Source organism: Chrysemys picta, chromosome 6 (genome assembly GCF_011386835.1).
Source record: "Chrysemys picta bellii isolate R12L10 chromosome 6, ASM1138683v2, whole genome shotgun sequence".
Taxonomy (NCBI): Eukaryota; Metazoa; Chordata; order Testudines; family Emydidae; genus Chrysemys; species Chrysemys picta.
The window spans coordinates 117,724,707-117,846,602 of record NC_088796.1 but is presented as its reverse complement, the minus strand read 5'-3'; the positions used below and the strand labels follow the sequence as shown (position 1 = coordinate 117,846,602).

Here is a 121,896-nt window from a genome sequence, read left to right as displayed (position 1 = left end):
CAGGAGCTATCCTGTCCTCATTTGAACACTAATTTGATGCCAGATGGTGACTGGCCCCTGCCTGGGTGCAAGGTAGGATGGATACAGGAAGTCTTTCCCACCTTGTTACCTCACACTAGGATTAGCCATGGTGCCAGTCTCTGGCCTTGAGAGCGCACAGGAAGTACTGCCATCAGGCTCCCCAAAGAGAATATGTAGGGCCAAAGGTCTGCCCACCTGTATATCAGCCCTCCAGAGCAGACTGGGAACACAGGGAAGATGGTGCTGCATGCAACCCTCCTTCCGACTGAAGTGGCACAATCCCTCCCCAAGCTCCCTGCTCTACACCAGACATCCCTCACAGCTGTGCTTACCTGGCAAGTGTAGGCCCCTGGGTGTAAAATCCTAACATCTCGCTCAGCCAACACTCAAGGCTAATACAATTTCATATTGTGACATATCAGGGTATAATCCAGACTAATGAGCAGCTGTGTCATCCCTGACCTGCAACTTTGGGTGCCTTACAATGCCTTGCTGAAGTAGCTCCAACCTGGCCCACTCACAAACAACCTTCCAACATGCAAGTCAACCCTGAGTATCTGTGTGTAAAGGCAACCTGCCAGCCACACTTGGCTTACACTCTGGTTCTCACCAGCCTTGGTTATACTGCAGGGTGACCCCAGCACTCCTCCAGTCCCAGATTTCCCCCCAGAAATGTATGTCCTGTATTGCCCCGATCTCTCTCGGGCAGCACAAAATATTTTAAGTCTGGCATATTATTCCTTTAAAGAAATAACAGCTAATCATTTCAAATAGTTATTCAAACACTTCAATTTAAACACACTGGATTAGATAAAACAGCAAAACAAGTTAATTAACTACAAAGAGAGAGACTTTAAGTGAGTACAAGTAATGAGGCATAAAATTCAGAAATGGCTACAGGAAAAATAAAGATAAGACGTTTGCTAGTGCCTAATTTAACGAATGATATCAGATTCAAGCCAAGTTTCTCACCACATGTTTTCAGCAGTCTTACTGACCAAACCTGTAGGTCAGGACCCCTCCCCCAGAGTCCAACGCATGCTTCCTTTGTCACTTCAGGTACAGTGAATGCAATGGGCAACGAGAGCGAGAGAGAGAGAGAGAGAGAGGTGCTGTGGGGTGTTTGTCCCTCCTTTTTATAGTTTCAGTCCCGCTCTTGAAAAACATTGCCAGCTGGGCACTAGGAGACAAAGTCTCTGTGGAAGGATGTTCCCTGCCGGCTTTTCTCACCTGTTTGAGTGTCCTTTGTTTCCCTTCCTGCTTGATTACTCTGTTTATTGCTTAAATGCAATTTAAGCAGAGCACAGATTCCTTTGTTTGCCAACCTCAGTTTGGACAGGGCTGTGGGAGGGAAATGTTATGACGTTGCCACATATTTTATCAGAACGATACTGACCAACAAATTATGAGTTTTCAAAGGATAATTTACAAGACATGCCTTGTACAAAAATTATTACAACAGCCTCTAGGGTGTGAACACGGGTACATTCTGTCTCACATATAAGCTCTTAGAGGACAACATTGGACACAGGCTCTACAGTGAGGGTCTACCAATATTTCATTAAAAGGGGGGGGTCAAAAACAATCTGGAATGTTGAAGGAATCTGGAATCTATTCACTCTTTCCCATAATATATCCCAGGCTAGAAGCAGCACCACTTGGCAAAGAAACCACTATGAAGTGCACTTGCTGGAAATGTTGATGCTTGCTTTCTGAAAAATGCACTGTATATATTGACAGCGTGGTGTGGTGTGCAACTTGTGGTGTCTACCCTGGCATGTGGGGAGAGGAGATTTTGCAGGGGATCATGCATATTTATCCTTCCCCAGGGAAATACTTTGGGAGGATGGGATACTTGGTGCGATCCGGCGCTTCCCAGAGGCGAAATCATTTGCTCATTAGAAGTCTGTGTACGAGCTTCAGTGACGAAAGCTTGACTCAGGCTGGATAATTTATCAGTATCTAGAGAGGGGGTGACTCCCTCAAAGGCTGGGAACTCATCATAACCCTCTCTTCACTCTGGTGGGGAGATTCTATGGCCTCCAGGAGCCCTCTCAAGTTCAGCACTGTGGTTAGAGAAGCGGACCTAAAAGTTAAATCACAGAGCCCCAGAAGACCTCAGTGTCAATTAGCTGGAGGTAGTAGTAGCTCAAATCCACACCAGGGACAGTACTAGTGGCTCTAACTATTAGTGGCAGTATCAGAAACAGGACAACTGGCCCCTTCTCTTACTTATATAATGAATTTTGTTACATTAAAAGCCAAGTTGTTTCCATATATACACACATGACTAATCTGACTGTCACCCCACACATAAATATCACAACATGACCATTTAAAGGGAATGACATGCCTAAGAGATTTAGGAGCACAAGTCCCTTTGAACACCAATGGAACTCGCGCTCCTAAACCTCTTGGACACTTTTGAAAATCTGTCCCTTAAGTTGTGTTAACTTTTTCATTGTAGAGTTGTATCAAATTCCCATTAAATTCAAGGGAAGTTGTTCCAGTGATTGGACCTGGTGATCAGTTGCTAGGTAATTTTAAGTGAATCCACCACCTAAGATCACTATCCTGCAATAATTAATCACACAAGTACCTCCACTGAAATTAATGAGATGTCTAACATGAGTAATGACCACTTGTGTGAATGAGGATTGCAGGAGTGTTGCCAACTCTTGTGATTTCATTGTGAGTCTTGTGATATTTGGTGTTTTGCTTAATGCCCCAGCTCCTGGAGCCATGTGATTAGAAGGGCATCTCAGCTTTACTTAAAATATATTTAAATAAGTTTCTAGCCCTTATGGTTGTGGAGAAAAGCTTGAAAATGCGACCTTAAAGGCTCAAAACACCAGAAGGAAAATAAAAAGACCTCAACGTATTGTATTTTTTCCAAGGCTGGCTTGCGATGTTTGAATATTTGGGGTTAGTAATACTGTGGTTAACCATACATTTTGACCAAGAATGCTCAAAAAATTTATTTAGTTAGTTAAAAATGTATTTCAGTTTCTAGATTAGTTTTTTAGGACTGGTGCCATTGCTTAATTCAGGGATTTCTTCTCTAATATTTCATACAGTGTCTTCTTATATTCCCAAAACAACCATTCCTCCCCCCCAAAAAAGCCTGAGTCACCCATCAGGCAAAGTTTCTTAATGAACACATTTCCTAAAGTGCTTTTTTGGTTTCAAAACATCACTCTTTCACAAGAAAACACACTGCTAGAAAGGTCAGTTTTAACTAGTTTTCTATGAAGTGTCCTTGGTGAGGTTGCAATACAGCTATTAGAGAAATAATGTTTCCTTTCCCAGTGTCTGGGATCATAGGCACAACCATGGTGGAGGGAAGGGGCGGGAACATTCATTCCCTGCTTCCCCTCCTCACACACAATAATTTGCTTGCCTCATGGCTGGGAAGGAAAGAAAGTCTCTCTGTAAGCATAACATCCTCCTACTGGAGATCTCCATTCTATGGCCCCATCCAACAAACAATTCCGTCTCCCACATTCACCCTAGCCTTGATGCTGCCATGCGGGGAGGGGTCACAGTGCTGGAGGCGTCCACTGGGGGACACAGAACATGGGTGGGGAGAGGGAGAAGGAGACAACAATGGGACAGAGCATGCGGGGAAGGGGGAAGTATCCTGTGGCCCTCTACCTACTCAACTGACATAGGCTGGAGTAGCCCCAGGGCTGGGGCTAGGGTGGAGCTGTGAAGAGAATCAGGGAACTGAACCCAGTTGCCTGATAGTCCCCCGTCTCTGCTGGGTGTAGAATAGGATTTGACACTCATTTGCTGGATAGAGTTTGTAATGAATGAGCAGACCAGCTCTGGGGGCTAGACATGCAGGAAAGGAGCATGACCACTTGCGATCTGTTGCATCCTATGGGCTTTTTGAAAAGCTCAGGTGCTACGTTGTTCTGGCCATAATAGACCCCCCCTTGTGATTTCAGTGGCACATTATATTCTGCCTCTCATTCTGTCCTACATGACTAGGAACAGTTAAAAGAGTTGTCACGTTGCACCTTCGAAATGGTTGCATTTCAATGATTCCTGACTTCAGTGAGAGCTTCAAATATACAGCAAGGGCAGAATTTGACCAACAGTTTGTAGTCTGCTTATGGTGAGGCCAATATATGCACTGAAGGTCGCCTGAAGGAGTACTTAGCCTCAGTGATATGAATCTCAAAAGTGAACAGTGATTTCATTTACAGCTTCCTTCACACATGTTTTTAATGTCAATCAGTTGTAGCTTTAACTGGATAGAATAAGTTTTATAGGTTTGTTCCATTGCTCTTGATCCAGGATACGTCTAATATCTTGGTATGAGGCCTTCTTAGCTGCTAGGTATTTAGAGGTACTGGTTGATTAGATTTCCAACCATCTGCATCTCTTTCCTTTTCCCCCATGAAACATATTCAAGGAGTTTGGAAGAAATATATTGCTGTCGTGATTTAAGGCTTGTCTCCATGGGGAAATATCCTGGAACAGCTATCCAGTATTTTGGAATTGGATTAAGCTAAGCCACACCGAGGCACTCAGTGTGGAATAAGAATGCCCATACAGGGAGTTAGTGCAGAATAGCTATTGCGCTTGGAAATTGACACCCTGGCTCATTTCACAATACCTTCCCCATGTAGATAAACCCTTAGAGAAATCACATCCCCCAGCTCATCCTGTTCAGAGGAGACTCCTGTTGGAAGAGCGGCTATAGCAGTAGTTACGTCTTCTTAGATACCCGCATCAAATTTTAATTGTTGCTTAAAGTGAATTTGGTCATCATCCACATCTTCGATCTTTAACACAGATCAACATTTTCAAATTTGGGTGTCTTAACTCTGGCAGCTAAATCCAGACTGAGTACCTAAATCAGGTTACTAATTAGAAACTCTGAAAGAGATCTGCTCTCATTGTTCACAGCTTTTGGGTCTTTCTGGACTCCTGTATGCTAGTGGATATCCAAAAAGTCCCACTACTATCTTTGAATGGCCAAGAATTTCCCCCCTCCCCAACTATTGGAAACTAGATCTAGCTATAGCGATTCATGTACTCACAGCCTCCAGCCTTGATCATTACAGTTCATTAGATCTAGGACAGAGGCCACACCCCCTGAAAGGGCTCCAGCTACTTCAACTTGCAGCAGCCCCTCCCAGGTCATCGCACACCTATCACCCTAGTGCTCAGATGTATGTGCCCTGCTGAATCCAGAGAACAGTTCAAGGTCTCAGCCTTGACATTCAAGGACCTCCACGGAGCATGAAACGAAACAAGATGTCCCTTACACCTTGTATGCACCTGTTACCTGCATGTTTTCTTGAGCTGTCAGACATTACATGGGTGAAATCCTGGCCCCACTGAAGTCACTGAGAGTTTTGCCATTGACTTCAATGTGGCCAGGATTTCAACCCAGAAATTCATTTACAGATGTAGAGAAAGGGCGTCTTTTACTCAAGTGCACCCTTTTGTATAGCCTCGTCCACTGAATAAGAACAGAACCTTTTGCTAGCCGTGAGACTTATTCTTGTTATGTTGTGATAGCGACTGTGCTGTTAAAGTGGCATCCATGGTTCCTTAAGACCTATACGAGTCATTCCTACATTGATGGCTATTACCGACTGGTAGGATTCCTCAATGCTCATGCAGAAAATCTCACTGATCCCATCACTGTTCACCAAAATGTTACCATAGCTGACTTGGCCCTCGGTTGCACGCTCCCTGGAAGGGCCTCTCTCAGAGGCTGGGCCGCATGCTTACAGATAACAGATGTCCAGCAAGACACATGAGATTTCAGTTTGACAGAAGTGGCTTATGCGCCAGAGGACATATAAATTATCAATCTGCTACTAGGAAATCCTCCTCCTGCTACATACACACATGCACGCATCACGCTCACCAGCTGGAGCATATTAAAAGCTGGAGGGGAAAAAACTCAACCCTAGTGTAATTCCACTGGAGTCAATGGAGTTACACCAGGGATGAATTTGGCCCGATGCTTTTTTATATGCCAAGACACTGCAAAGCTGTCACAGAAGAGGCAAATATTATGATAAATCCTCAGCCGAAGGCTTGCAGCAGGAGAATCGCTTAGCAGCACAGTTTACTACGAGTTCATATTAAACTATTTTGGGAAATGAAACCCAGCATTACTCACTCATCATGTGGCTGCTGGGACAAGGTGCTGCTGCCCTTGTCATCACAAAGATATGTGGGTTGTTACATGGCTGCTCAAGAAGGTTCATTTTGCTTAAAGGTGTTGGTCTGTTTGATGAGTCTAGGGGTACCTAGTTAGTAAGTCACCTTGTTAGCCCCTGTCTCCAGCATGAGGGAGTTTTGCTGGTGGTAACTAGATGTTAGCTCCAGGGCCAGCTCCAGGCACCAGCGAAGGAAGCAGGTGCCCGGGGCGGCCAATAGAAAGGGGCGGCACATCCGGGTCTGCGGCGGCAATTCGGCGGCGGGTCCTTCAGTCCCTCTCTTCCTCTTCGGCGGCACCTCAATCGGGTTTTTCTTTTTTCTCTCTTTTTCCCCCCCCGCCGCTTGGGGCAGCAAAAAAGCTGGAGCCGGCCCTGGTTAGCTCCTTCACACCACCAGCCTATTAGCTACAAGCACTCTCCTCTGGATTAACAATACGTGCGCCTCAGTCCCTGACTCCTTTTGAAGCGTTGCTACAGAAGAGTTGCTACAGAAGCAAAAAACATCTGTTAGCCATAGTGGGCGAGTCTAGAAGTCTGCCGACCCTTACCACATTGTTCAGGAAGGACTCCTACAAAGAGAGCTCTCCTTTTCAAGTCACAGCAATGCTTTCATATTTGTACTTCACTTTCTGTTATTGAGAGTGTGGCATTACTACTTCATCTCCAAGAATAAACATAGTTTAGACAAGAAAAAGCTCTTGACTACACACTGAAAAATACCATTATACACACTAACAGCAGAGCTGTGCAAATCCTAGTGGTTTCCCTTTACAGGGGTCTGTGTCCATTTTTTTCCCTCTGGTTTTGTTCCTTGAGGATTCACATTGCCCATGTTTTGGTTTGAGTTTGGATTAACTCAAAATCTCAAAGTGAAACTCAGTCAAAATTAGAGCATTTCACCTCGAGAAACTTGCAAATTTCACCAGATTTTGATGCACCCCCATAAATTAGCCCATGTTCTCTCAAAACTGTGCACAAACTTCCTCCAAAGGGCCAGATTTTTAAGATACTTGGCTCATAAATATGCAGATAGATGCCTAAGGGAGTTTACAAAAAAGTGCCTAGTTGCCTAACTCTCATTGTGGGAGGTTGGCACTTTAGAAAATCCCACTACACCTATCTGCCTCTTTAGGCACCAAAATACATTAAAAAAAAAACTAGCTATGTGTGAGTCTGGTAACTTTTTGAAAAACCTGGTCTGGATTTACAGGTTGTAGCAAACCCTGAAACCTGTGACTTATACGAGCTTTCATGCTGAGCTGTGAATATTTTGCACAGTTCTGGTTGCTGTCATTCACACTATCAAGACATCAAACAGGACAATCCTTCAGGGCGAAACTCAGCCCATTCAGGTCAGTTGCATTTTCCTGTGCTGGAGCTAAATTTGACATGCAAAACAGTACAGTAAATACAAAAGGAGCTATGTTTTGCTTTTATTATATAGTTTATTAGGGCTAGGTGAAAATTTGCCATCAAAACTGTGATTTCAGTTAAACTAAAATGCTCGTGAAAAGTGTCTGCTTTCAACAGAAAATTTAGATTTTTTTTTTCAAACCTCCCCTCCCGCACAAACATCTGAAAATGGAAATATTTCAATTTGGACATGCAGTTGCAGTGTCTCATGGGAGTTGTAGTTCAGTTGCCTTGAGTCTCCATTTTCTTCTATGGGCTAGGCTCTTGTGACAGACTTACATCTGCCATGATGCACATGGCCAGGGATTCCCATGATAAACTGCCTCCCCACTCCAAGAGGGGAGATTATGGTGTCTCATGGGACACAGGCCGACCAGGAAGTCCGGCCTATCTTGCAGAACAGGAGCATCAGGCATCTGAACTACAACTCCCTGAGGCACCATAGCAGTTTTTCCAAATCAAAATATTATTGCTTTTTGGCCAAAATATTTTGGTTTTCAGCTGGTTTTTTTTTTTTTGGCTATATGAAATTTTTACCAAACAGATGTTTTCCATGGAAAAATTTACAGAAAAGACAATTTCATTGTCAAAACTTTCCACGAACAAGCCTATTTTCCAACCAGCTCTGTTGGATACGTCACTTAAACATTCACAATACCTTTAATGTCACCATCCTAGTTCCTCTGCAGCACCCCCTGGAGGTGTCACAGGTTATGCACTCACTTGGTTTCTGGTCACTCAAACTGGGACAGTTGGTCACCCTGGAACTGAATATGAGCCCTCTGGCTGAGTTCCTCTGAAGTTTACCCCTTCTAGGGTATGAGGAAAGAAAGAAAAGAGCAAAGACACTGGAAAAAAGAAAACGAACCAAATAGCCAGTCCCAGACAGACAAGCCACTGGCCTCTCTTCCTTCCGAGGGGCCCTGAGCAAGCCACAATCCAGCTCAATGTCCACAAAGAGCCTGCCTTCATTTCAGGGAACTTGGACCATCCAGAGGAAAGGAAGCAGGCTCTGCTGCCTTTCACCAGGCCTGCCCCCTAGGCACTGGGAAGATAAACACTGTCCTGCTCTCAGAGCGGTCTCCTACTGACTACTCCCCTTTTGAACTCTTCCTCCACTCTTGACATAATGTGCAGGGGTGGCAGTAATCCCCTTCCTGTCTACTGTGGGGTTTGTACACCCATCACACTTAAAGGTCTGAAACACGACACACTCACAAGAGACAATGGACCTTGCAGGGCCAGATCCACCAGTGATGTAAAGAGGCTTAGCTGCATTAAAGTCAATTAAGTGAAGTTAGTTTACGATAGCCAAGCTACAAAGGCCTTATGCAAAACCCACTGACATTAACAGAAAGGCTCCTATTGACTTCACTGGGGTTTAGATCAGGTCCTACATGCTGTACAGGCGTGTAGGAAACCTAATTGACAGCTACATGGAATGAAACTGTTGAAAATGAAGTATCTTACCTAAGAGTGAGCATCTTAAGGGAAAAAAAAAAAAAAAAAAAAAAAAAAACACAAGTAATGAATGGAAAAGCCAGGACAAAGTTTATGAATAAGGGACAGGAGTGCATAATGTTTTATTCACAGTGCAAAAAAATCATACATTTGGGTCAAGGTATTTTCCTTTGCATGGTTATTGCTGAAAAGACATGGCAAAGAGGATTCTATAAAGCCTTGATGCAGGACCAGAGACAGTAGGCTCTAAATACAGGATATCATTAAAAAAAAAAAAAAAAAAAAAAAAAAGATCTAGCAGACCTCACCCTAACTCACTGTTTTCCTGTCCTTGGGTGCTGTTCTTCCATTGCTTATGTACAGCCTAGCTCAGTTTTTCAATATGAAAAGTGTCATTATGCCAGGCTCCTCCAGTTGTGTGCCATTGGTGTTCAGCTGCCAGTGCTTCTGCACTCAGACTGCTTCTTCCGAGGGACTGAAATTCACCCAGGATGCAGAGCCAGCCCAGGGTTCTCCTCCCTACTTACTGCTCACACTTGGACTGTGCATAAGCCTTCCTGTGCACCCCCTCTGTGATACAGAACATGACTGCTGTAGAAATTAGAGATGGAGCTAAACCAAAACCCCAGAGCCAAGAACCCCTACACTCTAGTGAAGGTCAGAGCTGGATCTAAACTTCACAGCACAAGCCCCTCTCTAGTGGAAATGATTGGGATGTCAAAGGATTCTGGCTTCAAATGAGAAGCAGATGAATTATTAAGGAATAAAGATCACAGGTTATATTCTGCTCTCCGTTACACTTGCACAAGACCATTGATGTCAAGGGGTTGCACAGGGGTAACTTAGAGCATCTGTTTTAATTCAAGTATCCTTAGCTCTGCTGACGTTTTTTTAAGAATGCCGCGCATAGCCCAGAAGGACTGCACTGTTGTTCCTGTGCTGGGGTGCCATCAAGGCGTGCTTATCGTCACTAGCAGAATGCCTTACTGGCTGTAGCATTGTGTGGCAATTTACATCCATATCGATGAAGTGAAAGGAGGGGGAGGGGATACCCCCGATTTGGGTTTGAGATAGGTCACCTGCAACCTGATAGACGTAACATGGCAAAGGTGACAGCACAGGGCAGCCACAGTTGAGGTGTAGCATTTCTTGTTCCATTTCCATTACCCTTCACTTGCAGCCAGATAGAGCAGGAAACTGCCATATTGATGACGGTACTTTTCAAGCTATAGAGTTTCCTCACATGATGTTAAAATGTTGCAACAGCTCCCAGGTCCCATTTGATTCCATAGTGATATTACAATATTTCAGTGATGACACATCTGTGTTTCTGGGTGCTTTCCTGCTGAAAGGCGAATATGTTTCTGAATACTGACTAGCGAGGAAACTAATTACTATTATTTTCGTGTTGCAATAGTGCCTAAGGACCACTATCATAGGCCAGGGCCCTCTATGCTGTGTGCCGTTCAAACACATATGAAAGTGAGGCACTTATTTGTTCACACAATGCCTAGCGCTGTGGGGTCCCCAGGCACTACCACAATACAAATAAGGTCTATTAAAAATAGTAACTGAAACAGAGCAACATTTTAAACTTGCTGCCTAATGTTAGACACATGAATCCATACTGAGGCACCTACGTAAGAGTGGGGGGAATTATCAGAGGTGCTGAGAGTAATTAAACAGTGACTCAGGAGTTCTGGGAAGAGACAATGGAACTTTATTTCCTGGCTGCTGTCTGTTGGTGCGGTATTCACTCAATAACATCTACCGTCACCATCTGGTCAAGTTCAGGTTTACTTTATTTCTCAATGCTACATGGTGCATGTATTTTGGCACTACACTGGGATCTATCTCAACATGATGTATAGCCTTAATGAATCCCAGTCCATTAAACACCCCATCATAGTCTTTATTACATTTTGCATAGATCACCCCCAATTACCATTGAAGTCTATGGAAGCTGCGAGCATTCAGCACATCTGAAAAATCAGATCCCCTGTTTAAATAGCTAAAAGTAGATTTGGGTATCCAACTTTAGGCACCCAAATTTGAGAAGTTTGGCCTAAGTCACAGGGGAAGTCTGTAGTGGAGTTGGGAATGGAACCTAGATGGTCTATCTTCCCATACGATGCTTTAGACACAAGAGCATTCTGCTTTACAATGACAGATTTTATGTGAATTTTCAATCTTACTTCAAGCTTTAATAAGTGATTTTCTTTTTATGCCTTGGAATCACATGCATCAGATTCCATCTTCTAGTCTAAGATTCCGTATAATAAAATGCACTCTACATCGCTTTGTAAGGGACCACGTAACTGTGCATTTCTGTATAACGGCCAAAGTTGCCAAATGGGAATGTACTGGGAAGTTCTCTATCCCCACCAAAAGTGAAAGGGGTACTTATCTGATTTCCATACAGGCTCTGCTAAATGTATCTCTGATTTCTCACTCATTGAGCTGTTGCACCATGTGATAGGGTGAGGGTTTCATAAATCAATGGGCATAGTGGCCCAGGAGTTTACAGTCCTCTTACTACATTTAGAGTCAGAAGGGCTGAAACTAGAGAACAGTGAACACCAAGACTTTATGCACCTGCTTGGGGTGTCATTCTGTAGAGAAATCAAAACCGCCACCAGCTGGCTCAGAAACACAGCAACAGCTTTCTTGTGGCACTGTTGCTGAGGATAACTAGGCTGTAAGATTTTCAGGAGAGTGAGGTTAAGCACTGGCAAGCTGGTACTTCACGGAGAAGAAATGTCAGGTCTCCCAGTTGCGGGAGGTCCATGTATAGTAAAGGATTAATCTGTAGTGATCTGCTAGGGAACAAAGATAGCCACATGACTATCTTAGCTGTATTCTTTGTAGAAAAAGGGCAATGCTAGCAAAACTCAAATGTAATGTGTGAATCTTCTTCCCTCAGATATCCCTATGCAAACTCAATTACATCCTGTAACTCCAGTGACCTGTGTAACAGAAGGCAGTGCATGGCTCGGTGTCAGCTTGCATGTCTGTGTGAACGTGGGGGATGGAGAAAGTGTGGAAGTAAATGAAAGATGGATCTCTCCCAAATTATACCAATTAAGGGGAAATGTTTCAGGGCAGGGGGCTCTGTAGGGACTGAACTGACTTTAGCTTTGAAAGGATTCTCTTACAGCAGAATTGCATTCTCTGAGACCAAGACTCACCATATACGTGTAAAGCCTAAGTTATTGGACTTTTGTGTAGGGAACATTCCCTCTCCCTCCCCGACCCCACAAGCCACATGCAGGCCATAGGGCTGAAATAGCTGCTCCTTTCTCGGCACTTCCACAATAGGAGGAAAGAGATTGGGCAGTTGTAGTTTGGGTGACTGATGCCCCTATTTTCCCATATGGGCCAGTCTCTCTGGCTGGGCTACAACTCCCATGATACACCCCGAATTGGGACTCCAATGAGCCACCACATGCCAGTCAGAAGGGAGACTGCATTGTAGCATGGGAGATGTAGTCTGGCCAGAGAGCCCAGGCCACAACAGAGACTGGGGGCCTGAGGCACCTGAACTATGGTACCACTAAATATAATGAAATAATTCAAAGTCTGAGATAATTTAGTCTCAGAATGAGAAGATTAAGAAGGACTTGACAGCATTATTCAGCATTATGAATGGCAGAGTGAAAATGAATTTATCACTCCTTTTCATCCCTTCATGTCATTAAAGAACAAGTGGGATGCTTGATTGAATTAAAGGGAAGCAAGTTTAGAATAAATTTAATGGAAATACTTCTTTACACAGCTGAGAGTGGAATTCATTGCTGCAGGAGGTTGTTGAGCCTTATTGATAGTAATACCATGGGGCTGCGTTTAAAAGTTGGATAATTTTATGATCATTAAAAACATTTGTAGCTGTAGGAGTTAAGACTATAAGGGCAACTAAATCTCATGCTTTACTATGTCCCCTGCACACATCATAGTAGTTAGCTAGATTCCTTACAAGGGGGTTGCATATTTCATTAAGGTGTCAGGTAATGACCACGGTCAAACATAAAATACTGGATTAGATTGGTCAATGACCACATCCTCTATGGCAGATCCTGTAACTTAAAAAATCCAGTACAATATATAGCAAGAGAGTGTTACAAGAATAATGGATGTCTTAGATTCTTCCTCTCGGCTCCTGACAAAGTCGATATTTGTCTAGCGAATTTCTTTACAGAAATCAAGATCAATTTTTAAATGATTCATGAATAGAAAAAAGGGTTAAATTATTATAGCCAATGTCTAATTCAGCATGCTCCAGTAGTGACGAAGTATCCTCGCCAACCCTTTCCCAATCTTGTTTTTATAGGCACCAATTCTGCAAAAGATTCTGCATATGCTTAACTTAGTGCACTGTAAGTACTCCAACTGACTTCCAGTAAGTCTTTATTGGAACTGTAAGTTTCTCAGAACAGGGCCTGTCTACTATGTTTGTGTATAATATCTAGTACAATGGGATCCCAATCTTGGCTGGGACCTCTAGGTACCATTGTAAAACAATAATAGTAATCTGATCTATGTGTCTGGAAAAATCTGTAAAACCAATAGTCTTTGGTTCACATGTGCACTACTTTCCATTCAAATTTAACCAATATATTATCTTCTTTCATTTTAAGGAAAAGTTAAAAGCCTCAATTAAAAAAAAGAAGGGTCACATGAAAGGTTAGGTGTAATATGGTCACTCTAAAAATATAAAGGCTTCACCAAATAACACATTTCTGCAGCCTATGCCAGTGGACTTCAAGCCCCTATAAAAATCTTGGCTACAAAACCAAACTCAACTGATTGAGCAGGTTCTGAGGATGAAATTCAGTCCTGGGTTAACATAAAGGTGCAACACTAAAGTCCTCAAAATAGAGCTGGAGTAGGAGGTCAGTGATGTATATAGCGATGCGGACTCTCCGGGCATTTGTGTTTCTTTTTTTGTAAATTCTGCCTTAACTCTGAATTTCTTAGTTCCCCAAGGTTTGTTTTAGTTTAAATAACTTTAATATTCAGTTCACGGATATGTACTTTCAACTTTAACCCCCACTTAAAAAAGTGCTTCATCTGAAGAATTTTACTCCTAAGTAATGTTGCAACGCCAAACAAATGCCAACAACATTGTTGTAATACCACACACCATCTTGTATTTCTTTCTGTCTCTCACAAACACACGTACGAAGTTCTGGCCGCTTTAACTCCATTTCCCTGTCTGGGAAAATTCCACTGAATTCCATATGTTTATTGCAAGAACTACTGTCAATGCATAAGTGAAGTTGAGAAACCAAGTATTCAAAAGCCTGGAAATTCCAAAGAACTCCGCACAACATTAACTTAGACCCAATATTATTGCATATCCCTTGGCTGCTCCCCGGCTTCTTAGTGATCTGTGAGGGAAAACTAACCAAACATTGTGGTGCTATTGTGACAGTCTACAGTAGAATCCTTGGTGACTGAAAGCTTCTGGAGTAAAGGTGGCAGCAGTAAGTGTGTGGTGCTGTTGCCCTGTTTTACTGACTACGGACCACAAAACTCACATGCAGAACAACACCCCCCCCTTTTTTTTTTAAAATAAGAAAACATAATTATTGCCTCTCCTAAGGAATGCATGGTGGCCTGGAAAAGGAAGATTCCTCTCTTCTTCCTATACTCATTTATCTTCCGGGGGCATCTTCCCCTTCTGAATCTAATTCTTCTGTGTCTTTGTCTCCCCCCAACACCTTTCTTCTCCTCGCCAAGTTCCTGAGCCTCCCAGTTGTATCTTTTGCTTTTTTGCAACAAAAACAATATGAAGAAACTACAGACTCATAGGGTTGCCAGTTTTGGATGGATGTATTCCTGGAAGTTTCAGCACATGACATATTCTTTACTTAGAGATTAATCTTTAATTCCTGGAGACTCCAGGACAATCTTGGAGATGCCAACCCTACTTGAGGCACAGTGGCCCCTAAATAACCATTTTTTTTATTTACACACACACACACACACACTTACACACTTCTGCTCTGACTGGCTTCTGCTAGCTCCAATACTAAAGAACACAGCGAGCACCACTAGATGTCTCACAAGCTATTTAAAGGGATACTACTCTATTTGTATACATTGCAACCCTGACTCCTCATAAAGACCTTTCTTGTCCTTTCCTGAGATCCTGCATCCTTCCCCCAAATTTCCCCTTGTTTCTCTCTTCCTTCCCTTTATTTCTGCTTTCTCCTATGCCTTAGGTTTCACCCTTACCCCCTACTGTCTACCTTTATGGTAAAATGCTATAGAACTAACAAGAAAACAGTGACCTTTCTATAGGTTTTCAAACCATACTAAGGCCTGGTCTACACTACGGGTTTAGGTCGACTTTAGCAGCGTTAAACCGAATTAAGCCTGGACACGTCCACACAACGAGGCCCTTTCTTTCGACTTAAAGGGCCCTTTAAACCGGTTTCTTTACACCACCTCCGACGAGGGGATTAGCGATAAAACCGGCCTTTGCGGGTCGGAATTGGGGTAGTGTGGACGGAATTCGATGTTATTGGCCTCCGGGAGCTATCCCACAGTGCTTCATTGTGACCGCTCTGGACAGCGCTCTCAACTCAGATGCACTGACCAGGTAGACAGGAAAAGACCCGCGAAGGTTTGAATTTCATTTCCTGTTTGCCCAGCGTGGAGAGCACAGGTGACCACGCAGAGCTCATCAGCACAGGTAACCGTCATGGAGTCCTCCCAGGATCGCAAAAGAGCTCCAGCATGGACCGAACGGGAGGTACGAGATCTGCTCGCCATATGGGGAGATGAAGCAGTGATAGCTGAACTCCGTAGCAGTAAAAGAAATGGAAAAGTATTAGAAAAGATCTCCAAGGCCATGAAGGACCGAGGCCATAACAGGGACACACAGCAGTGCCGCGTGAAAATTAAGGAGCTACGGCAAGCCTACCACAAAGCCAGAGAAGCAAACGGAAGGTCCGGGGCAGAGCCGCAAACTTGCCGCTACTACGCGGAGCTGCATGCGATCCTAGGGGGTGCAGCCACCACTACCCCAACCGTGTGCTATGACTCTCTCACTGGAGAAACACACAGGGAAGACGGTTCAGGGAACGAGGAAGATGACGATGGAGGTACTGTAGGTAGCTCACAGCAGCAAGGAAGCGGAGAAACCGGTTTCCCCAACAGCCAGGATATGTTTGTGACCCTGGACCTGGAACCAGTAACCCCCGAACTCACCCAAGACCCTCAGGGCACACAGGAGACCTCTGGTGAGTGTAACTTTGTAAATATTTGTAAACATTACAAAAAAAAAGCAAGCAAGTCTGTTAACGTGTATGGGGATGGAGCGGAAATCCTCCAGGGACATCTCCAGAAAGCTCTCCTGGTTGAAATGGGGTGATTTTATTAAGGGGGACATTCAGAGGCGCCCGTTCCTGCTATTCTGACCAGAAATGTTCCCCGCTGTTAACCACGCGGTAGGGGGGGAGGGGTGAAGTGATCATCCCAGAGAATCGTGTGTGTGGGGGGGGGGGGGGGGGGAGGGTGGTTTACTTGTGTTTGTGCCGCATGTTAACCGGGAAACCGCAGCCCCCTCCTTTTACATTGAAACCCCATTTTAAATGGACAACCCAATTCATCCTTGATATGGGAAATGCGCTGCTGTTTGCAACCTTTCCCGCATGTTAAGAAGGTTAAAAAAGCCAAAACACTGTGGCCTACGATGGCTGCCTGCAAGCCAAAATATGCGACCTTGTAATGAAAGAGTGTACCCATTGTTCCCTAAAATGTGTCTTTTTTAACCACCTCTCCCTTCTCCTCCACCAGCTGCAAATGTTTCTCCTTCGCAGAGGCTCGTGAACATTAGAAAGAGAAAACGTAAGACGAGGGACGAGATGTTCACGGAGCTGCAGATGTCCTCCCACGCTGATAGAGCACAGCAGAATGCGTGGAGGCATTCAATGTCGGAGATGAGAAAAGCCCAACATGAACGAGAGGAGAGGTGGCGGGCTGAAGACGATAGGTGGCGTTAGCTTGCAGACAGACGGCAAGAGGCAATGCTCCGTCTGCTGGAGCATCAAAGTGATATGCTCGAGCGTATGGTTGAGTTGCAGGAAAGGCAGCAGGAGCAGAGACCGCCGCTACAGCCCCTGTGTAACCAACAGCCCTCCTCCCCAAGTTCCATAGCCTCCTCACCCAGACGCCCAAGAACACGGTGGGGGGGCCTCCGTCCACCCAGTCACTCCACCCCAGATGATCGCCCAAGCATCAGAAGGCTGGGCTTCAATAAGAGTTAAAGTTTTAAAATGCAGTATGTCCTTTTCCATCCCTCCTCCCCCACCCATCCCAGCTACCTTGGCAATTATCCCCCTACCTCTGTAAGGAACTAATAAAGAATGCATGAATGTGAAAAAACAATGACTTTATTGCCTCTGCAAGCGAGAGGGGAGGGGAGGGTGGGGTGGGGTGGTTGGTTTACAGGGAAGTAGAGTGAACCGGGTCGGGGGGGGTTGGAGGGTTCATCAAGGAGAAACAAACAGAAGTTTCACACAGTAGCCTGGCCAGTCACAAAACTCGTTTTCAAAGCTTCTCTGATGCGCACCGCGCCCTGCTGTGCTCCTCTAACCGCCCTGGTGTCTGGCCGCGCGTAATCAGCGGCCAGGCGAGTTGCCTCAACCTCCCACCCCGCCATAAAGGTCTCCCCCTTACTCTCACAGATATTGTGGAGCGCACAGCAAGCAGCAATAACAATGGGGATATTCTTTTCGCTGAGGTCTGAGCGAGTCAGTAAGCTGCGCCAGCGCGCTTTTAAACGTCCAAATGCACATTCCACCACCATTCGGCACTTGCTCAGCCTGTAGTTGAACAGGTCCTGACTCCTGTCCAGGCTGCCTGTGTACGGCTTCATGAGCCATGGCATTAAGGGGTAGGCTGGGTCCCCAAGGATCACGATAGGCATTTCAACATCCCCAATGGTCACTTTCTGGTCCGGGAAGAAAGTCCCTTCCTCCAGCTTTCGAAACAGAGCAGAGTTCCTAAAGACGCGAGCATCATGTACCTTTCCCGGCCATCCCACGTTGATGTTGGTGAAACGTCCCTTGTGATCCACCAGGGCTTGCAGCAGCATTGAAAAGTACCCCTTGCGGTTTACGTAGTCGGTGGCTTGGTGCTCCGGTGACAAGATAGGGATATGGGTTCCGTCTATGGCCCCGCCACAGTTTGGGAATCCCATTTCAGCAAAACCATCCACTATTGACTGCACGTTGCCCAGAGTCACTACCCTTGCTATCACCAGGTCTTTCATTGCCCTGGCAAATTGGATCACAGCAGCCCCCACAGTAGATTTGCCCACTCCAAATTGATTCCCGACTGACCGGTAGCTGTCTGGCGTTGCAAGCTTCCACAGGGCTATCGCCACTCGCTTCTCAACTGTGAGGGCTGCTCTCATCTTGGTATCCTGGCGTTTCAGGGCAGGGGAAAGCAAGTCACAAAGTTCCATGAAAGTGCCCTTACGCATGCGAAAGTTTCGCAGCCACTGGGAATCGTCCCATACCTGCAGCACGATGCGGTCCCACCAGTCTGTGCTTGTTTCCCGGGCCCAGAATCGGCGTTCCACGGTATCAACCTGCCCCAGTAATACCATGATTTCCACATTGCTGGGGCCTGTGCCTTGTGAGAGGTCTATGGCCATGTCAATTTCCTCATCACTCTCGTCGCCGTGCTGCAATCGCCTCGTCGCCTGGTCCGGGTTTCGCCTTGGCATGTCCTGGCTCTGAATATACTCCAGGACAATGCGCGTGGTGTTCATAGTGCTCATAATTGCCGCGTTGATCTGAGCGGGCTCCATGATCCCAGTGCTAGCTATGGCGCCTGGTCAGAAAAAAGGCGCGAAAGTAGTATCTGATGGACCAGGAGAAGGAGGGCGGGAGGGAGGGAGGGAGGGAGGGCCGAGTGACGACATGGCGTACAGGTACAGGAACAGGGAGAAACACAAACAACTGTCACACAGAATGGTGCCCCCAAAGATTAAACTGGAAACCCTGGGCTTAGCAGGCCGTTGATTTCACGGAGGAAGGGGAAGCAAATGAACACAGAACAAATCTATTTTTTACATCTTAAGGTGGCAGCCGACGCTGCAGCATGAGTGACAGCCATACCAATACGACGACGATGGGTACCAATCATAATATACCATCATCTGCCAAAAGGCAAGGGGCTGCTGCTGTGTAGCAATGCAGCCCCACGTCTGCCAGCCCCACGTCCGCCAGCACCCAGCATCGCCCTCGGCCTCTTCTGGGTGCTTAGCAGACAATACTGGGCAATTGGCAGAAAATAGTATATTATGACTGGTAACCGTCATCATCAAAACAGTAGCATGTCTGCCCAGGTGGCCATGATTGACAGCCATACCAGTATGACGACGATGGGTACCAGTCATAATATACCATCGCCTGGAAGGGGCTGGTGCAATGCAGCACTACGGCTACCAGCCCCATGGCTATCACTCATGCTACACTGTCTACCGCCAAAAGGCAGTTAGCAGCTGCTGCTGTGTAGCAATGCAGTCCCACGTCTGCCGGCACCCAGAGGACATATGGTGACGGTGAGCTCAGCTGAGCTGAGCGGGCTCCATGCTTGCCGTGGTATGTTGTCTGCACAGGTAACCCAGGTAAATAGGCGCGAATCTATCGTCTGCCGTTGCTGTGACGAGGGGGGAGGGGCCTGACGACATGTACCCAGAACCGCCCGCGACACTGTTTTGCATCATCCGGGCATTGGGATCTCAACCCAGAATTCAAAGAAAAGGCGCGAACCGCTTCTCGGCTCGAGCTGTGGCGCAAACGTAGTATCTGACGGCCTAGGGGAAGGAGGGAGGGGGGCCGAGTGACGACATGGCGTACAGGCACAGGGAATTAAAATAAAGAACGGTGGCTGTGCATCAGGGAGAGACACAAACAACTGTCACAGACTGGTCCCCCCCAAAGATTAAACTGAAAACCCTGGGTTTAGCAGGCCGTTGATTTGACGGAGGGAGGGGGAAGCAAATGAATACAGAGAAAATCTATTTTTTTACATCTTAAGACGACGGTGCAGCGTGACTGATAGCCTTCGGCATCTTTCTGGGTGCTTGGCAGCAAATACGGGGCGGTGTATGACGATGGTCTTCAGGCCTATTGCACAATCGGCTGCTCGGGGAAGACTCTGCTAACGTGCGATGACCCGACTTGTAATAGGCCGGCTAACAGTCATAATACACCATTTACTGCCAAAAGGCAAGCCCCACGGCTGCCAGCACCCAGATCGCCGATGAAGGCTACCAGTCTACTGCACCGTCTACCGCCAAAAGGCAGTTAGCAGCTGCTGCTGTGTAGCAATGCAGTCCCACGTCTGCCGGCACCAAGAGGACATATGGTGACGGTGAGCTCAGCTGTGCTGAGCGGGCTCCATGTTGTCTGCACAGGTAACCCAGGTAACCCAGATAAAAAGGCGCGAATCTATTGTCTGCCGTTGCTGTGACGGGGGAGGGAGGGGCCTGACGACATGTACCCAGAACCGCCCGCGACACTGTTTTGCATCATCTGGGCATTGGGATCTCAACCCAGAATTCCAAGGGGCGGCGGAGACTGCGGGAACTGTGGGATAGCTACCCATAGTGCAATGCTCCGGAAGTCGACGCTAGCCTCGTACTGTGGACGCGGTCTGCCGACTAGAGCACCTAGAGCATTTTATTGTGTGGACATACACAATCGGCTGTATACAACCGATTTCAATAAAACCGGCTTCTATAAATTCGAACTAATTTCGTAGTGTAGACATACCCTTAGAGTTTAAAAATATTTAATAGGATGGCTAAAAACCTGTATAAAAAGGACCACATTCACTACTGAAATCTCAGAGGGGTAGCCGTGTTAGTCTGGATCTGTAAAAAGTGACAAAGAGTCCTATGGCACCTTATAGACTAACAGATGTATTGGAGCATAAGCTTTCGTTGGTGAATACCCACTTCAGACGCATTGACATCTATAATTCTTAGAGCAATTTGTCTAGAACCTGTTTCCCTCCCTTCAGATTTTCCCATTCTTTATTCTATATTAATTATTATTATTTCCATAGGAGCACCAAAGGAGCCCCAGTCATGGACCAGGACCCCATTGGGCTAGGGGCAGTACAATCACAACAAAAAGGCAGTCCCCTGCTTTTGCTCAGGTTTTTCCAGTATCTGTGCTCTGAATCCAAACCTCCTGTATCCCCCTTCTCTCCCCTACTCCTCCCTCTAGCCCCTTTGAGCTCTTCACTCTATAAGATGTTTCAGGCGTGTTTCAGGACTGCTACTGCCCTTGCTAGTTCTCCGTGGATAGGTAGGACTTTTCTTCCTTCCTTCACCAGTGCTTTAGCACATTCACTACAAGTGACTCCTTGTCTACAGCAGGCACACAAGGTGGGGGATGTGGGAAAAGCCCAGATATTCGGTAGTTGTAATTTAAATAGTTCTTTAGGCCTATACTTTCAAAAGTTTTCACTAATCTTGGGGTCCTCAATTTTTCAGGGCCCATCTTCAGGAAGTGAAGATACAATGAAGTAAATTAAAAAAAAAGGGAGGCACCTAAAATTAGTGACCACTTTTGAAAATTTGGAGACTAACATGCCAATCTGCACTGCTGGCATGGTTGGGACTCATGCAAATGCTGGGCATCTGCACAAACACAAAAATATACAATAAATACAAATTGGGTGCATATGTAGGTGTTGTATTGAGGTTCCCTTGAAAATGTGCTTTGTTTTTCAATATAGATTTGGCTAATAATAAGAAATCACTGAGATAATCATGCCTAGATTTAACATGTATATTTCATAAAATGAATACATCAACTGTTGCCTGAATTGACCATGCTGTTGCTGAGATTATAATGAAATACACTTGGTCTTCCAGAGCGCAAATTGAGCAACTTCCCCTGATAGCTATTAATCTTTCACTTTCCCAAAGCTTGTATGGGTTCAAGAGTCTATTTGCAGGATATGACATTGCTTTCTCAGTTTGCTGCAACCAATCTGGAGAACTGACAGTCTCCTTGATAAACAAGACCAGCTTTCAGTTCACAGGTTCAAACATCTCGTGCTCTAGCAGATGTACATACTAAGCAAAAGAAAAGTGCTCTCTGAAGTAGAACAGGTGGTATATTTCAGCTACTCACCAGGGTTTATGACAAAAGAGAGAGAGAAGGAGAAAAAGAGGACCAAATTGAAAGAAAATCCAGTGTCAATGACAAACATATGTATTACTAGTGTATTTACCTTGGGCTGGGGTAAAGGCCTGGCAATTTGTGCTGTACTGGTCAGGTTATTGTTTTGGAAAGGCATTCAGCCATTGTATTCCCCTCTCTTTGCTCAAAAGGAATTCTAAAGGGATTTGCTTTCTCTTGTTTCATGAGCCCCACATTTTCGTACTGACCTAAGTGGACGCACACCAGCTGGCCCTGTCCATCACTGCAGCCACGTCTGAGAATTCCTGATTATAGTTAGATCCCATACACGCCGCAGCAGAGACGGTCATTAACTGAGGCACTTTGTAACAAACCATGGTTTAAAATGAAACTGGCAGGGAACTCAGTGCACTTTGCCTAAAGGAGCGTTGTATGATTCTGGATTAACCATGAAAGACTTAATGAACATTCCACTCGTACATATCTTCACCCTGGCGGCCTTCAGTTTAGCTGAAAAACTTCCAAAAGGTTTGTTTAAACAGCCTTCATCTTCTCTTAGCTTTTGTGACTGGTTAAGGAGTTTTTATAAGGACAGGCAAGGCTTGTAAGTCGGGACCCTGGTGTCATTACTGAAAACTGTATAAATGCGCTGCTTTCAGTTTCACTAGTCTGGTCATTTCTTTATTGTCTTTAGAGGATAATGATGAAATAATCCTGCATTTCTACCTAAAGCTGAAGGGTGTTTATTTACAGATAGCACTTAGTGTCACTGTAAAGGGCAAGGATGTTCTTTGGGTCCAGTTTGCATAGGATGGGTGTTTGTCATGTCAAAGGAAGCTACTAAGACTTAGCTGCTGATGGGTATACTATGTGTTAGGATCAAAAGATTTATGATATTCTGGTGCGTCTATGTATGTAGATGTATAAATCATATTTGTAAATATAATGCATATACATGTGTATATATAAAATGCCTATATATATATATATATACACACACACACACACACACATATATACACACACACACACATATATACACACACACACACATATATACACACACACACACACAATAAGTAGCCATATGAGATTCTAAAAATCGGTTCAGAAAATTCTGAGATGCAAATGCAACTTTATTGAAATGGGAACTGAAGATTAACCATAAGGGAACCCAACTGTCAGCTAGGCGAATGTAACTTTTTAATTTTTTCATATTGATTATTTGGACCGGATCAAAATATACCATAAACTACACTGCCTCTGGAAAAAGAAATTTAACCCAAGAGGAAGCTGCTAGTCACCTATTATGCCAATAGCTCTGCCCAAGTCAAGATGAATACTTATAACCAGTGATCAGACTGTTTTGTTTGCTTTCCAAATTTGTTGACATGGAAATTGGCCCCAAGGTTTTGTATTAAGGCAGCAACACTAGATAAGGCTTGGGAAGAGCATGGTAGATAGTAGCAAGACTGTGGAGACAAGAAAACAAAACGAGATAGAAATGATTTTTCTGATACCATCATGCAATGAAGAGACATCTGCCCTTTCATGAAACATTTGCACTGGATTTTCTTTTTAAGAAAGCTAAACGTCATGTTCATGTCAATTGGCGTGTTTCATGAGCGAGTCTGAACATGTGAATGCAACCAAGTGTGCTGAAAAGACCACAAAATAATATCTTTGATAGGTTTTGCAGCAAAGCTGGACCAGCAATGGTCAGAAATGCACACAAGAGCAGTTCATAGTTACAGAAGTTTCACTATTTCCAAGAGTCTACAATGCCGGAATGGGGATAAATTTTATTTTCCTGTTTCATTTGTTCACTTAAAAAAGATTAATTTCAAAATAAAAAACAACCCAGTACTCACTGATGGACTGAACTTAGAACAGGGTCCACTATCTTCTCACTAGAAACTTTTAATATTGACCGTGAATCCTTTTACTACTTCCTAAACTTACAGTTGTTGCCCAGGAAAATGGCATCTGAATGGCCTTAAGGATGGAGAAGTTATAGGTCTTATGATGCTATTTAAAGTTATAATGAGATCTAAAAATGTCAGAGGCATAGTCCTGACTGACCTGTGTGCTGCAGCATGCAAAAGTCTTGGCCGGTTTCTCAAACCTAGGCATGTGCATTTTTCTCAATTAATTTAAACATTGGCAATATGGACACCATTTGATTGGATGTGATTTTCTGGCTGGGAAAGCACTGGTTCTCATCGACACCAGGAGTTTTTTTATGTCAATCTCTAAATAAGCATCGGTCACTGCCATTTTGGGGATCTCTCCCTGGACAGAAACAAAATGGTGGCACAACCCACAAATTACTGTGCCACACAAACACATCAAGTACTGCTTGGACCTGTGTCCTTCTTTTCTCTCATCCTAGTAAAATAATACTTTCTCAATCTTCTCTATTATCCCAATATTAAATTTTAATCTGGGAAAATAAAAAGATAGGAAGGTAAGTTCAGGATATCCCCAGTTATTAACATTATCGTTATAAAGGCTTAGAAAGCAACAGAGGGCACTGCTAACAAGTTTTCTTTTAACTGTTTTTCTGACAGGTAAAATATTAGTAGTTTGGAGGCCATTCCCTATACATATAGTGGTTAATCTTGCCCTGAGAGTTATGCCATTAATTTGAATGGGAGCTGGATGAGGCCCATAAAGCAGAATAATGCTAGTGCCAATGGTAACTTATCTACCAGTAAAAAGGTAAAATAAAACTCTTCAATTGTGTCCATTCTATCTGTTTACTACCTAACTCTTAGGGGATCTTGTTTTGCCTGATGAGCAAAGTACTATCAGTAATACATCCAGTATATCAGCTGTTACTGCATTCTCCCTCAACATAGCTACATTTATCTCATGAATACAATCAGTATGCAGTATACAGAATGCATTTTAGCTAATTCATTAATTAAAGTAGCTTGAGATCAAAATGCACCTTCCACAGTTCTAGGCATGCCAATATCATTTAAAATATCACATACAAGAAAGCTGTTGCAACCAATCCATCCCATAATAGAACCCAGCCATAAAAATATGATTCACAAAATAACTAAGTCCTCTTTAAAATGAACAGATTTAGGGCAGAAAACGTACTAGCAACAGTAAATGCCTTCAAAAAGTGCCTCGGTGTGTGGTTTCTAACATTTCAATACAATTATTTTCTTGACGTCTTTTTCAATAGGACCGGGAGTGAAATCCTGACTTCACTGAAGTCAGTGATAAAACTCCCATTGACCTCAGTGGGGCCAGGATTTTACCCCAGCTGTAACACTTGCGAACAATGAGGAAGAGACTTCTTACACAGTAATAAACAAACACCCTGCATCCTTTAAAGCAGTGATAACCTGATGCAACTATCTTGTTTCTTTTAGCTGCAGAATTATGATTTGTTTTTCACATAGCTGTAATTACTGATCACTATGGGCAGTTTGCAGTCGTATTGAAAAGAAATTTTATTAGCATAAACATGTTTTGGTAGCAATTTTCAAAAATACTGTACAATAATGTGAACTTGAAAGGTACAGTTAGCATGAAGGGCCTGATTCTCCTCAATTTTACTCCAGTTGGACTCCATAACGCCAATGGAGGCCTAAGTTACACCCAGGTAAGTGAGAAAAGAATCAGGCACAAATTCTGTACTATACCAGCTAAATAGTCTGTCTCATTTATACTGGAGTGCCTCACATTGCCATATGTTTTTGGTGCATTTTAGTGCTCAGGAATATTTAAGATTGATTGTATTGGCTAGAGAGGAAGCAGACAAGATTTTTTTCCACCAAGAGACATCAAAATGTACCAGACATCTCTGCAGTAAACACAGTATGTCTATTTAGTAATTTATGTACAGGCAAGATCATTTTCTTTGTACTGTTTAAAGGTCACTGGGATTTCTTTTGTTGCTCCTTCATGTTCACGGCAGTATTTCACAGAGAAGCAGACGGCTAGTTCAAATATATGCACAGCTGTCAATGAAATCCAGTGTACCAAGTACTGGAGGTGTGTCTCTACCAGTCATACATTAAGAGTTACCGGTTGTGTATCTTTGGTTGCTGGGATCACCATGGGGAGGGAAAATAATTATGAGAGGTGCCTTTTGATCTCTACCGACTATGCTTCAGCTTTTACCAAGGGGCTTGGAAAATACCTTTCCAAAGATAAAGCAGCATTTCAGTTGATGATGGGTGCCCGATAATAAATGTAAGGTATAGTTATCTATTACCTGTATCACACTGGGCACTAGCTTATTAAGGAAAAAGAAACAAGAGGTTGTGTGTCAGTCAGGCTGTGGTATTGCCGTACCTTACGGGCATTGTAACGGGGCGAGACTTACCCCTTCAGCGCCTCCTGCTGGTTTCCTGGGAAGTAGCTTTTTTTCCAGCTCCAGAGCACCCTCTGCAAGCCAGTGTCCCACTTGCTGCTGGCCCCCGTGTCCCTCCCGGACCCCGGTGCCCTTTACCCAGGGGTTCTGCCCACTGCAGCAACCCCCACTCAGGGGAACCCCCAACCCCTTATCCTCACCTCGCCTCAGTGGCTGCTGCCAGTCACCATCTAACCCCTGTTCACTGGGGCAGACTGCAGTCTGTAAAGGCCACTCATCATTGCCAAGGAGGGGTTTGGACCTGCTGCCTTGGCCTACCCCTGGGCTGCCCTCCGCAACCCCACTACCCTCCTGGGCCTTTAACAAGGCCTGCAGCCTGGGGGGTTTCCAGGCCAGAGCTCCCCAGCTCCTCTGGCCTTCCCCCAGCCCTGCTCCACTCTAGGTACCCTGTGAGCTCCTAAGCAGCCAGGCCCTTCCCTCTCTGCAGGCAGAGAGAGACTGACTGCTCCTGGCCCACTGTTCTCTTATAAGGGCCAGCTGGGCCCTGATTGGGGCGTGGCCCCAGCTGAGGCTGCCTCCCCATTCAGCCTTGGAGCTGCTTGTCACAGCCCTCTCCCAGGCTGTTTTTAACCTCTCCGGACAGGAGCAGGGTAACCACCCCGCTACAGGCATTTATAAATTATTCCTATGCCAGTAATAGTATTACACATTTTTTAAAAAATAAAGAAATACAGTAGAACTGAAATAGTCTGCATTAATGACAAGGATTCCTGAAGCTCACATTTTTTGGCATCAGTGGCGCATCACACTCACCCAGGGGTGTCAAGGAGCCCTCTTATTCCCACGGATAGATCCAGCATTGCTGGTCCATGCAAAGATGAGCAGTTGCTGCTGGAGCCACTAGGTCCCCTTGTGTAGGCAGGTAGTTGGCAAAGCCTAGGATTTGACCCTGCCCCCCAACATGCCAACCACTGCTGCTGAGCGGGCATGGAGGGGGAAGCAGGGACTGAACTGTGACTCTTTGAATCACACCAGATTTGGGGTAACTTCACTGTCTATCCCTTAGAGAGTTTAAGAAAAAAAAAACATGACAAAGAAACCAGGAAATAAATGCCTATGGGAACCTCAGTTCAACTGTGCTAGTGCAGGAGGCCCAGTGTGTACTGGAAGAGTGTGCAGACTTGCGAGTGCTGGGGGTGCAGAGAACTGCCAACCCCACTGGCCGGTTATGAGTGGCCTAGTTCCGTGTCGGAGAATTACTGAATTCCAGGGAAGGGGTCGGGAGGTGACCCCACTTACATTGGCCCTTCACAGCAGCGTCCCATTGGTTTGTGCCTGTGAAGTCAATAGGCGGTTTGATGAATTAGCAGTCATTGCTCAGAAGAAACCCAGGATTGAAATCGCATGTTTTCTCCCCTTCTTTCTGTAGCTCCCCTTATCAACACTCCTCTGGAAACCGTGGACGCATTAGTAGAAGAGGTTGCTAAATTCATGTGTGTAGTGGACTCCTACCCCGAGCCAGAGATTACCTGGACACGTAACAACATTCCCATCAGGTAAATATGAAATACTATGACAGCTCAACGGGATGCAGATTAATCTAGACTCAAACCCATTTACAGAACAGGGATGACATTTCTCTGATGAAAGTGAGTGTTGCAAGACTTTATTCATTTGCGTTTTGCAAAGTACTTTGTGAACCTTGCATGGAAAATGTCCCGTAATAGCAAAGTATTATTATTCCTGCCTTGTGAACACAGCAATAGATTAAAACAAGGGTTCTTTGTATTGTACACTGTCACACATTATTCACTACCTGCCAAAGCATCATCTAAAGAAGTACTGCTGTGCTGTGCTTTGGAAACTGTTCATTTCAGGAGGGTAAGGAATATTACTGTTGTTGCTACGGTTACATTTTGCAGACAATCTCTTGCAAAGGTAAAAAATAGTTCATCCACTTTTAACCTGGATCAGGCAAATTCCTTTACATTCTCTGTTTCACATTCTTGATCCTCCCTTGCTTCTCTTTCAGCGATGGGAAAATTCATTTTGTTTAAAAAGAATCTGTGTATAACAAGTGAGACCTGTTTTAATTGTGTGATTTGTACATTACTCAGGGTCTGCCTCGAGGATGACTTCTGAGAAACTCTCACGAGACTCCAGACAGGTCATTACTGAAGGCAGCTTTGACTACTACTGCAACCATTTTAGAATATTAAATAAAAGCCCCATCAATTTGTTTAAAACTTCGTATGTATATCCACACAAAAGATTTTAGAATTCATGCTTCAGTGACTGTAGGAGAACTGTCCTCTTTAGCCCAAATCTCAATCCTGCAAGAACTGTACTAAAGCCCCCAAACTCTGTGCCAAGCAGCTTGCAGAACAAGGGCCTAAACCCTCATGGACGGAATCTCCAGATCAAACCATCTGTCTTCTAGTTCCTTCTCCATCAATAAAACTAGCATTGAAGGGAGAAACAGCCTGGGGGATGCCATTTATACATCAGGACTGGGGTCACATCACCCTCAATCCTTACAGGTCCACATGCCTTCTCTAAGAGTATGCAGAAAAGCACACCCATTTCAAACCCACTAAGTGGTACACGATCTCCTTCTCCAATAACCCAAATCACCTTCCCAAAAGGTGTATCACTTTGATATTAAATATTAGCTCCCCATTAGACAGAGCATGCCTGTTTTACACCACTGCCAAAAAACCCCTCTAAAAGCCTATTTTTGTGGGACCAAGCCCATCGGTTGCTTTGTTCTTTTCATGGTGTTTCTGCAGCAGAAACAAAATAGCTTTCCCCAGAGTAGTCCTGACATTCATGGCCGGTGTTTGTGGATACAAAGTTTTGGCATGAAGACAGGGCATTATATAAACTGAAACTATTTCAACTAGATTCCAAACACATGGAGGGAGAAATATTTGCTAAATGGAAAAGAACCAAATCACTGGATTTTAAAAAAATCAAATGTCACAGAGTCTAATTGGTACAGGCAATAAATATTAATTATTTTATTTTTGAAATCTTCTTCCCTTGCCAGGGTTCAAGGACACCAGAGAGTCAGATAACTTCAAAAGAAAACAATATGTAAACAATTGAATTCAATGGGAACAATGCCAGAATAAGGACTGATGAGATTAGATTGCATGCAGCTCCTTATGTATTCCTTGTTTTCTAGGGTCACCGGATGTATGACATATATAGTAGAGTTTTCTACCTTTAGTTAGCTGCTGGCCGATTAACTCAAGGTAGCTAATACATTTGTAAAGCACAGTGTAAAGCCACAAATGTTTGCTTTAGGACCTGCAGTATCAACTTCAACATTACTTGGGGTATCATTTCCAACAGAAAACTCCACAGACTAGGTCATAGGTTGGAATCCTGAATAACAGGAATCCACTGCTTTGCACCCCGTGTGGTTGTTTAAACCTGTGTGAGTGCAGAATGCTCCCATTCTGATTTTGTAGTATTTTCCCGCTCCCCTTGCTCATGTGTAAATGCTGATACAAGGTGCAAAGCAGCGGAGAGCTATGCCCCGGGCTTCTAGAGCACTTTCACTCCAAGCATCAGGATGTGCTTTACAAACTGCACTGAATTAAGTCACACAAGAACCCCATGAGGTAAGGAAGTGGCATTATTTCCTTTCTATACGTAAGGAAGGTGAAGCACTGAGCTGGTAAGGTTACGTTTTTGAAAGACATTGCCTTAATTATCAGAAGCTAAAGTCACATAGGAAGTCAGTAACAGGCATACAGAACCAGATCTCTTGACTCTTATTTATGGCTTTAGCCATAAAACCATCCTTCCTGAGCACCATTTAGGGTTTCACCCTACTTTGTAAACTCCTACATTTTCCTAGGGAGAACTAGGAAAGGCAACTAATCGACATCTTGAGACCATATATTGGCAGTTATGACATGTCAGCGTGTGCTAGATGGGTTTATTTAAATTGTGGTTACACGGAACAGCTGAGCATAAAAACTTTCCATTTGCTCTCCTCCTACTTCATTGTCCAACCTAAGCAGCAGTGTGGAAGCTTTCCTAGTACTCAGACAGCCAAGATAGTTTTATAACGCTGCCAGGGCAGCATGTCTGGTAACATGTCTAATTCTGAGTAAACCCACTGAAGTGGAGCTACTCATGACATGTGTCTGGCCAGCATACAGATCATACTGCAAAGCTTAGTTTGATGAAATTGCTATCCTTGAAAAATACTGCTTTAGTCTAACAACATCTTCCACTATGGCTGACACAGTCTCCAAAACATATACACTAAATCACACACCTATTCTACAATGCATCTGTATTGACTGCATCAGACTCTGTTCTTTTTCTGCTTTGTACTGTACCATCCCATACGGGGGCGGCTTGTGCCCACTGATTTTAAGCCCTCGTGATAAGATTTTGATTACTTGCTCAACACAGCACGTGTACTAATGGCACTGTGAACTAATGGCACTGTGTGAGTGATTAATAAAAATAAGTAAAAAAATCTGTGATGTACCATTGTTCTGTGACAGCCATAAGGGATGCAGTAAAAAGAAAAATTATCAAAAATAAATTATTCATATATTATTTATTCATATGATATTATATATTATATTATATTTAGGGCTGTCGATTAATTGCAGTTAACTCATGTGATTAACTCAAAAAAATTAACTGCGATTAAAAATTAATCACGATTAATCGCACTGTTAAACAATAGAACACCAATTGACATTTATTAAATATTTTTGGATGTTTTTCTACATTTTCAAATATATTTATTTCTATTACAACACAGACTACAAAGTGTACAGTGCTCACTTTATATTATTATTTTTATTACAAATATTTGCACTGTAAAAATGATAAACAAAAGAATGAGTATTTTTCAATTCACCTCATACAAATACTGTAGTGCCATCTCTTTATCATGGAAGTGTAACTTACAAATGTAGATTTTTTTTGTTACATAATTGCACTCGAAAACAAAACAATGTAAAACTTTAGAGCCTACAAGTCCACTCAGTCCTACTTCTTGTTCAGTCAATTGCTAAGACAAACAAATTTGTTTACATTTATGGGAGATACTGCTGACTGCTTATTTACAATGTCACCTGAAAGTGAGAACAGGCGTTCGCATGGCACTTTTGTAGCCGGCGTTGCAAGATATTTACGTGCCAGATGTACTAAATATTCATTTGCCCCTTCATGCTTCAGCCACCATTCCAGAGGACATGCTTCTATGTTGATGAGTTAATTAAATTTGTGACTGAACTCCTTGGGGGAGGATTGTACGTCTCCTGTTCAGTTTTAAGCAAATTCTGCATATATTTCATGTTACAGCAGTCTCAGATGATGACCCAACACATGTTCGTTTTAAGAACACTTTCACTGCAGATTTGATAAACACAAAGAAGGTACCAATGTGAGATTTCTAAAGATAGCTACAGCACTTGACTCAAGGTTTAAGAATCTGAAGTGCCTTCCAAAATCTGAGAGGGATGAGGTGTCTTTCGGATGTCTTAAAAGAGCAACACTCTGATTCGGAAACTGCAGAACATGAACCACCAAAAACGAAAATCAACCTTCTGCTGGTGGCATCTGTCTCAGATGATGAAAATGAATATGCGTTGGTCCGCTCTGCTTTGGCTCATTATCGAGCAGAACCCATCAGCAGCACAGACACATATATTTTGGAATGGTGGTTAAAGCATAAAGTGACATATGAATCTTTAGCACATCTGGCACGTAAATATCTTCTGACGCCAGCTACAACAGTGCCATGCGAACGCCTGTTCTCACTTTCAAGTGACATTGTAAACAAGATGTGGGCAGCATTATCTCCTGCAAATTGTAACCAAACTTGTTTGTCTGAGCGATTGGCTGAAGTAGGACAGAGTGGACTTGTAGGTTCTAAAGTTTTACATTGTTTTATTTTGAATGCAGTTATTTTTTGTACATAATTCTACATTTGTAAGTTCAACTTTCATGATAAAGAGATTGCACTACAGTGCTTGTATTAGGCGAATTGAAATATTCTATTTATTTTGTTTTTTACAGTGCAAATATTTGTAATAAAAATAAATATAAAGTGAGCACTGTACACTTTGTATTCTGTGTTGTAATTGAAATCAATATATTTGAAAATGTAGAAAAATCCAAAAATATCTAAATAAATGGTATTCTATTATTGTTTAACCGTGCGATTAATCACGATTAATTTTTTAAATCGCACGACTAATAGTGTTTAATTCTTTTAGTTGCTCGACGGCCCTAATTAATTAATTACAATTATATTATATTATATATGCAGTGACAACCATCCCAATTGTGTCTCCGGCGTGCTACTGGTAATCTTGGTTTATATTTTGCTCCCATTTAGATTCTTATCCTGAACCTATTGAAATAAATGGCAACGTTTACAGTGACATCAGTAAGATCAGGCTCTTTACACAGCTACAAACTGAGGATCAAATCTTGATCCCTTTGAAATCTGTAGTAAAGCACCCACTGCCTTCAGTGGGGTCCAAAGTTCACTCCTGGGCTTCATTCACTTCAACAGAGTTAGTCTGGATTTACACAGGTGCAATTGAGAGCAGATATGGCTCCTTATGCATAAAGGTGGGTTTAGAGCAGGGGTGGGCAAACTTTTTGGGCTGAGGGCCACATCTGGGTGGGGAAATTGTATGCAGGGCCGGGGGAGGAGGTGGGAGTGCGGTGTGCAGGAAGGGGCTCAGGGCAAGGGATTGGGGCAGAGGAGGGTTGCGGGGTGCGGCAGGGGGCTCAGGGCAGGGGGTTGGGGTGCAGGAGGGGTGCGGAGTGTACGAGGGGGCTCAGGGCAGGGGTTGGGGTGCAGGAGGGGTGCAGGGAATCCTGCAGGCCAGATCCAAAGCCCTGAGGGGCTGGATCCAGCCCACGGGCCGTAGTTTGCCCCCCCCCAGTTTAGAGGTATCTAACTTCACTTTGGAAAGCTGAGCCTATAGAATCATAAATGGTGAATTTAGACATGATGCAAAATGTTTTACCGCTAAAAGAAAACAGGGCAAATAAGGCGTTGGGGGTTTGGACCTGCTTGGCAGAACTCCTCATTTCAGTAACATTTGTCAGAAGCAAAAGGCTATTTTCATTTACGCAGTTGTAAAAGGTCACAGAAAGATGTAAAACTCAAAATGATGGATATGGGATATTGGATGCAAGCCGGAGAAATCTTGCACCATTAAAATGACTGCAAAGTTTGTTATATTTTGCAGTTTTGCAAGGAAAACCACAAAACAGCCCCTTCCTCTTCCCTAGGAATTTTTCATTGCTACACAATACTTAATCTACCAGGCCACTTTGTCCTTCCAAAACATGGAAATCTTCACAGCTTTGTGGTGGCCTTAGGAATTTTCTTTCCTTCTCTTAGGTCGGTGGGCCAGATCCTGCTGTCATTTAAGTTATAACCACATTCAGGTATTGTAGTCCTTATTAGAGATGGATGGTAAAAAAAATTTCTCATGAAAAATTATCATAATTTTTTTTTCTGGTTCAAAACAAAATAAAAACTGTTTTGGATGCTAGAAACAGTTTGGTTGCTTGGCTTTTTCTTGCTCAAAACCTGAACATTTTTGATAAAAAACAAACATCTTTTCACAAAAATTTCCATTTATTTGAAAAGACATTGTTTGTCCAAAAAAGGTGTGATGAAAAATTTTCAACCAGGTGTAGGTCTTATACAGACAAATCCTCATCGAAGTCAAATGCACCTCAACTGCACTCAAAATATGTCTCCGTTTGGTGAAGACTGTTGGAGATTCAGGTGGATGCAAGGTTCTGTGCTTGTATATCCCTTTTCAGGATAATTGTCCTAGATACTCAACACATATAGTTCACAGTGATTGATGTTATATAAATACCACAGATTAGACAGAAGAGTGTTCAGAACTGCCACTAAATTGGTATAATTACATTTAGAAGTTTCACCATTTTAGGAACCACGAGACAAAGCTAAACTTGAAGTGGGTTTGATGACTTAAAATGAGTTCAGATTTATACTGTACACCTTGTGCTCTTACCAGCATGTCACTGTACCCTGCAGGCTGTTTGATACACGATACAGCATACAAGAAAATGGGCAGCTTCTGACCATTCGCAGCGTAGAGGACAGCGATGATGGAGTATACTGCTGCTCAGCTGACAATGGAGTTGGAGTGCCTGCAAGAAGCTGTGGGGCTTTACAGGTGAAAATGAGTAAGTGGGGGGAGCCCTTTCAAAGCAATTAAACTGAGTGGATGATAAAAGCTGATCTCTCCTTTTGAATTAATCTAGCAGACACTTAAGACTCCATTCTGCTGCTATTTGAAAAACAAACAAAACTTTTCTTTGCACAATGCAGACAATTTACACATGACGCCCTTTCTGTTTTTGCATATCTGTACGCACACCTCTGGTTTTGCATGGGGTTTCTACATCTGGCAAATGTAGTCAGTGTTTCTTGCATACAAGTGACCACGTTTGGGTCTTTGCTTATGCATATGAGTTGACCATGTTCTCTGTTCTGACCATCCAATCCCTAATGCTATTCCCCAGCTATTTCTTGACAGAAAATAAAAGAAATCCTTAGAGTACCTGCACAGAAAGTGTGAGAGAAAAACAATTCGCTGCTCAAGCTTCATGCACCAAAGGAAATTTCCATGCTATGTTCCCTGTGACTCTCAGAACCGTGAGGTAGGGTAGTATCTTTCCTGACTGACAACCATGGAAGACTGCTCTAATGTTTCAAAAGATCAAAAAGGCTGTTCCCCCCGGCTGACATTTTCACTGTGGAGCTCATCTAGGAACTTGCAGAGGACTATTAGTCTTAAGATCCATCCTCACTGGAGGGAATAATGCCCCTACCACTTCGGTGCATCTCCCCAACACAACAGCAATGCGATGACAGTCCTTCCACCCACTACAGATGGGGACAGGAGTGCCCCTATTCCACGCTGAATGGCGTAACCCACCATTCCCCAGGCCCCACGGCGGCAGGTTAGATTTTTTTAAAAACTGACTTCAAAGAAATCCAAGCAGCTGCCCCCATTTCAGCAACTTTTGTGTTAATCAATAGGCTGGGCCTTGTTTATCATTTCCCTTCATACTGGCATGTGAATTCACATTTTGCCACATCCCATTGACAAAAAAACCTAAAGCAGCTTATTACAGTGAATACTTGAAATATATTGTACTCATGGAAAGATTGTGCCTGCAATGTTCTAGTCTGAAGAGACAATATCAGATAAAAAAAAGTCATGGACCAAATCTTCAGCTAGTGTAAAGGGGAAGTAGAGAGGAAGAGTCTATTTGAGAGTTGGGGTGGGAAACCGGCAGCTTAGAGGAGAAAAGAGATTGGAAGGAAGAGTCTGTATGCATGAGGCAGTGTTTGCTGTGAGATCGTAGAGTCTTGCTACAGTTAGTCATGTCCACCACCAGGAACTATTCCAGTCCCCAAGTTAGATGAATTTGGTGACTTTTCTAAGCAGAATACAGCCAAACCGACCAAACAAGGTTTGGAGGCCTTGAAATACGTATCGAATATTGCCCAAAGGCGTTTCAGTCAAAGTCACTAGCTTTTATTTTTGAAAAAAATATGATGCAAACCAGGGAGGGAGTTTGGTTGCAGGAGGGGGTGCGGGCTCTGGGAGGGAGTTTTGGTGTGTGGGGGGATGAGAGGTAGGGCTCTGGGAGGGAGTTTGGGAATGGGAGGGGGTGCAGGGTGTAGGATCTGGGAGAGAGTTTGGGTGTGGGAGGGGGTCAGGATGCTTACCTCAGGCGATTCCCGAAAGTGACCGGTACACCCCTCTGACAGCGGCTCCTAGGCGGGGGGGCCCATGGGGTCTCCACAAGCTGCTGTCCGCAGGCACCACACCCGCAGCTCCCATTAGCCGCAGGTCCTGGCCAATGTGAGCAGCGGAGTCGGCGCTCGGGGTGGGAGCAGCGCAACGGAGAACCCCTGCCCACTCCAGGGGCTGTAGGGCCGTTCCGGCTGCTTCCGGGATCAGCGCAGAGTGAGGGCGGGCAATTGCCCCCTTTGCCCTCCCCGCCACCCATCGGTGGGCCTGCTCAGAATATCCCAATGTTAATACTCCTGTCACACACCCTTCTTCTTGGATTACAAATGGACCTGATCTAAAACTGCATTTGGACTCACTGAGGAAGTCTGAATCTAGATCCAAACTTTCACAGTAAATGCTCTCTTTACAATGGGCAAAGCAAAAACCCTGAAGACAAATATTCTTGAGCATGGGAGAGATTGTTATCTGGATCTCTGCCCAAGATCCGACTAATTCAGATCAGTGTCAAATTTCACTCTTACTGAAAATGATTTGGTGTCATTTATCTGAATTTAACGTTTTAGGGTGTAGATATAGTTTATAATTATTTCTTTCAATGGAATTACATGACCTATCAAGAACTCTCTTGGTTGGCGCAGATCTTCCAAGACTTTAAGTACCTAAATACCTTTGAGGCCTGGGCCTTGGTGACAGCAATACAGACTATTTGTACAGAGATGCAGACAGGGGATTTTTGATTATAAAGAATAGTATTGAGTGTATCTGAACCGTGTCTCTTGTCTGCTGTTCAGATTTAATTTTGGCCTTTTTTGTTTTAGAACCTAAAATAACTCGTCTTCCAGTAAATGTAAAAATAATAGAAGGATTAAAGGCTGTTCTTCCTTGCACTACAATGGGGAATCCCAAACCTTCTGTCTCTTGGATCAAGGGAGAAACTGTTCTAAAGGTGAGTAGAGAATGAAATTAAAATATCACTTGCATGCTAAAAATATGGGTGACATAATCAGTCCAAGTATTTGTAAATTCTATCAGAGAAGCATTTAAAGAGACACGAGGTCACGTAGAAAATGTCAAAACAAGATTTTTGTTTAGGGGTAATTCTACCGGTATAGAATTTTTTTTCCTGAATTTCTCTCTCTCATTTTTTAATTAATAGTAGATCTGAACTAATGTAGCCCAAAAAGAGTTTGTGAATCTAATTGTGAATAAAACATACTGATCTGCTTTGCAGATATTCATTCACAAGGCTTTTGAAGTATCAGAGGGGTAGCCATGTTAGTCTGAATCTGTAAAAAGCAACAGAGGGTCCTGTGGCACCTTTGAGACTAACAGAAGGCTTTTGAAGTTATTATTCACTTATTTGTAAAAAATTGGGTGTGTGAATGGCTTGAACAGTACGAGCGGAACGTATTGGACTGGAGGCTCCAGCTCTAAATTCCTTAATTCATAGGACTGTACAAATAAGTCTTGTTCAAAGGTGAACATTTACTTGTAGCACTGTTAAAAGGTATTTTGGAATTCACTTACCAAATCCTGTAGGAGGTTCCACGTTTGTAAATAAAAGTTTCTAATTGTTTGACGCAACAAGTTAAAGTATATTCATTTTTCCATTTCCCAACTCCCACCTTCCCATCTCTGGCAGGAAAATGCTCGGATTGCTGTTCTGGAATCAGGGAGTCTAAGGATCCATAATGTTCAAAGAGAAGATGCAGGACATTATCGCTGTGTAGCAAAGAACAGCCTGGGTGCAGCTTACTCGAAACCGGTCACAATGGATGTGGAAGGTGAGTGACCCTCAGACCCAGACTATCAGCATTTAAAGATCATTCAGACATACACGATCCAATTTCCAGTTAAATAAATGGGACCTACATGTTATTCAAAAGCGTATGTTAAAGGGGGTGCAAAAGCCTGCAGAAGGGCAAGCAAAGAAAAACGCAGGTTGAGAGCATTGGCTCTGTGTCCATGAGTGAAGGAAAAGCAAAGGAAACGCAAACCAGCAAGTATGTTTTTCCGTTGCTTGCTGATGGTGAAAGTGATGATTTATGAGGGCCGACTCCTGCAGACCCTTTGACTTCAGTGGGAATTTTGGCTATGTAAAGACTACAGGATTTGCCTTACAGAGAAATAAGTAATTGATGTATCTCCCTTTTCTTTGTCTAGCCATTCCCATGTGTTGGTTTGTAAAGCCTCACCGTGGTTCTACCCTAGATCTTTCGAGCTTGGCCAGGGTGGGGAATGTTGGAGCTCCAGATTGATTCCAGAAAGCAGGCTGCTGGAAAGTGCTCACTCAGAGCTGTCGTCAGTTCAAAATGTTGCAGCATTGCTTCTGAACTTACTGTAAAGGATTGCAGCATGATTATTATGACTGCCATTTCCATCCTTTTCTCCTGTTTTTTATTTGAATTGGTCGAGTCTTCAGGAATACAGAACAGTTCTCTTCAAGGAACAGTTCTTTGTATATTTTCCTCCTGCTCAATTGGACACCGGATTGATTTTGTTTGTGGTGTTTAGTTACTCATATACAGGGTGTTTTCCCTCTGGTATAAATTATCACCAATTTCAGTGTGCCGACAGCAAACATTCCGATTTCTTGGATACTATAACGAAAGTTAGGTCAAGCAGTGCTTTATGGTAGTCAGTGGTGGAGGAAGGATTAATCCAATGGATGAGCCAATCGGCATTTCCCACTCTGAACGGAACCCCCATGCTGCAAAGGGGCTGTCCATTTTCCCAGTAACTCTAGTTTTGGTGCTGCATGGCTTTGATCAGTGCAGGCTATATCATGGTTTTCATCAGGGCAGGCTATATTTAGCCTTATGATGACATTTTTCCATATATAGGGTGCAATCCTACTCCCAAACTCCCACTGACTTCATTGGGAGCAGGATGTGGTCCATTGCACTGAATTACAAGTTAATGTAGGTTTGTTGTTTGCTTAGCAAACACATTTGCAATGTCGTGATTTTTCAGTCCCTTTAATATTTCACCGGACAAGTTGCTTGTATATCAGAAGATCACGCAGTACACAGAATCAGAGATAAAAGTGTTTTGTTATAACTAGAGATCCAGACTGCTGCAGGGTTCGCCTCTGGGGTTTTGGTCTGAAACCACTACAGACATGCGTCTGACGAAATGGGTATTCACCCACGAAAGCTTATGCTCAAATACATCTGTTAGTCTTAAAGGTGCCTCAGGACTCTCTGTTGCTTTTTACAGATCCAGACAAACAGGGCTACCCCTCTGATACATTACAGACATGTGGCCACCCAACATGTTTGGATCGAGGTCTAAATTTCTCTAGTGTTTGGGTCTGTTTGGTTTGCGCCCATTGTAGAGATAAAGTCCATGAGGCCCTATGAAGAATTAATTGATTCCAGGAACACAGTGCCATTCAGTGGAACTTCCCCTACAGGGCAGGACCAGAGTGGTTTAAATGTTAAAGCCCCCGGACCGTAGGAGCCAACTCAGAGTCTGAATCTGGGTTGGAACTGCACCAAAATTTGGGGGGCTTGGATTTGTAGTTTGTTTTGTGCCTGTTAATTCAACCAGTGGAGAATTAATCAGCAAAATCCCATTGCAAAGAACGCTGCATGCATCCATTCTCTAACACAAGACAAATGAGTGCTTAATTAATGAATGAAAGCTCAGTGCTCATGCACAAACTATTCCTTCGTGTTCCATTAATGTATGTTATACTAAGCAAAGTAATACTGTTCACTATTCTTGCTTTGGTTCTTCTGACTAGGTACCCATATAATAGACCTCATTTCAGTCCAGGGTTGCCAGCTTACTACTCGGACAAAACCAAACACCCGTGCCTCGCCCCTCCTCCGAGGTCCTGCCCCTGCCCCGCCTCTTCTCCAAGACCACGCCCCTGCTCACTCTGTCCCCCCCACTAGTCACTCACTCTCCCCACCCTCATTCACTCGCTCATTTTCACTGGGCTGTGGCAGGGGTTTGGGGTGTGTGTGTGTGCGGGGGGAGTGAGGGCTCTGGTTGGGGGTGTGTGGCCTCTGGGGTGGGGCTGGGAATGAGGGATTTGGGGTGTAGGAGGGGCTGGGGCTGAGGGGTTCAGAGTGCAGGAGGGGGCTCTGGGCCGGGGCAGGGGTGTGAGCGCTCTGGCTGGGGATGCGGGCTCTGATGTGGGGCCGAGAATGAGGGATTTGGGGTGCAGGAGGGGGCTCCGGGCTGGGACCAAGGGGTTTGGAGGGTGGGAGGGGGATCAGGGCTGGGGCAGGGGGTGGGGTGTGGAGGGGGTGAAGGCTCCGGCTGGGGGTGTGGGCACTGGGGTAGAGCTGGGGATGAGAGCTTTGGAGTGCAGGAGAATGCTCTGGGCTGGGACTGAGGGGTTCAGGGACCGTGAGGGGGATCAGGGCTGGGGAAGGGGGTTGGGCACGGGATGTGTGAGGGCTCTGGCTGCAGGTGCGGGCTCTGAGATGGGGCTGGGGATGAGGGGTTTCGGGTGCAGGAGGGGGCTCCGGTCTAGGGCTGAGGGATTCAGAGGGCAGGAGGGGGAACAGGGCTGGAGAAGGGGGTTGGGGCGCGGGAGGGCCTCAGAGGTGTAGGCTTTGGGCGGCACTTACCTCAAGCAGCTCCCGGAAGCAGCGGCATGTCCCTACTCTGGCTCCTAGGAGGAGGTGTGGTCCAGGGGGCTTTGTGCGCTGCCCTGTCTGCGGGCGCCGCCCCCAAAGCTCCCAGTGGCCGTGGTTCCCACCCAATGGGAGCTGCAGAGCTGGCGCTTGGGGCAGGGGCAGCGTGCGTAGCCCCCTGACTGCCCCTCCGCATAGGAGCCAAAGGGCAGACATGCCACTGCTTCTGTGAGCTGCGCGGAGCCAAGGTAGGCAGGGAGCCTGCCTTAGCCCTGCTGTGCTGCCGACCGTACTTTTACCGGCCCAGTCAGCACTGGCCGCCAGGGTCCCTTTTAGACTGGGCAGTCTGGTCCAAAACCGAACACCTGGCAACCCTATTTCAGGCTTCAGTTTTGTTTTACTTTTCAGCTTCCAAAATCTGAAAGTAAAAATCCTGCAGTGCATAAGAGTCTGTTTCTCCTTCCAGTGTTTGGGTGTAACTCCAGCAAACATTAACAAGACTTGTGTGTGCATAGACCACACCCCCTCAAGCATTCAGTAGACTGATTTATGGCCTGGCACACACACTAGTTGTCACTATTTTTAGTATTTTCCCCAGATGTCACAATTTTAAAATAGCTCCAGGTGAAGAATAATCTAAAATGGCATGTGCAGGCAATCAGTCCTCAACTCGGTCATTTGGGTGTATTCGCTACAGTCCATTGGAGTTTATGTAAGAAAACTGATGAAAATACTTCTTCTATATTACCTTTCCTTAAAAGAAATAAAATAGTTTTTTCTTAGCTGATATCTTGATACAACCATTCCCTGAAATTACTGGACTGTATATTATTCATGAATATTAAAATGTAGTTACTGAGAATGATTGATTGGAATACTATCAACATTTAATCCCAGAGCAAATGCACATTCCGAAAGTAATACAAATATTTTTAATACCATGCTAAATATAGATCATGTAGATCCTGATTTTGAAAAGAGGCTCCTCTTGAGCTTCTAATTTTATGGGTTCAGTCTTGGGCTTGCAATTAGTTTCAGGCACAACTCGCAAAATATAAATTTCTAATTGCTTGAGGGATTAATCTCATGCCCTTTGAATTCAATGGGAATATTCTATGCTTAAAGTTAGGCACATCCTTAAGTACCCCGCTGAATCAGCACCAAGGAACATCAGGTTTTCAAAGTTGCAGAAAACTTTTAGTGCGTGATGGCTAAAGAATTAAAGTTAACTGAAAACACTATGTTCTTTGCACTTCGGGGGCATGAGCTGATGTGAATTTAGAGCCGGATTCTGCCCCCATTGGAATGAATGACAATGACAAAGTCTCATTGACTGCAATAGTCCAGGATAGAGTTGGTTCAAAAAATACCGATCATTTTTTGCAAGAAATGTAAAAAAAACCCTTCTTTTTTAAAATAACCTATGGACGTTTTTCTGTTTCTTGACAAAAACCTGAACCTCAACCCCCCACCCAATTTTGGTTTCTATTTTTTTGTCAGCCTCCCTCTCCCAAAATAATGACCCCCCCCCACGTTAATTTTTTTGCCTATTTCCATCAAAAACATTTCAGTGAAAAAAGTCAACCAGCTCTAGAGTAGGATAAGGGTCTAGATGAGGTAGAGTTCCTCTGGAGCCCTTCCTCGTTCTGTCTATGCCTTACTGCGTCGCCTGCGCATGGCCAGAGCAACCAACTTTTATTTTGCAGGTGAAATACCTCCCTCTTGAAGTCAATAGGAGTTTTGCCATTCATTTCAATGGGGCCAGCATTTCACGCATATTTTTTATAAAAAGGACTAAAAAACGCAGATCATTTGCACTGTGATTGCAAGAACTCCCACCCCCACCCAAAATCAAAGGCAAGTCAAAACCAGTTTTCACTAGAACACACAAAGGTGTTTTTGCTTTCTAAGGACTAGCTTGCTGTCAAATCTGAGGCTGGGTCTACACTACCCGCCTGAATCGGCGGGTAGAAATCAACCTCTCGGGGATCGATTTATCGCGTCCCGTTGGGACGCGACAATCGATCCCCGAATCGACGCTCTTACTCCACCAGCGGAGGTGGGAGTAAGCGCCGTCGACGGGAAGCCGCAGAGGTCGATTTTGCTGCCGTCCCTACAGCGGGGTAAGTCGGCTGCGATACGTCGAATTCAGCTACACTATTCGCATAGCTGAATTTGCGTATCTTAAATCGACCCCCCCCCCGTAGTGTAGATGTAGCCTCAGCTTTCTTCCCCCAGACATTTCAGCACTAGACATATTCAAAAAATGTTTGAAGAAGATTTTTTTTTTACAAGATAAAAAGTCTGTGTTTTTTTAATTTATTTTTCTTAGTTTCAAAACTGGCTGTACAGTTTTCACTCAAACTTTTGAAAAAAATTCACCTGCCTTTTGAATCCAAGCGCCCCGAGGATCAAGCTTTCATAAAGTTATTGAACCACTAAATACAGAACGTTAGAATGGAAATGCTTATGGAACCTTAACCATAGCTCTTGCTACTTCTCTGACTACAGTATAAATATATTTCGATATATAATGAATGCATTGCTTTCAGCAGCAGAATAAACTAATGTATATATAATACAATATAACATGTTACATTTCCTGCACGTAGCTTGAAAACCCTGATTCAGGCACTGATTACAATTTATTTCATTGGGCCAGATTCTGCAGTGATTTACACTAGCATAAATCCAAACTAGTTCCATTGAAATAAACGGAGATATTCCAGATTTACATTTATGCAACTGAAAGCAGAATTTGGCTCACTGACTTGAGATGAAATTAATTGTGCTGATTTTATTTGAAGAATTTCACAAAATTTGAAAATTTATCCTAGTTTATAGAACTGGGTGAATAAGAGGGAAGAATGTTAACCGAATAGAACGCGGGGTTTTGGATCCATACGCGGTCCCGCGTTACCATGGATTCCAATGAAGGTAATTAAATGTGGGATCCATGCGCGGTTCCGGGCTATAAGCGAATTCGCGCTATATAGACACATGTTCTAGTGAGGGTCCACTGTAATTTGTTTGAAAAATACCATGAAATTGGACAAATAAGTAATTCCACAAACATTATTCTACTGGCTCTGATATTCCTGTGGATGTTGTGCCATCAATATTAGTGTACAGCCATACATCCGGTTCATCGTAACACAATTCAGCAGCTTTCATAATAGTTGGAGATTGACTAATGATAAGCAATGATGGAATTCCCATGGAACTGCATGGTACATCCACAAGAACACGCAGGATTTTAATTGTGACTCATGCTGATACAATGAATGATCACATTCAGATCCAAAGGCCACAGCTGGAATGCTCAGTACCAGGCATGCAAATCATTTCACTAAAGTAGGGCTTGCAGAATTCAAATGTCCCCCGCCCCAACCTTGAAGGAAAACATCTAAGTGCAGCAAAAACTGCATAGATGGGTTTGAACAAAGGAGATACAGGAATTGATCTTCACCGCGGGGAAGGAACACAAGTGGCAAGCATTTGTTAGGAGAGCGTTGGAAGTAACAATGCTAGATAAGTTGAAATAGTAACTAGAAGATCACACGCTATTTTTACAATTCGAGCATGGCCAGTAGTAATAAAATAACACTGCAAGGGGACTGGAATGTGGTTGTCTCTCTCTTTAGAGACATCATGGCACACAGGAGCTTATTTTTATTGTTTCATTCCAGTAGACAGTAGAGATGGTTCCAAAGGAGAATCTCAGTTTCAAACAGCCCAAAACTTTGAGGGGCTCTACATGCAAACGCAGGCAATGTGTCCTTGCGTGCATGGCTCTCTCATTTATATCAGTGCAGATCGAGGGCAGGGCATGGCCCTTGGTCAAGAATACAATCCTTCACCCTTTTCTGAGAATTGCATAAATGTGGAGCTTGCATAGGCAAAAAAAAAAAAAAAAAAAATTGGCAACATTCATCTGCCTTTTACTTTATTTGTTGTGCAGCCTGGATGTGACAAATGCAATAGAAGTATTTGCAGACTGTGTGTGCTGTATTCGTAATGACTGCACTGTTAATATTTGCAGTGATACTTTTCCAGGCATCAGTCCTACTTTGCTGATGCAGCTAATAGGGTTGGTCCAGAAAAAAACGTGATGGTAGAGCACACTGCCGGCCCATACTGTTGCAGACAGCTGAGAACAGCTGCACACACCTTCTGCAGTCCTAAAGGCTGATCTTGCGAGCATGCATTTTGCATTGTTTAACAGGATGCATGTTCTTAAGAAGGTGATTGTAACAATGATATTCACCACAGCTGGGATGTGCCAAATGTATTAGATAGGCAGAATCAGCTAAAAGCCATGGGCCAAATTCATGCCTGATGCAAGCCCATTGAAATCAATGGGGATCCACCAAGGATGAATGTAACCCTTTCTATGAAAAGCACGCATTGAAGTTTGCCAGCAAAAATATTTTTATGAAAAATAAATCCCTCTAAAGACTTTCCACCTTATGTTCTGTTTATGTTTTAAAATGAGATGCTGATAGTTGATATTCATAGCATACATGACATCTGTGGTAAATAATAGCAGATGTGGCAACACCAAAATGGAGCAGTGCAGTTACTTTGGTGGATTCAGGCTAGGGCCAGCTTATCACATGATGTGGCCCCCATGTTTTGACAGAGCCTCCTGCTCCTAAATCATTGCCATCTTCTGCTTTCAGTAGACCACAGGATCTGCTGCCACTCATGCTCCCTGCTCTGTCTGATCTGTGTGTGTCTCAGAGACTTTTCATCATTGGTTCTCAGCCCAAAAGACCCAGGGACAGACTGTGGCCTCTGATGAGATTGTTTTGCTCTGCTCTGGGGCCACAAAGAAACCTTAAAGCTGCCAATACAGCGCAGCACAGAAGATCTCTGTGAAGAGAGTATTTCCTTGAAAACAAATTAATGTGTAAAATCCCTGAAAGACATATCCGTGCTTATCCAAACTGCTTCCCATATTTTCTCGGGTGCCAAAAGCCCTACCTGTCTAACATCTATCTGCCAAAACCTCCAGCATTCCCCCTTCACATACAGCACAGCTGTGCGGTTTCAGTACAACACACTGAATATTAAAATTATAGAGAAAGCTCATGTAAACGGAATTTAATATCACATGAAATAGCACAAGGAACATGGTGCCGATTCTGTTATTCACATTTGTATTTAATTCAATAAAAGCCTCCATTTTTTTCATTTATCAGACAGAATCTCCTGTCTGTGGGACCACAGTGCTGCAGAATCCAGGGGCCTTGCCACAGAATTATTTCAGGGTTGCCATAGAGCACGTGGGGCTGTGGTTACAGTTCTAGAACCATTGTTCATATGGTGGCATGACATGGAGGGCTTGCCTGTGTTAATCAGGGCTTCTCTACGCTTATAAAATGCTGCAGTGGCGCCACGGTAGTGCTTCAGTGAAGACGCTACCTACGCTGACGAGACGGCTTCTGCCATCGGTGGAGGTAATCCACCCTCCCTGAAAGGCAGTAGCTGGGTTGACAGGAGAATTCTCCCATCGACCTCACGCTGTCTACACCAAGGGTTAGGTTGGTTCAACTGAGTTGCTATGGGGTGTGGATTTTTCACACCCCTGAGCAACGTAATTGTACTGACCTAATTTCCTAGTATAGACCAGGCCTCAGTGATCAGCAGAACTCGCTAGGATCAGAGGTGTGGTTCAGCTGGAACAAGCACTCAGAGGTCCAGGGGCCAGACTGAAAACCCAGTGGAGACTTCAGTAGGACTTTGCATCTTAGATTGTAAAGCTCTTCAGGGCAGGGGCTGTGTTTGTACAGCATCTAGCACAATGGGGTCCTGGGTTCGTAGGTGCTACGATAATACAAATAATTAATACTATTAATAGGTATCAGGTTCTAGCTGTGTACCTGAATTTCTTTGATCCTGAAGGATTGGGCTGAAAATCTCATGAGAACAGACTATTTCCGGTCAGGCTGAAAATGTTTCATTTTGATGGATGGGCAAAGTTTAGGTCCACTCAGACATGATCCAAGCAGATTCATTCATCCTTAATTCAGAATGGTCCTAATCCTCTTCTTGCTCTGCTGCTATTTGATATGACAAAAGGCAAACCAATCAACACACCAGGAGGAGCAGTATGCCTCACATCCTGTTACTTGGAGGATATTTGTTTTAAAGTTCCATCCCTTGTAGACAGAAGCCCTTTGCTGCCCGCAATTTATTGCTTATTTATAGCTACTAAAATAGTGCTCTGCCACAGCCCACAGAAATGTTCCCCCACAAGCCACTTGTGAGACCTGCATTGCCCTTAAAAATAGGAAGGGCTTGCTATGCGAATCATTCCTTCAGGGAGGATGATCAGCAAGAAGCTGAAATGTAGATTAAAAAAACCCCCCAAAACACTATTTCTATATCTGCAGAGAATTCCCCCCCTTCATTAACCAAGGGAGCTGAGAACTTGCAGATACAACAGAAGGTCACTTTTCAATTTGACAAACTGGTTGAGAACACACGCAACAATGTTAGTTTGCGTCCTTTACTTTCTGGTCTCAGAAAAGCTGAGAGTCTTGTGTAGTTTACAAATTTGCATTATAGATAAATTGGCTGACAAGAAATTACTGTCAAAAATAAGTGTGAAAAAGATGCATGTTGGGAGTGCAGATAATTGTGTAAAAAGAACAGGAGTACTTGTGGCAGCTTAGAGACTAACAAATTTATTTGAGCATAAGCTTTCGTGGGCTGCAGCCCACTTCTTCGGATGCATAGAATGGAACATATATTGAGATATCTATACACATACAGAGAGCATGAAAAGGTGGGAGTTGTCTTACCAACTCTGAGAGGCCAATTAAGTATGAGAAAAAACTTTTGAAGTGATAATCAAGATAGATTCAATGTATTTGATAAGAAGTGTGAGAATACTCTCCCCATGTAAGTATTCTCACACTTCTTATCAAACTGTCTGTACTGGGCTATCTTGATTATCACTTCAAAAGTTACTTAATTGGCCTCTCAGAGTTGGTAAGACAACTCCCACCTGTTCATGCTCTCTGTATGTGTATATATATATCCTCAATATAGGTTCCATTCTATGCATCCGAAGAAGTGGGCTGTAGCCCACGAAAGCTTATGCTCAAATAAATTTGTTAGTCTCTAAGGTGCCACAAGTACTCCTGTTCTTTTTGCGGATACAGACTAACACGGCTGCTACTCTGAAACCAGATAATTGTGTGTGTACTGTACAATATGGTTGCAGGAGCAGAATGCATGACAGGATTTTCAGATGGGAGTGGTTCAGAGGGCCACCTACAAGTCTGTATTGGGGGCATAAAGTGCAGCCCATGACACTCTTCCTTTGGCCAATTTCTGTGTGATCACTACATTCTGTTCTCTTCAGTGCCACACAGCAGTGGGGACCATAGTGACTAGGAAGAGGAATTTTCTACTAGAGGCAGTATGGATGGGGCTTCTGTTGGGGGTTCTCATTCAGGGTTCTTAGCCTAGCTATCTGTCTCTCTTTACATATTTATATGGGCCCCATCACTGTAGTATCTGAGCACCTCACAAACTTTAATGTGTTTATCCTCACAACACCCCTGTGAGGCAGGGAACTGCTATTATCCCGGTTTTACAGATGGAGAACTGAGGCACAGAGAGGCTAAGTGACCTGCCCAAGGTCACACAGGAAACCAGTGGCAGAGCAAGGAAGTGAACATAGGTCTCCCACATCCCAGGCTAGTGCCCTAATCTCTGGGTCATCCCTTTCTGGCTGCTTAGAAGCTTTGTCCCGATAATGTTGTCTGGGCCAAAAGGTACATTCTCCACCCAGTGCTCCTAACACCTGCTGGCCTGAGACACCAAACTGTGAATCAAGCATCATCATAATGAATGACCAATCGTCAGCAGTCATTAAAAGATAACAATTGAAATACATTTCAGTTGAGAAAGCTGTCCGTTCCTAGAGCACAGCTACTCCCTCAGACCATCGGCAAGCCCTATGTATGAAGTATAAACATGGCAATGAAAAGGATAGGAGCATCCCTTCACGCCTGGACCCACTCCAGGCCCTCCCTCAGTGTTGTACGACAGTGATATTTATTAAAATAGGAAACAAGCGAGTATCAGGATGGGCCAGGTATGGCATGTTCAGCTACATACATGGTGCACTTCTTATAAACATAGCTGGTACATGCCGCAGCCGTTAACTGGAGAAACCATCATTGTTGTAGCCCAAGGCACTTTCTAAAGGATAATGACTAGCTTAGAAAAGTCCAGCTGCTGCCCTTGACCTTATTTCAGGTCATTAACACCAGCCCTTTATGAATCCCCCACAAACTGCAGTGGGCCAAGCTAAGAATTGCTTTTATAGTTTCTTCAGAGAAACGTACAGGGTTATACACTGGCTTTAAATGTGCACATATGGCTCCCACTAAAGCCAATACAGGGCTGCACGTTCACTTCCAAAGCCAGACTATGGATCTCAATGTGTTTCTCACGTTGCTGTTATTTTTTCAGTGTGCCACTGGGACTGCGCTTGAATGGTATTTCTGCTGATCTGGGCCTTTACAGCTCATTTAGTACTCAAGCAATGAATTAATAGCATCCCATCAACAGCACCCACTACAAACATATGTTCATTCCTTTGTACCTTTTATTTTCCCATAGTCTGCAAAGTGCTTCCAGCTAGGAAAAAAAGGCAGCGTTCAGGAATTATCCACTTCTCAAAGGGGAGATGGTGGCAAGAGGAAGAACTAATTTTTAATCAGAAGGACAGATAAAGTTGATGGGAGTGTATTGTGCTAAATAAACTGATCATGTCAGCACAAATACCACCTGTATCTTGCACAGGTTCACTTTTTGTCTGTTGCCGAAAAGAAAAAGAACTACCTATGTTCCAAAGGGACATTCAATAAGAGATCAGACCCCAAAAGTAAGGCAAGAAGTGCTTTCTCACGAAATAATGATCTTATTTTACTTCCTTTATCCTCTTTCTTTGGTCAAATGCACTGGAGATGATAGAAAAGACTTAAGGTGCAGAAAAAACATTTTTATCTTTGGAGGAGGATTATAAAGGCCCATTCTCTTATGACATTTGATTATTATGTATTTGTATTTCATAGTGGCTATAGGCACTGCCCCGTTGTACTAGAAATTGTATGTCTCAGTTTCAGGGTAATTGCACTTGTATTTCTCCTCTGTGGTCCCTGAAGGGCATCCACTTATGGTTTCTGGCTCCTCAGCCATCACCTCTCTTGTATGGAGACCCACGTCTTTCTCTCTCCTGACAGGTTTTAAGGCTGCCTAGCACTGTGATATCCCCAGCAAGCCAGTCCGACCGAAGGCCAACAGTGCCTTGCTTTCTCTCTGAGGGCTCTGACCAGTGTATTGCAGCAGTTAAAAGTTACCACACAGCTTGTTCTTAGCAAGCACGTTGAGTCTTAAGGTAAAAGCATTTCAGAGAAAATATATTAAAAACAATAAAAGAGCCTACACGCATGCTAAAAGCTTACCAGAGCCCACCTCAGCTTCAACTGAGAGGTGGTAGGTGTCATTCTTTCCAATCCCACAGCTGGGTTTGCCCACTTGGTTACAAGTTCATGTCAGCTTTTAGATCAGGAAACAGAACCCTGACTGGACAGTTCAGCTGTTTCTTAATACAGTTTGGGCCTTTTATCTCCAGTCTCCAGGGCCAGATAATCAATCGCTCCAGTTGATGGCGCTCTCCTCAAGCCCTAGATACAAAAGAGGCTGTGCTTTTGTATAATCAGAGTTATGGAATTTGGATTAACTGTTCCTCAGGGATTCCCCCCACTTAATACGTATTGTCCCGAAACTCCATGCCTCTCTGACACATTTCAATATAGTCTTCTGAACTCCTTACACTTCCCAGGACTCACATCTGTCACACTGTATAAACACATAGTAAGATGCAATCTATGCCCTAAAGACCTCACAATGTAAATAGACAAGATGCATAGATTTTAAGGCCAGAAGGAACCATTAAGATCAAGTCTGACATCCTGTATGACACAGATCAGAGAACCTTACCCAATAATTTCTGCGTCAAACCCATAAATTATTTTTGAGCAAGGGAATGTTTTTAAAAAAAGACAACCGAGACAGAGAAAGGAAAGGAGAAAGTATTATTATCTCCATTGTACAGATGAGGAACGGAAAGAGTAAGTGATTTGCTTAAAATCATGTGTGAAGTCCGTGGGAACTGAACCCAGATCTCCTGATTCCCAAACTATACCCTCACCAAAGTACTAGCTCTGCCCAAACTTCCACCAGAATCTTACATTGGCTTTAGTAACAATTTTGACTGTGTATGGAATGGCAGGGAAGCAGGCCCTTAAAGACAAGCTACCAAAATAGAGAGAGCTTTAAAAATATACCACAAATAAACACATTTCATGAACAGTTACATATCTTTCATACTAGCCTTATTTCTGTTAGAACAAATCAGATATATTCCTGTTTAAAGAAGGATTTTCCCTCCCAATAGTTTCTCCTCTTAGTGTTCCTTCAGCAAAGTTTTTTTTCCTGCCTCCAATTTTGTGCGTGCAAAAACTTACAAGTACATTTTCTAGCAACAAGGTAGTTATGGGCAAGTTTTCAAAGAAGATGCCTGAAGTTAGGCAACTAAATCCATACCTAGGCATCTAAATAAGTAGCCTGATTTCCAGAAGTGCTCTGCACCCAGCTCACACTAATTTCAAGGGCTGTAATGGGTGGGAGATTATTCCTTTGAAAATTAGGCCACTTATTTTTCAACTGATGTATCGATTTAGGTGCCAGGTTTGAAAATTTTGCCCTCGACGTCTCCATGCCAAAGAATGCACCTGAATTATTTATAACCATAAAACGTTTCCTTTAATTATGTACAGACACAAAACTGGGAGCACGAAACCTGAGGTATAGTTCAAAATAAGGCCCACAGTGGTGAGAGCAAAACTATTTCCATGGCAATAAACTAGGGAGTTATAATAGAATATAACCAGAAGAATATTTCATTTAATTCACTTAATTCCAGGGCAAAGCAGGAGCTGGATTGAGGGAGAAAATCTTTATATTTCTTAACCTGTAAGCGGGGGCTGTGTCTATATTTCTTCAGCACAGATTTGATCCTGATTGGGGTCTCTGAGCACGACTGAAATACACAGACTAGGACAGATTTTCAAAAGGGCTCAGCTTCCATTTAGGCAGCCAAAGGAAGAAGCCAGATTTTCAAGAAGAGCTCAGCACAGAGCAGCTTCACTTGGGTGTCTAAGTGGGAGCTGTTGTGAAAATCTAGCGTAATAAATAATGAACATTCTTAGATCTCTCTCAGTCCAGATCACAGTGGACACATCACTGCTATTGGAAATAACTGGCACCCCGGTTGGCAGCTGGGATGAATTTTTCCTATTGTAGTGGTGGAGAATCTGGCACTGCCTGTCCCCATGCTGTACCAGGTCTGCAGTTAAATAGAGGGGAATTCAATCTCCAAGGCTGTTAATCCTCTCGCTCACGCGCACACACATACACACACCTCCCGCCACCAAAAAGGTCTTAATTAATAGGAAAGAAAATGTTTGCCACCACCACTGATGACACAGCCTCCAGTTGGGACCCCATGTTCTAAAAAATGGGATCTACATTAAGAGATTTGCCAAGCTGGGGGTGCTAATTTGAGGACTTTTCATATTTATTTAAAAAAATGGAAAATACTGAATTCCTTACTTGTATTAACTAGAAATGAAATCTGGCCGGTCATAAACCAGGCCAGCACACTAAGTTTCATCCCAAGCCCCCTAATAAATGTCCGCCTTTATTTTACTGCCCTGCTAAATGAAGTACTGTATCACTGCAGGCTTACTAGGAGACATCTGTTCCTAGGCCAGCTGCTCTCATTTCTGAGACTGAAGTAACATCATCCGGTCTGAACAGTAGGATTTTAATTCAGCCACAAAACTTTTTATGTCATGAAATTATTAAAACACATTCTCCCAAATCTGAATGACTAAACTCCTTGCATGTGACTTTCCTTTTCCTTTTAATTAGTTCTGATTGTTTTCAAATGGGACATCTAATCCCTCAGTCCTTTAAAACAGAACGCTCCTACTGTCACAAATTGGAGTTTTGCGTGAGCAAGGGCTACAGGAACTGGCCCTTTGCTGATATAGGGCTCGATTGGTTTCAGGTTTCAGTCTGCAACCATGAGGGCTAAAAATTTACTTTTTTTTTACAAAAAATGAAAGCTGAGTCTCTTATGAAATCACTTGACTCCAGCAGCTGGGGCTTTAAGAAAAAAACATCAACGATCATGAGACTCAGGATAAAATCACAAGAGGTGGCAACATGGGGGCTTTTTATTTGGATGACTAACTAAAGATTTAGGAGCCTAACTTTAGGCACTGATTTTTTTAAAATCTTGGCCTATGTCCACATATTTTCCACCAGTCTTTTTATACCCAAAGTGCAATAAATAGATTGAAATCACCTCCTTTCCACTGAGGATTTTTCCAGATTTTGGTTTTGTTTGTGCTTGCCACACAAGATGCTTCATAAAAGCATACAAATATTGTGCAAAGTCAGTCACTCTTCGTGACAATAAGAAGTACAGTCATCTAGATCCCAATCTATCACATTCATTAATTCTTTCTGAGGAATTTAAACTGAGACGGGTCAGGGACAATGAGACCTGGGGTTAGATTTTTCTTAAAAGGTCAGCTATGTAAACTATGACATTTTTACCCTCTGACATTTCCAATTAATCTGCATGAAATCCCAATAATTCTCCAAATACCATGTCTGAATAAACATCATATATTATACTGCATCAGCATGCATCACCACGACTGCCACGCATGTAGTCATTAATCTCATGCCAATCCCCAGAACTGGTCAAGTGAAGCACAATTTCTACAGCTGACACTAGGGGAGTAGATCCCACTCACAGTCCAAATGGATTTTTCAGTAAAGCGTGATCAGTGACTCGCAGCAGCAGAGGTGGACTCAGATTTAACATGAATCATATGGATTCCATATGGAATTTGCTTGATCTTTCTCTCTCTTACACACACCCCACCACCAATAATGTCATGCAGCCAGTCAGAGTACAGGGTTTTATTAATCAGTGTTGCTAGCTCTCACGATTTTATCATGCGTCTTGTGATATTTGGTGTTTTTCCTACAGTCTCAGCTCCTGGAGGCAAGTGACTGTGTGAGAATATATGAGAATCTCAGCTTTCATTTATTTAAAAAGTAAGTTTCTTACTTTTTAAAGTAAGCCTTCCTGGTTGCAAAGCAAAGCTTGAAAATGTGACACAAACACACCTGAAAGGTTCAGAAACTAGACAGGAAATAAAAAGAATCCAAATGTGTTATTTTTTATTAAAAATTTCACACTTTTAAAGACTGATCTCATGCTTTTGTGGCTCCTGACCTCATGGTTTATGAACATTTAGGGTTGGCGGTAGTGTTGACTGTACTGTCATGATGCAAATTGGACCCCCCTGAGTCAATCAGGATGTGTGGCGTTGTGTATGGATACAGTCTGGCGTCAGTAGCAGTAGAGCATCCCTCTGAGATGAATAGCAGACAATTCCATTTCTGTGCAGGAAGAAGGGATAAAACCACAGCATGCTCATGCAGAGGAATTAGCCTTCAGCTTCTAAGCTAGCATCTAATATCAAAGGGTATGTCTACATTACGGGATTAATCCGAATTTATATAATTCGAATTTTGGAAACAGATTGTATAAAGTCGAATGTATGCGGCCACACTAAACACATTAATGTGTGCGTCCATGTACCGGGGCTAGCGTCGATTTCCGGAGCGTTGCACTGTGGGTAGTTATCCCATAGTTCCCGCAGTCTCCCCCACCCATTGGAATTCTGGGTTGAGATCCCAGTGCCTGATGGGGCAAAAAACATTGTCGCAGGTGGTTCTGGGTACAGCCTCCCTCCTCCCTCCATGAAAGCAACGGCAGACAACCGTTTTGCGCCTTTTTTCCTGGGTGAACACTGCAGACTCCATACTATGGCAAGCATGGAGCCCACTCAGCTCAAGACAGCAGTCATGAACATTGTAAACACCTCGCGTGTTCTCGTGCAGTTTATGATGAGCCAGGACCAGAAAAACGAGGCGAGGAGGCGGCGGCGACGGCAGCGCAGCGACAAGCATGATGAGGACATGGACACAGAATTCTCTCAAACCGCGGGCCCCGGTGCTTTGGAGATCATGTTGTTAATGGGGCAGGTTCTATCCGTGGAATGCCGATTCTGGGCCCGGGAAACAAGCACAGACTGGTGGGACTGCATAGTGTTGCAGGTGTGGGATGATTCCCAGTGGCTGCGAAACTTTCGCATGCGTAAGGGCACTTTCATGGAACTTTGTGACTTGCTGTCCCCTGCCCTGAAGCGCCAGAATACCAAGATGAGAGCAGCCCTCACAGTTGAGAAGTGAGTGGCGATAGCCCTGTGGAAGCTTGCAACGCCAGACAGCTACCGGTCAGTCGGGAATAACTCTGAGAGGCCAATTAAGTAAGAGAAAAAACTTTTGAAGTGATAATCTAGATAGCCCAGTACAGACAGTTTTATAAGAAGTGTGAGAATACTTACGAGGGGAGAGTATTCTCACACTTCTTATCAAATACATTGAATCTATCTTGATTATCACTTCAAAAGTTTTTTCTCATACTTAATTGGCCTCTCAGAGTTGGTAAGACAACTCCCACCTTTTCATGCTCTCTGTATGTGTATACATATCTCCTCAATATAGGTTCCATTCTATACATCGGCGGGAAGGATAAGGCCGCTAAAAAAAGGTTAAAAAAATGACAGCCTTTTGCTTGGGCTGTCCACTGGGGTGGAATGGGAGGGTGTACGGAGCCTCCCCCCGCGCGTTCTTACACGTCTGGGTGAGGAGGCTACGGAACATGGGGAGGAGGGAGGAGGTTATACAGGGGCTGTAGCGGCACTCTGTTATCCTGCTGCCGTTCCTGAAGCTCCACTAGATCCCGGAACGTGTCTGATTGCTCACGCAACAGCCCCAGCATTGCATCCTGCCTCCTCTGATCTTCCTGCCACCACCTCTCATCTCGAGCATCTCTCCTGTCCTCACGTTGGTCCCTCATGTCCTCATGTTCACTGGCTTCTTTCCTATACTTTGAAACCGTGTCCTTCCACTCATTCAGATGAGCTCTTTCACTGCGGGTGGATTCCATGATTTCTGCGAACATCTCATCTCGCGTCTTCTTTTTCCGACGCCTTATCTGAGATAGCCTTCGGGACGGAGCAGGGAGGCTTGAAGAATTTGCAGCTGCTGGAGGGAGGGAAAAAAGGAGAGAATTTTTTAAAAAGATACATTTTGCAGAACAATGGTTATACTCTTTCACGGTGACCAACACTATTCACATTACATAGCACATGTGATTTCTGTGCAAGGTCGCATTTTGCCTCTTAATATTGAGTGCCTGTGGCTTTGCTGCTAGAGATCACAGATGCAGGTCCAGGCAACAGAATTCGGCTTGCATGCGGCCATGGTAAGCCATTGTCTTTCAGCTTCTGCGCCCTCCTTTCCCACGTACGAAGCAAAGCCCGGTGAGTGCTGCGGTTTTCCTGTTAACCTTCAGCAGCAGAAAACAAACTAACCCCCCACATCCAATTCTCTGGATGATCGCTTTACCGCTCCCTCCACCGCGTGGCTGGTACCAGGGAAGATCCCTGCTAGCCAAACGTGAAAACCTCTGGGCCAATTCCCCCCCCCCCCCGCCCCGCGCTTGGCTAACTGCAGGGAAGGATTTCTTTTCAGCCACAGGCAAACAGCCCAGTAGGAACGGCCACCTCCGTCCCCTTAATTAAATTCCCATATTTCGACCAGGTTACCATGAGCGATATCACTCTCCTGAGGATTACACAGCGAGATAAAGAACGGATGTTGCTTGAATGCCAGCAAACACCGGGACCATACGCTGCCAGGCTTTGTCATGCAATGATACCAGATTACTTGCTGCAAGCATGGCGTGGTCAAGTGTCCTACCATGGAGGACGGAATAAGGCTGCACTGCCCAGAAACCTTGTGGCAAGGCTTTTGGAGTACCTCCAGGAGAGCTTCATGGAGATGTCCCTGGAGGATTTCCGCTCCATCCCCAGACACGTTAACAGACTTTTCCAGTAGCTGTACTGGCCACGAATGCATCCCAAGTCCTCAGGGCAAAGTAATAATTAAAAAACGCTTGCTTTTAAAACAAGTTTTATATTTTAAAAGGTTAAACTCACCTGAGGTCACTTCCATGGGGTCATGGTCTTGGATACTGGCTTGGGAGGGTTGGGAGGGTACTTCAGTCAGGCTGAGAAAAAGATCCTGGCTGTTGGGGAGAACGGAGTGCTGGGTGCTCTCCCCAAGCTCGTCCTCCTCCTCTTCCCTGTCCACAGAATCCTCAGGTGTAGCTGATGAGATTATCCCCACCTCGAAATCTACGGTCAGAGGTGGGGTAGCGGTGGCGGCCCCCCCTAGAACTGCATGCAGCTTGGCGTAGAAGCGGCATGTCCGCGGCTCTGACCCGGAGCGACTGTTTGCCTCCTTTGTTTTTTCATAGGCTTGTCTGAGCTCCTTGACTTTCACGCGGCACTGATCTGAGTCCCTATTGTGGCCTCTCTCCATCATGCCCTTGGAGATTTATTCAAAAGTTTTGGCATTTCGTCTTTTCGAATGAAGTTCTGCTAGCACTGAATCCTCTCCCCATATAGTGATCAGATCCAGTACCTCCCATATGGTCCATGCTGGTGCTCTTTTTAGATTATCGGCCTGCATGGTTACCTGTGCTGATGAGCTATCTGTGGTCACCTGTGCTCTCCACGCTGGGCAAACAGGAAATAAAATTCAAATGTTCGCGGGGCTTTTCCTGTCTACCTGGCCAGTGCATCCGAGTTCAGATTGCTGTCCAGAGCGGTCACAATGCTGCACTGTGGGACAGCTCCCGGAGGCCAATACCATCGAATTGCGGCCACACTAACCCTAATTCGAAATGACAATATCGATTTTGGCGCTACTCCGCTCGTCGGGGTGGAGTACAGAAATCGATTTAAAGAGCCCTTTATTTCGAAATAAATGGCTTCGTTGTGTGGACGGGTGCAGGGTTAATTCGATTTAACGCTGCTAAATCCGAATTAAAGTCATAGTGTAGACCAGGCCAAAGCATGTTTTTTCTTAGCAAGGTAATAGCTTTTCAAAATAACTGTATTCTAGGGAGAGCTCCAAGATTTATGGATAGTAGGACAAACTGCATCAGTGGAATGTCTGACTGCATGTTAAATGCTCCAGCGTGCAAAGGAATTTCTCCACTGTGAAGAGACTTTTGTATCCCATATAGATTGCCATGGAATCCTAAAAAAAGACTGCTGATATATAAAGCTGCAATTACCATAGCCTTGGGAGGATTCGATTTTTATAGGTCAATGTCGATAAATGCCAATTTCATACCATACACACACAAACCAACAAAAAATATATCCATAGATGATAATCTACTCTTACAGATAGGCAAAGTAAGAAAAATGCTGCTTGTGAACTTATTCGAGTTTGATTTAAGGATATTTACACTGTATATTTTGACATGTGATGTTTTAACGATTATTAGGTCTGTAAAGTGATTAAAAAAATTAATCGTGATTAATCACATGATTAAAAAAATTAATCAGGATTAATCACACAATTGCGCTGTTAACAATAATTGAATACCATTTATTTAAGTATTTTGGATGTTTTCTACATTTTGAAATATATTGATTTCAATTTAAACACAGAATACAAAGTGTACAGTGCTCACTTTATATGCATTTTTGATTACAAATATTTGCACTGTAAAAAACAAAAGAAATAGTATTTTTCAATTCATCTAATACAAATACTGTAGTGCAATCTCTTTATCATGAAAGTTGAACTTACAAATGGAGAATTATGTACAAATATAACTGCATTCACAAATAAAACAATGTAAAACTTTAGGCTCTACAAGTCCATTCAGTCCTACTTCTTGTTCAACCAATCACTCAGACAAATAAGTTTGGTTACATTTTCAGGAGATAATGCTACCCGCTTCTTGTTTATAATGTCACCTGAAAGTGAGAACAGATATCCACATAGCATTATTGTAGCCAGCGTCACAAGATATTTACGTGCCAGATGCGCTAAAGATTCTTATGTCCCTTCATGCTTCAACCACCATTCCAAAGGACATGCATCCATGCTGATGATGGGTTCTGCTCGATAACAATCCAAAGCAGAGTGGACCAACGCATGTTCATTTTCATCATCTGAGTCAGATCCCACCAGCAGAAGGTTGATTTTCTTTTTTGGTGGTTTGGGTTCTGTAGTTTCTGCATCAGAGTGTTGCTCTTTTAAGACTTCTGAAAGCATGCTCCACACCTCGTCCCTCTCAGATTTTGGATGGCACTTCATTTTCTTAAACCTTGGGTTGAGGGATGTAGCCAGGGGCGGCACCAGCGCACCAAGCACGTGCCTGGGGCGGCAAACCGCGGGGGGTGGCCTGCCGGTCACCGTGAGGGCAGCAGTCAGGAGGCTTTCGGTAGCAGGTACGCCGAAGCCGCGGGACCAGCGGACCTCCCGCAGGCGCGCCGCCAAAAGCCGCCTGACTGCTGTGCTTGGGGCGGCAAAATACATAGAGCCGCCCCTGGATGTAGCTATCTTTAGAAATCTTTATGTTTTGTCAAATCTGCAGTGAAAGTGTTCTTAAATCAAACAACATATGCGGGGTCATCATCCTAGACTACCATAACACAAAATATATGGTAGAATGCAGGTAAAACCATGGAGCAGAAGACATACAATTCTCCTCCAAGGAGTTCAGTCACAATTTAATTAACGCATTTTTTTAAACAAGTGTCATCAGCATGGAAGCATGTCCTCTGGAATGGTGGTCGAAGCATGAAGAGGCATATAAATGTTTAGCATATCTGGCACATAAATACCTTGCAATGCTGGCTACAAAAGTGCCATGTGAACACCTTTTCTCACTTTCAGATGACATTGTAAATAAGAAGTGGGCAGCATTATCTCCTGTAAATGTAAACAAACTTGTTTGTCTTAGCAATTCACTGAACAAGAAGTAGGACTAAGTGGACTTGTAGGCGCTAAAGTTTTACATTGTTTTGGTTTTGAGTGCAGTCATGTAACCAAAAAAATCTACATTTGTAAGTTACGATAAAAAGTCACGATAAAAAGATTGCACTACAGTATCCATATGAGGTAACTTGAAAAATACTATTTCTTTCGTTTGTCATTTAAAAAATGCAAATATTTGTAATCAAAGTAATATAAAGTGAGCACTATACACTTTGTATTCTGCGTTGTAACTGAAATCAGTATGTTTGAAAATGTAGAAAAATATCCAAAAATATTTAATACATTTCAATTGGTATTCTGTTGTTTAATAGTGCGATTAAAACTGCGATTAATCGCAATTAATTTTTTTGAGTTAATCACGTGAGTTAACTGAAATTAATCGACAGCCCTAAAAATTATAAAGCTAACTTCCTTAATCTCTGTGGATAACCTGTCATTAAATAATTGTCTGACACCCCCCTCATAATTCCCCACAACTGTAAAAATTTAAATAAATAAAAATGTAAAAAAAAAAGTTTAAAAACTGTTATTTTGAACAACTGTGAAAATTTAAATCGACAGAAATCTTAACAAATACTTAAAAATAAATATCAATATTATCCATAAAAAATATATATATATTGTGACAGACCCAGACCAGTGGGGTACAGGAGTCTGGTAGAGGGCAAATATCCTGGTCACTGGATAAGTAGTTTTCTGTTCCCTGAGTGACCAGAGCAGGGGCTGCACTAGAGTAATCAGGAACCTGCTAGAACCAGTTAAGGCAGGCAGGCTAATTAGGACACCTGGAGCCAATTAAGAAGCTGCTAGAATCAATTAAGGCAGGCTAATCAGGGCACCTGGGTTTTAAAAGGAGCTCACTTCAGTTTGTGGTGCGAGTGTGAGGAGCTGGGAGCAAGAGGCACAAGGAGCTGAGAGTGTGCTGCTGGAGGACTGAGGAGCACAAGCATTATCAGACACCAGGAGGAAGGTCCTGTGGTGAGAATAAGGAAGGTGTTTGGAGGAGGCCATGGGGAAGTAGCCCAGGGAGTTGTAGCTGTCATGCAGCTGTTACAGGAGGCACTATAGACAGCTGCAATCCACAGGGCCCTGGGCTGGAACCCGGAGTAGAGGGCGGGCCCGGGTTCCCCCCAAACCTCCCAATTGACCTGGACTGTGGGTTCTTCCAGAGGGGAAGGTCTCTGGGCTGTTTCCCAACCCACATGGTGAATCTCTGAGGCAAGAAAATCCACCAATAAGCGCAAGACCCACCAAGATAGAGGAGGAACGTTGTCACAATATATATAAAATCGAATTCTGCCAAGCCTGCATAACCAGAGCAAAATGTAAATAGCTAACTTAGGTCCTGTGAAACTAGATGAAACCTGTGTAGTACAAGTGCTCATTTCTATATACAGCGCAAACACCAGGTTCAAGGATATAGGAAGATAATGTGTTAAAATTACCTTCCCAAGACAATGAATAAGGAAATTATTTTCATGCTAATGCTAGTCTTGTATGTATGTGGTCTTTCAGAAGAAAAGACCCCTACATCGCTCACTGAAGAGAGTTTGTAGACGATGGAGACACACTAATGACTCTATAGTAAAGGCCCAGACTGTTGGGGTATGTCTACACGACAGCTGGGAGCGAGTCTCCCTGCCCAGGTAGTTAGACTTGTACAAGCCAGGCTCAAGCTAGTGCACTAAAAATAGCAATGTGGTCGTTCCAGCTTTCCCTCTCCCATTATGCACCAGGCTCAGGGACCCCCATGATGCACTGCCTCCCCTCGCCAAGAGAGGTGCCCGTGGTGCATCAGGGGAGACTCGTCTGACGAGGGAGCCTGGCCAATCAAGGAGAATGGGATCACGAGGCAATGTGGCGGCATTTCAGAATCTAAATATTTCAGTTTTGATTTTTTTTGCCAAAAAAGGTAAACGATTATTGCAGAAAAATTCCTATTTTGTGACCACTAGCTGACATGCTGCCAGCACTGGGTGTGGACGGGGTATGGAGCAGTGTGGGGCCAGAGACACAGCTCATGGCTGCCCTTGGATCCTGCTTTCCCTTGACCTCCGCAAGTTCTGCCTCTCAGTGCAATGCTAGCCACTCCTCCCTTGGTGGAGGATATGATGGGAGTGGAGAATTTCAGGAGTCGGGGGATCTTCTGTGGTAAAACCTTCTTGGAGGTTCCCAGTACAATTCTGTCTGAACTTTAATGAAAGGCACCTCCCCCACGCCTTGTTAATGGTGTGCATGACTGATTTCTGCTGGTCCCTTGGGCGATAGCTTAAAATAGTTTTCACTATTTGTAGATGAGCGATCAGGTTATGCCGTGCAGAAACATAGCTTGTTGTGCATTTATTGTAAATTGTCCCACATCAATGCACTGTACGTGGGTTTATCCCACTACACCAAACTCTGTCCTCCAAATTCTTGCACATGCACTCGCCTCTGCAGTTTGTTGGAGTTGCCCACAAAAATCTGAAAGCAAAATTTGGCTAGTATTGTGTAATGTACATAAAGATGACAGTCTTGGGGAAAAAAGGGTATCTCATTTACTAGTGAATCTATGCAATGTGTTTATTCACTGCAGGGCTTGGACTGCCACCTCTTTCAAGATTTACTGAAGAGGAAGAGTATCTGAGCTTCATCTTTAAATAGTCACTTAACTAGTACCTTTTTTCTTCTTAACAGTTTTTGCCAGAATCCTGAAGGCTCCTGAATCCCACAATGTCACCTTTGGGTCTGTGGTGACTCTGCGGTGCACGGCAACTGGCATTCCCGTTCCCACTATCACATGGCTTGAAAATGGAAAAGCTGTAAGTGCCCCTTTGATACCTCTGACTAATGAGGACTGGCATCAGGAAGAAGCATGATCTAATGAATAAAACGCAGAAGCGGGAGCCAGGAAGTTGGGTTCTATTCCTGTCTGAAATGATGTGGCGTGCCACCTTGGACCAATCATTGAACCTCTCTGAGTCTCATTTCCCCCCTCTGTAAACTGTGGATAATTGTACAGTGCTTACCTGCTTCATTGAGGTGTTGTGTTGAGTGACCTCTTAATGATTGCAAAGTGCTTGGTAATCCTTAGGTGCAAAGCATTATAGAAGTATGCAATACGGTTATTATTAGTAGTGCTCTACATCAGCAGGTCTGCATGTCTGATTTAGTGTTTTATGGGGCTTTTCTCGCCATCTTTTCTGACTTTCCTTTTAATGATCCCTTTGATTGGTAGCCAAATAGATCAATAATAATAGGGCAAAAAGATACATGAAAAGATGACATGCTGACTCTGTTATAAAGATGTCTAGCTTTAATTTATCCTGGCTTATCCCTTCCCCCCAGACTGTAGTTACAAGAACATCAACCTGGTACTAACATCTCACAGCAGTCCCATGGCATGGTTCTCTCTGTAAACAATCTGTCCACACAGAATATTGATAGGTTCACTGACTTTAAGGCCAGAAAGAATCATTGGATCATTTAATCTGACCTCCTGTATAACACAGGACCTTAAATTTCACCCAGTTACCCCTGTAATAAGCCCAATAACTTGTGTTTGGCTAAAGCATATCTTCCGGAAAGGCACCCAATCTTGATCTGAAAACATTCAGAGTTGGAGAATCCACCACTTCCCTTGGTAATATGGTCCAATGCTTAATCTCCGTCACTGTTAAAAAAGCGTGCCTTATTTCTAATTTGAATTTGTCTGATTTTAACGTCTATCCCTTGTTCCGCCTTTCTGCATTGATTGAGAAGCCTTTTAGTGTCTGGTATTTACTCTCTATGAAAGTATTTATGCACCATAATCAAGTCTGCTCTCAATGTTCTTTCTGCTGAACTAAACAGTTTGAGCTCTAAGTCTCTCACTGTAAGGCGTTGTCTCCAGCCCTCAAATCATTTTGTTTCTCTGCATCCTGTGCAATTTTCAACATACTTTTTAAAATGTGGACACCAGAAGACATGATTCTATTACCAATCCACCAATGCCATATACAGAGGTAAAATCACCTCCCTAAACCTACTCATCTGTCATCTGCAGGGGCACATGTTAGAGTACCCAAAGTGGATGAGCAAGGAAGCTTGCTTGAGGTCCTAATGAAAATCAGAGTCTTTCCGCATTCAGTTTTTGGCCCATATAGCACAACTGTTTTTTATAGCTGGGTTTAACACCATTTTGCAGGGACAAATGTTATTGGGAACTATTTCCAACAGTATATCTTTCTGGTGGCATAAGCTCTTGGGGAGTGAGCACTGTGTAATGACCTAGAAAGGTAGGCAGCATCTTCGTCCTTCTGCGGAATGCTAGCAGATGCTGGGCCTTGCAGATCAGTTTTCCGTTGGAGGAGAAATCAATAAGGTGGAGTCTGGGTATTTTTTAGTGCAACTTGTTAATTTTACACTGTATACAACAGCCCTTGAAAACAGGTGGTCACAAACACCAGACAAGGAAATCTCCTCTTTCAAGAATCGCAGCTCAAATGCCAAGCCCTGGTTCCTAGGAAGAAAATTTGTCCCAAGGATTAACAAATTACAGAGATTAAGACAGAGAGTAAACTCTTCTGCTGCTTGCAACCGCTCCACCAAAAGGTACTAATATCACAAAACTAGCAACAATGCGTCCAAGACTGAACAGGGACCAAATGCTAAGAAAAAGATCTTGTAAGACCATGTGTAACAGCACTAGCTGATGACTCCTACATTGTCTTTCTAGTTGTGGCATCTTTGGGGCATTATACTCCCATGTGCTTGCCTTGTGGTTCATGCATTCAGTATGAATCACATGCAGTCCCCCTCATTCACATACACTCTCCAGATTTCTGTGTTGTGTTCTCCTGGGTGCTGGGCAATGTGTGTTCTTATATTCTTTCATAGTCACTTTCTGCTGCTCTTATGTCTGAGATCACGCTCCTATGGAGGAGCGGCAGAACAGCTGAGAAAACAGTAGAACCACAGAATTCTCTGCCTTCTTTGAAAAAGCCTTCTGAAAAGCAAGATCCCCCCCTCCCCTTATCACTAAATAGGCCTTAATATATCAAAGGAGCTCTCAGCACAGGATCCTAAATGCCTGTTATCTGTAGTATCAGGGTACGTCTACACTACCCGCCAGATCGGCGGGTAATGATCCATCTATCGGGGATCGATGTATCGTGTCTAGATGAGACACGATACATCGATCCCTGAACGCACTCCCCGTCGACTCCGGAACTCCACCGCTGCGAGAGACGGAAGCGGAGTCAACGGGGGAGTGGCAGCCGTCAATCCCGTGCCGCGAGGACGCAAAATAAGTCAATCTAAGTCGATCTAAGATACGTCGACTTCAGCTACGCTATTCTCATAGCTGAAGTAGCGTATCTTACGATTTCCACCCCCACCCCCCGGGGTAGACCAGGCCTCAGTATCTTCTCCCACCTCAACTGCCAGCTCCTTTGCTTGACCTGGTAATTTACTAGTGCCTTTGTTCTGTGTAGATCCAGTCACTACACACTTATCCTAGAGAAACGAGGGTCTGACCAACACATCTGACCTCCAGCCAAGGGTTGAACTTTGTATACTCAATCCATTGCTTAACTGGGCATTGTTTGGGCTGGGGTCAGATCTGCTCCAGCCTCTATGCCTCCAAGGCAAAATCAGTCCCACGAGGAATGCCTTCCCGACCACATAGCTTTAAATATGGTAAGGAGACCTTTCTTCAATGAGTGCCTGCCTCTACTAAAGTTAAACCAGGAAACAGGTGGAATCGAGCACATGTATTTAAAGACTGACTTGCAAGCAAGCAACAGCGAGTAATTTGAGGATGTGATCCCTGCAGTGTCTGTGTTGTTATAGTCTCTGAATGCTGACCTGTAATTGTCCTGAAGTTTAAAGAGGATGAAAGCACTGTACTGTAGTAATTAAACTGCCATGAAACAGAAAGATGAAAGTTTCTCTAAACAGCAGCTGTCTTGACTTCCCAATGAACAAACAAACAAAAATACTGTTCCAATTCTGTTTCCCCTCGTTAGTCGTTGCAAGACATCCCGGGACTGAACTATAGCTCTCTGTTGTACTGCAAGGGAGAATTAAGCTAAACACAAAGATATGGTAAAAGCCTCTTCTTTCTTACATTCCAAAATAGAATTTAAAACAGTTAAAGAAAATCCTACAGGGGGAAAAAACGTAAGCAATTTCTTTAACAAGTAAAGGGAATCAATACATTTAATGAAGACAATCTCAGGTTCCAAGTAGAAAAATTAACAGCCAATTAGTAAGGTCTAAAAATACAATTACCTGAAATTTTCAAGAGCTACATCAGAAAGACAAGGTGGGCGAGGTAATATCTTTTTTTGGACCAACTTTTGTTGGCAAGAGAGTCAAGCGTTCAAGCTTACACAGAGCACTTCTTCAGATCTGGGCCCCAGACTTTGGTCCAATAAAATATATTACCTCACCCACCTGGTCTCTCTACTATCCTGGGACCAACATGGCTACAACAACACAGCAAAAGCTACCCCAGGCTTTCTCAGGCTGTTTTACATAATGCAAATGACAGTTCATTATGCTCTTGCTGTTTGCAAGCAAAGTCAAAGAGGGATCGTTTTCACACAAAGAGGCCTTGAGCTGAAATTGGCCATTGGATTATTTCCCCCTGTTCCTGAAAGTTCTATCAACTGACCTGGCAAGCAAAGAATTTTGCATTGTGTGATCCAGGCTGAGAAGGAACAGTCCTGACTCACTGTTCTCAGATTTCCTTTCCGAGGCCCATTCCACTGAGTAAAACTCCACAGAAGATCCCAGACTTGACTCAGACCCTTTAATGTTTTGGCACTCATTGGATACACAGGAAGAAGAGTGCAGAGGAAGGGAGGGAGGCTTATATCAAGACATATGAGACAGTGATCCATGGATCAGGAGTTTCGGTGAAAAATAAGACTGACAGGCTCCATGCTTGCAGAGAAGCTAACAGAACGGTCTAATGATGTAAGAGAAGCATTTCAACGAAGAAACTTATTAAAGCCCAGTCAGCCTGGCATACTAGCTCAACAATTATTACACCTGGTTGAAATCCTGAAGAAATTCCTTTTCCATACCAGCAAGAATGGATTGCAGTTTTGTATCCAAAGAAGTGGGGGCAGGACAAAAACTCTCTTTGCTCAATTATCTAATCATGAACAAAGGTAAATGTTTAAGAAAGAATGCATTCCTTTCCTCCGAAGTTGACTTCATGGATGTAAGGGGCGGGAATGTCTTTTGGTTCTGTGTTTGTTCATCTCCTAGCACAATGGGGTCCTGGTCCAGAATTTGGGCCCCTAGCCACTACCCCAGTAAAAATAGATAATGATAATAAAGATAATAGTATGCATCTGTGTGATAGGGCTTAACACCCATCATCTGCAAGGCTAGCAATGCACTTTATTAGTCATCTTTGCTCCTAGGGAGGTGAGCAGCTAATTGGCTCATGGCCAAAGGGGGCCGAGATAAGCCCTAATAAATAAACTGAAGGATTTTGGTTGGGGGAGGAGGAAGAGATGGCAGATGAGACAGGTCTCTCGGACTGAGAGAAGCCATGGGCTAGGGTGCACAGACAGAGACAACAGGGGTAGCACAGGTAGCAAGGGAAGCCCTGAGATGGTGTCTGTAAGTAGAGAAGACTTGAGTAGCCCAAGAGGGCAGAAGAACTATTCAGTTTAGTTTGGGCTTGTTTATAACACCCCAGAAGGGGTTGGAACTTAGGTGACTTAGACGAAGGGCTGAGACACACAAGACTGGGGCCAGAAGCAGGTGACCAGCAGGAGGCGCTAGAGCAGAAGATAGCTGCTACATCCTGCACTCTGGGGGTGAGTAAGTCCTGCCACAGTCCTCCACTCTGCCGATTTCAAACGCTGGTACAATGCGCAACCAAACTGAATATGTGTGACCTCAATAGTATTGTGCTATTTGGAAGACACACATTTAGTTAAAGCTGTTGCCAGATATTTTCTACAGGCAAGACCTCCGACTGGGATGACAGGAATTCTTGAACTAGAACTGATTCCTGTTAATAGAAATCTCACTCCTAACATCACACTGGATAACTGATACTAAAAATTATTCCTGCCGTGTGGCAGTAGCCATTCTAAATATGGCCCAACTCCTTCCCTGGCCCTGTTGCCTCTCTCCAGTTTGATTCTGGCTCCAGAGACCTCCTCACTTGCTCCTTCCTGCTTCCTGACTCCCTCCCCATAGCGGCTTTCAGTAACCTGTGCATATATGGGAATACACCAGAAACTGAGAGCCACTAGCCATTAGCCAATGAATCCTAAAAACATGGATGCTGCACACCCTGAATCAAAATGGATCCACGGTTTGAAGTTTGTTATTTTTCCACTTGATTTAAAAATAATATGGTACAAAATCTGACAGACTAGAGCCACAAGCAATAAAAAGAAGCCATAAGGCTGTCTTAACCACCCAGCTAAAGTGAGTTTACGGCTGCTTTTTGGTACTGGAGTATCACAAAGTATCCGGAGCCTGATCATGAATCTGTCTCAAAATGCCAACTGTAAAGAAGGGATTTTCCTGATGGTCCAGTGCTGATCTACAGACCTCAGAAACCAGCACAGATTAGGGAGGGTGAGCAGATTCTGATAAAATAAGCGGCAACTCAAAATCCTAATCCAAACACCTCAACCTTTAAAGAGTCATTTAATTCGTCAGGCCAATTCTAGACGTGCAAGTGCTCACAAAGCACCAGGATGGGAGAAATCAAGGAGTCATTGATGTTGATGTCAAATTTCCCAATAGTTTCAATGGGACCCACAATGTTTCCATCCTGACTGCAATCGGGAGGTATTGAGAATCTCCCAAGTAAGTTTCTTCTCATGGGATATCCAGCTGAAGAGTAAAGTTCAATGGGAGTTGAGGGTAATGAATCATAATTTTGCAGACAGAAGTGTTCAGACAGTATAACTTAGCTTTGGATAAGCATTTACACTAGAATACACAACCTCTTGAGATTCAGGAATTATTAGCATATATTCCACTGTGTGGTACTTGTTACTCGAAGCATGGGCATTGTCCCATTGTCTTCAGTAGGACTACTCCTGTCTTTCATGGTAGACGTGTGCTCAAGTACCTTGCTGAAATGGGGCCTGCAAAAAGACGTTCCAGATCACTAGCCCTAATTCCCATTGTCAGGTAGCACGGCTAGGATCCAGAAGAGAGTCTCACTTGAATTATTCGTGATGGTTTGACACTGTCTCTGGCTCTCAGTGGTGGAGTAGGCTAACTGCTCAGCATTAACTTTGTGATAGGATTTTGCAGGAGCTATAATGGACTATCATCTATAATTGCAGTGAGTGTCAGTGCTGTACCAACAAGAAAAGACGGAGCATAAAATTATCCCCGCCTAAAATCACATAGCTCCCAGCTCACTCATGGATTGAGCGGGGGGTTGGACTAGATGACCTCTTGAGGTCCCTTCCAACCCTGATATTCTATGATTTCTGAAATGGGCAAAGAGAAGCACCAAATCTGAACTCTTTCACATGTTACTGGGTGGTGCAAAGTCAAAAAGACCTTTCATAACATTGGAGCCAGAGCACTTGTTCTGTTCAAACACTGCCTTAAAGCATGGGTCTACCCTGAAAAGTGTAAAAATGGTTTGTGAAAATTTGAGATCTTGACTTTTTGTCCTAATTTGGGACAGGAAAATTTTCAAAAATCTCAAATTTGAACCATTTTCCACCTAATCCTTGGCTGCCATATTTAAAGAAATGCAGTGAATTCAAAGGGAAATTTGCTCAGTTTACAAGTAACAAGATTTTTTTCCCCTACCAGTGAGGCCTGCAATCTCAAAGCCATGCAATGTTCTTTGTGGCTCATGTATCATCACCAATAAAGACAGATCCTGGACCAGATCCTCAACTCAATTACAAACCTCAATATTACTCTGTGAAGTTGCAGTTTAGTTAATAGTTATTGATGTAACATGAAACAGAAAGGAATCAGACTCCCCACTGCGTTGGCTTTGCACTGCTAACTGGGATAAAACACGCTAGGCTCTGTTTTTAGAAAGTGTGGAACACCCACCTTCTGAAAAAGAGACTCATTAAAGATGTCTCACATTGGGCATCCCAAAATCTCCAGTGATTTGAAAATCCAGACTATTAAAACTTGCTTTTGTCCGTAAAGTCAGCTGTTACGAAGGTGCCATTTTTATGCAGTCCCCTTTCTGACCGTGCCGTACTTTAACTCACTGCCACTTTAATCCACCTGGTTCAGCTTTGTTTGTTTATTTTAAAAATTGTCTTTTTAAAAAAAACACCCCCTCAACCAACCCCCAACCCATTGTTCTGTTCTTTGATCTTTTAGGTTTCTGCGGGATCTATAGTCGAAAGTGTGAAAGACAGAGTGATCGACTCCCGACTGCAAGCGTACGTCACCAGGCCGGGCTTGTTCACATGCATTGCCACCAACAAACACAGCAAAACCTTTGGTACTGCAAAAGCTGCAGCGACTATCACTGTGTCAGGTATGCTGAAAAGAAAAGGCTTTTACTAAGCATCTTGCCACCCAGCATTAACTTTCTCCTGTCAGGAGGAAGGAGTAGGAGAAGAAGCTTTGGAGGATGTGAGGGGCTCTACTTAATAATAATTTACAGTGGGTTAAATTTGACCACAAGTGCAACCCCCTGCTGGGCTATTTCCTTATACACCTCTACCTCAATATAATGCTGTCCTCGGGAGCCAAAAAATCTTACCGTGTTATAGGTGAAACCATGTTATATCGAACATGCTTTGATCCACTGGCGTGCGCAGCCCCGCCCCCCCGGAGCACTGCTTTACTGCGTTATAGCTGAATTTGTGTTATATCGGGTCGCATTATATCGAGGTAGCGGTGTATATCATTACGCTACAGAGATTGGCACAGCTGTCATTTCCTGCTTACTTGCTGTTGTCTTGCATGCTGGGTCCCAGAAGTGCTGTGTAAGCTCATCCTTGTGGAGGAAGTCACAGTATTAATATCACCTAACGGCAAAGTGAAAATAACCTCAATGAGCTACTAGCATCTTGTTATATCAAAGAAACCATGGAGCTTGGTGGCAGAACGGGTTCCCCCGCCACACACACAGAGTGAGATTGCAGGGCCGTGCAGCTACTGGTCCTTAGGTGACTTCTCTGTTTGTTAACTGAACTGTGCTTTGGTGGGGAGACCTCCTGTGCTGTGAACTGGTATGATAAAGCAGGGAGGAACTGTTGATTATTGCAGGATAAACTGAGGGCCCAATTCATTCCTGCACTAGCAGTTAGTGACCAAAAGAAGATAGTTTGCCCCTCCCCTATTCAGGAGTTGGTTTGTTTTCCCATCACCCCCAAAAGACCTAGAGCTTCTTACAAGAGAACACTTCAGGCTTGATGGCAGGATTACCATAAGTCCTGAGTAAAGGGCAGTTTGTAGCTGTACTGCCCAAGATAAAAGCCAGTTCCAATTCACTCCACGGTTCCCCCTGGCCCAGGAGGGAAGTAATCTGTGTCAGTCCCTTATCGGGAGCAAATTACTTTTTTCTCTGCCAGCTCAGCTGCGCTTGCTGGCATATTGTGGGGGGTAAAGATAGTGCTCCAGTCATTCCTGACCCCCGCCTGTTAACTCTCTGCCCAGCTCTGGATGCTCTTCCCCACGTGCTGTGCTGGTATCCTGCACAGGCACGTAGGTTGAGCCACAATTTAACCTTCAAGGCCATAGGTGCTGACTCTGTGGGTGCTCCAGGGCTGCAGCACCCATGGGAAAAAAAATAGTGGGTGCTCCCCCTCCCTCCCAGCACCCGCCACAGATGCTGTTCAGCGGTGTGCAGGAGGAGCTGGGGGAAGGGGGTGGAGTGAGGGTATGGTGCACTTTGGGGAGGAATGGGGCGGGAAGATGTGGGGTGAGGATGGAGCGAGGAGCAGGAAGGGGGGTGGGAAGAGGTGGGGCAGGGCCTTGTGGAAGGGGTGGAGTGGGGGTGGGACCCGGGACGGAGCAGGGGGTCAAGCATCGCCCAGGAAATTAGAAAGTCGGCGCCTCTGTTCAAGGCCCTACATTATGTGGCCACCAACTGCTGATCTGCTGGCCTGCTAGAACCAGCGCCATTGGCACTTGGATCTCACCATCCATTTCAGCAAGAATTTCACAGAAAACGCATTCCTGTTCCTAATTCATTCTCCTTCCTCTCTTCCCAAAACACATCCAGGAAGCAAAGTCTTGGCCTCCCTCTCCCTTAGAAACTACAAATCAATGACAAAAGAGAATGGCAGAACATTTCCTGTATGAACCTTTAAGTTTTTCATTCAAGAAGAATGGGTAAAAGGTCACTGACAAACTTTTCCCTTTCTCTCCCAAACCTGGCTCCTGTTGTGGCTGGCTCATGTGCCTTCCCAATAGAATGGAGGTAAGTATGTTTTCTTGTCTGTTGAGGTGTTTGTTTGGGCCAAGGTGGCTGGGAGAGGAGATGAATTATGAACAAAGAGAGTTTTGTTATATATTACCAAACCTAATGGATGAAGTGTATTGACAGCAAGAAGTAAGAACAGCATCTTAAAGAGGTTCTTGTATGTGTAACACTGTTCTTACTATACAGGTAGTTACTGGGAATTGGCTTCTAAACAAATTAAACTGTTTCTAATAGAGCAAATATACTCTGAACCAAATTCTGTTCTTAGTTACACACTGTGGCTCATGAAATTTGGATGCTGGTACTGGCTTGCCACTGTCTTACTTATGGGGTGTCCAGACAGAAAGTGTGAACAATTGGGACAGGGGGTGGAGGGGTAATAGGAACCTATATAAGAAAAAGACCCAACAGTCAGGACTGTCCCTATAAAATCGGGACATCTGGTCATCCTACTTACTTAGGGTACGTTTACACTGCACACTCCTTATGGCAGCATGTAGAGTACATACATTTCATGCTCCCTCTAGCATGGGTATCAATAGTAGTGTGGATGGTGAGGCATGCATAAGTGAATAGAGTAAAGACACACCTGATGACTCTCTAGACGTCCTCCTCTGTCTACACTGCTATTTTAGTGTCCCGCTGATGGAGTCTTTCTCTGACACAGGGAAAGGCTCCAGCAGGGAAGAACAGTGGGGAAGGCTCCAGTAGCTTCTAAAGAAAGACTCGAGCAATGGGGAAAGACCTTGACCGGGGAGGCCTTGGGAAAAGGCTCTGGCAGCTCTCGCACTGCCGGAGCCTTTCCCCGCTGCTTGCCTGCCTGCCACAGTCTTTCACTGCAGTGTGGATGCCGCTCGCTTTACACGGCGACATGCAGCTACATGCATCCTACATGTTGCCACCACCAGTGGTGTGAAGTGTAGGCGTAGCCTTAGTGATCTTGAGCAAGACGTTGAACATGTCTATGCTGTCTCAGTCGCCCCATCTGTAAAATGGGGATGACAAGCTATAGTTATGTGCAAACTATTGACCTCTTGGACTATCACAATTAATTTACCATTTATTGAAATATCTAGTTATTAAACCATCTATGAAACCATTCAGTAAACCTTTATAAGCTATTCATAAATGGAACCTTAATATAAAGTGACTGAAATTGCTGTGGTATACTCATCCCAGTTGAAACCAAGGAGTATAGAAAGTAATAGGAGAACCTCATTTGAGATTTCCCCTCTGATTTCCAGAATGAAGATTTTTTGAATATATTTGGTTGAGCCTTTTTAAATTCCTTCATCGCATTTGACTGAAACCTATTTAGGTTCCTCTGTCACTGACCACAGAATTGGGCAAGTCATTCATAGCTGATCATTTACTCTGTGAATTCAGCCCTCGTATTCTCTTCACTAGTAATCTATGAGCAGAATTCAGTTTTTAGCATTTGTCATTCAGTGCCATTTGACGCAGATTTTAGGTGTGCATCTTTTAGTCCGTGTCTCCACAAAAATTCTTTGCAGCAACTGTTCCTTGCAGCATTTGCTGTTCAGATGATTGCACATACACATTCTTCTGAGGTCTCTGAACACAAGGAAAACATGATAGTAGCCCTGATTGTTGCTATCAAGCTATTCCTGTGGGCCGCTTGCCATAATAGTAGCTGGTTTCACAGCTGACCAGTGCAATCCTATGCATGCACTTATTGCTTCCAACTTTCTCTGGCTAAGGGTGTGGAGGACATCCCTCACCCACTGAACAGTAAAATAACAACTTTTTATAAAAATTAATACAAGTACTCCAAGAAGGAGCTGACTCTGCCATGTTTCTCATTATGACAAACATTGCTTCAGTATAGCTGCTGACATCACAGCGCTGGTTAGGAAACCTACCCTCCATAACATCTTTCTTGGAGGGCAACAGCTTACCAGCAGGCGCATATTCATGGGCTGAGGCTGACTGACACAAGCAGAAGTCTCCTGGTCAGCCCATGGAGCGTGCATAGGAATGCTGTGGTGGCAACGTTCAGTGCTGCCATCATTCCTTCCTTACTTTTTTTTAAGCAAATATTTTTTTGTTTTTGAAAGCTTGATATTGACCCCAAAGCTGGGCAATTAGAAATGTAACACAGCCAGAATAGGTCATTGGATTCAATGATTTTCAGATGATATTTTCATAGCAAATTAGGGTTGGGAAAGGCTTATGCATTTGTCTTGTTTATTCCCTTGTCAGTATGCTTTTTTTTTTCCCCTTGAGGAAATTGAAGCTGTTCTGACAATGGGTAATTTGTAGAGGGGAAAGAAATACAAGGAAAATATACAAATAGCTCCACTGGCTTTTCCAAACGGTTTGCATGTTGCGAATTGAACCGCATTGACCTCTGTTAAACTGACTGAATGAGCAACCAGGACAGCTGCAGCCAGGCCCCATCCCTCTGCATTTTGAACGCTCTCTGGTTAAAGTCAAGGCAGACGTTCCCAGGTGCGTGCTCATACACTCCTCCTGCGGTGTAACCACTCTTCACTGGATGACTCATGGGGGTGTGGATGTCTTCACGTGAAAACAAAACTCCACATTTGCAGTCCTTGACAGCAATCCCAGCCTAGCTGGCAGCTGCTCAATTAGTTTCTTTTAAATAAAGCCGTTTGTAATAATAATTATCAACCCCATAAATTGTCATGCTTTCTTACTATACTTATTCTGTACTAGGCCAGCCCCTTCTGCTTTTGGTCCACACTGGTAGTTTTGGGTATGCTCCAATTAAGGTGACCAGACAGCTAGTGTGAAAAATCAGGACGGGATGGGAAGGTAATAGTCACCTACATAAGACAAAGCCCCAAATATCAAGATTGTCCCTATAAAATCGGGACATCTGATCACCCTAGCTCCTATAGGTCCCCTAGCAACAATGACCCAGACACAATTCACTCCTACCTCCCCCCGCCGTGGGTCTCTTAAAGAGATATCTCCCAATTAGGCATATGGGTTACACATGCACAGATGTCTCCTGCAGTACATTGCACTCATGCTCCAGACAGAGCGGAAATCTTGTGTAAGTTGCACCTGGTTCCATGTTTGGATAGCACCTGATTGTTTTAATGGTTATATTATGCTCCACTTAGGAAGGAAAAATCAATTTCACACATACAGAATGGGAAAAGACTGTCTAGGAAGGAGTACGGCAGAAAGGTTATAGTGGACCACAAGCTAAATATGAGTCAACAGTGTGATGCTGTTGCAAAAAAAGCAAACATGATTCTGGGATGCATTAACAGGTGTGTTGTGAGCAAGACACGAGAAGTCATTCTTCCGCTCTACTCTGCTCTGGTTAGGCCTCAGCTGGAGTATTGTGTCCAGTTCTGGGCGCCGCATTTTAAAAAAGATGTGGAGAAATTGGAAAGGGTCCAAAGAAGAGCAACAAGAATGATTAAAGGTCTTGAGAACATGACCTATGAAGGAAGGCTGAAAGAACTGGGTTTGTTTAGTTTGGAGAAGAGAAGACTGAGAGGGGACATGATAGCAGTTTTCAGGTATCTAAAAGGGTGTCATAAGGAGGAGGGAGAGAACTTGTTCACCTTAGCCTCTAAGGATAGAACCAGAAACAATGGGTTTAAACTGCAGCAAGGGAGGTCTAGGTTGGACATTAGGAAAAAGTTCCTAACTCTCAGGGTGGTTAAACACTGGAACAAATTGCCTAGGGAGGTTGTGGAATCTCCGTCTCTGGAGATATTTAAGAGTAGGTTAGATAAATGTCTATCAGGGATGGTCTAGACAGTATTTGGTCCTGCCATGCGGGCAGGGGACTGGACTCGATGACCTCTCGAGGTCCCTTCCAGTCCTATAATCTATGAATCTATGAATATTTGTGCTGCTGCTTCTTCACTGTCTAATTAGCCTTATAAATACCGCCTTACTGATGCAACTATGCACTTCAGCCCAGATTACCGCTGTACACTTACTCCTGTGTACATTCCCCCCACCAGCAAACTGTACAAGGGTGATACAGGCTACTGCAGCACGTACAGAGGTGAGGTGTGTAGTGCTATCTTGGTGAAGGATGCTCTTGTTTTCTTCAACTCCTCCTATGCTGACCCAGAGGAGACCCAAGAGCTGCTTGTTCACACTGCCTGGACTGAACTGAAAACGGTGAGTTCATTCTGCCACCCGGCTGCTGAGTCTCTGCTGTGTAACTACATCTTCCAGGAGTGCAATCCCTCAGGAGTTGGACCGGCTCCAAAGCCCGTGTGCAGGTAAAAAACATTGACCAGCTGGGTGGATTTCAGTGAGGGCGGGGGCAGGGGGAGTTTGTCCAGACAAGAAGTGGGGATGGTAAGGAAGAACAAGAAAATTACCTTTTAATGTTTAAAACGATATAAGTGTGGCATTTTTCTTTGCCCCAGTTTCAGCTTTGTTCATCGGCTCATGGAGGTTCCGAACCCATCCCACTGAACACAATCAGAAAGCTTACTTAAACTGCAGTGAGGGTAGGATCAGGCCCAGACTTCTCTGTAATATGGAGGGAAGGCAGCATTAAAGAGCAAAAGCCCTTTCAAAAATATCCCATTGGTTTTCTATCTGAAGTGCACAAGAGGTTTAATGAATGAATGAGTTAACGTCTGTAAAGTGATCTGAAGAAGAATCGTGCTATATTATGTAAATGCTAAGTGTTTTATTAGTATTGGGTCACATCATGAAGTCATTATTCAAAGTAAGGACAGAGTATGGGCTGCAGGATTTGGCCAACCCAGTAAAATAAACGCAATAAATTATTTTAACCATGTAAAAGAAAAAGGTCAAAACACAGAACAGGTCTGATGACACAAATGCCAACATACGTATTTGCATGCTCTGATGGATAACCATGCATAAGTGCCCATTGGTGCATCTGTGCTAATGCAGATGTACCTGTTTGTTCATATAGGTTGTTTGGGGAAAGGTGATAATGACTCCCAGGTGGTTCAAATGAACCTTTATCAGAGCAGTGTGCCAATCCTGAAGTCTTGCCTCAACCAAATCTCTGATTGGCAGAAATGGCAAGTAGGATGTCAGGACTGGATCCACTGAACTCAAACCAAACAGAGTCAAGTGGTCTCTCTAATCACTATTACCGCTATTGTTATATAGGGGTCCACTATCCCAGTCAATGAGGCATCCTACCAAAATCATTCACCTCTTTCAGTGCAACTCCCTGAGCATCTCTAAAAACAAGTCATTTAGGGGAAGTCCCTGTATGAATTATGATGATGTAGTGTGCATTGAATTTGGTGAATATACTGTATACTAGATTTGCCAATCCACTCAGTAATCTCTCAGCCTATTTTCAGTTTATGTGACAGTATTTATATCCAAGCCAGTCACAATGTATTTGTCAAGCAAGGCTTTCTAAGGTGCTGTATTAAATATTACACCTACTGCATTCCCTTCCCCCACCGTCCACAAGTGGCCCTCCATGGACAGAACTCCTAGTGACTCAATGGAAGTTCTATCCCTAGAGGGCTTGAAAAATTATGGGCCACAGCCTAAGCTGTATAAACCAACCTAGTTCCTGCATCAACTGAGGCTCTGGCCCAGTGGGCCTAAGGGTTTGCAAGAGAATTCAAGATTAATAGATTGGTCTGGAATGATCTATTTAAACCGCCCAGCTGTTTATTGCCCATGGTTTCATTATCACTCTGTAGATACACGCGCAATTTATATATATGTTCCATTATTTTAATATGGATTGAAGTAATACAATGACAATTCCTGAGACGACTCCCTCTTCCTGTTTTAAAGATCAAAGAGCAGTACCACAATGATTTTCTCCAGAACTGCAATACCAGTACTACTTCTGCAGGCTTTGATTTCTGAAATGTAATTGTCAATGGTTCCGAGCCCTTGGATGCAGTTCAGATGGTCTTGTTGATTTGTATATATTAATTTTTCCAGTTATATTATCTGCTCTTTATCAGCAGCTTTTTATCTTTCTATGGCAATTGGCCAGACCTCACCACGTTTCAAATCTTGTTAAATTCCAGTTTAAAATAAGAAATTCAGTAGCTCAGACATTTTCAAACAGATTTCACCAGCCTACTCTTTTATTAAGAGACCACTTTCTAGTATTTTTTTACCAATTTTTTTTAAAAATACCTTTCTTATTCCCTTTACTCTTTTTGGTGAGCATTAGCTGACTCGTTTAGACTGCTTGGAAAATCTCACCCTTACTGTTCTGGTCATCCTCTTTGTCATGAATGTTGGCAGTTGTCATGCTTCTGTGCTGACTCACAGGTCATTCTAAAACCATAAACCCCAAATCCATTATACAGTATATTTTCATAGGATGAGGTTCCCTTAGGACTATATGATCATCACTGATACTCGTTCAGAACAAGTCGGTAGTCTTGGTTTAACGTTTGTTTACCAGGTACAGGTACTTATCTTGTAGTTTACAAAAGGGATGACTTGTTGCAAAAAAAATCCAGTGAACACCATGAATCACAGGGAATCTCACATTCTTTCCATTTGACTCTGGAGTCCCTGGATAAGAAGCACTGGGAGAAATGGTGAATTGCCATATTTTGAGGAAAAGTAACTTATCTTATGTAGTCATTGATTGGCTCCATCCTTCTCCCTGTATTGCTGGCTGGGTATGACAATAGCTCAGGCAGGAGAAGAATTAGTTAATTCCTTTTGAGATACTGCTGCTCTTAGTACTTGGTGGATCAGGCAGCAAGTAACATTTGTATGTTAAAAAATAAGCTGGAATAACCAGGTGGCATCTCTGCTTCTTCTCTTAAATAAGATTCTGTTTTCCCTAGTCCGAATGGTCAGTAAGAGGCTACTGGCCCACCTGTCCTTCTGCTGATTTTGTGTATCTCCCATTTACATTACATAAGGATTCTAACAATGGTCTGAAGTCATCTATCTTTATATATGATCTCATCAAGCTCATCCTCCTCAGAATTAGGTTTTGTACGAAGGACGGCTTACATGGCCCCGTCACCATGGCATCAGAGAACTTCAGCAACATGAACGATTTTAGCCTCACAATGCCCCTCAACAGGGATGTTCATCCCCATTTCACAGGCACAAAGAGCTTAATCAACTTGCTCAGGGACACGCGAGAGGTTTGTGGTAGAGGCAGATCTTGAACCTGCATCTCCCAAATCCCTGCCCAGTTCCCCAAGATCATCAATCTTCCCCAGTTCAGGGTGCGTATCTCACTCCTGTGGAATGTGCTGTTCAATTAAAATGGATATGTCTGGCTGAACTTGGTGCTTATGGGAGTTAGCAAGGAGACAGCACTGGCTAAAGGCAAGCACGATGCAGGTAGGCTCTGTGCATTCTTCTTACACAGCTCTGCCCCTAAATAGAGCCTTGATAGCGCACTCATTGCAGCTGCCCCATCCCTTGGTAAAATATACTCCACCTCAGCTGTGCTATCACTGAACAGTTGCAACTCCACAGGGGCAGAACGTTTTATAAAGATTCGCAATATTATTAACATTAATCCTCGCTGGGTAGTAGGGAAACTGGTGGCAACAACATGAATAAAACTGCATCAAATTGCAATGTGGTGCTTTAGGTTACACATTTCTAGGGGTGACTGATTCAGTTACTATCATCATGTGCCAACTGCTCAGCTCCTAATGATGCCAAAGCCGGTGCTGGTTTTGAATAGTAGGCAAGCCTGTGCCACAGACTTGGCTGAGTCTGCCAAAATCATCTCCACTTGTAACCGCAAAGCTAGTATTCCAGCCCAGGTTTCCAAAAAAAATGAATGGCTGATAATTAACCAATTACCACCCTCCAAATCTTTCCCAATATTCAGGGTATGACAGGAAAAACTGTCTGCTTTATAAGAAAACCCAAACTGACGGCATGCTATTCCTGAAACAACTGAAAAACCATAAGCATTATTTAAAATGTCAATGAATTTCAATAATTTATCAATCACTTTCAGAGAGTCACCTGGGATGAAAAACATCAGACAGTCCTCTTTTCTCTATTATTTAATATTTCTATTGACTTAGCACCTAGAGATCTCATCCATGTTGGCATTTCATTGGACTAGGTGCTATAAAAAGGTCTCTGTCCCAAAGAGATTACAGTGAAAAAGACAAGACATAGCAGGTGGAGGAGACAATCAAGGAGACCAGAGCAGGGAGATAAGATTAAAAAAAAAAAAAAAAAAAAAAGGATGTGCACAGTTCTCAGCCAATCAGGAGGTAGTAATGGCAGCTGAACACCTGGTGTCAGATTGCAGCTTTCTGTCTGCATTACGGGAGAGAGGTGAGTTTTGAGGAAGGACAGGAGGTGGTTAAGGTGACCCACAGGTGTGAACCCATGATACAGAATGACATGCTTTGAACAGAGTGGAGCTTCAAGGATTTCTCTAGAGCAAATTATTGTATTTCATGCAATGTTTCTGTTACAGTTTATGAGCTGGATTCACAGCTCGTATAAATCAGCGTGGCCCCATGGAAATCAGTGGAGCCACGCCGATTTCCAGCTAAGCATCTGTCTGCATAACTTTTGCACACCATTGTTAATGCAGTGTTTGTCAGCAAGCCATTGACTGTGTATTTCACTGTTCTTTGTAAAATAATGTAGAGAGCATTGCCTTGCGGTAAAGGATCTCTACTGCTTTAAGGAATGGCTCTCAATGGAGGAGAACTCCCAGAAAGGTGTTTACAAACCAGGATTAATGCTGCTCGCTCTACCTGAATGCAACAGACTTCCCAGCCTGCACCAGGACCCCAAGGCCTGCACCAGGATTCCATATTTCGGTAACTGAAAATTCTGCTTGCTGCTGTGCTAAATGGAGTCCAGGCTTAGCAAGAGTTTGGGGAAAAGGGGAAGGCCTGAGACCAGTGAGTGATCAGGACCAAAGTGTGGGCCAGATTATGCCCCAAGAATGTAGCTCTCTTCTTCACCAGGGAAAGGGGGATTATCAGACATGTCAATCCTGCCCCCTTTCCTTGGGCTCCATGGTGGATTCTCCAGAGTTTTGGGGATCTCTGGATTGGATGGATGAGGGAGAGTGCATCCCCTTTGCACCCAGCAGTAAACCCAAATACACCCAGGGGCTGCAATAGCTTTCCTAAGAAAACCCTCTCTTTAAAGAGGGAGATACCAGGGGCAGGAGGACGCTGGGGAGTCCTTGGCAGTGTGACTCCAAGGGAGAGGGGCCGGCTAAAAGAATCCCACTCATCACTGGAGACACATAGGGTACACTGGATTTGGCCCATGGTAGCTTTAAGTATTTATTAGACTGTGGCATGTCAAATGCCCTCTGACAAGGAAGAAGACAATTGTAAAATATAAAATGTACAAATAAAATAAGAACTGGTAGGAAATCAGCTTCCTAGGTATCAGTCTATGTAGTTGGAAGAGGCTCTTGAAGTAAATTGTAGCCTTGTAACATCTTTAGTTCTACTTTAACCTGTGTTTGAAATGCCAAATCCGGTGCACTGAAGAACGAAAGGAACAACAGTTTGTTTATTTGGTCTGATTCCAATGTACAACCCACTCAAAAAACAACCACCTTATTTTAGAACCACTGGTCTCAAAACCAGTTGCTAAACCCAGTTTTGTTAATGATAGTGTTGCCACTTTGAAGAACTGGTGTATTCACAGAGAAACTCCCCAGAGCACTTCTGGGAAAGAATGTTTTCCCACAACATGTGAGAGCACTGATAGTAGCTGCACCATTGAACAAAGATTTCAGTTAGAACATCTGTTGCTTACTTGTTGTTTGTCTTTTTTTCCTCCAGATTTTGAGACAGAAAATACAACCAGTAAGTAGATTCCCTTGGAGTTTAGAACTAGAGTCCTTGACTTGGTCTAGTTGTTTAAGATGCCATGTTGCCAACTCTCATGGTATTTGGGAGCAGAGGGGTTTTTTTTCAGCCCCAACTACCTACTGGAATCAGGTTATTACCTGAAAATCTCAGTTTTCATTTAAAAAAAAATAGCTCTCAGGCTTGGGGAGAAAATGTGATCCCCAAACTTTTCAACGTCAGGAAGCAAATAAAAAGAACCAACAAATAATTCATTTTTAAATCTTGTGATTTTTTTTAAAGCCAATCTCATGATTTTGGGGGGCCTTGACTCATGGTTTTTGAACACTTGGGGGGGGTTGGTAAATCCAAAGATGTTTCACGTTTAAAATATTTGCAATATACTTTTTTCTTTATGATGAGGCAAGATTTTTGCAGCATGACGACTCTGACTGTTCATCCCTTCTGTGGAGCTTTTGATTTGATAAATTGTAATGGTCAGGCCTTTGCATGTGTGTATGCGACTCCTCAGTGTAATGCCAAAAGCTCTTCATAAAGACTGCGAGTTAACCTCACTGCTTTGACTGTTTAGCATTCCCACAGACAAACTAAACAGAGCCAGGAGGAAGAATGAATGTGGAAGGGCAAAGGAGAGGAAGGGAGAAGAGAGGAGCTGTAGAAGGGTGGGGAGAGAGAATAAAAGAAAACAAAACAAAACCCAGAGGCCTAATCTCTTGTACTTTTGCTTCCACCCTTGGGAGGTGCTCCGATACTATAGTGCTGGGCACCTAATGCAAACAGAAGAAAAATTGGGGAGGCAAAAATAGGCTTTTCCAGATAATATTCTCTCTCTCCCCACAGCTTCCCTCAAGGTTTGGCTTCCAGAAGCAGCCATCCAAATCCCCAGAGCACTTCCCTATCATAGTGTGCTGTAAGAAATAGCTTAATTCATTACAGCTGCTCCACTTGTGCTGCTTTGACACAAATCCTTGCCAGGGCCAGCTCTGGCTTTTTGGCCACCCCAAGCAAAAAAAAAAAACCTGCGGTGCGGCCGGAGCGCGGGTGCAGGGGGACAGGCTGGGGGGGGGGGGAGGGGGAGGAAGGGGGAGGAAGAGAGAGAAGGGGGCGGCGGCCAGGGCTACAGTAGGGGCGCTGCCACGCGGCCCCTCCCGCTGCGCTGCCTCCTGCCGCCTGCCACGAGGGCTCCGCTCCGGTCGGCGGGGAGGGAAGGAAGAGGACTGCCCTGCAGGGTGCTCCGGCCTCCTACAGGGTGGCCGGAGCGGAACAAAAAAAAAAAAAGCGGCCGTGCCGCCCTAGGATTGGGCGGAATGCCGTCTCGAACAATCTGCCGCCCCAAGCACCAGCTTGCTCAGCAGGTGCCTGGAGCCGGCCCTGATCCTTGCATTTAAGGCATAGAGCTGTAGTCCTTGCTCTGCTCGGTGTGGTGTGTGTGTGTGTGTGTGGGCGCGCATTAACCCTTTCCTGATCATTTTTGGGTAAGAGGTTTTAAATGCTGTGGCAGGTCAGAAGAGAGACTGTAAATATGCTACCTGTCTGTCTAGTATCAATGACATTTTACCAAAGGACACCTTATTTAGCTGATATCCCGCCCTCCTCCCCCCTCCCCCATGTCCATTCAGTCATATCTGCTGGCTTTCGGGACAAAAGTAAGATTTTAGTGCTTTTTTGTTACAATATCATTGCCAATCCATACAGCTATGGGAGAGTGAGCTGGATTGTATTCCAACTCACACATAATCAACAGAGCTACTATTAACTAAATCCCAAATACAGAATCTCTGTTACTCCTTGCTCCTTCCTATGGGAGGCCTGCCATGTGAGTGGCATCTTTGTTTCCCAGTTTCTCATCACCCTTAGACAGAAACAGGAGCTACTTTTTTGGTAACTGTTTCCAACTCCAAAAGGTCACTAGAAAGTGTCTCACAGCCATTATATGGATGTTTATTTCAGACATGTGGTGTGAGTACCAAATCAGAGAGCATGGGTCACTGTGCACGGCTTTTATTTTTGTCAAGAAACAGGCTAATGCTTTAGTGGCATCTGGGTGCCAGATCAGTCATTAAACAAGTTTCAGATATTATTCACCTTGCCTTTGAAAGGGAAACTCCTAAAATATTCATTTTGTGCTGTCAGGACATTGTCGTTGTAGGGTCTGGTGTGTGTTTTCTTTCCTCTGCCAAGTGTGTAATGCAGGGAGCCCTGTATGAAGTGTTCAGGGACTATAGAAAATAAATTATAGTAATTGAGGCGTGGAATGCAAGAGATTAAGGGATACGTGATCATCGACGATGTGTTTGATTTACTCTAGTAGCACTACTTCCAGTGGTTCTTTTGAACTTGTACTGTAAATGTCCACCCTAAATATTTACATCTGCAACCTAGGTCTGTACCCTACAGACGAGGAATGGGTAAAATCTGTTCAGACAAAATAAGAGGCCAAACCTTTTGCCCCGAACTCCAAACAAATCTTTCCTGAAGTTCAAAACTGTTAATGTAACTTGTCACCCTGTTTCCTAATGTTGTCCCTTCTTGGCACTTCTGGTGTCTGGCCAGCAATGGAAGAAATGGTGCTGAAATAGTGTGAGAGGTAATCCTTGTGGCACTTCCAGCCGTCCCAGAAGCAGCTAGATTAGGAAACGTTGCACTTAAGCCTATTCTCACAAGATTTCCTGCTCAGTTTTTCTCCAGAGTGAATAAGCTTTGCAAATCTATCTGAACTGTATTCATTCTTTATTCTTAGTATCATTGTGTGCAGGTACCACCTACAGTGTCTAGGCACTGTGCACACACACTATACCCTGAAGAGCTTACACTCGCATAAGACAAGCACCACATGTAGGTTGGAGAAGAGGGACACAGTCACAGAGCCCGATTCTCCCCTCTGAAGCCAGTGGACACTCTGCTGCCCCCCTGCATCTCCAGGAGCTTGTGGGGACCTCTGTTACTAGTCCCGAGGGGAGAAGACTGCCCTAGGTTACTGCCTGTCTAAGGGGGTGTGAGGCTGATCCACAGGGGTCCTGTGTTTTGGTCTCCAATTGGCATGATCTGGCCCTGGAATTTAGAATAGTCCCAGTGACTATTAGGGGGGCTTGTGCACCTTAATCCCTTACGTATTTTTGAAAATTTTCCCCTTCGTGCCTTAGAACCAACTCATTCTAATCAGATCGGCAAACCTTTTGATGTATAGGATGGTATTTAATTGTACAGTTCTAAAAGCTGTCCCTCTTTTTATTCTCAAAATTACAGGAAACAAGGAATAACTAATTTTATATTCCGTGCAGCTTTGCTTACTAGATCTGCATATGAAACAACTAGAAAGATACTCTTAGGCTGTTTAGAGGGGTTCTGTGCTGCATTTTCTGTAACAGGAGGAGTGAATTGGATAGATGATGGACAGAATGGCTAGACTGGAATCTGAACTCACGTCACAATGGTGTAAACTTGGAATAACTCCACTAGCTCCTTTGGAGTTACACCAGATTTACCTTTGTGGAGCTGAGTTCAAAATCTATTCAATGGTGTGAACAGAAGTCTAGATAGTCTCTTGATGGCAGACTAGCTGTCTGGACACCTTAATGTTCTCAAGGGTGTTTTTTTGCTTCTAATCTGCTGGTGTGGTCATTTACTCCTATTTTATGAAATTGTTTTTCCATTTTTGATTCACTGTGTCGCAGTCCATTGTCTCACGTCACTTGTTTAAATGGCCTTTTCCCACAGCAACTTGCTACAAAGGCAATGGCAGGTTCTACCAGGGATCTGTCAATGTCACCACCTCAGGCATTCCTTGCCAGAAGTGGAGTGAACAGGTGAGCATCACTTTATTCAGAGCTACAGTCGGGGTTGGATTTATAGTCTAATGCTGGGATATCCAAAGGAGTCTAACAGAAACTCAGTGGAAGTTGGGCTTCTGCTCTAGAAAATCTTCTGAAAATCCCAGCCTAAGTATACTACCTTGGGTGTACAAGTCCACAGGGGAGTGGGGGCAAAGATGGCGTCTGAGGAGCCAGCCGTGTGCTAGGCATCTCCCCTGCATTAGAGTAACCTGAAAAGTGGCTTAAATAGTGCCAAATGCCAATGACCCCAAAGGGGTATTATGGCAGTTGCAGATCAACTGGGCAGATCTTCCTGGGTCCCTCAACCAGCATCAAGAAAGGGAGGATGGTGGCACAGAAGCCACAAGCTAGCTGCACGCTGTCTTCACTGGGGCAATCGTTCCCTGCCTGGCACCTCAGACTTAGTGGAGGAATCCCCCAGATGCACAACAGACACACGATACAGGAGCTCATCTATTTAAGCAATTGTATTTTCCTGTAATATGTACTAGTAAGTGGAATAAAATCCCACCTATTGAAAACAATACCAAGATGGCCAGCAAATTACTCAGGCCCTGTTTAGACGCTTAATTCTCATTGAAATCAATGGGAGCTAAGTGCCTAAATATCTTGGAGGATCGGGGCCTCAGAGACAGAAAGCCAGGGAAAGTGTGGTTAAAAGGTCAGGTGTATTAGCATTTCACCCTCATGACCGCCCCCTCGCAAGATGCAGATGTCACACCCTAACTGTCAGGGTGGTTAAACACTGGAATAAATTGCCTAGGGAGGTTGTGGAATCTCCATCTCTGGAGATATTTAAGAGTAGGTTAGATAAATGTCTATCAGGGATGGTCTAGACAGTATTTGGTCCTGCCATGAGGGCAGGGGACTGGTCTCGATGACCTCTCGAGGTCCCTTCCAGTCCTAGAATCTATGAATCTATTTTTCTTGGCAAGCTGTTGCAGACTTGCAGCCATCAGCCGTTTCTAAAAACATCAGGAAGAAGTGCACTCTAAAAACACTAAAGCTAACTTATTCCTTCCCACCAGGTACCCCATTTGCACAGAAGGACCCCTCAGGTTTTCCCAGAGCTGTCAAACGCAGAGAACTCTTGCCGTAATCCAGGAGGGGAAAACGAACGTCCCTGGTGTTACACAAAGGACCATTCTGTAAACTGGGAATACTGCAGTGTGCCTCTTTGTGGAGAGGGTAAGGGACAGCAGCTGATAACTTTTCACAGTAGCTGTTAGTTTTAGAACATTAAACATTGATCCACAAAACTGTTCAGGACCGTCATATCCCCAATAGTTCGATGGTAGTTCTGACAGTCATGCCAGTTTCTTTGGACTTCAGTGGGAACAGGATTTGGCCTTAATGTTCAGAGTGCTTTACAAACTAGCACGTTCTCATAACATCCCGATTGGTAGAGAAGGGGAGATGAAGACAGAAAAGAAGCAAAGTGACTTCTTGCTCAAGGCCATGGGAAATCCAGGTCAGAGGCAGGATTAGAATTTAGGAGTTCCTGCCTCCCAGTTTGGCACCCAGGCACACATTTCTCTTATTCACAGCTGTCCGGATTTTAAATGACCATCACTGAAATAAGTGTATTGCTCAAAATATACCTCAGCAAAGGCCCTTTTCACTACTTCCGCTTTCACTAAGCAGAGATCAGACGCATTGTAAGGCTCTAGCGAACCAAAGCTATGTCACTATAGCTGCACTTGAAAAGGAATGAAGGGAACAGCCTGACTTAGCTTTACTTTTAGTCTTGGCCATTACACGTACAAACCAACAGATTGCTAGCATAGCCCTGAAAGAGCTAAACCAATGCTTATATTTATATTCATGATGCTTTTTGAAATATATACTTAAACTAAAAAGAAGTTTAAATACATTTGCACCTATCAGATTTTTTTCACCACTTATTACTTTGATTCTTACCAAAGTTAATGGCATAAAAAGGGGGTTTCTTCCTTCCAAACGGCCTTCTCCTGTATGTGAAGTCATACTACTGAATTTGTAGACATCACAATAATTACCATGACAACTGGGTGACGTCAGAAGTATCGTTTAACAAAAAGTTCTGTAGAACTTAAGAGGGATGGAATCATTGTTTTTGTTTTCATTGCAGTGTCCATACCAGGAACAAAAAAACCAAGTGTAGAGACTCCCAATCTCCCTTCTTCTTTCTCCCCTACCTACTCCATGACTGTCATCATTTCCATCATCTCCAGCTTTGCATTGATAGTGATTCTCATTATCATTGCTCTTGTTTGCTGCCGAAGGCGAAAACAATGGAAAAACAAAAAGAGGTAAGCCCTAAAGATCTATAAATAAAGCCATGTCGGATTTGTTCCAGCAAATACAGCTTTGACATGGGGCTTACAATGGACATTCCAGTACTCACTAAATTCAAATGTCTGTTTCAACTCTTAAGGCCGATAGGGCAAAGGGAAATATTAGATTGGAAACTCTTCGGAACAGGGATGTGTCTTTATATGCCTGTTCATTATTTAGCACCCTGGGGCTCCAATCCGACTGGACCCTCTGGGCACTATTAATACATTAACAACAACAAATAATGCAGGCCAAAAATTCTCATGTTCTTCCATGAGACCTAGAAATCAGGACAAAACGGTGGTGGCTTGTCTAGTGCTTCAGCTTTTCATCACATTACCAGTTGAGGATAGCAGTGTTTCATTTTGAATTCTCATCACACTAAATCAAGGAACTGGTGACTTATATCCCGTATGACTAAGAAAATCACATGAACAGTAGCAAAGTTCATAACTACATAGGACCTCATGTAACCTGAGGGATCACTTGACAAAGACATCTGGAAACGTGTGTGCGATTAACATTCTGACTAGCAAACAATTGTTCTGGTTTCTCAGGTAATTAACAGATTAGAGAATGAGTTCAAGTTTAGCTTAGAATGTAAGGACCTACTATCCTAGGCCATTACTAGACAATCTAGATGTAGGAAACTTTCCTCCTTGGGGAGATTAGATGTGAAGTATTCAGTAGATATTTAGACATTGTTAAGAATCGAATGGTCAAAGGGAATTAAAAAGGAGCAACTCCAGCCCCCTCCACTTCCAATAAAACAAAAACAAAACAAAAGGCGACTCTTAATAGCGAGACTTTAGTCAATATATAAAAAGTTATCTGGACATGAATGTGGTTGAAAATAATATTTGTGGGTTTTCTCCGTCCTCAAAACCCTCATGCCCTTAAAGCAAATTCCTTAGCCCCAACCCTACTGTTTGTGGTTAACAGCCTGCACTGTTTGTGGAACAGGCCAGAAAAGAATTTTTCCAGCCACTAGATTCCTTCAATTGTCAAAAACTGAAAGGACGCTGGTTTTTTGAAAAGTGTAACTTTGCAGAGTGCTCTGCTGAGGGGTGAGAATAATGTTTGCAGGGTACCATTATTTTTTGCTGTAGGTTCTCATGTGTTAATCTCCTTTCTCTATATTGTTGCCCCAGATTACTGAAGCCTGCAAATTCTTAATCACATGAGTAATCCTGGTTCACATGGGTAGTTCCGTTGCAACTGCTCATAGAAGGACTAGTCCTGTACCCAGTGGCCTGCTGGATTGGCCCCTGACCTGGCAGACCAACCTACTTAGCCTAGATCCCTGGAAACAACAACAGGCAAACTGGAAATGTCCCAGAAATAACAATACAGTGTCATGAGACACACAGTAGTGCACAACTGGTAAGAAGGGGGCAGGTAGCAAAATACCCAGGCAGGCACACTGTACACTTGGCAGACCCATATCCCCGTGTTAAGGGGCACCACACTCACCCATTGGAGACACTTCCCACACTTAGTTCCACAAGGGCATACGGGGCTGAAAATGAGGATGTTGGCACGGTGGGAGCAAAGAGGCAGAACATGTATTCATGGCATGCTATGGCCTGGCAGCCATTTTCATAGATAATCACTACTCCAGCAGCAGGGCAGGTGGGCTGTCTGTGCAAGGCTGGCAAGCCACTCTGTATGGTGTGAAGAGGCCCTGTGGACAGTCTTTCTGCACCTCCCTTTTCCAGCCTTGCAGAGTCAAGCCACAAATGAGGTGAACAAAATGTTCACTCCTGACATAGTACCCTACTATGCTCTAACCCACTGATAATTTCCTTATCCATCATTTCAGGGAGTCACAAGCACCAGCGCTAACCACTCTTCCCTCAGAGCTCCTACTGGACAGACTTCATCCTAACCCCATGTATCAGCGCATACCCCTTCTCCTGAATCCTAAATTACTCACCCTGGAATATCCAAGAAACAATATTGAATACGTGAGAGATATTGGAGAAGGAGCGTTTGGAAGGGTCTTTCAAGCAAGGTAAGTGTCCTGCTAGCAAGTATTCCTTAATACTGATACCCGGAAGACATTAACATCTGGCTAGAGTTCTGGTAGCAGGAAAATGGTTGTTCATTTATTCTAACTGACATGGAGAAATTAATTGTTCTAACCAGAATGAAATGTGTGTGTGAAAGCGTGACAAAACTAATTATAAAAACTAGGCTAATTTACTCCTGTTTCCCACTTATGATTATTTGGTAAAACATTGTCACAAACGTTCATAGTCATCTTCTATATATTAGACAGAGCGTCTCACTTATTCCTGTTAATCCAGCTGAATGTGGCAGCTAAATTTATGATGCATTCAGGAAAATAAGAATTTTGCTTGTTTTTACTGTGACTAGTCCATTGTGAATTTTTTAAATTTTCCCAGGATTTCATGTTTGTTTAAGATGTTGGTACATGGTAGCCAGCATTTAAAAAAAATCAACATTTGCTAGTAGTTACCCCCCTACTGCTATCTGTGATCCTGCAGTTAGGCCCTGATCCTGCAAAAATACCTTTACTTGCTTAGCGGGTCCTTATTCCTGAAATTGACAACAGTTTTTCCTATTTGCCAGGAGACTGGGTCATAGGCAGTCCTAGTGGTCAGAGCAGGAGTCAGGCCTAGTGATCAGAGTCCACATGCCCAAGAGAGTCAGAGTCAGGAATCAGAGCTGAGGGTCAGAACCAGAATCAGAGTCTGAATGCCAGGGCCAAGGATCAAGACAGAACTGGAGTCAGGAATGAGAGCCGAGGCTCAGAAATGGGTTACCAGGAATCAGGGAAAGCAGGAGCAGGGCTGGTTCTGAGGCAGGAGTAAGGCTGGGACAGGATGAAAACGAGGCTGGGTGCGTAGGATCTGGACTGGAGCCGTGGAAGAGTAGAGCAAGAGCAGGGCTTGGTGAGACACAAGCAGAGGGAGGCAGAGAGTCCCTGAGCATGTGCATTGAGCAGCCAGCAAGCTACTGCTGCTGCTGGGCTTAAGAACTGGCCTGCTGGCTTCCTCAGCCAGGGCTGTCCGTCAGGCATTCTAGCTGGCTCGTCAGGGTGTCAGGAACACTGAGCAGGCGTAGTTGCAGGGCCTTACTCCTGGCACTATTCTGAATTCAAGGAATTAAGAACCAATCCTGTTCCTATTGACTGCCGTGGGAGCAGAGGGCAGTCACTACTTTGCAGGTGAAAGACCATAAATCATGAGCAGTGAGGTAGAGGCTCACCTACGTTACGAGTGAAGCAGGGAAGATAAAAGGATAGAAATAGTATCCCAGTGCTAGTTCTCATGGATATGAATTACTCTGAAGTGTTTTCCAGTATTGGTTTCTCTAAATGTTTTCAACAATTTACAATCAGGATTTCCAAAAGAATTCCAAATTTGCTCAATTAAACGTCCATTGGCTGCAGCGGAGCTTGTGGTACACCTCCTTTGCCATCAGTGGAGTAAGATTAGGCCAGTGATGAGCAGTTTTGAAAATCCCACCCCAGAATTGCTGAAAGGAAGTGGAGAGGCTGCAGTGTGTATTTGTTTTGGCTCCCTTTCCTCTTTTCACGGTTAATTTCAGTGATGTGCTTGTTACTTGGGACGCCTCTGCAGGATGGAACATGACTAGCTAATGAGGTTATATGTGGAATTGTATGAGAGAGAGAAACAAAATGAACATAAACAATGTACATGCTCCTCAGAATGGACATGCGCCCACAAACCTTACTTGTGGGACTAGTCTCATTGATTGGTAAGTCAAAGGAGTCCTCTTGCAAGAGCAGACATTTTAAAGGTAATAGTATGATAATACTTTGCACTGACATAGTCAGTTATACCATTGACAACTTTATTAGGAAATGAATTATGTAGTAGGTTAAATTTGTTAGAGCAAGGAAATACTTCTACTGGATGCGAGACATTTTTTGTCCCCCCCGAAGGGATGTGAAGGAAGTGCACATTTATTTATACAGACAGTGTTAAAAATAACAGTTTAAAGGGCACACAGCAGCAAAATCACAGATGCTTAGCTTATGATTGACTGTTAGCTTTGATGGCTAAACTACATGAGTTGAGTTTGAAGCAACAACAAAGCACATGGGACCAGATTAAAAACTGTGCGCCGGATGCCAAGTGCCACTCTGATGAGGCAAAGCAGCCCTACACGCAGTGTATCTGCCTAGCTAAACCAAACATCTGGAACACACTGGTGAATATAGCCCATCATTTTATTTCATACTGGGTAAAATTCACATCTATGCAGACAGGCAGCACAAGGACTATGCCCCACTTAAGACCACTTGAGCTCTATTTTGAGGGTACAGGCCAGGGATCGGCAACCTTTGGCCCGCGGCCTGCCAGGGTAAGCCCCCTGGCGGGCCGGGCTGGTTTGTTTACCTGCCACATCAGAAGGTTCGGCTGATCGTAGCTCCCACTGGCTGTGGTTCGCTGCTCCAGGCCAATGGGGGTGGCAGGAAGCAGCGTAGGCTCAGGGATGTGCTGGCTGCGCTTCCTGCCACCCCCATTGGCCTGGAGCAGCGAACCGCAGCCAGTGGGAGCCACAATCAGCCGAATCTGCGGACGTGGCATGTAAACAAACCGGCCCGGCCTGCCAGGTTGCCGATCCCTGGTATAGGCTATCCCTCTGCACAGGGGTGAAATTGACCCAAACAGAAAGGCACCTATACAAGGCAATTCAACCCTACTTCAGCTGTGTGTTAAGTGAGCCTTAAATGGTATATAGATTTTTACGTAGGCCCCATTGACTTGGGTGAATTCTATCCATGGTGAATTTCCTCAGAATAATCCTCATCCCGCCAGATTCCCACATGTAATTTTCACTGCATTTTGCAATTCCTTTTAATAGAACGTTTTTAAGCGATACTTAAAGAGAACCAGAAAAGAGCATGATGTGTAGGAACACTAAATAGAAAGGTACTGTGCTTTGGGAACTACTGTTGGCCTTGGCTTGATGGAGAAGCTCCAGCCATCCTGATTTCTGAATGGGTTTCCTCCATATTGTTGGTGTTATCCGCTCACCTCGCAGCTTCATCAAGAATGCCTCAGAAGCCGAGCATTTCCTGGGCAAAGGTTCGCAGCTGGCATTGCTGCACAGGGTTGGTGGATAAAAAAAAAAAAATGGTTCTGTTAGCTTCCAGTACTGCCAGGATGGAGCACTCAAGCTACCACATGAGAAATAATCTTTCCGTTCTCAGAAAGAAAATTAGATTCACTGGCCTATGTATGTTAATGGATGCCGCAGAGTAAATTTAGTAAGCCTCTTATTTCTCCTTGTATAATATTTCATCCCTGTAAACATAATTCTACACACCGTGCCAATAACCTCTTTGCCAGTTGGCTTCCTTAAAATTCTGATTCACTATTTACTTATTCTTGGGTGAAGCAGCATGTCAGGACAGGAAGTGACTGGCTGTTATTTACTGGCTCCCTCTGAACGTTCTTAATACAAATGGCAGCCTGTCTCCTGCAGTGGGAATTGAGGATGTAACAAGTTACCGTCACATCTGTCTTAAGAACAAGATCAGTAGCCAGGCTCACATAAGCAAAGCTGGGGCCGGCTCAAGACCTCCTAATAAAAGTAGTTTTGAGCATTATTTTATGCATCGTTGACACTCCTCTTCTAGCTCTCAAACCACATGATTCTACATAGATCAGCATGCAGCTGCCTTCTTCAGTTGGAGCTCAGCGGCCATGGCCCAGCATATCTAACAGATCATCTAAAACTCTGGGATTAAGACCATGGTCAACAACTGCACTCCTCAGGCACAATAGACCTTGCTACCATACGGGCAGACGTAGCTCCTGAGTCCGTCTGTGTGGGTAACTCTGTTTCCATTACTGGTCAGTTCTTTGTGCTGGTTGTCAACTATGAGCTAAATTCTTCAGCTAAGCACCACATCCTATCCTGTTCTGCTCAGATGCATAGTGGGCAGAAGGCATAGACAGCTTCCTCCACCCCATACACTGTCGTGCACTGGCAGCATAACATTTAATCCAAGCACTGGAGAGACATGTACTAGCAAAAACATCAGATGGTGCAACCTGGTCCCAGGAGGAAATAATCTATTGGCTAGGAGTCCCCCAATTTTCAGCCCTGGAAACTGAACTCCTCTGTTTAATATCAAAACAAGTCATTTCCGAATATTGCCCTGGAAAGAGCACTCTGTGGATTAAAGGGTTCTGTCACTATACCTCTCTGCTAAAACTGTTAACAAAGACACCAATTAGTTCCAAATCATGGTGATTTTTTCAATATAGATACTTGTCTACTAAGAACTCGCTCAGCATGAAATTCATAGAATATCAGGGTTGGTAGGGATCTCAGGAGGTCATCTAGTCCAACCCCCTGCTCAAAGCAGGACCAATCCCCAACTAAATCCCCAAATGGCCCCCCTCAAGGATTGAACTCACAATGCTCAAACCACTGAGCTATCCCTCCCCCTAACCCTCGTGCAAAGCTCATGCACTGCTTAGGCCCCACTTAATTTACACTTTCAGGATTTAAGAGGTACCTAGGCTTATTGCCAGCCTCTGCACCGGGGTGAATTTCTCACTCAAAAGAACACCATGTGAAACCTGTGTTGCCTCTTATTTCTGTTCCCTATAAACCCTTCTAGGCTTTTGATCAGGTGTAATGAACCCTGGATACTAATCAGAAGAGGTGAGCTCCCTTATCTTTCTTACACTCACATTATCTATCAATAACTACAGATCACTTTCTCAAGCACCGAAACATGTGCCACTGACTGGTACATGAAAAGAGTATTGTCCCTACTAGCACACTAGAAGTTCCGATACCCACCAGAAGGCACAAATGGCATTTTGCTTTAAAGGCGGCAATTGTAGAGAAAATGAAGAATCCGTTTTATTGCTCCTAGGTTCTGGATCTCAACAGACAAACTTTTCAGCCGTAATACTGGCTTGCCTTGGGAGATTTCTTTTTAGATGGGCATTTTGCCATTCTGTGACATTTGACAATGATGTGACATTTACAGTAGGCAAGTGCATCTGTTGCAATGCCATCAGTCTGCAGTAGGTGACAAGGAAACTGGAAGTTTGCTTTGGAAACTAGAACCTCTCATGGCTACTGAACGGTAAAATAACCTAACACTTAAGCAGTGGAAGATCAGCAGGTCAGGTGTAGTAACAGAATTCACAAATGGATGCTACCTTTTATAGGCATTAGATGGCTACATCCAGGAACTGTTATAATGCTGAAGGCATGGCTTCCATATCTCCATGGGTAGGAATTACCTAGAGTAACAAAACGTACACCGTTCCCATAGCTTTGACATCCCTAAGTCTTTGGCAAGCTCAGGACCCAGCCTCTGTAATTAAAAGTGTTAAGGGAAGAGTGCCCCATGGATAAGAAAAATATTTATATCACAGTGGTGGCTAGAGGCTGCGACTCAGAAAAAGGCCTCAACGAGACGTCCTGTAGCCTAGTGGATTGGGCACTGGACTGGGACTCAGGGATCCCAGGTTCTGCTATTAGTCTGCCAGGCAAGTTATAGCACCACCACATGCCTCAGTTTCCTCTATCTGTGAAATGGGGATACTGGCCTCCTTTGTAAAGTGCTTTGAGATCTGAAGATGAAAAGGGCTATGTAACAATATTGTTAGTGCAGCATCAGTAAGTGACAAGACAGTGATTTTCCCTAAGTGCCAAAGCAGGTCAGTGACAGAACTGGAAATGGAGCCCAACTCTCCTGACTCCCAGCCTCATAATCTTTCTCCTAAACCATGCAGCCTCCCAGGCTGTAGAAATCTTCCATTTATAGCATGTTACAACAGCTGTTCCTGGGCAGGCTTGTAAGCAAGCAAAGCTCAGCAAATGCTACTGTCCTCTCAAAAATATTCAAAAGGTAGAGCTGGCAAAATGTGCAGGACTGACTAAAGGGGGTTTAAAGTCCTCAGATACCCACAGAACAGACACAACAAAGGCAGCAATAGCGCCACCTTTCCCACACACTGGCCATGTGTCTTACACTCCTGCCAAGGAGGAGTCACCTCTAAAGGTGAGGTGGGTTTGATTTTCATGCTCCTTCAGTCCTTGCCCTCTCCTGAGATTGCCCAACAACGCTGCAAAATAATTCCACTTGGGGGTCACTGTTTTGAGACCCCCTTCCCCAATCCCGGCTTTTTTTTGTCTGGGATTTCTAATGGGAAATGGAGCTAACATTGTGTGTGTGTGTGAGTGCGTTTGCGCAAGTGCAATACCTCTCGTCCTATTTAGAAATGTTCTCTTTCTCCTAGGGCTCCTGGATTGCTTCCTTCTGAGCCATTCACAATGGTGGCAGTGAAAATGCTAAAGGAAGAAGCTTCAGCAGACATGCAGGCTGATTTCCAGAGGGAGGCGGCTCTCATGGCAGAATTTGATCACCCAAATATCGTCAAACTGTTAGGTACAAAAACAAAATGCTAAGCTCTTGGGGTATGATTTTTCCAGGAATCCATTTGTCATCATTTTGGGTCTAAATTTTCAAAAACGTCATGCACCTAAGGTTGCCTGCACAGGATTTGCAGAAAATTGCAAATTAAGCAATGGGCAACTGAAATTTGCTTTTGGCAAGGCCCTAGGTTGGTTTGTTTGTTTTTTGGTACATGCCATTGCATGTTTTTTGCATTCTCTATTGGCACACGTTTGAATATTTAGCTCTAATACCATTTTTGTTACACTGAGGCAGACTAGTTTTCATATATGGCCATCTAAATAAGAACCAAATCCTGCAGTGGGGTTCAAGCATCATCACTTATGTTAGTCTCTGTATCTCTTTGTTAAGACTCTTAACACAGACACCAGTTAGTTCCAAATTATGGTGATTTTTGCAATATGGATATGATGCTAAGAACTGGACTCAAACCACTGAGTCAATTCACTCAGGATGAAACTCACTGTTGGGCACAGAGAGACTACAGGCCGGTACATACACATTTTTCTGCCTGCAGTTGAAAGATGTGGGTGAAAATCTGATTGCTTACACCTTGGCTGTATGTACAAATGAACTGGCTAGAGATGCATTTACTCAGAATTGCTATTCATTTTGCGGGCGCAAAACAGTGGGTGCTAATTTTGAGTGCACAGATTGTCTGTTACTCATATGGCTCCCATGATTGTGTTACCTGAATACCTCATTGAGTCTTTAAAAATAGAAACAACAAGAATAGTCTCCCTCTCCTCCTCCCTTTTGGCAGACTGTCTGAAAATAGCTTGATAAATTTATTGAGTTTCTTAGAGGGAACCACCTCCATGGTGGGCTAATGGGGGGTCCCGTGTCATTCTTCCATGAAGAAATCTGACCACCAGAATTTTATCCCTGCAAACATCATCTTTCAGCTGTGGTAGAGGTCATTAACCAATGTCATCAGATGGTTCTTCTGTAAACTCCCTGAAGGTAGATTTGGCCTTTGTCATCTAGTAATCAAATCTCCGTTCATATCAATAGGAACATTTTCAGGGAACGTTATCCATAGTGCAGGAATTCTGTAGGCAATCTGATTTCATGAAAGCTGACCTGACATATGTACTTGAGCAACAGAAGAGAGGAACAGGAAGTGCCCTAAATTAGAATCAACTTTTTGTTTATTGTTAACACATTGGATAAATTTGGAAAGGCCAAAGATACAGGAATTAACTGGTTTTATATTGCAAGGGTGTGAGGAAATGAACACTATTTGACCTATAAACCTTTCACATTGCTTTTCTCGCCAGAACCAGATGTTATCACGTTGGGAAATGTCTGTTCTTTCTCTGTCATTGGCAAGAATTTCATATTTCACAATAAGCCGTATCATTGACTGTACTGAATGGCAGTCCTAAGAAAGCAAATTGTGTACGATTTGAACACGGCTGGTTGCACTGGTTTTCAGTGGCTGGCAAGCAGCAGAATACTGGAAATGCTCTTGTCTTTTTGGCCAGCTCTAAAATTGGTTTAATATTATTTATTGAGTAAAACTGTGTGAATAATTTGGAAATCTATTAATTGAATAATTTGTTCATTCATTGAATGTTGAAAAAACAAAAACACAGAATAAAGAATCTAGAGACAGATCTTCAAAAATGCCCAGCATCCGGTAGTTCCCATTGAGAATAATAGCTGTTTATTGTAATAATAGCAAAAATCTTGCCCTCCATAAATAATAATTCCCTTTCAAATTCAAAGGAATATTTGCTGATCATTTCTTACATCTGACACCTAGCTCTTCTCATAATTACAATGCTTTTTTCTTTAAGATACAAAAGATACCCAGTACATTTTGATAGTATACTTGTCTCTAGTTCACTCAGCTGGTTATGAATTTGTTTGAAAGGATAGTTATAACTCCCAAGGGAAAACACAAAATTAAGATATTAAATGTTTCACAGATATTTGTCTTAACACAGGAAACTTGCTTTTATTCCAGGATACACATCATAAGATATTTGGTGAAACAGTAGAAATTGGTTGTGTGTACCTGAGTTGGGCAAAAATATAGTCTTTTATAAAGAAATGTCAAGGAAAACTTAGAATTTTCAGAAGGAGCACAGAAGCTTGGTTTAGGAAACTTCCACTATATTAGATTGTAGGCTCTTAGGGGGGGAGGGACTGTCTGTTTATTTTTGCCTTTGTACAGTGCCTATAGCACAATGGGGTCCATGGCGAAACTCCTATTAATGTGACTTTGACCAAGATTTGGTTCTTAATCAAATGAAGGCATCCAATTTTTTTTATTTTGGGGTATCAGAGTAAATCAGCCAAGCACACTACATTTTTTCCCTCCCCTTGGAGTTCAACATTAGAAGATTAACAAAGGCACAGAGAAAGTCAATGAAAGCCAGGGGGATTTGAGGGCCTAATTTGTATCTGTGCTTTTTAAAAATGTTCCTCTTCAGTTTTATTTCTGTTTTGTCATACCAAAAAAAGAGACAAGACTGACTTGGTGTATTTTCTTGCTTTCAGGGGTGTGTGCTGTTGGGAAACCCATGTGTCTGCTGTTTGAATACATGGCTTACGGGGATCTCAATGAGTACCTGCGCACTCGCTCACCGCACAACCTCTGCAGCCTGAGCCACAGTAACCTTGACGCCAGGATCAGGCTCTCCAATCCCAACCCCCTCGCTCTGTGCTGCACCAATCAGCTCGGCATTGCCAAGCAGGTGGCTGCGGGCATGGCGTACCTCTCAGAGCGCAAGTTTGTGCATCGGGATTTGGCGACCAGGAATTGTTTGGTGGGCGAGAACAGGGTGGTAAAAATCGCTGACTTTGGCCTCTCCAGGAATATCTATTCAGCAGATTATTACAAAGCCAATGAAAACGATGCCATTCCCATACGCTGGATGCCCCCCGAATCCATATTCTACAACCGCTACACCACCGAGTCTGACGTGTGGGCCTACGGCGTGGTCCTGTGGGAGATTTTCTCCTATGGCATGCAACCCTATTACGGGATGGCTCACGAGGAGGTGATTTACTACGTGAGAGATGGCAACGTCCTCTCTTGCCCTGACGACTGCCCTTTGGAGCTCTACAACCTGATGCGCCTTTGCTGGAGCAAGCTGCCTTCTGACAGGCCCAGTTTCGCCAGCATCCATCGCATCCTGGAGCGTATATACGAGAGAGCAGTGGCTGCTATCCATGTCTGAGGTGCGTACTGCAGCATGACATTTCATCCTCATCCCATGCCGCTGGCCCACTCCTCAGTCACAACTTCCCAGCTGAACCCAAGGGGAGTTTTCTGAGTGAGGGCTGCAGGCTCGAGACCAGTATGTTTAATCTGCTAAGCCGAAAAGGTAAAGGGGAGAGACTGTACATGCCAGATGGGACTTTGGGAGTGGTGGCCACATTAGAGGAGGCCAGTTTTGCTGAGAACAGAAGCATCTTGTTCATCAATCAAGGCGCAAGTTCTCATTTTGTCTTTATAAACAGGATTTAGCTTCTGAACTAGTGAACTAATTTGCAGTAGAGTCAAGGCCTAGACTCCCTTGAAAACCAGTGAGTCCAGTCCTTATTGCTGCAAATTAGTTCAATAGTTACCGTTTATGATTTCTAAGGAACAAACAAAACACTCCCCTCAAAGCAAAACTTTCTGTTGACTTTAATTTCCCTGCCTTCCCATTCTCTCGTGTTTAGCTTTTCCCTCTTTTCCTCTTCCCTTTCTGCTTTCAAATCTCATTTTTTAAAATCTCCCTTTTTTTGGTTTCCTTTAAATATTTTTGTACATATTCACCCCCTTTAAAAAAAAATCATATTCTTTATCCCATTTGTTTTTCTCTCTTTAATTTCCTTCTTCTCTCTCTCACACTCTAAGATTTGCCGCACAAGATCAGACCATTAGCCTGTCACATCCTGCACCGAGCAATGGCCAATGCATGATGCTACACAGGAAGGTAAACTCCCATAATGGGCACTGACCGCTGCCACTGAAGTCAATGAGAGTTTGCCTGAGTAAAGCTGAACATAAAAAGTGAGGGCCAGATTGGGCCTGCTGCTCCATGGATGTGTGAGGCAGGGTGAGGAAGGGTATAAATCTCTGTGCCTGCACAGCACAACACCACTGCAGTTCCTGGAGCACAGGGACTGCTCCCCCGCCCCCGTACCTCTTAGATAAGAAACCCCTCAAGACGAGGTAGGGTCCCTCCCCTACCACTATGCACTGGCTGTGGGAGCAGGCCAGACACAGAGAGTAGGCTGCCTCCCCTGAAGGGATCCAGCAGTGGGAGCACTCCTCCTGCATGTGGGTTGCTTTGGGAAGAGTGCTGCATCTCCAAGGTGGAATTCCTCTTTGTGTTCCAGGTAAGGCAAAATGGGTCTACGTAGCCTCCAACAAAGGGCTCATAAAGGACTCATAGGCTCAAGTGAGCCCTCAGTAAGGACTTTAGTATTTGGCCCTTCAAAATTTTGCCTCACATAAAATTTATCCAATGATGAACACTTGAACTGAGGAACAAAATGAACCCTTTAGCAGACTGAGCTATCTCAGCAAAGGAAAGCGTTTAAAAATGAACTTCCAAGTTGTTTCATCGTATTGTCTGCCAAGGGCAATTTGAATGATAGCTCAAACAGAACAATAGTTAAACTCGGGAGTGGAGGATGGAAATTTTCTTTTCACTCTTTGTCCCAGTGGGCCCTGTTAAGCCCTTATGAAATACTCTTCAGTTTTGTTATGTGCACAAGTAATGCTGAAATATTATTCTGATGATGTTACAATCTTTGTCAATGCATACTGGATGGTTGTAGAATTAGTGTTAACCTTGGAGTTATAAACTCATCCTGAGTCACACTTTTATACACTTCAATAGGAGCTCATGAGTTCTACATGCAGAAAAAGTGCAGGATTAGGTTCTAAACCTGTTCCCAGTAAGATATTTCCTAATTTTACACTCAGATTAAAAACTGTACTTATACACTAGAGGTGCTCACCTTACGTTTTTAAATGCCTTGGATCAAAAATGATGGTGTTCGAATCTAATCTCCAAGAATGGGGGGAGGGGGTGGGAGGATTTTCACAAGCACTAAGTTTTTTGCCTGATTCTGCTCCTGTTGACGTCAATGGTGCAATTCTCATTGATCACAATGACAGCAGTTAGGCAAATGCTGAGCACTTGTGGAAAAAAAGTAACACCCCAGATTCATAGGCCTTGTGCATAGAGGTGAATTTCACCCTTAGTGGAAGCAGCTATAGAGCAAGAGTGTCATCCTGTGGAGAGGGATACATTCAATTTTAAATTATGGTTCAAGGGCTGGGGTGTAAGTTTAGGCCTAAATACTCTCCTCGATCCGCAGCACAACTCCCACTGACTTCTTAGATTGCACCAAGATCAAGGGTAATATGTGGCAATGTAGTAACTAAACTCTTACTTATCATTCATTACTGGTTCAGAGTCTTCTCGTCACATCCAGCATCACTCTGTAAGAAAATGCCCTCTCCTTTAGCAATGCCACTGTTTCCTCATCCCCGTCTGTTTTCCCTCCCTCTTCTCAGTCTATAATTCGTCTCTATTTTTCCTTCTCTGCTGCAGATCCCAGTTCCCATATGTTGGCCTCACTCCCAACCCTTTTGATGTTCCTTGTGCTAAAATTATCAGCAAGGAAATAGTTAGTGCTGATATGCAGAGTGTCACTAGGAGACAACAGATGAATTGGGGTGCCAGGGAGTTCACACCTTTGGCAGCTATTGTTTCAGGCTGTCTGCACACTCAGGAAGACAACACTGCATCAGTTATTTGCGGTTCAGATCTGGTCTGCAGACATCTCTGACCTAGGCTATGGCTACACTAGAGAGTTTACAGCAGTGGAGCTGCACCGATGCAGCTGCACCACTGTAAGCTCTCTAATGTAGCCGCCCTAAGCCAGCGGGAGAACTCTCTCCCGTCAGCTTAACGACTCCAGCCCCGCAAGCGGCAGTAGCTGTGTTGTCAGGAGAAGCTCTCCCACAGACATAAGCGTGGGTGTGGGCAGCGTTTAGTCGGTGTAACTTACGTCGCTCATGGGGGTGACTTTCACACCCCTGAGCGACATACGTTATAGCACAGTAAGTGCTAGCATAGACATAGCCCTAGAGTTTCTTCTCTGGTAAAAAGTATGAGTACAACCCCTGCAGGTGGTGTTTTTCCTGAGGAAAATTTAATATTTTCAGAACCAGTTTTTATCTCTTGGTTCCCAGAGAAGATAGAGAGGAAAATTATCCAGTTTAGAATCCAGGATCCCATAGTTGTATCTAATATGTAATCAGGAAGTGACATATTGTTCATCCCAGCAAAATGGAAGCTCTAGAGTAGTAATTAATGGGCCAGCGTGACTTCTGTGTTTTGTCAAGCTGTTTGCTTTCATCTAGGAGTCACCACAGAAGTCAGGCCATTAAGGGGTCTCAAAAGTGGGATTTATTAGTTGGAAAATAACCAGAAATAAAGCCAGCAATAAGGAAAGCAATGCAGAAAAGCAATGCAGTGCTCTAGGTTTTTATAAACTGCAGTTTCAGCTCTGCTTCATGACGTAGTCACATGTTTTCTTACATAACTAAGATTCAAAACATTTTGGTTACAGCCACAAGAGCGTGGCTTAGTGTTTATAAACCACGGCTGCTTATTTCACCCAACCTAGGAGCTCGCCATTACCAGAAACAGTGCAAAGAAATAAGCTGCTTCCTCTGGCCATAGTAGGGAGCTGCAGTCCCTGCTATGGGATGTTGTGATAAGAGTGCGAGGGCACATGTAAATTGTACACAGTTACCCACACTGCAGTGTGTATGGCCCAGAAGTCTCACAGCCACCCTGTTGACCGAGAACTGCTTACATAGGTCAGGACACGGATATAATATCAAGAACCGCTGCTCCAGTAGAAGAACGATCTCCGCTACTTACATGGTCTTCATTACCGTAGTATTTGAGGCTAGAGAAGTGCTATAATCCTATTTTATAGTAGAGTAACTGAGGCGCAGACTCCACAAAGAGACTAAGTGACTTGCTCCAAGTTACACAGGATGTCTGCTGCAGAGCAGGGACTAGTGCCGAGGTCTGCCGAGACCCAGCCTGGTACCCCGCCCGCTGGACCATCCTTCCTGCTTTAAAAAGGAAGGACAGTTTTGTGGTGAAGGCACTGGACAGGGACTCAGGTAATCTAATTTCAGTCCCTGGCTCTGTCATACTCTTTCTGCGTGACAGTCAGTATCCTCTCTTCTAAGTAAATACCTCTGTGAAACAAGCACCTCTATCTCTCCCAGGTACCACTCCTCCCTAAAGGTCTCAAGAGCGGATTTAGATTTACAGAGCGGCTGTACTCTAAACAAATAAATACATTTAAAATTTGAGAGATTGAACCTGCATTTTCTCTTTCTATGATTCCAGTGCTGGCTTCAGCTGATCACCCCTCCTCCTTTCCCCTCACCTGGCATAGGAAGTCCTGAAACCCTGACTGCTGTTTCCATGTGGCTTTCATGATATTTCCAGCCCGCCCAGTTAAAAGCTCATAATCTCACATGCTATCATCTTTCCTCACTCCGCAACTGAAAAAGCGGATTCTCATTGGAATACTATCCCTTCTTGTTGCACTTTCCTAACCAAGTCCTTCGCTCAGTGACACCGTTTCAGCCCCATTAAGGTCAATAGGGATGTACTGGTGCAAACAAGAGGAGAATTTGGTTGTCCTTGTCCAGCATTCCAGCTTTTGCAATATAAGAGTGAACCTGAAATCTATGGTAGTTAGCAATTGTTCTTTTAAATGCAACAAAGAATGTTTCCACCCTTTTGCTAGGAAAAGATTTTTTTTCCCCCTCCCATGCAAAAACTTCCCATGATATGGGTAGAACTCACCCTTGTGTTGAGGACCACCAGCACCTAGGTTATTTAAATGATTCCCTATTTTGGGGATGTAAGTGGTGCACAGACCTAGTGCTGGTGCTGTGCATGTGAGTGAATTTTATCCTGAGGATTCCCGCCTGTTGTATATTTTTCAGCTTGCTGTACAGAAATTGCATTATTTCAGTTTTTTTCCTTTGTTTGAGATTTCAGCTTTGTTACCGTATGTTTGCTACTAAGAGGAATATACAGTTTTCTGTTAACAATTTACTTATTAAACTCAAATTGTTTTTAATGTGGGTTGAAGGGGGAGTGGTCTCTTGTTTAAAACAAATTGGAAAGCAATTTTTTTTGTTTTGCTGTTTCTTGTTTGGATTTAAGTGTTCACGAAGAGGATAGTACAATTTCAAGTAGATTTGATTTCACATCATGTTTGACAAAAACATTCATAGCATATATGAAGCTTTACCACGGAGGACATATAGTGTGAAGTGACAAACCAGAAAATCCAAGAGATACAGAAATCCACCTATTCATATTTTTATAGATTTAAAAAAAAATTAAATACATTTTGCATGCTCGGTTTCATACTTTTTAATGGTCTTTTGTCAGCAACATGATGCAATCTTGGCCAAGAAGAAGTGCCTCAGACGTATCATGGACTAAACCTGATAGAAAGAATCTGATTTAGATTAACCAAACAGGCTATAGACACATGTTCTGGTTTTATAATCTCCTGTAATTATCTGTATATTTCACAGCAAATTTTGCACACTGGTACAGCCTGTGTAATTCTGGTGTGTAGTGTTTTATAAAATAAAGGTATATCATGGGGAAAAAAGAAATGGGGTACTCTTTTTATCCACCCGGCCTCCTAAATTCATGGCTTCGGAGTTTTGATACTGGGTAAGTTATTGAAATAGGATCTATTTCATGTCAGAACAGAGGGTTTATTACAGCTTTATTTTCATTATGTTTATATTAAAACTATAGTTCAATGTTAATGGAGGGCACTAATTATGGATCTAACGACCTGTATCCAGAGCACATAGGTACTACCTGAAATAAAGGTTACACTTTATATTGAGGGTACATTTTTGTTTCTAATACTTTATTTTGTAATCCTTTCCAAAATGTAGGACTAAGTAAACAAACATTGTATCAGCATCTAACAGCCAGAATAAATCAACAAAAAATGCACTAGAGAGCCATTTATTTAAAAACATTTTTTTTTTTTACAAACATTTGAAAACCATGTGTCTTTTTACTGATGTGCTGTAAATCAAATACTGTTTATAGACCAATAAATTTATCCTGCAGCATGAGTGCAAGCACTGAATGTGTGTAAGTGAGCATGCATGCAACTTTGTATGTTTATCTGCTGTCCCCCAGGACTCATGTAAATGCGATGCGATCGTGCATGAATTTATCTAGGCGAGAAAACTTTTATGTAAACAAACAACTCCATGGAAGAGTGGGACTGCATTGAATAAAGAATCACTGGATGAATGAAAGAGGGTTATTCACTCTCTGGGATGGTGAGCTCACTCAGGGCTAAATTTATCTTCTTATGTAGAGGCATATTAACTTCACAGCAATGATACTAGAGAACAGGCAGGCTTTAGTTACAGCAAAGACTGGGGAGCGTCTAGGGTCCTGCTGAAAAGCAGGAGATTGACACAGTATCCCTGTGAGGAAGGAACATCAGGGAACTGGAAGTTCTGCACGTGAGGTACATGACATTTTCTTCATGGATGAAATGCCAAACATACTCACCCCCGGCCTAAAAGCAGCCAGAACTCTAAGTTTATTTGGATTCTAGTAACTTCTGCTTACAGTCCCTCATTGTTTGTTATTGTTCTGATGAATTATTTGTATTGCAGTCAAGCCGAGAGGCCCCAATCCCATTGTGCAAGGTCAGTATGCACGCACAACAAAAAGAGGTTTCCTCCCCCGAACGAGTTTACATTCTACATGACAGGTTTCTGCTCAGTTCTTATTTAGTTATGGGTTGTGAAGCAGGAATTCCCATCTCACTGTGGTGTCTGACTATGCATATTGCATAACAGAGTTACAGCTCTCAGTGGGTTTGCATGGCTCCTCCTCATTTGGAAAAGACTCCTGGCTAGAACCGTACACAATGTTCGGAACAAAACCTGAAACCATGCCAAGTCACCTGCGTGTGGGAGTCATTACTAGCTCAGAGCAGGTTCATTAAAAGGTTTGTGGGAGCCTTTCAGCTGAACTTAGGCTCCACTTCAAGTGAAACTGGGCTGATTTGCAAATCAATGAGCAAACACCTAGAAGATAAGGTGATAAGTAACAGCCAGCATGGATTTGTCAAGAACAAAATCATATCAAACCAACCTGTTAGCTTTCTTTGACAGGGTAACAAGCCTTGTGGATGCAGGGGGAAGTGGTAGATGTGGTATAGCTTGACTTTAGTCAGGCTTTTGATACTGTCTCGCATGACCTTCTCATAAACTAGGGAAATACAACCTAGATGGAGCTACTATAAGGTGGGTACATAACTGGTTGGAAAATCGTTCCCAGAGAGTAATCATCAGTGGTTCACAATCATGCTGGAAGGGCATAATGAGCGGGGTCCTGCAGGGATCAGTTCTGGGTCTGGTTCTGTTCAATATCTTCATCAATTATTTAGATAATGGCATAGAGAGTACACTTATAAAGTTTGCAGTTGATACCAAGCTGGGAGGGGTTGCAAGTGCTTTGGAGGATAGGATTAAAATTCTGAATGATCTGGACAAACTGGAGAAATGGTCTGAAGTAAACAGGATGAAATTCAATAAGGACAAATGCAAAGTACTCCACTTAGGAAGGAACAATCAGTTGCACACATACAAAATGGAAAATGACTGCCTAGGAAGGAGTACTGAAGAAAGGGATCTGGGGTCATAGTGGATCACAAGCTAAATATGAGTTAACAGTGTAATGCTGTTGCAAAAAAAGCAAACATCATTTTGGGCTGTATTAGCAGGAGTATTGTAAGCAAGACACGAGAAGTAATTCTTCCACTCTACTCTGCGTTGATTAGGGCTCAACTGGAGTGTTGTGTCCAGTTCTGGGTGCCACGTTTCAAGAAAGATGTGGACAAATTGGAGAAAGCCCAGAGAAGAGCAACAAAAATGATTAAAGGTCAAGAAAACATGACCTATAAGGGAAGATTGAAAAAATTGGGTTTATTTAGTCTGAAGAAAAGAAGACTGAGGGGGGACATGATAACAGTTGTCAAGTACATAAAAGGTTGTTACAAGGAGGAAGGAGAAAAATTGTTTTTCTTAACCTCTGAGAATAGGACAAGAAGCAGTGGGCTTAAATTGCAGCAAGGCAGTTTAGGTTGGACATTAGGAAAAACTTCCTGTCAGGGTGGTTAAGCACTGGAATAAATTGCCTAGGGAGGTTGTGGAATCTCCATCATTGGAGACTTTTAAGAGCAGGTTGGACAAACACCTGTCAGGGATGGTCTAGATAATACTTAGTCCTGCCATGAGTGCAGGGGACTGGACTAGATGACCTCTCGAGGTCCCTTCCAGTTCTATGATTCATGGATTTGCCACAGTAACACACCAGGCAAACAACAGTCCTGGAGTGGCAGGGAAAAGATTAGATCAGTGTTTCCCAAGTGATGGGTTGGGACCCACCAGTGTATTGCAGAAAGGTCCCAGATGGATCCCCATGTCCCCGACAGATTAAACCATCAGTGGGCTCTGGCCTAGGCAAACATGCACTCCTGGCCTGGTGCAGAGGGAGGAGTTTTAGAGAGCAAGCCTGCCCCATCGTCACCCTGCAGCCACAGCTCGTCCTGCAGGGGTTGGCCTGGCTCCTCGCGCTGGGCATCGTGACATGGCGTAATGCCACTCACTCCAACTGGGCCCATCATGACAGAGGAGTGGCTGGGCCAAACCCGAGTGGGGCTGTGACCCTGTGTGTGGTCACAAAACCCAGAGTGAGGAGCCAGGCTGGGACCTGCAGGCCGGGAGTCATCGCTGTGGGGTGAGTGTGGGGTGGAGTCACTCTGCAACATCTCCCCTCCCCTCCGCACTGGTCCGGGATCAGGCGGAGGTGCTGGGGCATACGGTGCATTTTATGAAATGGTGGGTGGCCAAAAAAAAAAAAAAGCGCAACAAAATGCAGTTGGTGGATTGCCTTAGTGAGCAGTTTGGGAACCACTGGACTAGATGACTTAATATCCATAGGTTTTCCTGGTGAAATGCTGGCCTCATTGAAGTCAATGATACATTTCTAATGATTACGTCTCAGGTTTCAAGGGAAGGTAAAATCTGCTGTTTAATGTGTGGTCACTAGGTGGCACTATTCTAGATACGACAGTAACTTTTCTTCCCATTTATTTTCACAGTATAATGCCCCTTATACGTAGATGGCACTCAAACTGGTAAATTGTGCTAAACAAACAACAGGATCCCTGTCCATTTTGCAATGTGGTGCTGGAAACTCTCCCCAAGTGTGCAGGGCAACAGCATTTTGGATTTGATCACAAGCGTTTTTCCCCCTCCGTGACTTGCATGACATAAATCATGTCAACGAAAAGAGCATGCTCTTTATTCTGAAACATACATTGACTCACATGACTTTGTACAAATATTTTTCTTGGACTGCCACCATACAATTAAGTAGTTGCTACTAAACAATTTGCCTTTTTATGCCATCCTAGACTTTAAATGAGCACAAAAGTTTTATCTGTTTGACAGGTTTAAAAATAATTTTTGATAACATATTAGGGATAAGATAACTATATGTTGACTATGAGAAAAAAATGTACACATAGTTCATTCTCAGGTAGGTTAATGTAGTTCTCTAGACCTGAGTCACCACAACATTACTCTGATTTTACTCAACTGACTTTGGGAAATAAGTCCTCAGAGGGTCACTGGCTCGTGTTATTGGGAGACGCATACATGGAAGGTGCTATTTAAGTCCAAGTTGGCGTAACATACAAAATTTGGATCTGGATCAGAACTCCCCAATTGTTGGATTATTCGAATAACCTTTGTCTACTATGGAGGGTTATGGTATTATATTAATAACATTACAGTGAATACAGACGTACATTTTGTAAGGCTAGAGAATAAGGAATCTATTGTGCTGGGTTGGTCTGGAGGGTTAATTGGATGGTTTGGTGAAGGACCTAAATTCAATTGACAGGGCAACTGGTTCTTCTTGTCTGCCTGGTTCTCTGATTTTGCTCCTTTCTTGGATTATGAAAAGATAGAGCTGGGATTTTCCCAGTGGGAAATCACTACTATCTAGTTGGTGTGAACACAGCACCATTCACTAGTGACTCAAAGTTGTTACCATCTAATGCAGTGGCTCTTGAACTTTTGTACCGGCGACCCCTTTCACATAGCAAGCCTCTGAATGCTACCCCCCTTATAAATTAAGAACACTTTAATATATTTAACACCATTATAAATGCTGGAGTCAAAGCAGGGTTTGGGGTGGGGGTAGACAGCTCGCAACCCCCCATATAATAACCTCGTGACCCCCGAGGGGTCCGGACCCTCAGTTTGAGAACCCCTGATCTAATGACTGTAGTGGTTTATGTGAAATGAGTTTTGCTGGCCCAGTCCAGTGTCCAGCAGACAAATTTCCACCTCACACACAGCAACACATTACGGGAACACTGGCTGGTGGTCTCAGAAGGGAAATCAAGGACAAAAGGAGCATGGAGGGTGTGCTACTTGCTCAACCCTAGAAGTAGGTCCTCTAGGCCAGTTGCCTTTACTGTATCTGTTCTGTGGATGCAGGACATAGATCTCCAGGGCTGTCAATCCAGCACTGTCCACCAGCAGTAATTGCACATAGGACAAACATTTACATTCCTAGCCTTTGACCCAGAAAAAGTTACAGACTTGTGGGTGTTTAAGTAGCCCCACTGACTTCAATGAGCCTGCTCATTTGCTTCAAGTTAAGCCTGGGTGTAACTGCTTTGCTGGATCAGGGCTTTAGGGTGAAACATTCTGTTTTCTCTTACTGAATCTTGACAAATATCACCAAAACATCCAGGTAGAAGCAAAAGAAAAGGGAACAATATAGCATTTATCCAAAGTGTTTTTTTCCATTTGGTCACTGGATGTTAGCTCTCAGTCCCGTGGAGAAGGAGGCTAGTTTCAAATGCTCATGGCCTGGTATGATTCCTATAGTTCCCAGCGCTGGAGCTGTCAATCTAAATAGCTGGCTTTCTAACCTCCCTCAGGCTAGTTTATTGCAACAGCACTTCATGATTCATCCACAGATGGTTGTTTGGATAGGAACACAGCTCAGTTTCCAACCCCAAAAAGTAGGTAATCCCAATGCACTCAGTAGAACCAGGACCAGAATGAACATACACTCCAACACTCACATTAACATAGTGCTGACACGATCTCATGATCTGTGCAGAACTTTCCCAGTTACTGCTTTTTCTAAACACTTCTCCAATTGATTCTAAACTCAACATTTCAATTATTATTATAGACTCATAGACTTTAAGGTCAGACCATTATGACTGTCTAGTCCGACCTCCTGCACAACGCAGGCCACAGAATCTCACCCACCCACTCCTGTATCAAACCTCTAACCTATGTCCGAGTTATTGAAGTGCTCAAATCGTGGTTTAAAGACTTGAAGATGCAGAGAATCTTCCAGCAAGCAACCCATGCCCCACGCTGCAGAAGGAGGCGAAAAACCTCCAGGGCCTCTGACAATCTGTCCTGGAGAAAAATTCCTTCCTGACCCCAAAAATGGCGATCAGCTAAACCCTGAGCATGTGGGCAAGACTCACCAGACAGACACCCAGGAAAGAATTCTCTGTAGTAACTCAAATCCCACCCCATCTAACATCCCATCACAGACCATTGGGCATATTTCCCGCTAAAAACCAAAGATCAATTAATTGCCAAAATTAGGCTATCCCATCATACCATCCCCTCCATAAACTTATCAAGCTTAGTCTTGAAGCCAGATATGTCTTTTGACCCCACTACTCCCCTTGGAAGGCTGTTCCAGAACTTCACTCCTCTGATGGTTAGAAACCTTTGTCTAATTTCAAGTCTAAACCTCCTAATGTCCAGTTTATATCCATTTGTTCTTGTGTTCACATTGGTACTGAGCTTAAATAATTCCTCTCCCTGATATATTTAGAAGGAGCAATCATATCTCCTCAGCCTTCTTTTGGTTAGGCTAAACAAGCCAAGCTCTTTGAGACTCCTTTCATAAGACAGGTTTTCCATTCCTCGGATCATCCTAGTAGCCCTTCTCTGTACCTGTTCCAGTTTGAATTCATCCTTCTTAAAGATGGGAGACCAGAACTGCACACACTATTCCAGATGAGGTCTCACCAGTGCCTTGTATAATGGTACTAACACCTCCTTATCTTTACTGGTAAAAGCGTGCGTCTAGCAGTTACAGCGGGGAACTAGGAGTCAGGACTCCTGGGTTTTGTTTCTGACTGCCACAGACTCACCAGGGTACCTTATGGTCACAAAGGGCTTGCCCATGAACGGCTGAAATCGACAGGAGTTTTTACAATAACGGGAATGGGAGCAGGATTGAACCCTTAAGCCTCTCCTCCATTCAGTTTCTCCAGCTGTTATAATAATAACCCACTTCACAAGGATGTGTTGGAAAATTGCAATTTTACTAATAATTTTACTAAGAATAATTGCAATTTTCCATTTTTGAAGCACTTGGAGGAGAGGAAGTTGATCAGGAACAATCAATATGGATTCACCAAGGGCAAGTCACGCTTGACCAAGCTGATTGCCTTCTGTGACGAGATAACTAGCTCTGTGGATGAGGGGAAAGCAGTGGACATGATATATTTTGACTTTAGCAAAGCTTTTGATACGGTCTCCCACAGTATTCTTGCCAGCAAGTTAAAAAAGTATGGATTGGATGAATGGACTATAAGGTGGATAGAAAGCTGGCTAGATTATCGGGCTCAATGGGTAGTGATCGATAGCTGGATGTCTAGTTGGCAGCTGGTATCAAGCGGAGTACCCCAGGAATTGGACTTGGGGCCGGTTTTGTTCAACATCTTCATTAATGATCTGTAACGCCCGAATTGTCAATCTGGAAGTTGATCAGCAGTCGATCGTCACTCACCAAACTGTTGGATATGCAGTTACATACTGCCCTGCGTATCATCTCTGGCACCCTGCGTCCGACTCCACTCCCATGGCTTCCTGTTCTGAGCAATATTGATCCTCCTCATATCAGACAAGAGGTTGCCACTGGCAGGTTACTGGAGAAAGTACGTGCCAACTCAAGCCTGCTGCTGCAGAATGACCTTTTTAAACCACCAGCTGCAGGTTTGTGGTCACGTTGCCCATTATGGTCTCATCTGCCATGTCAGGATGTTAGGGTGGAAACACTCCGGTGAGGGGAATGGGTATCTGCCGACTAGGTTCAGCAGTGGCCTAGAAGAACTGCATCACGCCACTGAAGATGCCATCACTTGGCTAGACGATGATGTACACGCTAAATAATAAATTAATGATCTGGACGATGGGATGGATTGCACCCTCGGCAAGTTCGTGGATGACACTGAGCTGGGGGGAGAGGTAGATACACTGGAGGGTAGGGATAGGGTCCAGAGTGACCTAGACAAACTGGAGCATTGGACCAAAAGAAATCTGATGAGGTTCAACAAGGACAAGTGCAGAGTCCTGCTCTCAGGACGGAAGAATCCCATGCACTGCTACAGGCTGGGACCGACTGGCTAAGCAGCAGTTCTGCAGAAAAGGACCTGGGGATTACAGTGGATGAGAAGCTGGATATGAGTCAACAGTGTGCCCTTGTTGCCAAGAAGGCTAACGGCATATTGGGCTGCATTAGTAGGAGCACTGCCAGCAGATCAAGGGAAGTGATTATTCCCCTCTATTCGGCATTGGTGAGGCCACATCTGGAGTATTGCGTCCAGTTTTGGGCCCCCAACTACAGAAGGGATGTGGACAAATTGGACAGAATCCAGCGGAGAGCAATGAAAATAATCAGGGGGCTGGGGCACATTACTTATGTGGAGAGACTGAGGGAACTGGGCTTGTTTAGTCTGCAGAAAAGATGAGTGAGGGGGGAATTCAACTACCTGAATGGGAGTTCCAAAGGGGATGGAGCTCAGCTGTTCTCAGTGATGGCAGATGACAGAACAAGGAGCAGTGGTCTCAAGTTGCAATGGGGAAGGTATCGGTTGGATACTAGGAAACACTATTTCACTAGGAGGGTGGTGAAGCACTGGAATGGGTTACCTAGGGAGGTGGTGGAATCTCCAGCCTTAAAGTTTTTTTAAGTCCTGGCTTGACTAAGCCCTGACTAGGATGATTTAGTTGGGGTTGGTCCTGCTTTGAGCAGGGGGTGGACTAGATGACCTCCTGAGGTCTCTTCCAACCCTAATCGTCTATGATTCGCCACCAGAAATTTTTAAATATATTTGGACAGTGAATTAACCTTTCTAGTGACCTAGGCAGATTGTGTTACTCAGTCAAGAGCAAATAAGAATATCAGTAAATCATTCTTCTCTGCTGTGTGCTACAGTTCCTGGGGAGGGAGAAGTAAGGCAGTATTTTGCGGTTATCTTCCCACCATCACCGTCTCTCCCTATATATGGGATATATTAAGGACGGATTTGAAAAAAAATGTGCTCAGATTTGGCCTAACTCTGCTGCTATTGCAGCCAATGATAAACTTCCAGGGGCTTCAGTGGGAGCAGAGTTAATTACCACTGACTGCACTGGGAACAGAGGAGTTAGGCCAACACTGAGTGCTTTAGAAAATCCCATCCTAAATCTCAATTTTTATAATGTCTGTAGTTATGCAAGACAAAGCTTTACATCTAAGGTGCGATGAGGCAGGAAGGTTTCAATCAGTGAATGCAAGTTTATGAATTGCTGCATGTTATTAGTAAAGTTACATAAATGTGACCTGTGGCTGACCTTCCTTGGCAGCTTCTTGACTTGCCATTAGAGATCTGCTGGCTACATGTTTGTTCTGGGGCCCAGACAGTTTGTCTAATTCCAGATACAGTACTCATTTTTGGCAAGCTGGATATCCAAACACCCTGAAACTGTCTCCTGGACTGGCTTCCCTTGAGAGTCATATACTTTCATTGGCAGATGAATGGAAGGGTTTTTTCAGTTCTTTTCCCCTCTTTTTTTCCAGCTATAGTACGTTTATAAGGAACAACACTGGCATCCAGTGACTGGCTAGGATAACAACAGGTGATCTCAGTGGGTGCCCCCAGCACAAACACAACATGCTCCCATGTATCCTCTTTAAAACACACATCTGAAATATGATCAAGTGGGACCTTGTTTCCTCGAGTCTTCCACACGTGTCTGTATAAAAGCACTCATATGCTACAGCGTCAAAGCAATGCAGTTACATTATACCATCCTCTCCCTGCTGCCTATGGTACAGAGTTCATCACGGTCTTGGAATGTGCTGGTGTATGGGGGATGGGAAAGAATGAACATTGTTCACAGGCTGAACACTTCCTTCCTGGCTAGGCAGTTGTCAGCCCAGCCTATGCTGGTAGAAACTGAAAGCTGCTGCCATCTGGTAGCTCTGGGGTTGGCTTTCATGAAATGAGCAGGTGGTCTCAGTCCAGTCCTAGAGAACAGGTCTATACCATCAATGGCATTATGTGGTAGTCTGTTGGAGGGCTTCACAGAGAGGCCAAGGCTTGAAGAGGCACCTTCTTCCTAGCTCTAGCAGTGCCCTGCCGAGAGAATGGGTAAAGCACATTGGCAAGGTGGTATGGAAAAGCTGTTGCTTCTCATGCTGTACCTGTTCTGTGGGCTTCAGCCTCTAAGGCTGTCAAGCAGGCAACTTTCATCATCAGTCCGTTCACCCCCACCCAGCTGTTAAAAAACTCCAGGGTCATTCATTTGGGTGACGGGAAGGCCTCTCCTGGATTGAACTAGTCAACAGGAGCCAAATGGGCACAGTGGTGCAGGGTCTCTGATACCTATCTACAGTAGGTTAGCAAAGTGTTGACATGTGACTGGGATGGTTCTTGGAAGAATCCAGAGTGATGGACTCTCAGTCTGCAGTTGTAAATTTACCCATACGACTACTCTGGCATATTGATGGAGTTGGGGTTCAGCTAAATTATCCAGCAGCATTTTGCCAGCACAGCTTTATTTAAAAGCCATTTACCCAACCGTCTGTCCAAATGAGGCATAAAAACACACAGTAGCATAATGGAAATTTCACTAGACCTACCACAGTCAATTGATTGTTTGGCATTCTTCATGGAATAAGGCATACCCCTGTAAATGATATGCTGGATAGCTATGAGAAATGTTGTTGTACCCTCATTATTGATGGATCGAGTTCTGACTAGTAATTAATCCCATTTGAGTAGTTTATATGAGATGTTGACTATCAGTCCTGTGCGCTCAACAGATGTCAGTACTTAACTGAGCACTGAAATGAAAGCATCTGGAGCTTAACCCACCTCAAGCACAAAAGGTTAGTATTTGACCGGGGAACCATTCAAACCTGCACATCCCCAGATGCCTGGAAACGACACACCTACAAAATAAATGTTCAAAACAAATGGGATGTATCTTAGAAATGTTCAGCCATGTTCTTCATTCCCTCCCCACACTGTGGCTTAACCCGGACTAAAATGAAAACAGAAATGTGGTAATCATGAGAATTATCTGTACAGTCAGAGAATTAGTGCCTGATTCAACTCCCTTTCATGTCAGTGAAAAGATTCCCATTCCAATGGGAGATGGATACAGTCCACAGTGAACAGAAACATCTTATGGTCACTAAAGTTATGTAAACACAAAATAAGTACCTAGTGCACGTCAGTGATGCTGCCATAGGATATGATCTCCTCTGTTTTCATGAGCTAAGCAGAGTCCCGGTCTGGCCACTATTTGGATGCAAGACCTCCAAGAAATTAGCCTGTTGTAGGAAATAGTTTTGGTGATTCGGTAAGTGACACTTTCCCCTGAATCGATACTGAAGTAACACTCCAGCCTGGTGTGTTGGGGTGGCACAGTGTTACTAGAGGCACTGTCTTTCAGATGAGATGTAGACCTGAAGTCCTTGGGTTTTTTTTTTTAAAAGTCCTATGGCAATTTCATAAGATTAAAGATGTTGGTCTTAGTGTCCTGGCCAAATCTGAATTTAGGTAATTACATTTTATTTAAATTCCCACTGCTGCTTCAACTAACATTTGTTATTCTTTATTCCTAAAATGCTTTGAAACATTGCTGTGTGCCGTTAAATAGTTGCAACTATCCACCCAAGGGTTGCACTGGCTATGTTTCAGTGGGAAGCACAATGATTCCTAAGTTTGTAAGGTCTTTGGGAATCCTTGGGATGTGAGACAATATATAAACGAGATCAGTGGTACAGAAAACCATTTGCTATTGTGGGTCACTTCTTAGTCCATGACAAGGTCTGTGTTCTATCTCCCATTCCAATCCTGCTTCCACACAGGTATTATACTAGATTGGTAGTGTTAAAAAGCATACTAAAACAGTATTAAGGAAACAAGATTAAAATAACTCTCTTAAACGTGATGGGTGTGGCTGCTTGGTAACATCTGCTGCATCCTCTTCCCACCCCTGATTATCTGTGCTGGTTACTTTTGTCTCTGGGTGCACAACTTCACTTCTATCAGTAGTGAATCTTCTCCATTTCTCTCAGACACTCCAGTGCGGAGTGTAGCATAAATGGTCACTAGAGAAACTTTCTGAAAACCCTAAAAGAGTCCGAGGGCTGGGGTACACAGTCTTCGAGCAGTGATGCCTTCCACTAACAAGATTTTGACTACAGCAGCTCCATGGATCACCTGGGGGAAATGCACTGGACCATACAGTTTGGAGGGCCACTTGCTAGATACTGTTCCTTTCATGAATCTGGCCCTCTGTCTGACCTTCATGTTCTGTCTGATGTGGCTCTGTTTCCACAAAAAAAAAAAAAAAACCTGGAGAAATATGAAATGATTCATTGGCTTTCATGCTAATTTCCTGCAATTTTCACAATACTGGCAGATTTGGGATCTTTCCTCCTCTTGATGGGCCTGATCCTGAGTGGTGCGAAAAACACCCATTTACTCTAGTGGATATAGGATCAGGCCATATGTGCATACCCCCTCCCAGTCATATTATAAGGAACTCCCTGTTTGGATTCTGAGGAGAATGAGTTGACCCCTTTGAACTTTGAGGATGTGGGAGGTGAAGAAAAACTATCACATTCAGTAGTGGTAAGATCCACTGCAGAAACTCCTTTTTGTGTCATCACTGTCCCACCATTCATTAGCTCCCAGTTGTCTATAGCACCATCAGTCAAATCTCCAAGTGGCAAATGTAAGGGAGAAAAGAGGCAAACTATTGTATGTTGTGGAGGGCGAGGGAGGGGGTACTTTTCCCTCCAAAAAAGAACCAAGAAATGATGGCGGGGGGGGGGGGGGGGGAGGGAAGGGTAATGTTCTCCCCAAAACAATAAAAAAGCCAAAAAAATTTGTAGCTGCTGAAACCAAAACCAGTTAAATGGCAAGCGCTGAGGTCCAGTGAAAAAAGGATGCAGGTGCACCGAGCAAAGGGCTGATTAAGTGCCAACATGTTTATGGAAGCCGGATGTCTTGGCATGAGTGTGCCTTTATTCTCTTGTGTTCAGCGCCATGGAGCTCTGGATTGGAAACGCACTGGTGCCAAAATACGATGCATACTCCAACCACAGCAGTATGCTGTACTGTCACAAAGACAGCACAGCATATTTTTGGGGAGGAGAATGAAACGAGGACGGCAGGAAAGCAGCAGTCTTGAGGTGGGATCTCAATGACCATTGTTTACTGGGTCCTTCAGTACCATTCTGTCAGAACATTTTGTGAAAGAGAGGGGAATTGCCACCCAGCAATCAACTCGCTCCCACTGCTTTAACCCAAGGAGCTGTTGAGATGGAGGGCTTTCATTTCCTGCTTTGTTCTTGGATCAGAGCGATTTTGGCCAACGACAATATTTGCCAGGTTGGGAAGACTTAGGCACCTCTAAGCATCTGTGGGCTCGTATACATCACATAGGATTACATTACACATTGGAGAGAGCATATTAGCTCATCCAAATGTGTGATATTGCAAGTTACCAGGATGCAGAATTACTGGCAACACCATTTTGGTTGGGAAGTGGAAGGAAAGAGCCACAGGAACAAGGCATTCAATGTTCCTCGTCAAATTGTCAGCTCATTGACTCAGGCACCTTGCCTACCGAAGTGATTAGCGTTTCCGGAGAAGGCAGCCCCCAGGCTAAAGAAAGCACATAGATTGTGTGGTTTAGAGGGGGATTAATACACCCCAGTTTGGCCACATTTTTCAAACTGTGGTCCCTAAAATTAGGCTCCTAAATCCATATTTAGGCATCTAAATAAATAGCCTAGTTTTCAGAGAGGCTGATCGCCCACAGCTAGTTTTAGACACCTACATTAGAAAATGGTGGCCTACGTACCTAACCAAAAGAGCCCAGCATGGAACCCTGATCACCTGACTCACAGCCCTGTGCCTCAACTACAGGTCCATCCTGCCTCCCTCATTATTACACCCTAAATACATAAAAGGTGTCAGATAGTGACCCTTGCAGAGATTACAGCCCTGCTCAGTCAGGCTCAAATTCCTGGTGAGTGGGATGATCCAGGACTGGGGGCTGTAATACCATGGTGGCGCTTGTGCCTGAGAATGAGGGATTGCTTTTAATCTCCTTTTGGAACACTCCGGCTGGGACATGTCTGTATGCATTACATTAAATCTCGAAAGGCTCCCCTGGCTTTCGCAGAATCAGAGATTTGTTCCTGGAAGTTGGACGCAGGCCTCGTCTGAAGGAGCTGACTTTTGGGCCTGCACAATAAATCCTTGGCAAGAGCCTCCAACTTTAAAATAGGTTCATTCTCTAAAAACAAAGCCAGAAGGTCCTTTTTCACATAACGTTTTTAATAAACCACTTCAGGCGGAGAAGCTTTTTAAAAAAAATATTTTAAACAATGCACGGTAAAAACATGAAGGACCGAGACAAAGTTTTAACCATGGGATGCTCACTGTGGCAGTTGAAGGAATGAACAGAGGGCAAGAGACAGTTTGCAGTGACTGAGCTGAGGGATTCCAGAACCCTAGGAAGATAAGGACAAGCACAATGGGGCTCTGATCCTGTTTGAGGCCCCAGAGCGTTAGAATAATACAAATACCAATCATGATAGATTAGAGGTCTCCTGGTATTTTATCCATCCACTTTGAACAGTAACTACATGATCTTAAAGTAATAGTTTGCATTCAAGAAATGCCTCAATTTAAGCATTCCGCCCCCCAACATTTTTTTGGCCGATCTAGAAATATGCTGAAATCCATTCCTTTTTCCAGCTGTTTTGACTCTCAACTGGTGGTTATGTTTGAAAGTGGGAAGAGGAAAAGCTTTCTTAATGGTTTCTGGAGATTGTGGTAAGTGACTGAAATTTTAGATGCTGGAGGACTCATAAGATGGTCTAGGAATTAAGGGGTCCTTGCCAGTGGATAGGGGAAAAACCAAGTTCTGCTTAATTTAATATACTGTACTCTTCTCAACTGTTGTATACATGACAGGGAAGCCAACTCTGCAAAAAATGTGCCATTTCAACTGTTTCATAATGCTCAGGTCAGGACTTTGCTTAAGCAATTCCTCTACAACAGAGCATAGTTAGTCCCTGTGGAATAGGTTAGGTCAAAACTACATTACAGAGATGCCTTTTAGGAAAATAAGTTAACTTAATAAGTCAAATGCATCTTTGGTGTAATTCCAATTGAATGAGTTATATCACCAATGACTTTGGCCTTAGCTGTTCATGGGGAAGGACGGTCCAATGGTTAGGGCAGTAGCCTAGGACTTGGAAAACTAGAGTTCAAGTCCCTGCTCTACCACATGCTTCCTCTATGACCATGGGTACGTCACGCCATCTCTTTGTGCCTCAGTTTACCATCTGTCAAATGGGGATAACAGCACGTCTCTATTGCACTGGGGTGTTGTGAGGTTAAAGGTGCTCAGATACAGCGGTCACGAGTATCTTAGAGAGATAGAATTTTAAGCAGAAACAAAGCAGGGTTTAACACAGGAGCTCCCCAGGAATACTGATCCTGCAAACACTTAGTACCGGGCACAGTGCTCATAATCACGATTGCTTCTATTGAGAACAGGACTGCTCATGGCAGTAAGCACTATGCCTGGTGAGTGTTTGCAGGATTGTGTCAATACAGCTGGTACGAAGAGCAGAGCCGTCCTTACCCCCCATACGCAAAGTAAGCAGCTGCGTAGGGCACCAGGAAATTTGGGGCACCAAATTTCCTGGTGCCCTGCACAGCTGTGTGCTGCTCCAGCCCCCGGCCCCAGCTCTTCCCCATAGCCCCCCACCCCTGCTCTGCCCCTCCTTTTCCCTGCCCCAGCCCCACCCCCACTCCCCTGAGCATGCCGCTGGTTAGTGCTGGGGGGTAGTTCCCTTCTGTCCCCCAAGCCAGCCAGCCCCCCCCGCGGAGACCTGGGGCCTGCTCCTCACCTCCCTCCTGCCATGGAGGCCTGGGGCCAGCCCACACGCTCCCCGCGCAGGGGGGGGCTGTGTAGGGCCCCAGAATAGCTAGGGACGGCCCTGACAAAGAGCATGAAGTCGCTTATCTTCCACCATGTTCATACAAGAAGTGCCTTTAACCCCAGAAGTGGATTCTAACATCAAATAACCACTCCCTCCACCAACAAATCTTTCCCTCCAACACTACACATGTTTAATAAGTCCTTATGAAAAAGATGTCAAGTGATACAGCCTTCACATACAGCATATAGAAGAACCACATCCATTTGTATTTATGGTACTGTGAATTACTGAATTTTGTAATTTGGTGAGTGAATAAACACAATAAAGAAAATCAAGGATGCTGCATAAGAGCAGACTTAGTTAAATTATTTTGACAACTATTTTTATGATACTATTGAAATATTAGTCAAAAGTATATAAATAAACTATAAATATGTAGGAAACAAACCACAGACTATTTTACAAAAACAATGACATTTTGTTAATACAAGGCCCAACTGGAATGCTGTTTTATTCAATCTTTGTTGGGATATGGGGAGAAACCATCATTTCTGATGGGAATTGTATATGCAAATTAACAACATGAAGATTAGCAGGGTTCTACTGTACTCTCTTTTGCGCACACAACATT

General features: G+C 43.8%; 2 protein-coding genes across 5 annotated transcripts; both read left to right on the top strand.

Moving 5' to 3' along the window:
• Positions 1-15,395: 15,395 nt before the first annotated feature.
• Positions 15,396-17,249, top strand: LOC135972285 (myb/SANT-like DNA-binding domain-containing protein 2). Its single transcript, XM_065549723.1, has 2 exons — positions 15,396-16,330; positions 16,887-17,249. The coding sequence occupies exons 1-2, from the start codon at positions 15,790-15,792 to the stop codon at positions 17,090-17,092; spliced, it is 747 nt and encodes a 248-aa protein (XP_065405795.1). The 5' UTR covers positions 15,396-15,789; the 3' UTR covers positions 17,093-17,249.
• Positions 17,250-22,386: 5,137 nt separating this feature from the next.
• On the top strand, positions 22,387-104,979 carry MUSK (muscle associated receptor tyrosine kinase). 4 transcript variants are annotated; one of them, XM_008168750.4, is made up of 17 exons: positions 22,387-22,789; positions 28,027-28,153; positions 34,672-34,823; positions 37,225-37,352; positions 38,049-38,190; positions 62,782-62,906; positions 70,420-70,579; positions 72,466-72,472; positions 76,450-76,716; positions 81,059-81,234; positions 82,222-82,245; positions 85,966-86,054; positions 87,110-87,269; positions 88,192-88,372; positions 90,220-90,411; positions 96,668-96,816; positions 99,352-104,979. In XM_008168750.4, exons 1-17 carry the CDS (start codon positions 22,711-22,713, stop codon positions 100,032-100,034), a joined length of 2,841 nt encoding a protein of 946 aa, XP_008166972.2. In that variant the 5' UTR covers positions 22,387-22,710; the 3' UTR covers positions 100,035-104,979. The 4 variants fall into 4 exon arrangements, with proteins under 4 accessions (XP_008166972.2, XP_065405794.1, XP_065405793.1 ...); XM_065549721.1 differs by lacking the exons at positions 22,387-22,789; positions 28,027-28,153; positions 34,672-34,823; ... (3 more) ...; positions 70,420-70,579; positions 72,466-72,472 and having other exon boundaries at positions 75,729-76,716; positions 99,352-100,035; positions 104,235-104,979; XM_042850380.2 differs by lacking the exons at positions 22,387-22,789; positions 28,027-28,153; positions 34,672-34,823; ... (3 more) ...; positions 70,420-70,579; positions 72,466-72,472 and having other exon boundaries at positions 76,587-76,716; positions 81,099-81,234.
• Positions 104,980-121,896: the final 16,917 nt, after the last annotated feature.

Excerpts from the sequence above, each read along its gene's own strand:
- MUSK (XM_008168750.4), top strand. The coding sequence starts at position 22,711 with ATGAAAGACTTAATGAACATTCCACTCGTACATATCTTCACCCTGGCG. Across the intron at positions 22,790-28,026 it reads AGCTGAAAAACTTCCAAAAG|CTCCCCTTATCAACACTCCT; the intron begins GTTTGTTTAAAC and ends TTCTTTCTGTAG. Across the intron at positions 81,235-82,221 it reads CACCAGGATTCCATATTTCG|ATTTTGAGACAGAAAATACA; the intron begins GTAACTGAAAAT and ends TTTTTCCTCCAG.
- LOC135972285 (XM_065549723.1), top strand. The coding sequence starts at position 15,790 with ATGGAGTCCTCCCAGGATCGCAAAAGAGCTCCAGCATGGACCGAACGG. Across the intron at positions 16,331-16,886 it reads GGGCACACAGGAGACCTCTG|CTGCAAATGTTTCTCCTTCG; the intron begins GTGAGTGTAACT and ends CTCCTCCACCAG.